The sequence below is a fragment of the Ranitomeya imitator genome, chromosome 1, assembly GCF_032444005.1.
Source record: "Ranitomeya imitator isolate aRanImi1 chromosome 1, aRanImi1.pri, whole genome shotgun sequence".
Classification (NCBI taxonomy): domain Eukaryota; kingdom Metazoa; phylum Chordata; class Amphibia; order Anura; family Dendrobatidae; genus Ranitomeya; species Ranitomeya imitator.
In genome coordinates this window covers 35,081,436-35,225,614 of record NC_091282.1, presented here as the reverse complement: position 1 = coordinate 35,225,614, position 144,179 = coordinate 35,081,436, and the positions used below count along the sequence as shown (strand labels likewise).

At 52.1% G+C, this 144,179-nt stretch overlaps 3 protein-coding genes across 6 annotated transcripts; 1 reads left to right on the top strand and 2 right to left on the bottom strand.

Annotated features, from left to right (window-relative positions):
• Nucleotides 1-24,353: 24,353 nt before the first annotated feature.
• On the bottom strand, nucleotides 24,354-31,862 carry RAD1 (RAD1 checkpoint DNA exonuclease). The gene is made up of 6 exons (XM_069745967.1): nucleotides 31,661-31,862; nucleotides 30,709-30,901; nucleotides 26,685-26,793; nucleotides 26,309-26,567; nucleotides 25,473-25,571; nucleotides 24,354-25,238 (listed from the first exon to the last, which is right to left on the bottom strand). The coding sequence occupies exons 2-6, from the start codon at nucleotides 30,889-30,891 to the stop codon at nucleotides 25,055-25,057; spliced, it is 834 nt and encodes a 277-aa protein (XP_069602068.1). The 5' UTR covers nucleotides 30,892-30,901; nucleotides 31,661-31,862; the 3' UTR covers nucleotides 24,354-25,054.
• Nucleotides 31,863-31,956: 94 nt separating this feature from the next.
• DNAJC21 (DnaJ heat shock protein family (Hsp40) member C21) lies at nucleotides 31,957-91,158 on the top strand. 3 transcript variants are annotated; one of them, XM_069745964.1, is made up of 12 exons: nucleotides 31,957-32,114; nucleotides 35,746-35,839; nucleotides 36,048-36,171; nucleotides 36,647-36,769; nucleotides 37,616-37,920; nucleotides 39,451-39,593; nucleotides 39,724-39,814; nucleotides 42,012-42,197; nucleotides 43,095-43,134; nucleotides 45,238-45,407; nucleotides 90,360-90,441; nucleotides 90,759-91,158. In XM_069745964.1, exons 1-12 carry the CDS (start codon nucleotides 32,018-32,020, stop codon nucleotides 90,921-90,923), a joined length of 1,620 nt encoding a protein of 539 aa, XP_069602065.1. In that variant the 5' UTR covers nucleotides 31,957-32,017; the 3' UTR covers nucleotides 90,924-91,158. The 3 variants fall into 3 exon arrangements, with proteins under 3 accessions (XP_069602065.1, XP_069602067.1, XP_069602066.1); XM_069745966.1 differs by having other exon boundaries at nucleotides 45,268-45,407; nucleotides 90,759-91,062; XM_069745965.1 differs by having other exon boundaries at nucleotides 45,241-45,407; nucleotides 90,759-91,062.
• Nucleotides 91,159-110,082: 18,924 nt separating this feature from the next.
• Nucleotides 110,083-143,462, bottom strand: AGXT2 (alanine--glyoxylate aminotransferase 2). 2 transcript variants are annotated; one of them, XM_069745341.1, is made up of 14 exons: nucleotides 143,363-143,462; nucleotides 129,572-129,642; nucleotides 126,688-126,872; nucleotides 126,115-126,238; nucleotides 125,737-125,831; nucleotides 125,489-125,582; nucleotides 123,816-123,909; nucleotides 122,537-122,637; nucleotides 117,652-117,744; nucleotides 116,906-117,038; nucleotides 115,530-115,618; nucleotides 114,240-114,389; nucleotides 113,388-113,486; nucleotides 110,083-110,505 (listed from the first exon to the last, which is right to left on the bottom strand). In XM_069745341.1, the coding sequence occupies exons 1-14, from the start codon at nucleotides 143,412-143,414 to the stop codon at nucleotides 110,398-110,400; spliced, it is 1,488 nt and encodes a 495-aa protein (XP_069601442.1). In that variant the 5' UTR covers nucleotides 143,415-143,462; the 3' UTR covers nucleotides 110,083-110,397. The 2 variants fall into 2 exon arrangements, with proteins under 2 accessions (XP_069601442.1, XP_069601443.1); XM_069745342.1 differs by lacking the exon at nucleotides 126,688-126,872 and having other exon boundaries at nucleotides 110,267-110,505.
• Between the last annotated feature and the right edge of the window lie 717 nt (nucleotides 143,463-144,179).

The window sequence follows — 144,179 nt, the reverse complement described above, 5'->3', positions numbered from 1 at the left end:
TGAGGCGGAGCGCCCTCTGCTGGAGACTGAGGGGAGATATGTGGCGGAGCGCCCTCTGCTGGAGACTGCAGGGAGATATGAGGTGGAGCGCCCTCTGCTGGTGACTGAGGGGAGATATGAGGCGGAGCGCCCTCTGCTGGAGACTGCGGGGAGATATGAGGCGGAGCGCCCTCTGCTGGTGACTGAGGGGAGATATGAGGCGGAGCGCCCTCTGCTGGTGACTGAGGGGAGATATGAGGCGGAGCGCCCTCTGCTGGTGACTGCGGGGAGATATGAGGCGGAGCGCCCTCTGCTGGAGACTGAGGGGAGATATGAGGTGGAGCGCCCTCTGCTGGTGACTGCGGGGAGATCTGAGGCGGAGCGCCCTCTGCTGGAGACTGAGGGGAGATATGAGGTGGAGCGCCCTCTGCTGGAGACTGAGGGGAGATATGAGGCGGAGCGCCCTCTGCTGGAGACTGAGGGGAGATATGAGGTGGAGCGCCCTCTGCTGGTGACTGCGGGGAGATCTGAGGCGGAGCGCCCTCTGCTGGAGACTGAGGGGAGATATGAGGTGGAGCGCCCTCTGCTGGAGACTGAGGGGAGATATGAGGCGGAGCGCCCTCTGCTGGAGACTGAGGGGAGATATGTGGCGGAGCGCCCTCTGCTGGAGACTGCAGGGAGATATGAGGTGGAGCGCCCTCTGCTGGTGACTGCGGGGAGATATGAGGCGGAGCGCCCTCTGCTGGAGACTGAGGGGAGATATGAGGCGGAGCGCCCTCTGCTGGAGACTGAGGGGAGATATGAGGCGGAGCGCCATCTGCTGGTGACTGCGGGGAGATATGAGGCGGAGCGCCATCTGCTGGAGACTGAGGGGAGATATGAGGCGGAGCGCCCTCTGCTGGAGACTGAGGGGAGATATGTGGCGGAGCGCCCTCTGCTGGAGACTGCAGGGAGATATGAGGTGGAGCGCCCTCTGCTGGTGACTGAGGGGAGATATGAGGCGGAGCGCCCTCTGCTGGAGACTGCGGGGAGATATGAGGCGGAGCGCCCTCTGCTGGTGACTGCGGGGAGATATGAGGCGGAGCGCCCTCTGCTGGAGACTGAGGGGAGATATGTGGCGGAGCGCCCTCTGCTGGAGACTGAGGGGAGATATGTGGCGGAGCGCCCTCTGCTGGAGACTGAGGGGAGAACTGAGGCGGAGCGCCCTCTGCTGGTGACTGCAGGGAGATATGAGGCGGAGCGCCATCTGCTGGTGACTGCGGGGAGATATGAGGCGGAGCGCCCTCTGCTGGAGACTGCGGGGAGATATGTGGCGGAGCACCCTCTGCTGGTGACTGAGGGGAGATATGAGGCGGAGCGACCTCTGCTGGTGACTGAGGGGAGATATGAGGCGGAGCGCCCTCTGCTGGAGACTGCGGGGAGAACTGAGGGGAGCGCCCTCTGCTGGTGACTGCGGGGAGATCTGAGGCGGAGCGCCCTCTGCTGGAGACTGCGGGGAGATATGAGGCGGAGCGCCCTCTGCTGGAGACTGAGGGGAGATATGTGGCGGAGCGCCCTCTGCTGGAGACTGAGGGGAGATATGAGGCGGAGAGCCCTCTGCTGGAGACTGCGGGGAGATATGAGGCGGAGCGCCCTCTGCTGGAGACTTAGGGGAGATATGAGGCGGAGCGCCCTCTGCTGGAGACTGCGGGGAGATATGTGGCAGAGCGCCCTCTGCTGGAGACTGAGGGGAGATATGAGGCGGAGAGCCCTCTGCTGGAGACTGCGGGGAGATATGAGGCGGAGCGCCCTCTGCTGGAGACTGAGGGGAGATATGAGGTGGAGCGCCCTCTGCTGGTGACTGCAGGGAGATATGAGGTGGAGCGCCCTCTGCTGGAGACTGAGGGGAGATATGAGGCGGAGCGCCCTCTGCTGGAGACTGAGGGGAGATATGAGGCGGAGCGCCCTCTGCTGGTGACTGCGGGGAGATATGAGGCGGAGCGCCCTCTGCTGGTGACTGCGGGGAGATATGAGGCGGAGCGCCCTCTGCTGGAGACTGAGGGGAGATATGAGGTGGAGCGCCCTCTGCTGGTGACTGCGGGGAGATCTGAGGCGGAGCGCCCTCTGCTGGAGACTGAGGGGAGATATGAGGTGGAGCGCCCTCTGCTGGAGACTGAGGGGAGATATGAGGCGGAGCGCCCTCTGCTGGAGACTGAGGGGAGATATGAGGTGGAGCGCCCTCTGCTGGTGACTGCGGGGAGATCTGAGGCGGAGCGCCCTCTGCTGGAGACTGAGGGGAGATATGAGGTGGAGCGCCCTCTGCTGGAGACTGAGGGGAGATATGAGGCGGAGCGCCCTCTGCTGGAGACTGAGGGGAGATATGAGGCGGAGCGCCCTCTGCTGGTGACTGCGGGGAGATATGAGGCGGAGCGCCCTCTGCTGGAGACTGAGGGGAGATATGAGGCGGAGCGCCCTCTGCTGGAGACTGAGGGGAGATATGAGGCGGAGCGCCATCTGCTGGTGACTGCGGGGAGATATGAGGCGGAGCGCCATCTGCTGGAGACTGAGGGGAGATATGAGGCGGAGCGCCCTCTGCTGGAGACTGAGGGGAGATATGTGGCGGAGCGCCCTCTGCTGGAGACTGCGGGGAGATATGAGGCGGAGCGCCCTCTGCTGGAGACTGAGGGGAGATATGAGGTGGAGCGCCCTCTGCTGGTGACTGCGGGGAGATCTGAGGCGGAGCGCCCTCTGCTGGAGACTGAGGGGAGATATGAGGTGGAGCGCCCTCTGCTGGAGACTGAGGGGAGATATGAGGCGGAGCGCCCTCTGCTGGAGCCTGAGGGGAGATATGAGGTGGAGCGCCCTCTGCTGGTGACTGCGGGGAGATCTGAGGCGGAGCGCCCTCTGCTGGAGACTGAGGGGAGATATGAGGTGGAGCGCCCTCTGCTGGAGACTGAGGGGAGATATGAGGCGGAGCGCCCTCTGCTGGAGACTGAGGGGAGATATGAGGCGGAGCGCCCTCTGCTGGTGACTGCGGGGAGATATGAGGCGGAGCGCCCTCTGCTGGAGACTGAGGGGAGATATGAGGCGGAGCGCCCTCTGCTGGAGACTGAGGGGAGATATGAGGCGGAGCGCCATCTGCTGGTGACTGCGGGGAGATATGAGGCGGAGCGCCATCTGCTGGAGACTGAGGGGAGATATGAGGCGGAGCGCCCTCTGCTGGAGACTGAGGGGAGATATGTGGCGGAGCGCCCTCTGCTGGAGACTGCAGGGAGATATGAGGTGGAGCGCCCTCTGCTGGTGACTGAGGGGAGATATGAGGCGGAGCGCCCTCTGCTGGAGACTGCGGGGAGATATGAGGCGGAGCGCCCTCTGCTGGTGACTGCGGGGAGATATGAGGCGGAGCGCCCTCTGCTGGAGACTGAGGGGAGATATGTGGCGGAGCGCCCTCTGCTGGAGACTGAGGGGAGATATGTGGCGGAGCGCCCTCTGCTGGAGACTGAGGGGAGAACTGAGGCGGAGCGCCCTCTGCTGGTGACTGCAGGGAGATATGAGGCGGAGCGCCATCTGCTGGTGACTGCGGGGAGATATGAGGCGGAGCGCCCTCTGCTGGAGACTGCGGGGAGATATGTGGCGGAGCACCCTCTGCTGGTGACTGAGGGGAGATATGAGGCGGAGCGACCTCTGCTGGTGACTGAGGGGAGATATGAGGCGGAGCGCCCTCTGCTGGAGACTGCGGGGAGAACTGAGGGGAGCGCCCTCTGCTGGTGACTGCGGGGAGATCTGAGGCGGAGCGCCCTCTGCTGGAGACTGCGGGGAGATATGAGGCGGAGCGCCCTCTGCTGGAGACTGAGGGGAGATATGTGGCGGAGCGCCCTCTGCTGGAGACTGAGGGGAGATATGAGGCGGAGAGCCCTCTGCTGGAGACTGCGGGGAGATATGAGGCGGAGCGCCCTCTGCTGGAGACTTAGGGGAGATCTGAGGCGGAGCGCCCTCTGCTGGAGACTGCGGGGAGATATGTGGCAGAGCGCCCTCTGCTGGAGACTGAGGGGAGATATGAGGCGGAGAGCCCTCTGCTGGAGACTGCGGGGAGATATGAGGCGGAGCGCCCTCTGCTGGAGACTGAGGGGAGATCAGCAGCGGAGCGCCCTCTGCTGGAGACTGAGGGGAGATATGAGGTGGAGCGCCCTCTGCTGGTGACTGCGGGGAGATATGAGGCGGAGCGCCCTCTGCTGGAGACTGAGGGGAGATATGAGGTGGAGCGCCCTCTGCTGGTGACTGCGGGGAGATATGAGGTGGAGCGCCCTCTGCTGGAGACTGAGGGGAGATATGAGGCGGAGCGCCCTCTGCTGGAGACTGAGGGGAGATATGAGGCGGAGCGCCCTCTGCTGGTGACTGCGGGGAGATATGAGGCGGAGCGCCCTCTGCTGGTGACTGCGGGGAGATATGAGGCGGAGCGCCCTCTGCTGGAGACTGAGGGGAGATATGAGGTGGAGCGCCCTCTGCTGGTGACTGCGGGGAGATATGAGGTGGAGCGCCCTCTGCTGGAGACTGCGGGGAGATATGTGGTGGAGCGCCCTCTGCTGGAGACTGCGGGGAGATATGAGGGGAGCGCCCTCTGCTGGAGACTGAGGGGAGATATGAGGCGGAGCGCCCTCTGCTGGAGACTTAGGGGAGATATGAGGCGGAGCGCCCTCTGCTGGACACTGAGGGGAGATATGAGGCGGAGCGCCATCTGCTGGAGACTGCGGGGAGATATGAGGCGGAGCGCCCTCTGCTGGAGACTGAGGGGAGATATGTGGCGGAGCGCCCTCTGCTGGAGACTGCAGGGAGATATGAGGTGGAGCGCCCTCTGCTGGTGACTGAGGGGAGATATGAGGCGGAGCGCCCTCTGCTGGAGACTGAGGGGAGATATGTGGCGGAGCGCCCTCTGCTGGAGACTGAGGGGAGAACTGAGGCGGAGCGCCCTCTGCTGGAGACTGAGGGGAGATATGAGGCGGAGCGCCCTCTGCTGGAGACTGAGGGGAGATATGAGGCGGAGCGCCCTCTGCTGGAGATTGCAGGGAGATATGTGGCGGAGCACCCTCTGCTGGTGACTGAGGGGAGATATGAGGCGGAGCGACCTCTGCTGGTGACTGAGGGGAGATATGAGGCGGAGCGCCCTCTGCTGGAGACTGCGGGGAGAACTGAGGGGAGCGCCCTCTGCTGGTGACTGCGGGGAGATCTGAGGCGGAGCGCCCTCTGCTGGAGACTGCGGGGAGATATGAGGCGGAGCGCCCTCTGCTGGAGACTGCGGGGAGATATGTGGTGGAGCGCCCTCTGCTGGAGACTGCGGGGAGATATGTGGTGGAGCGCCCTCTGCTGGAGACTGCGGGGAGATGTGAGGCGGAGCGCCATCTGCTGGTGACTGCGGGGAGATATGAGGCGGAGCGCCCTCTGCTGGTGACTGAGGGGAAATATGAGGCGGAGCGCCCTCTGCTGGAGACTGTGGGGAGATCTGCGGCGGAGCGCCCTCTGCTGGAGACTGAGGGGAGAACTGATGAGGAGCGCCCTCTGCTGGAGACTGTGGGGAGATCTGCGGCGGAGCGCCCTCTGCTGGAGACTGAGGGGAGAACTGATGAGGAGCGCCCTCTGCTGGAGACTGAGGGGAGAACTGAGGCGGAGCGCCCTCTGCTGGAGACAGTGGGAGACGTGAGGCGGAGCGCCCTCTGCTGGAGACTGCGGGGAGCTCTGAGGCGGAGCGCCCTCTGCTGGAGACTGCGGGGAGCTCTGAGGCGGAGCGCCCTCTGCTGGAGACTGAGGGGAGATATGAGGCGGAGCGCCATCTGCTGGTGACTGCGGGGAGATATGAGGCGGAGCGCCCTCTGCTGGAGACTGAGGGGAGAACTGAGGCGGAGCGCCCTCTGCTGGAGACGGCGGGAAGATATGAGGCGGAGCGCCCTGTGCTGGAGACTGCGGGAAGATATGAGGCGGAGCGCCCTCTGCTGGTGACTGAGGGGAGATCTGAGGCGGAGCGCGCCTCTGCTGGTGACTGAGGGGAGATATGAGGTGGAGCGACCTCTGCTGGAGATTGCGGGGAGATATGAGGCGGAGCGCCCTCTGCTGGAGACTGCAGGGAGAAATGAGGCGGAGCGCCCTCTGCTGGTGACTGTGGGGAGAGCTGTGGTGGAGCGCCCTCTGCTGGAGACTGCAGGGAGATCTGCGGCGGAGCTCCCTCTGCTGGAGACTGAGGGGAGAACTGAGGCGGAGCGCCCTCTGCTGGAAATTGCGGGGAGATATGAGGCGGAGCGCCCTCTGCTGGAGATTGCGGGGAGATCTGAGGCGGAGCGCCCTCTGCTGGAGACTGCGGGGAGATATGTGGCAGAGCGCCCTCTGCTGGAGACTGCGGGGAGATATGAGGCGGAGCGCCCTCTGCTGGAGACTTAGGGGAGATATGAGGTGGAGCGCCCTCTGCTGGAGACTGAGGGGAGATATGAGGCGGAGCGCCCTCTGCTGGAGACTGAGGGGAGATATGAGGCGGAGCGCCATCTGCTGGAGACTGAGGGGAGATATGAGGTGGAGCGCCCTCTGCTGGTGACTGCGGGGAGATATGAGGCGGAGCGCCCTCTGCTGGAGACTGAGGGGAGATATGAGGTGGAGCGCCCTCTGCTGGTGACTGCGGGGAGATATGAGGTGGAGCGCCCTCTGCTGGAGACTGAGGGGAGATATGAGGCGGAGCGCCCTCTGCTGGAGACTGCGGGGAGATATGAGGCGGAGCGCCCTCTGCTGGAGACTGAGGGGAGATATGAGGCGGAGCGCCCTCTGCTGGAGACTGAGGGGAGATATGAGGCGGAGCGCCCTCTGCTGGTGACTGCGGGGAGATATGAGGCGGAGCGCCCTCTGCTGGTGACTGCGGGGAGATATGAGGCGGAGCGCCCTCTGCTGGAGACTGAGGGGAGATATGAGGTGGAGCGCCCTCTGCTGGTGACTGCGGGGAGATCTGAGGCGGAGCGCCCTCTGCTGGTGACTGAGGGGAGATATGAGGTGGAGCGCCCTCTGCTGGAGACTGAGGGGAGATATGAGGCGGAGCGCCCTCTGCTGGAGACTGAGGGGAGATATGAGGTGGAGCGCCCTCTGCTGGAGACTGAGGGGAGATATGAGGCGGAGCGCCCTCTGCTGGAGACTGAGGGGAGATATGAGGTGGAGCGCCCTCTGCTGGTGACTGCGGGGAGATCTGAGGCGGAGCGCCCTCTGCTGGAGACTGAGGGGAGATATGAGGTGGAGCGCCCTCTGCTGGAGACTGAGGGGAGATATGAGGCGGAGCGCCCTCTGCTGGAGACTGAGGGGAGATATGAGGCGGAGCGCCCTCTGCTGGTGACTGCGGGGAGATATGAGGCGGAGCGCCCTCTGCTGGAGACTGAGGGGAGATATGAGGCGGAGCGCCCTCTGCTGGAGACTGAGGGGAGATATGAGGCGGAGCGCCATCTGCTGGTGACTGCGGGGAGATATGAGGCGGAGCGCCATCTGCTGGAGACTGAGGGGAGATATGAGGCGGAGCGCCCTCTGCTGGAGACTGAGGGGAGATATGTGGCGGAGCGCCCTCTGCTGGAGACTGCAGGGAGATATGAGGTGGAGCGCCCTCTGCTGGTGACTGAGGGGAGATATGAGGCGGAGCGCCCTCTGCTGGAGACTGCGGGGAGATATGAGGCGGAGCGCCCTCTGCTGGTGACTGAGGGGAGATATGAGGCGGAGCGCCCTCTGCTGGTGACTGAGGGGAGATATGAGGCGGAGCGCCCTCTGCTGGTGACTGCGGGGAGATATGAGGCGGAGCGCCCTCTGCTGGAGACTGAGGGGAGATATGAGGTGGAGCGCCCTCTGCTGGTGACTGCGGGGAGATCTGAGGCGGAGCGCCCTCTGCTGGAGACTGAGGGGAGATATGAGGTGGAGCGCCCTCTGCTGGAGACTGAGGGGAGATATGAGGCGGAGCGCCCTCTGCTGGAGACTGAGGGGAGATATGAGGTGGAGCGCCCTCTGCTGGTGACTGCGGGGAGATCTGAGGCGGAGCGCCCTCTGCTGGAGACTGAGGGGAGATATGAGGTGGAGCGCCCTCTGCTGGAGACTGAGGGGAGATATTAGGCGGAGCGCCCTCTGCTGGAGACTGAGGGGAGATATGTGGCGGAGCGCCCTCTGCTGGAGACTGCAGGGAGATATGAGGTGGAGCGCCCTCTGCTGGTGACTGCGGGGAGATATGAGGCGGAGCGCCCTCTGCTGGAGACTGAGGGGAGATATGAGGCGGAGCGCCCTCTGCTGGAGACTGAGGGGAGATATGAGGCGGAGCGCCATCTGCTGGTGACTGCGGGGAGATATGAGGCGGAGCGCCATCTGCTGGAGACTGAGGGGAGATATGAGGCGGAGCGCCCTCTGCTGGAGACTGAGGGGAGATATGTGGCGGAGCGCCCTCTGCTGGAGACTGCAGGGAGATATGAGGTGGAGCGCCCTCTGCTGGTGACTGAGGGGAGATATGAGGCGGAGCGCCCTCTGCTGGAGACTGCGGGGAGATATGAGGCGGAGCGCCCTCTGCTGGTGACTGCGGGGAGATATGAGGCGGAGCGCCCTCTGCTGGAGACTGAGGGGAGATATGTGGCGGAGCGCCCTCTGCTGGAGACTGAGGGGAGATATGTGGCGGAGCGCCCTCTGCTGGAGACTGAGGGGAGAACTGAGGCGGAGCGCCCTCTGCTGGTGACTGCAGGGAGATATGAGGCGGAGCGCCATCTGCTGGTGACTGCGGGGAGATATGAGGCGGAGCGCCCTCTGCTGGAGACTGCGGGGAGATATGTGGCGGAGCACCCTCTGCTGGTGACTGAGGGGAGATATGAGGCGGAGCGACCTCTGCTGGTGACTGAGGGGAGATATGAGGCGGAGCGCCCTCTGCTGGAGACTGCGGGGAGAACTGAGGGGAGCGCCCTCTGCTGGTGACTGCGGGGAGATCTGAGGCGGAGCGCCCTCTGCTGGAGACTGCGGGGAGATATGAGGCGGAGCGCCCTCTGCTGGAGACTGAGGGGAGATATGTGGCGGAGCGCCCTCTGCTGGAGACTGAGGGGAGATATGAGGCGGAGAGCCCTCTGCTGGAGACTGCGGGGAGATATGAGGCGGAGCGCCCTCTGCTGGAGACTTAGGGGAGATATGAGGCGGAGCGCCCTCTGCTGGAGACTGCGGGGAGATATGTGGCAGAGCGCCCTCTGCTGGAGACTGAGGGGAGATATGAGGCGGAGAGCCCTCTGCTGGAGACTGCGGGGAGATATGAGGCGGAGCGCCCTCTGCTGGAGACTGAGGGGAGATATGAGGTGGAGCGCCCTCTGCTGGTGACTGCGGGGAGATATGAGGTGGAGCGCCCTCTGCTGGAGACTGAGGGGAGATATGAGGCGGAGCGCCCTCTGCTGGAGACTGAGGGGAGATATGAGGCGGAGCGCCCTCTGCTGGTGACTGCGGGGAGATATGAGGCGGAGCGCCCTCTGCTGGTGACTGCGGGGAGATATGAGGCGGAGCGCCCTCTGCTGGAGACTGAGGGGAGATATGAGGTGGAGCGCCCTCTGCTGGTGACTGCGGGGAGATCTGAGGCGGAGCGCCCTCTGCTGGAGACTGAGGGGAGATATGAGGTGGAGCGCCCTCTGCTGGAGACTGAGGGGAGATATGAGGCGGAGCGCCCTCTGCTGGAGACTGAGGGGAGATATGAGGTGGAGCGCCCTCTGCTGGTGACTGCGGGGAGATCTGAGGCGGAGCGCCCTCTGCTGGAGACTGAGGGGAGATATGAGGTGGAGCGCCCTCTGCTGGAGACTGAGGGGAGATATGAGGCGGAGCGCCCTCTGCTGGAGACTGAGGGGAGATATGAGGCGGAGCGCCCTCTGCTGGTGACTGCGGGGAGATATGAGGCGGAGCGCCCTCTGCTGGAGACTGAGGGGAGATATGAGGCGGAGCGCCCTCTGCTGGAGACTGAGGGGAGATATGAGGCGGAGCGCCATCTGCTGGTGACTGCGGGGAGATATGAGGTGGAGCGCCATCTGCTGGAGACTGAGGGGAGATATGAGGCGGAGCGCCCTCTGCTGGAGACTGAGGGGAGATATGTGGCGGAGCGCCCTCTGCTGGAGACTGCGGGGAGATATGAGGCGGAGCGCCCTCTGCTGGAGACTGAGGGGAGATATGAGGTGGAGCGCCCTCTGCTGGTGACTGCGGGGAGATCTGAGGCGGAGCGCCCTCTGCTGGAGACTGAGGGGAGATATGAGGTGGAGCGCCCTCTGCTGGAGACTGAGGGGAGATATGAGGCGGAGCGCCCTCTGCTGGAGACTGAGGGGAGATATGAGGTGGAGCGCCCTCTGCTGGTGACTGCGGGGAGATCTGAGGCGGAGCGCCCTCTGCTGGAGACTGAGGGGAGATATGAGGTGGAGCGCCCTCTGCTGGAGACTGAGGGGAGATATGAGGCGGAGCGCCCTCTGCTGGAGACTGAGGGGAGATATGAGGCGGAGCGCCCTCTGCTGGTGACTGCGGGGAGATATGAGGCGGAGCGCCCTCTGCTGGAGACTGAGGGGAGATATGAGGCGGAGCGCCCTCTGCTGGAGACTGAGGGGAGATATGAGGCGGAGCGCCATCTGCTGGTGACTGCGGGGAGATATGAGGCGGAGCGCCATCTGCTGGAGACTGAGGGGAGATATGAGGCGGAGCGCCCTCTGCTGGAGACTGAGGGGAGATATGTGGCGGAGCGCCCTCTGCTGGAGACTGCAGGGAGATATGAGGTGGAGCGCCCTCTGCTGGTGACTGAGGGGAGATATGAGGCGGAGCGCCCTCTGCTGGAGACTGCGGGGAGATATGAGGCGGAGCGCCCTCTGCTGGTGACTGCGGGGAGATATGAGGCGGAGCGCCCTCTGCTGGAGACTGAGGGGAGATATGTGGCGGAGCGCCCTCTGCTGGAGACTGAGGGGAGATATGTGGCGGAGCGCCCTCTGCTGGAGACTGAGGGGAGAACTGAGGCGGAGCGCCCTCTGCTGGTGACTGCAGGGAGATATGAGGCGGAGCGCCATCTGCTGGTGACTGCGGGGAGATATGAGGCGGAGCGCCCTCTGCTGGAGACTGCGGGGAGATATGTGGCGGAGCACCCTCTGCTGGTGACTGAGGGGAGATATGAGGCGGAGCGACCTCTGCTGGTGACTGAGGGGAGATATGAGGCGGAGCGCCCTCTGCTGGAGACTGCGGGGAGAACTGAGGGGAGCGCCCTCTGCTGGTGACTGCGGGGAGATCTGAGGCGGAGCGCCCTCTGCTGGAGACTGCGGGGAGATATGAGGCGGAGCGCCCTCTGCTGGAGACTGAGGGGAGATATGTGGCGGAGCGCCCTCTGCTGGAGACTGAGGGGAGATATGAGGCGGAGAGCCCTCTGCTGGAGACTGCGGGGAGATATGAGGCGGAGCGCCCTCTGCTGGAGACTTAGGGGAGATCTGAGGCGGAGCGCCCTCTGCTGGAGACTGCGGGGAGATATGTGGCAGAGCGCCCTCTGCTGGAGACTGAGGGGAGATATGAGGCGGAGAGCCCTCTGCTGGAGACTGCGGGGAGATATGAGGCGGAGCGCCCTCTGCTGGAGACTGAGGGGAGATCAGCAGCGGAGCGCCCTCTGCTGGAGACTGAGGGGAGATATGAGGTGGAGCGCCCTCTGCTGGTGACTGCGGGGAGATATGAGGCGGAGCGCCCTCTGCTGGAGACTGAGGGGAGATATGAGGTGGAGCGCCCTCTGCTGGTGACTGCGGGGAGATATGAGGTGGAGCGCCCTCTGCTGGAGACTGAGGGGAGATATGAGGCGGAGCGCCCTCTGCTGGAGACTGAGGGGAGATATGAGGCGGAGCGCCCTCTGCTGGTGACTGCGGGGAGATATGAGGCGGAGCGCCCTCTGCTGGTGACTGCGGGGAGATATGAGGCGGAGCGCCCTCTGCTGGAGACTGAGGGGAGATATGAGGTGGAGCGCCCTCTGCTGGTGACTGCGGGGAGATATGAGGTGGAGCGCCCTCTGCTGGAGACTGCGGGGAGATATGTGGTGGAGCGCCCTCTGCTGGAGACTGCGGGGAGATATGAGGGGAGCGCCCTCTGCTGGAGACTGAGGGGAGATATGAGGCGGAGCGCCCTCTGCTGGAGACTTAGGGGAGATATGAGGCGGAGCGCCCTCTGCTGGACACTGAGGGGAGATATGAGGCGGAGCGCCATCTGCTGGAGACTGCGGGGAGATATGAGGCGGAGCGCCCTCTGCTGGAGACTGAGGGGAGATATGTGGCGGAGCGCCCTCTGCTGGAGACTGCAGGGAGATATGAGGTGGAGCGCCCTCTGCTGGTGACTGAGGGGAGATATGAGGCGGAGCGCCCTCTGCTGGAGACTGAGGGGAGATATGTGGCGGAGCGCCCTCTGCTGGAGACTGAGGGGAGAACTGAGGCGGAGCGCCCTCTGCTGGAGACTGAGGGGAGATATGAGGCGGAGCGCCCTCTGCTGGAGACTGAGGGGAGATATGAGGCGGAGCGCCCTCTGCTGGAGATTGCAGGGAGATATGTGGCGGAGCACCCTCTGCTGGTGACTGAGGGGAGATATGAGGCGGAGCGACCTCTGCTGGTGACTGAGGGGAGATATGAGGCGGAGCGCCCTCTGCTGGAGACTGCGGGGAGAACTGAGGGGAGCGCCCTCTGCTGGTGACTGCGGGGAGATCTGAGGCGGAGCGCCCTCTGCTGGAGACTGCGGGGAGATATGAGGCGGAGCGCCCTCTGCTGGAGACTGCGGGGAGATATGTGGTGGAGCGCCCTCTGCTGGAGACTGCGGGGAGATATGTGGTGGAGCGCCCTCTGCTGGAGACTGCGGGGAGATGTGAGGCGGAGCGCCATCTGCTGGTGACTGCGGGGAGATATGAGGCGGAGCGCCCTCTGCTGGTGACTGAGGGGAAATATGAGGCGGAGCGCCCTCTGCTGGAGACTGTGGGGAGATCTGCGGCGGAGCGCCCTCTGCTGGAGACTGAGGGGAGAACTGATGAGGAGCGCCCTCTGCTGGAGACTGTGGGGAGATCTGCGGCGGAGCGCCCTCTGCTGGAGACTGAGGGGAGAACTGATGAGGAGCGCCCTCTGCTGGAGACTGAGGGGAGAACTGAGGCGGAGCGCCCTCTGCTGGAGACAGTGGGAGACGTGAGGCGGAGCGCCCTCTGCTGGAGACTGCGGGGAGCTCTGAGGCGGAGCGCCCTCTGCTGGAGACTGCGGGGAGCTCTGAGGCGGAGCGCCCTCTGCTGGAGACTGAGGGGAGATATGAGGCGGAGCGCCATCTGCTGGTGACTGCGGGGAGATATGAGGCGGAGCGCCCTCTGCTGGAGACTGAGGGGAGAACTGAGGCGGAGCGCCCTCTGCTGGAGACGGCGGGAAGATATGAGGCGGAGCGCCCTGTGCTGGAGACTGCGGGAAGATATGAGGCGGAGCGCCCTCTGCTGGTGACTGAGGGGAGATCTGAGGCGGAGCGCGCCTCTGCTGGTGACTGAGGGGAGATATGAGGTGGAGCGACCTCTGCTGGAGATTGCGGGGAGATATGAGGCGGAGCGCCCTCTGCTGGAGACTGCGGGGAGATATGAGGCGGAGCGCCCTCTGCTGGTGACTGTGGGGAGAGCTGTGGTGGAGCGCCCTCTGCTGGAGACTGCAGGGAGATCTGCGGCGGAGCTCCCTCTGCTGGAGACTGAGGGGAGAACTGAGGCGGAGCGCCCTCTGCTGGAAATTGCGGGGAGATATGAGGCGGAGCGCCCTCTGCTGGAGATTGCGGGGAGATCTGAGGCGGAGCGCCCTCTGCTGGAGACTGCGGGGAGATATGTGGCAGAGCGCCCTCTGCTGGAGACTGAGGGGAGATATGAGGCGGAGCGCCCTCTGCTGGAGACTGAGGGGAGATATGAGGCGGAGCGCCCTCTGCTGGAGACTGCGGGGAGATATGAGGCGGAGCGCCCTCTGCTGGAGACTTAGGGGAGATATGAGGCAGAGCGCCCTCTGCTGGAGACTGAGGGGAGATATGAGGTGGAGCGCCCTCTGCTGGTGACTGCGGGGAGATATGAGGCGGAGCGCCCTCTGCTGGAGACTGAGGGGAGATATGAGGTGGAGCGCCCTCTGCTGGTGACTGCGGGGAGATATGAGGTGGAGCGCCCTCTGCTGGAGACTGAGGGGAGATATGAGGCGGAGCGCCCTCTGCTGGAGACTGCGGGGAGATATGAGGCGGAGCGCCCTCTGCTGGAGACTGAGGGGAGATATGAGGCGGAGCGCCCTCTGCTGGAGACTGAGGGGAGATATGAGGCGGAGCGCCCTCTGCTGGTGACTGCGGGGAGATATGAGGCGGAGCGCCCTCTGCTGGTGACTGCGGGGAGATATGAGGCGGAGCGCCCTCTGCTGGAGACTGAGGGGAGATATGAGGTGGAGCGCCCTCTGCTGGTGACTGCGGGGAGATCTGAGGCGGAGCGCCCTCTGCTGGTGACTGAGGGGAGATATGAGGTGGAGCGCCCTCTGCTGGAGACTGAGGGGAGATATGAGGCGGAGCGCCCTCTGCTGGAGACTGAGGGGAGATATGAGGTGGAGCGCCCTCTGCTGGAGACTGAGGGGAGATATGAGGCGGAGCGCCCTCTGCTGGAGACTGAGGGGAGATATGAGGTGGAGCGCCCTCTGCTGGTGACTGCGGGGAGATCTGAGGCGGAGCGCCCTCTGCTGGAGACTGAGGGGAGATATGAGGTGGAGCGCCCTCTGCTGGAGACTGAGGGGAGATATGAGGCGGAGCGCCCTCTGCTGGAGACTGAGGGGAGATATGAGGCGGAGCGCCCTCTGCTGGTGACTGCGGGGAGATATGAGGCGGAGCGCCCTCTGCTGGAGACTGAGGGGAGATATGAGGCGGAGCGCCCTCTGCTGGAGACTGAGGGGAGATATGAGGCGGAGCGCCATCTGCTGGTGACTGCGGGGAGATATGAGGCGGAGCGCCATCTGCTGGAGACTGAGGGGAGATATGAGGCGGAGCGCCCTCTGCTGGAGACTGAGGGGAGATATGTGGCGGAGCGCCCTCTGCTGGAGACTGCAGGGAGATATGAGGTGGAGCGCCCTCTGCTGGTGACTGAGGGGAGATATGAGGCGGAGCGCCCTCTGCTGGAGACTGCGGGGAGATATGAGGCGGAGCGCCCTCTGCTGGTGACTGAGGGGAGATATGAGGCGGAGCGCCCTCTGCTGGTGACTGAGGGGAGATATGAGGCGGAGCGCCCTCTGCTGGTGACTGCGGGGAGATATGAGGCGGAGCGCCCTCTGCTGGAGACTGAGGGGAGATATGAGGTGGAGCGCCCTCTGCTGGTGACTGCGGGGAGATCTGAGGCGGAGCGCCCTCTGCTGGAGACTGAGGGGAGATATGAGGTGGAGCGCCCTCTGCTGGAGACTGAGGGGAGATATGAGGCGGAGCGCCCTCTGCTGGAGACTGAGGGGAGATATGAGGTGGAGCGCCCTCTGCTGGTGACTGCGGGGAGATCTGAGGCGGAGCGCCCTCTGCTGGAGACTGAGGGGAGATATGAGGTGGAGCGCCCTCTGCTGGAGACTGAGGGGAGATATGAGGCGGAGCGCCCTCTGCTGGAGACTGAGGGGAGATATGTGGCGGAGCGCCCTCTGCTGGAGACTGCAGGGAGATATGAGGTGGAGCGCCCTCTGCTGGTGACTGCGGGGAGATATGAGGCGGAGCGCCCTCTGCTGGAGACTGAGGGGAGATATGAGGCGGAGCGCCCTCTGCTGGAGACTGAGGGGAGATATGAGGCGGAGCGCCATCTGCTGGTGACTGCGGGGAGATATGAGGCGGAGCGCCATCTGCTGGAGACTGAGGGGAGATATGAGGCGGAGCGCCCTCTGCTGGAGACTGAGGGGAGATATGTGGCGGAGCGCCCTCTGCTGGAGACTGCAGGGAGATATGAGGTGGAGCGCCCTCTGCTGGTGACTGAGGGGAGATATGAGGCGGAGCGCCCTCTGCTGGAGACTGCGGGGAGATATGAGGCGGAGCGCCCTCTGCTGGTGACTGCGGGGAGATATGAGGCGGAGCGCCCTCTGCTGGAGACTGAGGGGAGATATGTGGCGGAGCGCCCTCTGCTGGAGACTGAGGGGAGATATGTGGCGGAGCGCCCTCTGCTGGAGACTGAGGGGAGAACTGAGGCGGAGCGCCCTCTGCTGGTGACTGCAGGGAGATATGAGGCGGAGCGCCATCTGCTGGTGACTGCGGGGAGATATGAGGCGGAGCGCCCTCTGCTGGAGACTGCGGGGAGATATGTGGCGGAGCACCCTCTGCTGGTGACTGAGGGGAGATATGAGGCGGAGCGACCTCTGCTGGTGACTGAGGGGAGATATGAGGCGGAGCGCCCTCTGCTGGAGACTGCGGGGAGAACTGAGGGGAGCGCCCTCTGCTGGTGACTGCGGGGAGATCTGAGGCGGAGCGCCCTCTGCTGGAGAGTGCGGGGAGATATGAGGCGGAGCGCCCTCTGCTGGAGACTGAGGGGAGATATGTGGCGGAGCGCCCTCTGCTGGAGACTGAGGGGAGATATGAGGCGGAGAGCCCTCTGCTGGAGACTGCGGGGAGATATGAGGCGGAGCGCCCTCTGCTGGAGACTTAGGGGAGATATGAGGCGGAGCGCCCTCTGCTGGAGACTGCGGGGAGATATGTGGCAGAGCGCCCTCTGCTGGAGACTGAGGGGAGATATGAGGCGGAGAGCCCTCTGCTGGAGACTGCGGGGAGATATGAGGCGGAGCGCCCTCTGCTGGAGACTGAGGGGAGATATGAGGTGGAGCGCCCTCTGCTGGTGACTGCGGGGAGATATGAGGTGGAGCGCCCTCTGCTGGAGACTGAGGGGAGATATGAGGCGGAGCGCCCTCTGCTGGAGACTGAGGGGAGATATGAGGCGGAGCGCCCTCTGCTGGTGACTGCGGGGAGATATGAGGCGGAGCGCCCTCTGCTGGTGACTGCGGGGAGATATGAGGCGGAGCGCCCTCTGCTGGAGACTGAGGGGAGATATGAGGTGGAGCGCCCTCTGCTGGTGACTGCGGGGAGATCTGAGGCGGAGCGCCCTCTGCTGGAGACTGAGGGGAGATATGAGGTGGAGCGCCCTCTGCTGGAGACTGAGGGGAGATATGAGGCGGAGCGCCCTCTGCTGGAGACTGAGGGGAGATATGAGGTGGAGCGCCCTCTGCTGGTGACTGCGGGGAGATCTGAGGCGGAGCGCCCTCTGCTGGAGACTGAGGGGAGATATGAGGTGGAGCGCCCTCTGCTGGAGACTGAGGGGAGATATGAGGCGGAGCGCCCTCTGCTGGAGACTGAGGGGAGATATGAGGCGGAGCGCCCTCTGCTGGTGACTGCGGGGAGATATGAGGCGGAGCGCCCTCTGCTGGAGACTGAGGGGAGATATGAGGCGGAGCGCCCTCTGCTGGAGACTGAGGGGAGATATGAGGCGGAGCGCCATCTGCTGGTGACTGCGGGGAGATATGAGGCGGAGCGCCATCTGCTGGAGACTGAGGGGAGATATGAGGCGGAGCGCCCTCTGCTGGAGACTGAGGGGAGATATGTGGCGGAGCGCCCTCTGCTGGAGACTGCAGGGAGATATGAGGTGGAGCGCCCTCTGCTGGTGACTGAGGGGAGATATGAGGCGGAGCGCCCTCTGCTGGAGACTGCGGGGAGATATGAGGCGGAGCGCCCTCTGCTGGTGACTGAGGGGAGATATGAGGCGGAGCGCCCTCTGCTGGTGACTGCGGGGAGATATGAGGCGGAGCGCCCTCTGCTGGTGACTGCGGGGAGATATGAGGCGGAGCGCCCTCTGCTGGAGACTGAGGGGAGATATGAGGTGGAGCGCCCTCTGCTGGTGACTGCGGGGAGATCTGAGGCGGAGCGCCCTCTGCTGGAGACTGAGGGGAGATATGAGGTGGAGCGCCCTCTGCTGGAGACTGAGGGGAGATATGAGGCGGAGCGCCCTCTGCTGGAGACTGAGGGGAGATATGAGGTGGAGCGCCCTCTGCTGGTGACTGCGGGGAGATCTGAGGCGGAGCGCCCTCTGCTGGAGACTGAGGGGAGATATGAGGTGGAGCGCCCTCTGCTGGAGACTGAGGGGAGATATGAGGCGGAGCGCCCTCTGCTGGAGACTGAGGGGAGATATGAGGCGGAGCGCCCTCTGCTGGTGACTGCGGGGAGATATGAGGCGGAGCGCCCTCTGCTGGAGACTGAGGGGAGATATGAGGCGGAGCGCCCTCTGCTGGAGACTGAGGGGAGATATGAGGCGGAGCGCCATCTGCTGGTGACTGCGGGGAGATATGAGGCGGAGCGCCATCTGCTGGAGACTGAGGGGAGATATGAGGCGGAGTGCCCTCTGCTGGAGACTGAGGGGAGATATGTGGCGGAGTGCCCTCTGCTGGAGACTGCAGGGAGATATGAGGTGGAGCGCCCTCTGCTGGTGACTGAGGGGAGATATGAGGCGGAGCGCCCTCTGCTGGAGACTGCGGGGAGATATGAGGCGGAGCGCCCTCTGCTGGTGACTGCGGGGAGATATGAGGCGGAGCGCCCTCTGCTGGAGACTGAGGGGAGATATGTGGCGGAGCGCCCTCTGCTGGAGACTGAGGGGAGATATGTGGCGGAGCGCCCTCTGCTGGAGACTGAGGGGAGAACTGAGGCGGAGCGCCCTCTGCTGGTGACTGCAGGGAGATATGAGGCGGAGCGCCATCTGCTGGTGACTGCGGGGAGATATGAGGCGGAGCGCCCTCTGCTGGAGACTGCGGGGAGATATGTGGCGGAGCACCCTCTGCTGGTGACTGAGGGGAGATATGAGGCGGAGCGACCTCTGCTGGTGACTGAGGGGAGATATGAGGCGGAGCGCCCTCTGCTGGAGACTGCGGGGAGAACTGAGGGGAGCGCCCTCTGCTGGTGACTGCGGGGAGATCTGAGGCGGAGCGCCCTCTGCTGGAGACTGCGGGGAGATATGAGGCGGAGCGCCCTCTGCTGGAGACTGAGGGGAGATATGTGGCGGAGCGCCCTCTGCTGGAGACTGAGGGGAGATATGAGGCGGAGAGCCCTCTGCTGGAGACTGCGGGGAGATATGAGGCGGAGCGCCCTCTGCTGGAGACTTAGGGGAGATCTGAGGCGGAGCGCCCTCTGCTGGAGACTGCGGGGAGATATGTGGCAGAGCGCCCTCTGCTGGAGACTGAGGGGAGATATGAGGCGGAGAGCCCTCTGCTGGAGACTGCGGGGAGATATGAGGCGGAGCGCCCTCTGCTGGAGACTGAGGGGAGATCAGCAGCGGAGCGCCCTCTGCTGGAGACTGAGGGGAGATATGAGGTGGAGCGCCCTCTGCTGGTGACTGCGGGGAGATATGAGGCGGAGCGCCCTCTGCTGGAGACTGAGGGGAGATATGAGGTGGAGCGCCCTCTGCTGGTGACTGCGGGGAGATATGAGGTGGAGCGCCCTCTGCTGGAGACTGAGGGGAGATATGAGGCGGAGCGCCCTCTGCTGGAGACTGAGGGGAGATATGAGGCGGAGCGCCCTCTGCTGGTGACTGCGGGGAGATATGAGGCGGAGCGCCCTCTGCTGGTGACTGCGGGGAGATATGAGGCGGAGCGCCCTCTGCTGGAGACTGAGGGGAGATATGAGGTGGAGCGCCCTCTGCTGGTGACTGCGGGGAGATCTGAGGCGGAGCGCCCTCTGCTGGAGACTGAGGGGAGATATGAGGTGGAGCGCCCTCTGCTGGAGACTGAGGGGAGATATGAGGCGGAGCGCCCTCTGCTGGAGACTGAGGGGAGATATGAGGTGGAGCGCCCTCTGCTGGTGACTGCGGGGAGATCTGAGGCGGAGCGCCCTCTGCTGGAGACTGAGGGGAGATATGAGGTGGAGCGCCCTCTGCTGGAGACTGAGGGGAGATATGAGGCGGAGCGCCCTCTGCTGGAGACTGAGGGGAGATATGAGGCGGAGCGCCCTCTGCTGGAGACTGAGGGGAGATATGAGGCGGAGCGCCCTCTGCTGGAGACTGAGGGGAGATATGAGGCGGAGCGCCATCTGCTGGAGACTGAGGGGAGATATGAGGCGGAGCGCCATCTGCTGGTGACTGCGGGGAGATATGAGGCGGAGCGCCATCTGCTGGAGACTGAGGGGAGATATGAGGCGGAGCGCCCTCTGCTGGAGACTGAGGGGAGATATGTGGCGGAGCGCCCTCTGCTGGAGACTGCAGGGAGATATGAGGTGGAGCGCCCTCTGCTGGTGACTGAGGGGAGATATGAGGCGGAGCGCCCTCTGCTGGAGACTGCGGGGAGATATGAGGCGGAGCGCCCTCTGCTGGTGACTGAGGGGAGATATGAGGCGGAGCGCCCTCTGCTGGTGACTGCGGGGAGATATGAGGCGGAGCGCCCTCTGCTGGTGACTGCGGGGAGATATGAGGCGGAGCGCCCTCTGCTGGAGACTGAGGGGAGATATGAGGTGGAGCGCCCTCTGCTGGTGACTGCGGGGAGATCTGAGGCGGAGCGCCCTCTGCTGGAGACTGAGGGGAGATATGAGGTGGAGCGCCCTCTGCTGGAGACTGAGGGGAGATATGAGGCGGAGCGCCCTCTGCTGGAGACTGAGGGGAGATATGAGGTGGAGCGCCCTCTGCTGGTGACTGCGGGGAGATCTGAGGCGGAGCGCCCTCTGCTGGAGACTGAGGGGAGATATGAGGTGGAGCGCCCTCTGCTGGAGACTGAGGGGAGATATGAGGCGGAGCGCCCTCTGCTGGAGACTGAGGGGAGATATGAGGCGGAGCGCCCTCTGCTGGTGACTGCGGGGAGATATGAGGCGGAGCGCCCTCTGCTGGAGACTGAGGGGAGATATGAGGCGGAGCGCCCTCTGCTGGAGACTGAGGGGAGATATGAGGCGGAGCGCCATCTGCTGGTGACTGCGGGGAGATATGAGGCGGAGCGCCATCTGCTGGAGACTGAGGGGAGATATGAGGCGGAGCGCCCTCTGCTGGAGACTGAGGGGAGATATGTGGCGGAGCGCCCTCTGCTGGAGACTGCAGGGAGATATGAGGCGGAGCGCCCTCTGCTGGTGACTGAGGGGAGATATGAGGCGGAGCGCCCTCTGCTGGAGACTGCGGGGAGATATGAGGCGGAGCGCCCTCTGCTGGTGACTGCGGGGAGATATGAGGCGGAGCGCCCTCTGCTGGAGACTGAGGGGAGATATGTGGCGGAGCGCCCTCTGCTGGAGACTGAGGGGAGATATGTGGCGGAGCGCCCTCTGCTGGAGACTGAGGGGAGAACTGAGGCGGAGCGCCCTCTGCTGGTGACTGCAGGGAGATATGAGGCGGAGCGCCATCTGCTGGTGACTGCGGGGAGATATGAGGCGGAGCGCCCTCTGCTGGAGACTGCGGGGAGATATGTGGCGGAGCACCCTCTGCTGGTGACTGAGGGGAGATATGAGGCGGAGCGACCTCTGCTGGTGACTGAGGGGAGATATGAGGCGGAGCGCCCTCTGCTGGAGACTGCGGGGAGAACTGAGGGGAGCGCCCTCTGCTGGTGACTGCGGGGAGATCTGAGGCGGAGCGCCCTCTGCTGGAGACTGCGGGGAGATATGAGGCGGAGCGCCCTCTGCTGGAGACTGCGGGGAGATATGTGGTGGAGCGCCCTCTGCTGGAGACTGCGGGGAGATGTGAGGCGGAGCGCCCCTCTGCTGGAGACTGAGGGGAAATATGAGGCGGAGCGCCCTCTGCTGGAGACTGTGGGGAGATCTGCGGCGGAGCGCCCTCTGCTGGAGACTGAGGGGAGAACTGATGAGGAGCGCCCTCTGCTGGAGACTGTGGGGAGATCTGCGGCGGAGCGCCCTCTGCTGGAGACTGAGGGGAGAACTGAGGCGGAGCGCCCTCTGCTGGAGACAGTGGGAGACGTGAGGCGGAGCGCCCTCTGCTGGAGACTGCGGGGAGCTCTGAGGCGGAGCGCCCTCTGCTGGAGACTGCGGGGAGCTCTGAGGCGGAGCGCCCTCTGCTGGAGACTGAGGGGAGATATGAGGCGGAGCGCCATCTACTGGTGACTGCGGGGAGATATGAGGCGGAGCGCCCTCTGCTGGAGACTGAGGGGAGAACTGAGGCGGAGCGCCCTCTGCTGGTGACTGAGGGGAGATATGAGGCGGAGCGCCCTCTGCTGGAGATTGCGGGGAGATCTGAGGCGGAGCGCCCTCTGCTGGAGACTGCGGGGAGATATGAGGCGGAGCGCCCTCTGCTGGTGACTGTGGGGAGAGCTGTGGTGGAGCGCCCTCTGCTGGAGACTGCAGGGAGATCTGCGGCGGAGCTCCCTCTGCTGGAGACTGAGGGGAGAACTGAGGCGGAGCGCCCTCTGCTGGAAATTGCGGGGAGATATGAGGCGGAGCGCCCTCTGCTGGAGATTGCGGGGAGATCTGAGGCGGAGCGCCCTCTGCTGGAGACTGCGGGGAGATATGTGGCAGAGCGCCCTCTGCTGGAGACTGAGGGGAGATATGAGGCGGAGAGCCCTCTGCTGGAGACTGCGGGGAGATATGAGGCGGAGCGCCCTCTGCTGGAGACTGAGGGGAGATATGAGGTGGAGCGCCCTCTGCTGGTGACTGCGGGGAGATATGAGGTGGAGCGCCCTCTGCTGGAGACTGAGGGGAGATATGAGGCGGAGCGCCCTCTGCTGGAGACTGAGGGGAGATATGAGGCGGAGCGCCCTCTGCTGGTGACTGCGGGGAGATATGAGGCGGAGCGCCCTCTGCTGGTGACTGCGGGGAGATATGAGGCGGAGCGCCCTCTGCTGGAGACTGAGGGGAGATATGAGGTGGAGCGCCCTCTGCTGGTGACTGCGGGGAGATCTGAGGCGGAGCGCCCTCTGCTGGAGACTGAGGGGAGATATGAGGTGGAGCGCCCTCTGCTGGAGACTGAGGGGAGATATGAGGCGGAGCGCCCTCTGCTGGAGACTGAGGGGAGATATGAGGTGGAGCGCCCTCTGCTGGTGACTGCGGGGAGATCTGAGGCGGAGCGCCCTCTGCTGGAGACTGAGGGGAGATATGAGGTGGAGCGCCCTCTGCTGGAGACTGAGGGGAGATATGAGGCGGAGCGCCCTCTGCTGGTGACTGCGGGGAGATATGAGGCGGAGCGCCCTCTGCTGGAGACTGAGGGGAGATATGAGGCGGAGCGCCATCTGCTGGTGACTGCGGGGAGATATGAGGCGGAGCGCCATCTGCTGGTGACTGAGGGGAGATATGAGGCGGAGCGCCATCTGCTGGTGACTGCGGGGAGATCTGAAGCGGAGCGCCCTCTGCTGGTGACTGCCGGGAGATCAGTGGCGGAGCGCCCTCAGTGATTAGTCCTGCTTGTCCTGTTATCGGCGCCTGCTCTGTAATATCGCGATATATCAGGACACGAGGCTGCCATCTATATACTCTTTGTGCAGTGATACATCTCTGCTGTCTGTGAATGGACGCAGCTCTCAGAGGTGGAATGTGTCCTGATCATCGCAGACAGGTCGTTTATCACTTTCATCTCTAAAATTATCAATAAAAGGCATTCAGTTTAATTACAATAATTAGCTATAATTGCACTGATGTTGGCATGCTGGGAGTTGTAGTGTCACGGTATCCCGTTGTTGTCAGATGCAGCCGCCGTCCGTCCTGTATTATTCGCTCACTGATGGGATCTAATATTTCAAGAAAAAAATTCCTTTCTGCCTCCAGATCTGACGATGAGAACAGATCCCAGGATCTCCAGTAATCAAGTCCTTCCACAGAATAAATATCTATGGGGTTGTTCGGTGCGTCCTCAGAATAAGCCATTAATGGGGTCCGACGCCCTGCGCCCCACCGACCAGCTGAGCTGCAGTACCGAGAACAGCCACTACACGGTGTGTGGCGCTGTGCTATTCGTGTCCGTGCACCGTGCACATCCAGCCACAGAGGGAGCGGTAAACAGCTGCTCGGTCCATGCTGCCATTGATCAGTCCTGTGATCGCTGCAGCGGTCTGTCGGCTGGTTGATGGGTGACGTCCCACGGTTTTCCATCCCCTGACCGGTAGCGTTGGGCTGTCACACAGACTCCTCTTTTTACAAGGGTACTTCCATCTAGGAGGCGATCCGTGATCATATAATTTTGGGGACCTCCCTAGCCCCTTATTCTCAGGATTGGGGGGGGGGTTTGGTCAGAGCAGTCAGACCCCACCGATCACAAAGTGATGGCATATCCTAAAGTAATAAACGCTATCGCCTTAGAAAAAGGCCACGTCCCTTTAAAACTCAGGAGTTTATAAACAGCAGCTAATGTGACCAAGCGGTGCTGCAGGGTAAAGTATGGGGGACAGAGACAGCAATACGTACAAAGTAATTGTGGATCGGGCGCAATACATAAAAATACGTTACTACAGATATTTACAGGATTTATTTATAAATATTTATTGGAGGAAAAAAACTTACATTGAAAAATATTACTTTTTATAAAATACAAAAATATATATGTACGAGCGCAGAAAGGGAGGTCGTCATATATGGCGGCGTCCTGAGCTGAGACAGCAAAGCGCCATACTCCATCTAGTGGCCGTTATCAGTACTGCAGCTCAGATCACATTCAGGTCAATAGTAGCTAAGCTGAAATACCGGCAACGGCCACAACAAAGTGGAAGGCGCTGTGCTGCTTTGGCTTCATACACTGTGATGACGGGGGGCTCCCGGACATCGGACCTCCTTTTCTAACATTAGGTCATCAGTATCTTAGTCATTTACATCCCCTATAAAACAGCTCAGTCATCCTTTATATCAGGCAGTAAATTGGTCTTGAAACCAGCAGAATTGAAAGCACAGAAGGACCTCCCCATACTGGATGCAATTGGAACAAAACTTCAGCTCTAAAAACAGAGAAAGAATGATCCATACAATCAGTCGCCGGACCGCCGACCCAAGCAGCACATTATTGGATGTTTTAAGATGACCAGACTGTGATTGGCTGCAGCGGTCTGTCAGCTGGTTGATGGGTGACGCCTGTCCTGAGCTCGGTAAGGCAGGTAAGTAGCACATAATTTGCTATTTCTTACAGATCCAAGTCTCCGGACGACCCCTTTAAAGAGTCGGCGTGCCGTTAGGAGTCTCCTTCCTGCAGATCCTCATCCGGGGAGCAGTAATACTCCACGAAGCAGATCTGGCCGTCCTCGTTCCTGACCATGTACTGCAGCGACAGGAAGCCTCGGCTGTCGGTGCGGATGGACACCTTGCAGGAGAGGGCCAGCGCCTTGGTGGATGGCTTCAGCAGGGAGATCTTATACCTGCAGCAGAAAAGAGACAAAACAACATGTGTCTTATCTGGCGGCAGTGGATGTCCTGCGCTGCTGGCTCTGTCACTGTGTGGTGGCCATTCCCGGTACTGCAGCTCGGCTCTTATTAATGTGAATGGGACCTGAGCTGCAGTACTGAGAACGGCCACTAGATGGCCAGTGAAGGACAAACATTGGCTGCAGGAGGAGCGGTGACCGCCGGTGACCCTCGCTCCGCCATCTCACCTGTTGGTCTGTGTCTGGCTGCAGTGAAACGCTTCGATCAGGTCGGAGTCCTTGGGATAATCCAGGTGGGCGCTGCCGGCATTCCCGAATGTGGAGAGTCTACGAGGATGAGAATAGATCAGGATCTAATACAGAAATTTCGTTTATTTTTTCGGCTGCTGTAATTGGAGCGGGCTCCTAGCGAGGCATCATAACCCCTTAAATGCTGTGATGAACTGCAACCTTAGCATCTAATAGGTTATATGAAGAGCCCCGTCTGTGACCCCATGGGATCCATGAAATCAGGGGCCCATGGAGGGAGTAACAGCGGTGCAGACAAATTCTGACTTTTGCTAGGTGGTCCCAGGATTTCTACGTACACCGATGAGCTGAGGGGTCGTTACAATGGTATCCAGTGCAAAAAAAAAAATCCTCTGGGATCACCAGAAGCGTCTCTGCTGATAATTTGCTACAATGTCTCGGTGCACCTAAAATATGTCGTCCGTGTGTCTAAGCCATTTCCTAATCTCTAGAGGAGAGGTAACTGTGGCGAAACCTCAGCTGTGAGGAGCGTTGGAGGTACAATGTCTAAGCTCGGAGAATTATGTTGTCCCCTCACAAAATCAAAAACAAACCAAGAAAAAATGGCGGAATTGTAATTTTTGGGGGCAATTTGACTGCACATTATATGGAGAATTCAATGAGGTAATCGAAAGCTGCAAAAAACGACAACGAATCTCATGAGGACGGAAATATAAAAAAAAAAAAGTTATGGCTCCGGGAAGAAGAGGAGGAAAAAAAAAAGAGCAAAACAGAAAATGGCGGCGTGATAAAGGGGCAGGCGGCATGGTCCGCACCTCAGGTAGGGCTTGTCCGGAGACATGGTGATCTGCAGGAAGTCGCTGCTCATGTCCAGCTCGGAGAACGCCTCTCTCAGCCCCTCCGACTGCAGGATGATCTTATTCAGGACGTCGGTGCTGCAGAAATCGAAGTCCAGCGTCTCCTCGGGCTCCTGGGTAAGAATCTTACACACCGTCACCACCCCGCCTTCCTCCAGGAATAAGGTGAGGGGGTGGCCGTAGCCCCGGTAGCCCATCTTCAGGGCCGTGCAGGTGGCTGGAAGAAAGACAGAGAACACATAGGGAATGCAGCAGATCAGAAGAACCAGGAGGATCAGGATGAATATAGGGGCGTCTTCTCCATATCCCCGCTCTATACCCGGAGTATAATCACCTGGTACAGCACCGGCCCCGAAAATAGTCAAGCAGTCGAGGAGGACAGTCAGATTGATGCGAAACACGACAGAGTCCTCCCGGACGTTGAATTCCTGGAATATCCCGGCCTGGTGGATAAAGGAGGACAAGATGGTGACGCTACAGACAAGACCACGGGCGTCGTGTGACTGCCATCTAATGTCGTAAGTCTGCGGCCAGGCATCGTGTGACTGCCATCTAATGTCGTGTGTCTGCGGCCGGGCGTCGTGTGACTGCCATCTAATGTCGTGTGTCTGCGGCCGGGCGGCGTGTGACTGCCATCTAATGTCGTGTGTCTGCGGCCGGGCGGCGTGTGACTGCCATCTAATGTCGTGTGTCTGCGGCCGGGTGTCGTGTGACTGCCATCTAATGTCGTGTGTCTGCGGCCGGGCGGCGTGTCACCGCCATCTAATGTCGTAAGTCTGCGGCCGGGCGGCGTGTGACCGCCATCTAATGTCGGGTGGCTGCGGCCGGGTGTCGTGTGACTGCCATCTAATGTCGTGTGTCTGCGGCCGGGCATCGTGTGACTGCCATCTAATGTCGGGTGGCTGCGGCCGGGTGTCGTGTGACTGCCATCTAATGTCGTGTGTCTGCGGCCGGGCGTCGTGTGACTGCCATCTAATGTCCTGTGTCTGCGGCCGGGCGTCGTGTGACTGCCATCTAATGTCGCGTGTCTGTGGCCGGGTGTCGTGTGACTGCCATCTAATGTGGTAAGTCTGCGACCGGGCGTCGTGTGACTGCCATCTAATGTCCTGTGTCTGCGACCGGGCGTCGTGTGACTGCCATCTAATGTCCTGTGTCTGCGGCCGGGCGTCGTGTGACTGCCATCTAATGTCGGGTGGCTGCGGCCGGGTGTCGTGTGACTGCCATCTAATGTCCTGTGTCTGTGGCCGGGTGTCGTGTGACTGCCATCTAATGTCGGGTGGCTGCGGCCGGGTGTCGTGTGACTGCCATCTAATGTCCTGTGTCTGTGGCCGGGTGTCGTGTGACTGCCATCTAATGTCCTGTGTCTGTGGCCGGGTGTCGTGTGACCGCCATCTAATGTCCTGTGTCTGCGGCCGGGTGTCGTGTGACTGCCATCTAATGTCCTGTGTCTGTGGCCGGGTGTCGTGTGACTGCCATCTAATGTCGGGTGGCTGCGGCCGGGTGTCGTGTGACTGCCATCTAATGTCCTGTGTCTGTGGCCGGGTGTCGTGTGACTGCCATCTAATGTCCTGTGTCTGTGGCCGGGTGTCGTGTGACCGCCATCTAATGTCCTGTGTCTGCGGCCGGGTGTCGTGTGACTGCCATCTAATGTCCTGTGTCTGTGGCCGGGTGTCGTGTGACTGCCATCTAATGTCGTGTGTCTGCGGCCGGGCGGCGTGTCACCGCCATCTAATGTCGTAAGTCTGCGGCCGGGCGGCGTGTGACCGCCATCTAATGTCGGGTGGCTGCGGCCGGGTGTCGTGTGACTGCCATCTAATGTCGTGTGTCTGCGGCCGGGCATCGTGTGACTGCCATCTAATGTCGGGTGGCTGCGGCCGGGTGTCGTGTGACTGCCATCTAATGTCGTGTGTCTGCGGCCGGGCGTCGTGTGACTGCCATCTAATGTCCTGTGTCTGCGGCCGGGCGTCGTGTGACTGCCATCTAATGTCGCGTGTCTGTGGCCGGGTGTCGTGTGACTGCCATCTAATGTGGTAAGTCTGCGACCGGGCGTCGTGTGACTGCCATCTAATGTCCTGTGTCTGCGACCGGGCGTCGTGTGACTGCCATCTAATGTCCTGTGTCTGCGGCCGGGCGTCGTGTGACTGCCATCTAATGTCGGGTGGCTGCGGCCGGGTGTCGTGTGACTGCCATCTAATGTCCTGTGTCTGTGGCCGGGTGTCGTGTGACTGCCATCTAATGTCGGGTGGCTGCGGCCGGGTGTCGTGTGACTGCCATCTAATGTCCTGTGTCTGTGGCCGGGTGTCGTGTGACTGCCATCTAATGTCCTGTGTCTGTGGCCGGGTGTCGTGTGACCGCCATCTAATGTCCTGTGTCTGCGGCCGGGTGTCGTGTGACTGCCATCTAATGTCCTGTGTCTGTGGCCGGGTGTCGTGTGACTGCCATCTAATGTCCTGTGTCTGCGGCCGGGTGTCGTGTGACTGCCATCTAATGTCGGGTGGCTGCGGCCGGGCGGCGTGTGACTGCCATCTAATGTCCTGTGTCTGTGGCCGGGTGTCGTGTGACTGCCATCTAATGTCGGGTGGCTGCGGCCGGGTGTCGTGTGACTGCCATCTAATGTCCTGTGTCTGCGGCCGGGTGTCGTGTGACCGCCATCTAATGTCGTGTGGCTGCGGCCGGGCGGCGTGTGACTGCCATCTAATGTCCTGTGTCTGTGGCCGGGTGTCGTGTGACTGCCATCTAATGTCGGGTGGCTGCGGCCGGGTGTCGTGTGACTGCCATCTAATGTCCTGTGTCTGCGGCCGGGTGTCGTGTGACTGCCATCTAATGTCGGGTGGCTGCGGCCGGGTGTCGTGTGACTGCCATCTAATGTCCTGTGTCTGCGGCCGGGTGTCGTGTGACCGCCATCTAATGTCGGGTGGCTGCGGCCGGGTGTCGTGTGACCGCCATCTAATGTCGGGTGGCTGCGGCCGGGTGTCGTGTGACTGCCATCTAATGTCCTGTGTCTGCGGCCGGGTGTCGTGTGACTGCCATCTAATGTCGGGTGGCTGCGGCCGGGCGGCGTGTGACTGCCATCTAATGTCCTGTGTCTGTGGCCGGGTGTCGTGTGACTGCCATCTAATGTCGGGTGGCTGCGGCCGGGTGTCGTGTGACTGCCATCTAATGTCCTGTGTCTGCGGCCGGGTGTCGTGTGACCGCCATCTAATGTCGTGTGGCTGCGGCCGGGCGGCGTGTGACTGCCATCTAATGTCCTGTGTCTGTGGCCGGGTGTCGTGTGACTGCCATCTAATGTCGGGTGGCTGCGGCCGGGTGTCGTGTGACTGCCATCTAATGTCCTGTGTCTGCGGCCGGGTGTCGTGTGACTGCCATCTAATGTCGGGTGGCTGCGGCCGGGTGTCGTGTGACTGCCATCTAATGTCCTGTGTCTGCGGCCGGGTGTCGTGTGACTGCCATCTAATGTCCTGTGTCTGCGGCCGGGCGTCGTGTGACTGCCATCTAATGTCGGGTGGCTGCGGCCGGGTGTCGTGTGACCGCCATCTAATGTCGTGTGTCTGCGGACGGGCGTCGTGTGACCGCCATCTAATGTCGTGTGTCTGCGGCCGGGTGTCGTGTGACTGCCATCTAATGTCGGGTGGCTGCGGCCGGGCGTCGTGTGACCGCCATCTAATGTCGGGTGGCTGCGGCCGGGTGTCGTGTGACTGCCATCTAATGTCGGGTGGCTGCGGACGGGCGTCGTGTGACCGCCATCTAATGTCGTGTGTCTGCGGCCGGGTGTCGTGTGACTGCCATCTAATGTCGGGTGGCTGCGGCCGGGCGGCGTGTGACTGCCATCTAATGTCCTGTGTCTCTGGCCGGGTGTCGTGTGACTGCCATCTAATGTCGGGTGGCTGCGGCCGGGCGTCGTGTGAGTGCCATCTAATGTCCTGTGTCTGCGGCCGGGTGTCGTGTGACCGCCATCTAATGTCGGGTGGCTGCGGCCGGGTGTCGTGTGACCGCCATCTAATGTCGGGTGGCTGCGGCCGGGCGTCGTGTGACCGCCATCTAATGTCGGGTGGCTGCGGCCGGGCGTCGTGTGACCGCCATCTAATGTCGTAAGTCTGCGGCCGGGCGTCGTGTGACTGCCATCTAATGTGGTGTGTCTGCTGCCTGCGCTTCTCAAATTCCTCAATGTCTGTAAAATCTCCGCTTGCTGTCAGTGAATGAAACACAACTTTCCATTCAGGGACAGAACGCTCGGTTGTATCCAGTGTAGACCGTGCACTGATCTCGCTGCTGGTTTGTCACAATGTATCAGTGTGGGACGTTTTGCTCATTGTCTGCACACGGCAGATTATGACGAGCAGCGCGATGGCGCCTCCCACCTGTATGAAGGCGTTGGCCTGCAAGCACTTAGCATTTTCCACCGTGACTTTGAGGCCGTTGCTGGTGGCGAAGCAGGACGCGTGGTCCTTGAAGTGAATGGCCTTCAGGATGTTGGAGAGGTTGCGGACGTTGTCCAGGCTGCAGGAGAACACGTACTCGTCCGACTGCGAGAAGAACGACATCGCCGGAGACCTGGACAGAAGGAGAGCGGAGGAAGGGGTGAATAAAGGAGACGGAGCATCACGGGACCCCGCCGACCACAGACACGGGACCCCGCCGACCACAGACACGGGACCCCGCCGACCACAGACACGGGACCCCGCCGACCACAGACACGGGACCCCGCCGACCACAGACACGGGACCCCGCCGACCACAGACACGGGACCCCGCCGACCACAGACACGGGACCCCGCCGACCACAGACACGGGACCCCGCCGACCACAGACACGGGACCCCGCCGACCACAGACACGGGACCCCGCCGACCACAGACACGGGACCCCGCCGACCACAGACACGGGACCCAGCCGACCACAGACACGGGACCCCGCCGACCACAGACACGGGACCCCGCCGACCACAGACACGGGACCCCGCCGACCACAGACACGGGACCCCGCCGACCACAGACACGGGACCCCGCCGACCACAGACACGGGACCCCGCGGACCACAGACACGGGACCCCGCCAACCACAGACACGGGCACCCGCCGACCATAGACGTGAGGATCTGTCCCCCTGACCATCTTCTGGCTCCACTGACTGAGTGCTGACACCTTTTATCACCACACAGGTGACCACTTTCTCCTCTGGTGCAAACTTTTTGCAACACTTTGCCCAATACGTTACTCGCTTTACGACTCCACATTGGCGCCCGCTGGACCCCAGTAACAATGTGCAATAAGTATAAAACCAGCAGTACTACAAGTCCCAGCAGGCAGCACGCACCTGTCACCGTCTCCTTCCAATTGCGGTTTTCACCAGCCCCGGAGCTCCACAAGCCGATGTCAGCACGACCAGTCGGTGTCAGCCATGTTTGAGAAGACGCAGTCACCGCAGAGAACTTGTATCAGACGCAGCAAACATGGCGCCTGCAGCGAGGACCCACATGAGACACTCTATTCTCCTTAGCAAGGGTCCAGCTAGTGATGTAACCGCGCAGGCGCAGAGAGCACAGTTTAGGTGGATTCTGGGAGAATACTGCGACGGTTACCCAGGTGACAGGCAGAGGGCGGAGCTGTGGCTTTCCACTTCCGGGTTAGGGCACACGTGTGCTGCGGGGTCAGCCGGCGAGTTGTGCGAGCGATGCGGTGTCACTACGAGGTGCTCGGGGTCCGCAGGGACTGCACGGACGATGACCTGAAGAGGGCGTACAGGAAGCTGGCGCTGCGGTGGCATCCGGGTGAGGCGGTCTTAAAGGGACATTTCTTAAAGGGGCAGTCCACTGCTCATTCTGTGATGGTGTGATTACATGTAAGATTTATTTCCCCCAATAACTCAATGCTCCCAGAAGCTGAGATCCTGCTGCCGCCATGGTCGCGTCTGGTGACGCGTCCTGCGCTATTCTGAGGTTATTGGTGGCATTTGTGTCACTCAGCGCACCAAGGGAGGAGCTAAGCATAGAGGGAGCCTCTTGATTACGCCCACTGGACTCTTGAGACATCATTTGCATACAACAGGGGGAGGGGTTTATATGACTTCTGTCCGGGGTCAGTCCTGCTGACAGGTTCCCTTTAACCCTTTCCTTAAATCCTCTGTGCACGTCTGGTGCCGGCTCAGCATCGCCTCTGATTAACCCTTTGAGAGCAGCAGTTAATCAGTGACACAGGTGATTATGTGATCTCGGTGACCGGCAGTTGTGTGATCGCTCGCTGCCCTCAGGGTGGGGATGTGACCCCCTTTATGTTGTGCTGTGATGCAGCAGCGGCTCCAGAGACCCTCGGTCACACGGCGGATCGTGTCGCGGCTAAAGAAGCAAATGCAGGAAGCCCTTGGTGTAGTGATTCCCTGCGACACCGACTCGCAAATATTCCCAGAGGTGTCAGGTTTTGCGACTGGTCGCAAGTCGCCCCCGACGCTTCCCGTAGATCTCCCTGCAAGTCGCCCCCGACGCTTCCCGTAGATCTCCCTGCAAGTCGCCCCCGACGCTTCCCGTAGATCTCCCTGCAAGTCGCCCCCGACGCTTCCCGTAGATCTCCCTGCAAGTCGCCCCCGACGCTTCCCGTAGATCTCCCTGCAAGTCGCCCCCGACGCTTCCCGTAGATCTCCCTGCAAGTCGCCCCCGACGCTTCCCGTAGATCTCCCTGCAAGTCGCCCCCGACGCTTCCCGTAGATCTCCCTGCAAGTCGCCCCCGACGCTTCCCGTAGATCTCCCTGCAAGTCGCCCCCGACGCTTCCCGTAGATCTCCCTGCAAGTCGCCCCCGACGCTTCCCGTAGATCTCCCTGCAAGTCGCCCCCGACGCTTCCCGTAGATCTCCCTGCAAGTCGCCCCCGACGCTTCCCGTAGATCTCCCTGCAAGTCGCCCCCGACGCTTCCCGTAGATCTCCCTGCAAGTCGCCCCCGACGCTTCCCGTAGATCTCCCTGCAAGTCGCCCCCGACGCTTCCCGTAGATCTCCCTGCAAGTCGCCCCCGACGCTTCCCGTAGATCTCCCTGCAAGTCGCCCCCGACGCTTCCCGTAGATCTCCCTGCAAGTCGCCCCCGACGCTTCCCGTAGATCTCCCTGCAAGTCGCCCCCGACGCTTCCCGTAGATCTCCCTGCAAGTCGCCCCCGGCGCTTCCCGTAGATCTCCCTGCAAGTCGCCCCCGACGCTTCCCGTAGATCTCCCAGCAAGTCGCCCCCGACGCTTCCCGTAGATCTCCCTGCAAGTCGCCCCCGACGCCTCCCGTAGATCTCCATGCAAGTCGCCCCCGACGCCTCCCGTAGATCTCCCTGCAAGTCGCCCCCGACGCCTCCCGTAGATCTCCCTGCAAGTCGCCCCCGACGCCTCCCGTAGATCTCCCTGCAAGTCGCCCCCGACGCCTCCCGTAGATCTCCCTGCAAGTCGCCCCCGACGCCTCCCGTAGATCTCCCTGCAAGTCGCCCCCGACGCCTCCCGTAGATCTCCCTGCAAGTCGCCCCCGACGCTTCCCGTAGATCTCCCTGCAAGTCGCCCCCGACGCCTCCCGTAGATCTCCCTGCAAGTCGCCCCCGACGCCTCCCGTAGATCTCCCTGCAAGTCGCCCCCGACGCTTCCCGTAGATCTCCCTGCAAGTCGCCCCCGACGCTTCCCGTAGATCTCCCTGCAAGTCGCCCCCGACGCTTCCCGTAGATCTCCCTGCAAGTCGCCCCCGACGCTTCCCGTAGATCTCCCTGCAAGTCGCCCCCGACGCTTCCCGTAGATCTCCCTGCAAGTCGCCCCCGACGCTTCCCGTAGATCTCCCTGCAAGTCGCCCCCGACGCTTCCCGTAGATCTCCCTGCAAGTCGCCCCCGACGCTTCCCGTAGATCTCCCTGCAAGTCGCCCCCGACGCTTCCCGTAGATCTCCCTGCAAGTCGCCCCCGACGCTTCCCGTAGATCTCCCTGCAAGTCGCCCCCGACGCTTCCCGTAGATCTCCCTGCAAGTCGCCCCCGACGCTTCCCGTAGATCTCCCTGCAAGTCGCCCCCGACGCTTCCCGTAGATCTCCCTGCAAGTCGCCCCCGACGCTTCCCGTAGATCTCCCTGCAAGTCGCCCCCGACGCTTCCCGTAGATCTCCCTGCAAGTCGCCCCCGACGCTTCCCGTAGATCTCCCTGCAAGTCGCCCCCGACGCTTCCCGTAGATCTCCCTGCAAGTCGCCCCCGACGCTTCCCGTAGATCTCCCTGCAAGTCGCCCCCGACGCTTCCCGTAGATCTCCCTGCAAGTCGCCCCCGACGCTTCCCGTAGATCTCCCTGCAAGTCGCCCCCGACGCTTCCCGTAGATCTCCCTGCAAGTCGCCCCCGACGCTTCCCGTAGATCTCCCTGCAAGTCGCCCCCGACGCTTCCCGTAGATCTCCCTGCTAGTCGCCCCCGACGCTTCCCGTAGATCTCCCTGCAAGTCGCCCCCGACGCTTCCCGTAGATCTCCCTGCAAGTCGCCCCCGACGCTTCCCATAGATCTTGATGCAAGTTTGGCTGTTGTACTTACTGCAAAATTTATCAGTAAAATCAGAGCTGCAAAATAGTCAGTGGGGCTTTGGCGGGGCCCTTTTCTGGGGTCAGTGGGGCGTTTGCGGGGGACCCCCTCTGGGGTCAGTGGGGCGGCATGGGGACCCCCTCTGGGGTTAGTGGGGCGGCATTGGGGTTAGTGGGGCGGCATGGTGACACCCTCGGGTCAGTGGGGCGGCATTGGGGTTAGTGGGGTGGCATGGGGACCCCCCCCCCCCCCCCCCGGGGTCAGCGGGCCTTGTCGCCATGTAGCTCCAGATTAAAGGTGACAATTTGTATAGTTTTTGCGTTGTGATTTCAGACAGTTTGATGGATTTTTCTTTTATGTATTTGTGGAGTTATAGGAAGAGTTCAATGTGCAGCAATAAGGGAAAGAAAAGATTACATGGGACTGCTGGTGCAGGAGTGTTGTTTTTTGTTTTTTTTTGCTATTGCCTGCTACTCGTTTGCTGGCCAATCCCAAGCATCTACTTGTGAGCCGGTCAGCTGCTTCTTATAAGCACAAAAAAAATAAATAAATCTCATAGCAGCTTTTAATAAAAGTCAAATAAAATGTACGGTAATTTGTGCTCAATATTGGTGCCAATAAAATCTCCACCTGAGTAATGAGGATATAGGAGGAGGCCGCTGTAACACAACTGTATACACAGGCACTGTCGGACCTCGCTTCCTCCCTCAATCTTACGGTGGGACGTTGATTTGACCCCACTATTTTCTCTAATCATCTCCACGTTGACTTTTGTGTCCTTTAAAGAAAGGATTGTCATTGTTCTCTCCCATTTTGTGCTGATGACGCCGCGGTGATGTGTCGGGTCGTGTGTATATTGTATATCTTTGTTCTGAGCTCGGTCTCTGTCTCTCACAGATAAAAATTTGGATAACCCGGAGGAAGCAGCAGAACAGTTCAAGTTGATCCAGGCGGCCTACGATGTGATCAGTGACCCCCAGGAGCGCGCCTGGTACGTGTGGGATCCGGGTACAGGCGCCGCACACCCACTTCTATTAAAGGGGCTGTCCAGGGCTCGTATATTGATGAGGGGGTCCGACACCCGCACCTCCACCCATCACTGGTGTGCCCCTCTCGCGGGATCAGCGTGGTGCCCCAGCTCTCAGTCCCGTCATTCACAGACCTCACCGCTGTCCTTTATGTCCCATCTTCTCCCCCAGGTACGACAACCACAGAGACGCGCTGTTAAAAGGCGGCGTGGACGGCGACTACCAGGACGACAGCTTGGACCTGGTCCAGTACTTCACAGTCACCTGTTACTCCGGTTATGGAGATGACGAGAAGGTAACGGCCGGGGAAGATGGAAGCCACTCTCTAATGAATCCCAGGGTGCAGCTCACTGATGGAGGCGTAAAACACACTTTCATTTGCATACTTTTTTTTTATAGGAATTATGTTCATTAATAATTTTGCACTGTTTGTGTTTTTTTTTTTTTTTCAATCTCTTTTCCTTTCCTGCCCATAACTGGCCTCAGAGTTCACTAAGAATCCATCAGTGAGCTCGTAAAAGCCAAACGCTGCAACATTTTTAATAAAAACCAATAGAAAAGATTTTTTTAGCCCAAAATAGAAGCATTTAAGTTAATATAGCGATGTAGCCTTCACCCACAGTGACTCCTTCATAGTCCTGTGTATTATCAGCCTGTGGCCACATGTGGAGGTTTTGCGGTGTTTTTCCTGTGCAAACATAGCCTTATTGTGCGAGATGCTGGATGTGACACTCGATTCTCCCTTATTATCTCACGCTCTTCTGTTTTAGGGCTTCTACGCCGTGTACAGACACATCTTTGACCTGATAGTGAAGGAAGAAATGGAAACTAAGATAAACGATGAAGGAGAGGAATACCCGGGGTTTGGAGACTCTCAGAGCGACTATGACACGGTACGTCACACTGCGGTCTGTCTGTCTCCCATGATGTGGCGCCCCCTCGGGGCCTCTTGGGGGGGGGGGGGGGGGGGGAGTGACGCCCCATCGGGACCTCTGGGGGGGGGGGGGGGGAGTGGCCCCGTCGGGACCTCTTGGACTCGAAGTGGGGCCCGTCGGGACCTCTTGGGGGACTATGACATGGTACGTTCTTCGCCGTACACTGTGGTCTGTCTGTCTCCCATAATGTGGCGCCCCGACGGGACTTCTTGGGGCGGGAGACTGGCCCTGTCGGGACCTCTTGGACTAGAAGTGGGGCCTGGCGGGACCTCTTGGGAGACTGACACGGTACGTTATACGCCATACACTGCGGTCTGTCTGCCTCCCATGATGTGGCGCCCCGTCGGTGCCTCTTGGGGGACAGTGGCGCCCCGTCGGTGCCTCTTGGGGGACTATGACACGTTACATTCTGCGCCGTACACTTAGTTATGTCTACCTCCCATGACTTGGAGCCAAAAGTCACCCGGTAATGTACACGTAACCTTGACAGTTATATAGACCTGAATGTGAGCCCATATGTTTACAGTCATGTAGTCTGGTAATAGACAGTCCTTAGGAAAGGTCTTCAGTGTCATATTGGTGGGGGTCTGACAGCCGGCAACCCCGCCGATCAGCTCATACCTGGTGCCATGGTCACCGGATATAAATGGCGCACACTTCTCTGTATGCAGACATGGTCTCAGCTGATCGGTGAGGGCGCCGGCTGATCTGATATATATATATATTTTTTCTCCATCTGTCCTCCTGTGTTGTTGCATTATTACACTCACTATGTGCGGTTTTGCTCCTTATCGCTGAGCGCAGGTGGTGCACCCGTTCTACGCCTACTGGCAGAGCTTCTGTACGGCGAAGAACTTTGCCTGGAAAGAAGAGTACGACACCAGGCAGGCCTCCAACCGCTGGGAGAAGAGAGCCATGGAGAAGGAGAACAAGAAGATGCGGGACAAGGCGCGACGAGAGCGCAACGAGCTGGTCCGGGAACTGGTGGCCTTCGTCAGGAAGAGGGACAAGAGAGTCCATGCCCACAGGAAACTGGTGGAAGAGCAGAACGCGGAGAAGGCCAAGAAGGTGGAAGAGATGCGAAGGCAGCAGAAGATACAGAACGCAAAGTAAGTCGGCTGAGAAGGGGGTAATGGAGGCGAGCGTCTCCCCGCATCATACCCGGTACTTGTAGTCCCCTCCACCTCCGTTGTGCAGCTTATTGCCATGGTGGCCATCACTATATAATTGCTGGGCTCTGAACTAAGGGAACCCTGTAAATGAAGCAACACATAAGTCATGTTATTCTGGCGCCACTTTTAGTCCTGGGTTTATCACACAGGTCCAGTGCTGATTCCGTACTGGGACATGAGTTTACTGTAGCGGTAAAGGAAAGGTCTGATGTGATGGCAGGATATGTATTTATCATTTTATAATGTACTGTTCCTGTACCCCCTTCACGAACTTTAACGTATATATACTTCATATGTCCTGTCCCTGCCTTTGATGTTGGCTCCGGCGCTGAGCTTGCATCTTTCCCCGCACTTTTGTCTGATATAATTATCCATCAAGTGCCTCTAACAGCCACGGGTGGATCTGATGGCGGCATTTAAAGTATCGACTGGAAGCGCATCACAAGTCCCACCCATCGGCGCCCCTGTTATATGATCACATGACGCCAGTGTGTTAAACTCATGACATCCGGAGATCTGTAGAAGACCCCCGTGCCTGTCATTGTGAATCTTCTGTAAACGCCGACTTGTGGCCAGAGTTCATAGGAGATGATGATGATTTCTGCTACACGATAAAAGGACCGAATCATCACTATACACAGCACAAGTGGGTAGATGATCGCAGCTTCAAGACTACTAAGGAGATTATTGAAGTCAATAAAAAGAAAAAGTTTAAAAAACAAGTTCAGATCACCCCCCTTTTGCCTCATTAAAAATAAAACAATAAAATATATATACAGTATATACACACACACACACACACACACACACACACTTTATATCGCTGTGTTCAGAATCACCCGATCTATCAAAATATAACGTTATTGTATCCAATTGGTAAATGGCGTAAAATGAAAAGAAAAACTCCAGAATTACAGTTTTTGGTCACGGCAACATTAAAATAAAATGGTATAACGGTTGATCAAAACATTGTATCTACCCCAAAATTATATCAATGAAAACCTCATCTCAGGGCGGACAAGTAAGCCCTCACTCAGCCACAGAACCCAAAAATTGGAAACGCTAAAAATGGCAACAAAAGCAATTTTGATTTAAAAAAAAAAATAAATTAAAAAAACAAAACCTTTTTTTTTTTCACCACTTAGATAAAAAAAAAATAACCTAGACATGTTTGGTGTTTGTGAACTCGTAATGACCTGGAGAATCATAATGTCAGGTCAGTTTTAGCATTTAGTGAGCAAACATGTTAAATGAACAAAAACAAAACAGTTGTGGGATTGCACTTTTACAACTCGTCCCGCAAAAAAAACAAGGTCCCATACGGTTATGAGGACGGAAAATAAAAGTCTCATGGCTCTGGGAAGAAAGGGAGCGTAAAAACTAAAGCGCAAAAATTGGAAAATGGCGCGGTGGTGAAGGGGTTAAGTGTTGGCCTTCAGGCGTTAATGTAAGCGCTCGGTGTTACAGGCTGGCCGGACAGTACAAGGAGCAGAGCTGGGTGGCCACGTCCGAGCTGGAGAAGGCGCTGCAGCAGATGGAGGCGCAGTACGACAAGGAGTTTGGTGACGGCTCGGAGGACGACGAGGAGGAGATGGAAGAACAGCAGAATGGTAAGCGGGGAGATTATCGGCACCAGCGGCCCTCCGGAGAAGGCAGGGGTATTTGGAGAGTGGGCCCACATTGGGACCTTTACCGACCAGGAGCCCCCATTTTATTCCATTCTGTTTTTCCTTTCTGCAGATCGTGGCAGCGATGAGGACGACGAAGAAGAGTTACTGTACGACGATCTGTACTGTCCGGCATGTGACAAAGTGTGCCAGTCCGAAAAAGCGTGAGTATGTCCCCGACGAGCGCCCGCACTGTCAGTCACAAAACAGTGATCCTTTCTCCCTGCCGCCCTCGTCCATGAAATGCAATATGACAATTAGTTTACCACTTTAATAAATTCTCCAGAACTTTCTATCGGGCTGTGAATGGCGACCGCAGTGATACCTGTGTCCTGTGGCACAGCCCAATAGACGGGCACCGCAGACCTGGCGCCATATCTAGGCCTCTCACTCCTATGGCTTCTTGTTGGGCCCCCCTGATCGTGTGCGATGCTGATGGAGTCACCAGGGCAGACCGCTTGTAATTTACAGCTGACGGATGCAATATGGCTCAGACACAACAGACTTTATTACAAATCCTGCTAATCTCTTCCCCATTTTAGGAGAAAACGATTTATAAAATATTGGGGGTGAGAAATGTTATATATAGCAGCTGTAGTTTATCAGAAGGTTAATAGTGCCCCCGTGTGTAGTCATGCTTTGCCCCTGTGTGTGGCGCCCCTGTGTGGTCGTCCTTTGCCCCCGTGTGGTGCCGCCGTGTGGTCGTGCTTTGCCCTGTGTGTGTGGCACCCCCATGTGGTCGTGCTTTGCTCCCATGTGCGGCTGCCCCGGTGGTCATGCTTTGCCCCGTGTTTGGCGCTCCCGTGTGGTTGTGCTTTGCCCCCCCGTGTGGTCGTGCTTTGCCCCTGTGTGTGGCACCTCCATGTGGTCATGCTTTGCCCCCATGTGGTCGTGCTTTGCCCCCCATGTGGCCGTGCTTTGCCCTGTGTGTGGCACCCCCGTGTGGTCGTGCTTTGCCCCTGTGTGGTCGTGCTTTGCCCCCGTGTGGTCGTGCTTTGCCCCCGTGTGGTCGTGCTTTGCCCCCGTGTGGTCGTGCTTTGCCCCCGTGTGGTCGTGCTTTGCCCCCGTGTGGTCGTGCTTTGCCCCCGTGTGGTCGTGCTTTGCCCCCGTGTGGTCGTGCTTTGCCCCCGTGTGGTCGTGCTTTGCCCCCGTGTGGTCGTGCTTTGCCCCCGTGTGGTCTTGCTTTGCTCCCGTGTGGTCGTGCTTTGCCCTGTGTGTGGCACCCCCACGTGGTCGTGCTTTTCGCTCATGTGCGGCTGCCCCGGTGGTCATGCTTTGCCCCATGTTTGGTGCCCCTGTGTGGTCGTGCTTTGCCCCCGTGTGGTCTTGCTTTGCTCCCTTGTGATTGTGCTTTGCCTTCGTGTGGTCGTGCTTTGCCCTGTGTGTGGCACCCCCATGTGGTCGTGCTTTGCCCCGGTGTGGTCGTGCTTTGCCCTGTGTGTGGCAAACCCATGTGGTCGTGCTTTGCCCCCGTGTGGTCGTGCTTTGCCTCCGTGTGGTCGTGCTTTGCCCTCGTGTGGTCGTGCTTTGCCATGTGTGTGGCACCCCCATGTGGTCGTGCTTTGCCCCTGTGTGGTCGTGCTTTGCCCCTGTGTGGTCGTGCTTTGCCCCTGTGTGGTCGTGCTTTGCCCCTGTGTGGTCGTGCTTTGCCCCTGTGTGGTCGTGCTTTGCACCCCGTGTGGTCGTGCTTTGCTCCCGTGTGGTCGTGCTTTGCCCCCGTGTGGTCGTGCTTTGCCCCCGTGTGGTCGTGCTTTGCCCTCGTGTGGTCGTGCTTTGCCCTCGTGTGGTCGTGCTTTGCCCTCGTGTGGTCGTGCTTTGCCCTCGTGTGGTCGTGCTTTGCCCTCGTGTGGTCGTGCTTTGCCCTCGTGTGGTCGTGCTTTGCCCTCGTGTGGTCGTGCTTTGCCCACGTGTGGTCGTGCTTTGCCCTGTGTGTGGCACCCCCATGTGGTCATGCTTTGCTCCCATGTGCGGCTGCCCCGGTGGTCATGCTTTTCCCCATGTTTGGCGCTCCCGTGTGGTCTTGCTTTGCCCCCGTGTGGTCTTGCTTTGCCCCCGTGTGGTCGTGCTTTGCCCACGTGTGGTCGTGCTTTGCCCACGTGTGGTCGTGCTTTGCACCCCGTGTGGTCGTGCTTTGCACCCCGTGTGGTCTTGCTTTGCACCCCGTGTGGTCTTGCTTTGCCCCGTGTGGTCGTGCTTTGCCCTCGTGTGGTCGTGCTTTGCCCCCATGTGGTCGTGCTTTGCACCCCGTGTGGTTGTGCTTTGCCCCCGTGTGGTCATGCTTTGCCCCCGTGTGGTCGCGCATTGCCCCTCTTTGGTTTTCCTGTTTATCAATCCATTATGTTTTTTCTTTCAATGAACCAGGATGAGAAATCATGAGAAGTCTAAGAAGCACCGGGAGATGGTCGCCCTCCTGCGGCAGCAGCTGGAGGCAGAGGAGGAAGAGTTCAGCACGTCCGTAGGAGAGGAGGAGAGCTGTGTGGTGGATGGGGAAGATGCAATTCTCTCTGAGGAAGAGGAGGAGAAGGCAGAGGAGACCCCCAAACCCAAGTAACTACACACACTGCACATGGCGGCAGCGGAGGCCTACTGATTTTTATGTTGGAAATGGGTCCAGAAGTCTGTGCCTGGTAATATCAGGGCATCACTTATGCATCACATGGGTGACAATCGTTTGATGGACAGTGGTCTCATAGTAGGACCCCCACAGTCATCGTAGTTATCGCCTATCCAGATTGGGGTCCCTCATTTATTGTAATAGAGCGGATTTCACACGTTGTGACAATCTGTGGGGCTGATGTACGTCGCTCTACCACTGCTCCATGTACCTGGGACCCCCATTCTCAGTCATCCATGGGGGCTTCCTGGTCGCACCCTGACTGCCCTCGTAGTTTTCACCTAGTCAGTAACTTATTTCACCAGAATGTTCCTTTTTTGGGTTAAACAAACCCCACATTTTTGCAATTGGTTTTCATTAGAAATGTTGCACCATTTCAGTACAGTCTACAGGAGGCAATGGGTGCAACATGTGTAATGAATCCCAACTGCAAAAATGTTTTCTTGTTTTTAAGCCCGAAACAGATGAATTTATGAAAAGAAAAATCCCCTGAAGGGTGAAATGTATCAGAATAATACATGTGTAATCGGCTCCTCTGGTGATTGTCAGCAGCGGCTGCTGGCGATGTCTCCCCTGTGCTCGCCTGGTGGTCTGTAATTGGCTCCTCTGGTGATTGTCAGCAGCGGCTGCTGGCGATGTCTCCCCTGTGCTCGCCTGGTGGTCTGTAATTGGCTCCTCTGGTGATTGTCAGCAGCAGCTGCTGGCGATGTCTCCCCTGCGCTGTCAGCAGTCGCTGCGATATGTCCAGCTCTGGAGGCCGCGATGCTGCATCGATCGGATGCTTTTATTTCTGGGTATCACTATATTAATATTTGCATTTCTCTTTATAGACTTAGTAAAAAGCAAAAGAAGAAGCAAAAATCATCCAAGGTATTTATCGTCCTTCCGGAATAGCGCAATGTTTTATGTAATCCCCCGATCATATGTGGAAGTCATGAGTAGTTTTTCTTACAAGGAACTTGTCAGTGGGCATCATGAATCAGATCCTGGTGGCACAATTCTCTGTAATGCGCCATAGTTACAGAGAAAGCAAAAGTTGAAGATGCGGCCAAGGACCTCAGCCGGAGACGAGACAAGTCCAGTGCTGCCCCGACCGGTGTCGCCTGAAGCAGCGCTGGGAGTAGTTGCCCGGACCAGTCTCGTCTCCGGCTGTGGTCCCGTTACCAGGATTTTCAACTTTTCTTTTCGCTGACACATGAAAGTTTTTCAAAGAAAACCATAGATGTCTGCAGTCGTGCAGCCGGGACCCCTGACTCGTACTGCCCACGGTGTGAATTGCCTGACTGGTTCCTTCTAACTTTTCTCCAGTTTTCGGCCTGACTGACGGAGAATATGACCCCGGACCTCTCCTCTTGTGTAATTACTGCTGATTTACATTTTCTCTCACGTCTCGCTCTCCTACATGAGTGACAAGTTGTGATTGCATCATTGCAGCCATTATGTTATATAGAGATGATCAACACCCACATGACATAACCCTGAATCGCTCTCCTCCATATCACCCTGAATCGCTCTCCTCCATATAACCCTGCATCGCTTTCCTCCGTATAACCCTGCGTCGCTCTCCTTCATATAACCCTGCGTCGCTCTCCTCCATATAACCCTGCGTCACTCTCCTCAATATATCCCTGCGTCGCTCTCCTCCATATAACCCTGCATCGCTCTCCTTCATATAACCCTGCATCGCTCTCCTTCATATATCCCTGCGTCGCTCTCCTCCATATAACCCTGCATCGCTCTCCTTCATATAACCCTGCATCACTCTCCTCAATATCACCCTGCATCGCTCTCCTCCATATAACTCTGCGTCGCTCTTCTCCATATAACCCTGCGTCGCTCTCCATATAACCCTGCGTCGCTCTCCTCCATATAACCCTGCATCGCTCTCCTCCGTATAACCCTGCGTCGCTCTCCTCCATATAACCCTGCATCGCTCTCCTCCGTATAACCCTGCGTCGCTCTCCTCCATATCACCCTGCATCGCTCTCCTCCATATAACTCTGCGTCGCTCTTCTCCATATAACCCTGCGTCGCTCTCCATATAACCCTGCGTCGCTCTCCTCCATATAACCCTGCGTCGCTCTCCTTCATATAACCCTGCATCGCTCTCCTCCATATAACCCTGCGTCGCTCTCCTTCATATAACCCTGCATCGCTCTCCTCCATATAACCCTGCATCGCTCTCCTCCATATAACCCTGCATCGCTCTCCTCCATATAACCCTGCATCGCTCTCCTCCATATCACCCTGCGTCGCTCGCCTCCATATCACCCTGCATTGCTCTCCTTCATATAACCCTGCGTCGCTCGCCTCCATATCACCCTGCATTGCTCTCCTTCATATAACCCTGCGTCGCTCGCCTCCATATCACCCTGCATTGCTCTCCTTCATACTTTTAATGGCTGCGATGATGTTGTAATCTGAGCGCAGCCACACTCCCACCTGTCACACCCTTATGGACATCACAGAAGCCTACACAGACCTAATGCTCAGGTTCATCTTACAGTTGGATCCAGTCTTTTTTTCAGGGCGCATTTACACTGGCCGATGGGAACGAGCATTTCTAGGAACACTCGTTATTGGGCTGTCTGAACAGGGTGCCAATCACCAGACAAATGGGAAAAAACGCTCATCCACACAGTAAAAGTATCTTTAAGCTTTCGTAAAAATCGTCATTCTCAGCAGCACATCATCATGTGTAAATGGGACGTGCTGTCAAGAACAATGACAGTCAACATGCACAGAACGATCATATATCAAATCTGCACAGAGAAAAAATGCAACAAATCTACAATGTACAGGCCCTAGAAGTAAGCTGCCTGGACTCCTTACTAACACATTGTAACAGACTTTCGGGACTGAGGAGGGAGCTGTGCTGCTGGTGTATCAGAGGATTGTCTGAACTACAAAAATCACTTAAGATAAAGCCGGACATCCCCTTTAATTAGTTAGTAATGTTTATTTTTTTGCTAGCAGCCATCTGATGACAGCCTTACAATGGAGGGTGTTAAAGAAGCGACTCCAGCAGCTGAACCCAAAATTAATGAAGCAGAGCTGAATGGCGCAACGGAGCAGCAAGAAAACTCCGTACCAGACACCGACGACACAGGAGCAGCCGAAACGCCGGCTGATGACGGGAAACCGTAAGTCTCCCCTTCTTATTTGTGTCGCTGAATGATGAAAGGGGTTATCTGCTAAGACCCAGCATAAACCTGTGATTTGTAAGTGATGAACTACTTGTGTACCACCCATAGACTGCAAACGTCCGGCCGCTCCACTTGTTGCTCTGCACCTACATTGTAAGGCCGGTCCACACGTTACCCTGCACTGACATTGTACGGCCGGTCCACACGTTACTCTGCACTGACATTGTAAGGCCGGTCCACACTTTACTCTGCACTGACATTGTACGGCCGATCCACACGTTACTCTGCACTGATATTGTAAGGCCGGTCCACATGTTACTCTGCATTGACATTGTAAGGCCGGTCCACACGTTACTCTGCATTGACATTGTAAGGCCGGTCCACATGTTACTCTGCACTGACATTGTAAGGCCGGTCCACACGTTACTCTGCACTGACATTGTAAGGCCGGTCCACACGTTACTCTGCACTGACATTGTAAGGCCGGTCCTCACGTTACTCTGCACTGACATTGTACGGCTGTTCCACACGTTACTCTGCACTGACATTGTAAGGCCGGTCCACACGTTACTCTGCACTGACATTGTAAGGCCGGTCCTCACGTTACTCTGCACTGACATTGTACGGCCGGTCCACATGTTACTCTGCACTGACATTGTAAGGCCGGTCCACACGTTACTCTGCACTGACATTGTAAGGCCGGTCCTCACGTTACTCTGCACTGACATTGTACGGCTGTTCCACACGTTACTCTGCACTGACATTGTAAGGCCGGTCCACATGTTACTCTGCACTGACATTGTACGGCCGGTCCACATGTTACTCTGCACTGACATTGTACGGCCGGTCCTCACGTTACTCTGCACTGACAGTGTAAGGCCGGTCCTCACGTTACTCTGCACTGACATTGTAAGGCCGGTCCTCACGTTACTCTGCACTGACATTGTACGGCTGTTCCACACGTTACTCTGCACTGACATTGTAAGGCCGGTCCACACGTTACTCTGCACTGACATTGTAAGGCCGGTCCTCACGTTACTCTGCACTGACATTGTACCGCTGTTCCACACGTTACTCTGCACTGACATTGTAAGGCCGGTCCACACGTTACTCTGCTCTGACATTGTAAGGCCGGTCCTCACGTTACTCTGCACTGACATTGTACGGCTGTTCCACACGTTACTCTGCACTGACATTGTAAGGCCGGTCCACATGTTACTCTGCACTGACATTGTACGGCCGGTCCACATGTTACTCTGCACTGACATTGTACGGCCGGTCCTCACGTTACTCTGCACTGACAGTGTAAGGCCGGTCCTCACTTTACTCTGCACTGACATTGTACGGCCGGTCCTCACTTTACTCTGCACTGACATTGTAAGGCCGGTCCACACGTTACTCTGCACTGACATTGTAAGGCCGGTCCACACGTTACTCTGCACTGACATTGTACGGCCGGTCCTCATGTTACTCTGCACTGACATTGTAAGGCCGGTCCACATGTTACTCTGCACCTACATTGTACGGCCGGTCCTCACTTTACTCTGCACTGACATTGTAAGGCCGGTCCACATGTTACTCTGCACCTACATTGTACGGCCGGTCCACACGTTACTCTGCACTGACATTGTAAGGCCGGTCCACATGTTACTCTGCACTGACATTGTAAGGCCGGTCCACACGTTACTCTGCACTGACATTGTAAGGCCGGTCCTCACTTTACTCTGCACTGACATTGTACGGCCGGTCCACACGTTACTCTGCACTGACATTGTACGGCCGGTCCTCACTTTACTCTGCACTGACATTGTAAGGCCGGTCCACACGTTACTCTGCACTGACATTGTAAGGCCGGTCCACACGTTACTCTGCACTGACATTGTACGGCCGGTCCTCATGTTACTCTGCACTGACATTGTAAGGCCGGTCCACATGTTACTCTGCACCTACATTGTACGGCCGGTCCTCACTTTACTCTGCACTGACATTGTAAGGCCGGTCCACATGTTACTCTGCACCTACATTGTACGGCCGGTCCACACGTTACTCTGCACTGACATTGTAAGGCCGGTCCACATGTTACTCTGCACTGACATTGTAAGGCCGGTCCACACGTTACTCTGCACTGACATTGTAAGGCCGGTCCTCACTTTACTCTGCACTGACATTGTAAGGCCGGTCCACATGTTACTCTGCACCTACATTGTACGGCCGGTCCACACGTTACTCTGCACTGACATTGTAAGGCCGGTCCACATGTTACTCTGCACTGACATTGTAAGGCCGGTCCTCACGTTACTCTGCACTGACATTGTAAGGCCTGTCCTCACGTTACTCTGCACTGACATTGTACGGCTGGTCCACACGTTACTCTGCACTGACATTGTAAGGCCGGTCCACACGTTACTCTGCACTGACATTGTAAGGCCGGTCCACACGTTACTCTGCACTGACATTGTAAGGCCTGTCCTCACGTTACTCTGCACTGACATTGTACGGCCGGTCCTCACTTTACTCTGCACTGACATTGTACGGCCGGTCCACATGTTACTCTGCACTGACATTGTAAGGCCGGTCCTCACTTTACTCTGCACTGACATTGTAAGGCCGGTCCACATGTTACTCTGCACTGACATTGTAAGGCCGGTCCACACGTTACCCTGCACTGACATTGTAAGGCCGGTCCACACGTTACTCTGCACTGACATTGTAAGGCCGGTCCTCACGTTACTCTGCACTGACATTGTACGGCCGGTCCTCACTTTACTGTGCACTGACATTGTACGGCCGGTCCACATGTTACTCTGCACTGACATTGTAAGGTCGGTCCTCACGTTACTCTGCACTGACATTGTACGGCCGGTCCTCACTTTACTGTGCACTGACATTGTACGGCCGGTCCACATGTTACTCTGCACTGACATTGTAAGGCCGGTCCACACGTTACTCTGCACTGACATTGTACGGCCGGTCCACACGTTACTCTGCACTGACATTGTAAGGCCGGTCCTCACTTTACTCTGCACTGACATTGTACGGCCGGTCCACATGTTACTCTGCACTGACATTGTAAGGTCGGTCCTCACGTTACTCTGCACTGACATTGTACGGCCGGTCCACACGTTACCCTGCACTGACATTGTACGGCTGGTCCACGCGTTATTCTGCACTGACATTGTAAGGCCGGTCCACACGTTACTCTGCACTGACATTGTAAGGCCGGTCCACGCGTTATTCTGCACTGACATTGTTAGGCCGGTCCACACGTTACTCTGCACTGACATTGTAAGGCCGGTCCACGCGTTATTCTGCACTGACATTGTAAGGCCGGTCCACACGTTACTCTGCACTGACATTGTAAGGCCGGTCCACACGTTACTCTGCACTGACATTGTACGGCCGGTCCTCACGTTACTCTGCACTGACATTGTAAGGCCGGTCCTCACGTTACTCTGCACTGACATTGTAAGGCCGGTCCTCACGTTACTCTGCACTGACATTGTAAGGCCGGTCCTCACGTTACTCTGCACTGACATTGTAAGGTCGGTCCACACGTTACTCTGCACTGACATTGTAAGGCCGGTCCACATGTTACTCTGCACTGACATTGTAAGGCCGGTTCACACGTTACTCTGCACTGACATTGTAAGGCCGGTCCACACGTTACTCTGCACTGACATTGTACGGCCGGTCCTCACGTTACTCTGCACTGACATTGTAAGGCCGGTCCTCACGTTACTCTGCACTGACATTGTACGGCCGGTCCACATGTTACTCTGCACTGACATTGTAAGGTCGGTCCACATGTTACTCTGCACTGACATTGTAAGGCCGGTCCACATGTTACTCTGCACTGACATTGTAAGGTCGGTCCACACGTTACTCTGCACTGACATTGTAAGGCCGGTCCACATGTTACTCTGCACTGACATTGTAAGGCCGGTCCACACGTTACTCTGCACTGACATTGTACGGCCGGTCCACATGTTACTCTGCACTGACATTGTAAGGCCGGTCCTCACGTTACTCTGCACTGACATTGTAAGGCCGGTCCACACGTTACTCTGCACTGACATTGTACGGCCGGTCCACACGTTACTCTGCACTGACATTGTACGGCCGGTCCTCACGTTACTCTGCACTGACATTGTACGGCCGGTCCACATGTTACTCTGCACTGACATTGTAAGGCCGGTTCACACGTTACTCTGCACTGACATTGTAAGGCCGGTCCTCACTTTACTATGCACTGACATTGTACGGCCGGTCCTCACGTTACTCTGCACTGACATTGTAAGGCCGGTCCACACGTTACTCTGCACTGACATTGTACGGCCGGTCCACACGTTACTCTGCACTGACATTGTACGGCCGGTCCTCACGTTACTCTGCACTGACATTGTACGGCCGGTCCACATGTTACTCTGCACTGACATTGTAAGGCCGGTTCACACGTTACTCTGCACTGACATTGTAAGGCCGGTCCTCACTTTACTATGCACTGACATTGTACGGCCGGTCCTCACGTTACTCTGCACTGACATTGTAAGGCCGGTCCACACGTTACTCTGCACTGACATTGTACGGCCGGTCCTCACGTTACTCTGCACTGACATTGTACGGCCGGTCCACATGTTACTCTGCACTGACATTGTAAGGCCGGTTCACACGTTACTCTGCACTGACATTGTAAGGCCGGTCCTCACTTTACTCTGCACTGACATTGTACGGCTGGTCCACATGTTACTCTGCACTGACATTGTAAGGCCGGTCCTCACGTTACTCTGCACTGACATTGTAAGGCCGGTCCACACGTTACTCTGCACTGACATTGTAAGGCCGGTCCTCACGTTACTCTGCACTGACATTGTAAGGCCGGTCCACATGTTACTCTGCACTGACATTGTAAGGCCGGTCCACACGTTACTCTGCACTGACATTGTAAGGCCGGTCCACACGTTACTCTGCACTGACAGTGTAAGGCCGGTCCACATGTTACTCTGCACTGACATTGTAAGGCCGGTCCTCACGTTACTCTGCACTGACATTGTACGGCCGGTCCACACGTTACTCTGCACTGACATTGTAAGGCCGGTCCACATGTTACTCTGCACTGACATTGTAAGGCCGGTCCACACGTTACTCTGCACTGACATTGTACGGCCGGTCCACACGTTACTCTGCACTGACATTGTACGGCCGGTCCACACGTTACTCTGCACTGACATTGTAAGGCCGGTCCTCACTTTACTCTGCACTGACATTGTAAGGCCGGTCCTCACTTTACTCTGCACTGACATTGTACGGCCGGTCCACACGTTACTCTGCACTGACATTGTACGGCCGGTCCACATGTTACTCTGCACTGACATTGTAAGGCCGGTCCACACGTTACTCTGCACTGACATTGTACGGCCGGTCCACACGTTACTCTGCACTGACATTGTACGGCCGGTCCACACGTTACTCTGCACTGACATTGTAAGGCCGGTCCTCACTTTACTCTGCACTGACATTGTAAGGCCGGTCCTCACTTTACTCTGCACTGACATTGTACGGCCGGTCCACACGTTACTCTGCACTGACATTGTACGGCCGGTCCACATGTTACTCTGCACTGACATTGTAAGGCCGGTCCACACGTTACTCTGCACTGACATTGTAAGGCCGGTCCTCACTTTACTCTGCACTGACATTGTAAGGCCGGTCCTCACTTTACTCTGCACTGACATTGTAAGGCCGGTCCACACGTTACTCTGCACTGACATTGTAAGGCCTTTCCACACGTTACTCTGCACTGACATTGTACGGCCGGTCCACACGTTACTCTGCACTGACATTGTAAGGCCGGTCCTCACTTTACTCTGCACTGACATTGTAAGGCCGGTCCTCACTTTACTCTGCACTGACATTGTACGGCCGGTCCACACGTTACTCTGCACTGACATTGTACGGCCGGTCCACATGTTACTCTGCACTGACATTGTACGGCCGGTCCACACGTTACTCTGCACTGACATTGTAAGGCCGGTCCACACGTTACTCTGCACTGACATTGTAAGGCCGGTCCACACGTTACTCTGCAGTGACATTGTAAGGCCGGTCCACACGTTACTCTGCACTGACATTGTAAGGCCGGTCCACATGTTACTCTGCACTGACATTGTAAGGCCGGTCCACACGTTACTCTGCACTGACATTGTAAGGCCGGTCCACACGTTACTCTGCACTGACATTGTACGGCCGGTCCACACGTTACTCTGCACTGACATTGTACGGCCGGTCCTCACTTTACTCTGCACTGACATTGTACGGCCGGTCCACATGTTACTCTGCACTGACATTGTACGGCCGGTCCACACGTTACTCTGCACTGACATTGTAAGGCCGGTCCACACTTTACTCTGCACTGACATTGTACGGCCGGTCCACACGTTACTCTGCACTGACATTGTACGGCCGGTCCTCACTTTACTCTGCACTGACATTGTACGGCCGGTCCACATGTTACTCTGCACTGACATTGTACGGCCGGTCCACACGTTACTCTGCACTGACATTGTAAGGCCGGTCCACACTTTACTCTGCACTGACATTGTACGGCCGGTCCACACGTTACTCTGCACTGACATTGTAAGGCCGGTCCTCACTTTACTCTGCACTGACATTGTAAGGCCGGTCCTCACTTTACTCTGCACTGACATTGTAAGGCCGGTCCACACGTTACTCTGCACTGACATTGTAAGGCCGGTCCACACGTTACTCTGCACTGACATTGTAAGGCCGGTCCACACGTTACTCTGCACTGACATTGTAAGGCCGGTCCTCACTTTACTCTGCACTGACATTGTAAGGCCGGTCCACACGTTACTCTGCACTGACATTGTAAGGCCGGTCCACACGTTACTCTGCACTGACATTGTACGGCCGGTCCTCACTTTACTCTGCACTGACATTGTAAGGCCGGTCCACACGTTACTCTGCACTGACATTGTAAGGCCGGTCCTCACTTTACTCTGCACTGACATTGTAAGGCCGGTCCACACGTTACTCTGCAGTGACATTGTACGGCCGGTCCTCACTTTACTCTGCACTGACATTGTAAGGCCGGTCCACATGTTACTCTGCACCTACATTGTACGGCCGGTCCTCACTTTACTCTGCACTGACATTGTACGGCTGGTCCACATGTTACTCTGCACTGACATTGTAAGGCCGGTCCTCACGTTACTCTGCACTGACATTGTAAGGCCGGTCCACACGTTACTCTGCACTGACATTGTAAGGCCGGTCCTCACGTTACTCTGCACTGACATTGTAAGGCCGGTCCACATGTTACTCTGCACTGACATTGTAAGGCCGGTCCACACGTTACTCTGCACTGACATTGTAAGGCCGGTCCACACGTTACTCTGCACTGACAGTGTAAGGCCGGTCCACATGTTACTCTGCACTGACATTGTAAGGTCGGTCCTCACGTTACTCTGCACTGACATTGTAAGGCCGGTCCTCACTTTACTGTGCACTGACATTGTACGGCCGGTCCACATGTTACTCTGCACTGACATTGTAAGGCCGGTCCACACGTTACTCTGCACTGACATTGTACGGCCGGTCCACACGTTACTCTGCACTGACATTGTAAGGCCGGTCCTCACTTTACTCTGCACTGACATTGTACGGCCGGTCCACACGTTACCCTGCACTGACATTGTAAGGCCGGTCCACACGTTACTCTGCACTGACATTGTAAGGCCGGTCCACATGTTACTCTGCACTGACATTGTAAGGCCGGTCCTCACTTTACTCTGCACTGACATTGTACGGCCGGTCCACACGTTACTCTGCACTGACATTGTACGGCCGGTCCTCACTTTACTCTGCACTGACATTGTAAGGCCGGTCCACACGTTACTCTGCACTGACATTGTAAGGCCGGTCCACACGTTACTCTGCACTGACATTGTACGGCCGGTCCTCATGTTACTCTGCACTGACATTGTAAGGCCGGTCCACATGTTACTCTGCACCTACATTGTACGGCCGGTCCTCACTTTACTCTGCACTGACATTGTAAGGCCGGTCCACATGTTACTCTGCACCTACATTGTACGGCCGGTCCACACGTTACTCTGCACTGACATTGTAAGGCCGGTCCACATGTTACTCTGCACTGACATTGTAAGGCCGGTCCACACGTTACTCTGCACTGACATTGTAAGGCCGGTCCTCACTTTACTCTGCACTGACATTGTAAGGCCGGTCCACATGTTACTCTGCACCTACATTGTACGGCCGGTCCACACGTTACTCTGCACTGACATTGTAAGGCCGGTCCACATGTTACTCTGCACTGACATTGTAAGGCCGGTCCACACGTTACTCTGCACTGACATTGTAAGGCCGGTCCACACGTTACTCTGCACTGACATTGTAAGGCCTGTCCTCACGTTACTCTGCACTGACATTGTACGGCCGGTCCTCACTTTACTCTGCACTGACATTGTAAGGCCGGTCCTCACTTTACTCTGCACTGACATTGTAAGGCCGGTCCACATGTTACTCTGCACTGACATTGTAAGGCCGGTCCACACGTTACCCTGCACTGACATTGTAAGGCCGGTCCACACGTTACTCTGCACTGACATTGTAAGGCCGGTCCTCACGTTACTCTGCACTGACATTGTACGGCCGGTCCTCACTTTACTGTGCACTGACATTGTACGGCCGGTCCACATGTTACTCTGCACTGACATTGTAAGGTCGGTCCTCACGTTACTCTGCACTGACATTGTACGGCCGGTCCTCACTTTACTGTGCACTGACATTGTACGGCCGGTCCACATGTTACTCTGCACTGACATTGTAAGGCCGGTCCACACGTTACTCTGCACTGACATTGTACGGCCGGTCCACACGTTACTCTGCACTGACATTGTAAGGCCGGTCCTCACTTTACTCTGCACTGACATTGTAAGGCCGGTCCTCACGTTACTCTGCACTGACATTGTAAGGCCGGTCCACACGTTACTCTGCACTGACATTGTAAGGCCGGTCCACACGTTACTCTGCACTGACATTGTAAGGCCGGTCCACACGTTACTCTGCACTGACAGTGTAAGGCCGGTCCACATGTTACTCTGCACTGACATTGTAAGGCCGGTCCTCACGTTACTCTGCACTGACATTGTACGGCCGGTCCACACGTTACTCTGCACTGACATTGTAAGGCCGGTCCACATGTTACTCTGCACTGACATTGTAAGGCCGGTCCACACGTTACTCTGCACTGACATTGTACGGCCGGTCCACACGTTACTCTGCACTGACATTGTACGGCCGGTCCACACGTTACTCTGCACTGACATTGTAAGGCCGGTCCTCACTTTACTCTGCACTGACATTGTAAGGCCGGTCCTCACTTTACTCTGCACTGACATTGTACGGCCGGTCCACACGTTACTCTGCACTGACATTGTACGGCCGGTCCACATGTTACTCTGCACTGACATTGTAAGGCCGGTCCACACGTTACTCTGCACTGACATTGTACGGCCGGTCCACATGTTACTCTGCACTGACATTGTAAGGCCGGTCCACACGTTACTCTGCACTGACATTGTAAGGCCGGTCCACACGTTACTCTGCACTGACATTGTAAGGCCGGTCCACACGTTACTCTGCACTGACATTGTAAGGCCTTTCCACACGTTACTCTGCACTGACATTGTACGGCCGGTCCACACGTTACTCTGCACTGACATTGTAAGGCCGGTCCTCACTTTACTCTGCACTGACATTGTAAGGCCGGTCCTCACTTTACTCTGCACTGACATTGTACGGCCGGTCCACACGTTACTCTGCACTGACATTGTACGGCCGGTCCACATGTTACTCTGCACTGACATTGTACGGCCGGTCCACACGTTACTCTGCACTGACATTGTAAGGCCGGTCCACACGTTACTCTGCACTGACATTGTAAGGCCGGTCCACACGTTACTCTGCACTGACATTGTACGGCCGGTCCACATGTTACTCTGCACTGACATTGTACGGCCGGTCCACACGTTACTCTGCACTGACATTGTAAGGCCGGTCCACACGTTACTCTGCACTGACATTGTAAGGCCGGTCCACATGTTACTCTGCACTGACATTGTAAGGCCGGTCCACACGTTACTCTGCACTGACATTGTAAGGCCGGTCCACACGTTACTCTGCACTGACATTGTACGGCCGGTCCACACGTTACTCTGCACTGACATTGTACGGCCGGTCCTCACTTTACTCTGCACTGACATTGTACGGCCGGTCCACATGTTACTCTGCACTGACATTGTACGGCCGGTCCACACGTTACTCTGCACTGACATTGTAAGGCCGGTCCACACTTTACTCTGCACTGACATTGTACGGCCGGTCCACACGTTACTCTGCACTGACATTGTAAGGCCGGTCCTCACTTTACTCTGCACTGACATTGTAAGGCCGGTCCTCACTTTACTCTGCACTGACATTGTAAGGCCGGTCCACACGTTACTCTGCACTGACATTGTAAGGCCGGTCCACACGTTACTCTGCACTGACATTGTAAGGCCGGTCCACACGTTACTCTGCACTGACATTGCAAGGCCGGTCCTCACTTTACTCTGCACTGACATTGTAAGGCCGGTCCACACGTTACTCTGCACTGACATTGTAAGGCCGGTCCACACGTTACTCTGCACTGACATTGTACGGCCGGTCCTCACTTTACTCTGCACTGACATTGTAAGGCCGGTCCACACGTTACTCTGCACTGACATTGTAAGGCCGGTCCTCACTTTACTCTGCACTGACATTGTAAGGCCGGTCCACACGTTACTCTGCAGTGACATTGTACGGCCGGTCCTCACTTTACTCTGCACTGACATTGTACGGCCGGTCCACACGTTACTCTGCACTGACATTGTACGGCCGGTCCACACGTTACCCTGCACTGACATTGTACGGCCGGTTCACACGTTACTCTGCACTGACATTGTACGGCCGGTCCACACGTTACTCTGCACTGACATTGTAAGGCCGGTCCACATGTTACTCTGCACTGACATTGTAAGGCCGGTCCACACGTTACTCTGCACTGACATTGTAAGGCCGGTCCTCACTTTACTCTGCACTGACATTGTACGGCCGGTCCACACGTTACTCTGCACTGACATTGTACGGCCGGTCCTCACTTTACTCTGCACTGACATTGTAAGGCCGGTCCACACGTTACTCTGCACTGACATTATAAGGCCGGTCCACACGTTACTCTGCACTGACATTGTACGGCCGGTCCTCATGTTACTCTGCACTGACATTGTAAGGCCGGTCCACATGTTACTCTGCACCTACATTGTACGGCCGGTCCTCACTTTACTCTGCACTGACATTGTAAGGCCGGTCCACATGTTACTCTGCACCTACATTGTACGGCCGGTCCACACGTTACTCTGCACTGACATTGTAAGGCCGGTCCACATGTTACTCTGCACTGACATTGTAAGGCCGGTCCACACGTTACTCTGCACTGACATTGTAAGGCCGGTCCTCACTTTACTCTGCACTGACATTGTAAGGCCGGTCCACATGTTACTCTGCACCTACATTGTACGGCCGGTCCACACGTTACTCTGCACTGACATTGTAAGGCCGGTCCACATGTTACTCTGCACTGACATTGTAAGGCCGGTCCTCACTTTACTCTGCACTGACATTGTAAGGCCGGTCCACATGTTACTCTGCACTGACATTGTAAGGCCGGTCCACACGTTACCCTGCACTGACATTGTAAGGCCGGTCCACACGTTACTCTGCACTGACATTGTAAGGCCGGTCCTCACGTTACTCTGCACTGACATTGTACGGCCGGTCCTCACTTTACTGTGCACTGACATTGTACGGCCGGTCCACATGTTACTCTGCACTGACATTGTAAGGCCGGTCCACACGTTACCCTGCACTGACATTGTAAGGCCGGTCCACACGTTACTCTGCACTGACATTGTAAGGCCGGTCCTCACGTTACTCTGCACTGACATTGTACGGCCGGTCCTCACTTTACTGTGCACTGACATTGTACGGCCGGTCCACATGTTACTCTGCACTGACATTGTAAGGCCGGTCCACACGTTACTCTGCACTGACATTGTACGGCCGGTCCACACGTTACTCTGCACTGACATTGTAAGGCCGGTCCTCACTTTACTCTGCACTGACATTGTACGGCCGGTCCACACGTTACCCTGCACTGACATTGTAAGGCCGGTCCACACGTTACTCTGCACTGACATTGTAAGGCCGGTCCTCACGTTACTCTGCACTGACATTGTACGGCCGGTCCACATGTTACTCTGCACTGACATTGTAAGGTCGGTCCTCACGTTACTCTGCACTGACATTGTACGGCCGGTCCACACGTTACCCTGCACTGACATTGTACGGCTGGTCCACGCGTTATTCTGCACTGACATTGTAAGGCCGGTCCACACGTTACTCTGCACTGACATTGTAAGGCCGGTCCACGCGTTATTCTGCACTGACATTGTAAGGCCGGTCCACACGTTACTCTGCACTGACATTGTAAGGCCGGTCCACACGTTACTCTGCACTGACATTGTAAGGCCTGTCCTCACGTTACTCTGCACTGACATTGTAAGGCCGGTCCACACGTTACTCTGCACTGACATTGTACGGCCGGTCCACACGTTACTCTGCACTGACATTGTACGGCCGGTCCACACGTTACTCTGCACTGACATTGTAAGGCCGGTCCTCACTTTACTCTGCACTGACATTGTAAGGCCGGTCCTCACTTTACTCTGCACTGACATTGTACGGCCGGTCCACACGTTACCCTGCACTGACAGTGTAAGGCCGGTCCACACGTTACTCTGCACTGACATTGTAAGGCCGGTCCACACGTTACTCTGCACTGACATTGTAAGGCCGGTCCACGCGTTATTCTGCACTGACATTGTAAGGTCGGTCCACACGTTACTCTGCACTGACATTGTAAGGCCGGTCCACATGTTACTCTGCACTGACATTGTAAGGCCGGTCCACACGTTACTCTGCACTGACATTGTAAGGCCGGTCCACATGTTACTCTGCACTGACATTGTAAGGCCGGTCCTCACGTTACTCTGCACTGACATTGTAAGGCCGGTCCTCACGTTACTCTGCACTGACATTGTACGGCCGGTCCACACGTTACTCTGCACTGACATTGTACGGCCGGTCCTCACGTTACTCTGCACTGACATTGTACGGCCGGTCCACATGTTACTCTGCACTGACATTGTAAGGCCGGTTCACACGTTACTCTGCACTGACATTGTAAGGCCGGTCCTCACTTTACTATGCACTGACATTGTACGGCCGGTCCTCACGTTACTCTGCACTGACATTGTAAGGCCGGTCCACACGTTACTCTGCACTGACATTGTACGGCCGGTCCTCACGTTACTCTGCACTGACATTGTACGGCCGGTCCACACGTTACTCTGCACTGACATTGTAAGGCCGGTTCACACGTTACTCTGCACTGACATTGTAAGGCCGGTCCTCACTTTACTCTGCACTGACATTGTACGGCTGGTCCACATGTTACTCTGCACTGACATTGTAAGGCCGGTCCACACGTTACCCTGCACTGACATTGTAAGGCCGGTCCACACGTTACTCTGCACTGACATTGTACGGCCGGTCCTCACTTTACTGTGCACTGACATTGTACGGCCGGTCCACATGTTACTCTGCACTGACATTGTAAGGTCGGTCCTCACGTTACTCTGCACTGACATTGTACGGCCGGTCCTCACGTTACTCTGCACTGACATTGTACGGCCGGTCCACATGTTACTCTGCACTGACATTGTAAGGCCGGTCCACATGTTACTCTGCACTGACATTGTAAGGCCGGTCCTCACTTTACTCTGCACTGACATTGTAAGGCCGGTCCACATGTTACTCTGCACTGACATTGTAAGGCCGGTCCACACGTTACCCTGCACTGACATTGTAAGGCCGGTCCACACGTTACTCTGCACTGACATTGTAAGGCCGGTCCTCACGTTACTCTGCACTGACATTGTACGGCCGGTCCTCACTTTACTGTGCACTGACATTGTACGGCCGGTCCACATGTTACTCTGCACTGACATTGTAAGGTCGGTCCTCACGTTACTCTGCACTGACATTGTACGGCCGGTCCTCACTTTACTGTGCACTGACATTGTACGGCCGGTCCACATGTTACTCTGCACTGACATTGTAAGGCCGGTCCACACGTTACTCTGCACTGACATTGTACGGCCGGTCCACACGTTACTCTGCACTGACATTGTAAGGCCGGTCCACACTTTACTCTGCACTGACATTGTACGGCCGGTCCACACGTTACTCTGCACTGACATTGTAAGGCCGGTCCTCACTTTACTCTGCACTGACATTGTAAGGCCGGTCCTCACTTTACTCTGCACTGACATTGTAAGGCCGGTCCACACGTTACTCTGCACTGACATTGTAAGGCCGGTCCACACGTTACTCTGCACTGACATTGTAAGGCCGGTCCACACGTTACTCTGCACTGACATTGTAAGGCCGGTCCTCACTTTACTCTGCACTGACATTGTAAGGCCGGTCCACACGTTACTCTGCACTGACATTGTAAGGCCGGTCCACACGTTACTCTGCACTGACATTGTACGGCCGGTCCTCACTTTACTCTGCACTGACATTGTAAGGCCGGTCCACACGTTACTCTGCACTGACATTGTAAGGCCGGTCCTCACTTTACTCTGCACTGACATTGTAAGGCCGGTCCACACGTTACTCTGCAGTGACATTGTACGGCCGGTCCTCACTTTACTCTGCACTGACATTGTACGGCCGGTCCACACGTTACTCTGCACTGACATTGTACGGCCGGTCCACACGTTACCCTGCACTGACATTGTACGGCCGGTTCACACGTTACTCTGCACTGACATTGTACGGCCGGTCCACACGTTACTCTGCACTGACATTGTACGGCCGGTCCACACGTTACTCTGCACTGACATTGTACGGCCGGTCCACACGTTACTCTGCACTGACATTGTACGGCCGGTTCACACGTTACTCTGCACTGACATTGTAAGGCCGGTCCACACGTTACTCTGCACTGACATTGTAAGGCCGGTCCTCACGTTACTCTGCACTGACATTGTACGGCCGGTCCACATGTTACTCTGCACTGACATTGTACGGCCGGTCCTCACGTTACTCTGCACTGACAGTGTAAGGCCGGTCCTCACGTTACTCTGCACTGACATTGTACGGCTGTTCCACACGTTACTCTGCACTGACATTGTAAGGCCGGTCCACACGTTACTCTGCACTGACATTGTAAGGCCGGTCCTCACGTTACTCTGCACTGACATTGTACGGCTGTTCCACACGTTACTCTGCACTGACATTGTAAGGCCGGTCCACACGTTACTCTGCTCTGACATTGTAAGGCCGGTCCTCACGTTACTCTGCACTGACATTGTACGGCTGTTCCACACGTTACTCTGCACTGACATTGTAAGGCCGGTCCACATGTTACTCTGCACTGACATTGTACGGCCGGTCCACATGTTACTCTGCACTGACATTGTACGGCCGGTCCTCACGTTACTCTGCACTGACAGTGTAAGGCCGGTCCTCACTTTACTCTGCACTGACATTGTACGGCCGGTCCACACGTTACTCTGCACTGACATTGTACGGCCGGTCCTCACTTTACTCTGCACTGACATTGTAAGGCCGGTCCACACGTTACTCTGCACTGACATTGTAAGGCCGGTCCACACGTTACTCTGCACTGACATTGTACGGCCGGTCCTCATGTTACTCTGCACTGACATTGTAAGGCCGGTCCACATGTTACTCTGCACCTACATTGTACGGCCGGTCCTCACTTTACTCTGCACTGACATTGTAAGGCCGGTCCACATGTTACTCTGCACCTACATTGTACGGCCGGTCCACACGTTACTCTGCACTGACATTGTAAGGCCGGTCCACATGTTACTCTGCACTGACATTGTAAGGCCGGTCCACACGTTACTCTGCACTGACATTGTAAGGCCGGTCCTCACTTTACTCTGCACTGACATTGTACGGCCGGTCCACACGTTACTCTGCACTGACATTGTACGGCCGGTCCTCACTTTACTCTGCACTGACATTGTAAGGCCGGTCCACACGTTACTCTGCACTGACATTGTAAGGCCGGTCCACACGTTACTCTGCACTGACATTGTACGGCCGGTCCTCATGTTACTCTGCACTGACATTGTAAGGCCGGTCCACATGTTACTCTGCACCTACATTGTACGGCCGGTCCTCACTTTACTCTGCACTGACATTGTAAGGCCGGTCCACATGTTACTCTGCACCTACATTGTACGGCCGGTCCACACGTTACTCTGCACTGACATTGTAAGGCCGGTCCACATGTTACTCTGCACTGACATTGTAAGGCCGGTCCACACGTTACTCTGCACTGACATTGTAAGGCCGGTCCTCACTTTACTCTGCACTGACATTGTAAGGCCGGTCCACATGTTACTCTGCACCTACATTGTACGGCCGGTCCACACGTTACTCTGCACTGACATTGTAAGGCCGGTCCACATGTTACTCTGCACTGACATTGTAAGGCCGGTCCACACGTTACTCTGCACTGACATTGTAAGGCCGGTCCACACGTTACTCTGCACTGACATTGTAAGGCCTGTCCTCACGTTACTCTGCACTGACATTGTACGGCCGGTCCTCACTTTACTCTGCACTGACATTGTACGGCCGGTCCACATGTTACTCTGCACTGACATTGTAAGGCCGGTCCTCACTTTACTCTGCACTGACATTGTAAGGCCGGTCCACATGTTACTCTGCACTGACATTGTAAGGCCGGTCCACACGTTACCCTGCACTGACATTGTAAGGCCGGTCCACACGTTACTCTGCACTGACATTGTAAGGCCGGTCCTCACGTTACTCTGCACTGACATTGTACGGCCGGTCCTCACTTTACTGTGCACTGACATTGTACGGCCGGTCCACATGTTACTCTGCACTGACATTGTAAGGTCGGTCCTCACGTTACTCTGCACTGACATTGTACGGCCGGTCCTCACTTTACTGTGCACTGACATTGTACGGCCGGTCCACATGTTACTCTGCACTGACATTGTAAGGCCGGTCCACACGTTACTCTGCACTGACATTGTACGGCCGGTCCACACGTTACTCTGCACTGACATTGTAAGGCCGGTCCTCACTTTACTCTGCACTGACATTGTACGGCCGGTCCACACGTTACCCTGCACTGACATTGTAAGGCCGGTCCACACGTTACTCTGCACTGACATTGTAAGGCCGGTCCTCACGTTACTCTGCACTGACATTGTACGGCCGGTCCACATGTTACTCTGCACTGACATTGTAAGGTCGGTCCTCACGTTACTCTGCACTGACATTGTACGGCCGGTCCACACGTTACCCTGCACTGACATTGTACGGCTGGTCCACGCGTTATTCTGCACTGACATTGTAAGGCCGGTCCACACGTTACTCTGCACTGACATTGTAAGGCCGGTCCACGCGTTATTCTGCACTGACATTGTAAGGCCGGTCCACACGTTACTCTGCACTGACATTGTAAGGCCGGTCCACGCGTTATTCTGCACTGACATTGTAAGGCCGGTCCACACGTTACTCTGCACTGACATTGTAAGGCCGGTCCACACGTTACTCTGCACTGACATTGTACGGCCGGTCCTCACGTTATTCTGCACTGACATTGTAAGGCCGGTCCTCACGTTACTCTGCACTGACATTGTACGGCCGGTCCACATGTTACTCTGCACTGACATTGTAAGGCCGGTTCACACGTTACTCTGCACTGACATTGTAAGGCCGGTCCACACGTTACTCTGCACTGACATTGTACGGCCGGTCCACACGTTACTCTGCACTGACATTGTAAGGCCGGTCCACACGTTACTCTGCACTGACATTGTAAGGCCGGTCCACATGTTACTCTGCACTGACATTGTAAGGCCGGTCCTCACGTTACTCTGCACTGACATTGTAAGGCCGGTCCACACGTTACTCTGCACTGACATTGTATGGCCGGTCCACACGTTACTCTGCACTGACATTGTACGGCCGGTCCTCACGTTACTCTGCACTGACATTGTACGGCCGGTCCACATGTTACTCTGCACTGACATTGTAAGGCCGGTTCACACGTTACTCTGCACTGACATTGTAAGGCCGGTCCTCACGTTACTCTGCACTGACATTGTAAGGCCGGTCCACACGTTACTCTGCACTGACATTGTACGGCCGGTCCTCACGTTACTCTGCACTGACATTGTACGGCCGGTCCACATGTTACTCTGCACTGACATTGTAAGGCCGGTTCACACGTTACTCTGCACTGACATTGTAAGGCCGGTCCTCACTTTACTCTGCACTGACATTGTACGGCTGGTCCACATGTTACTCTGCACTGACATTGTAAGGCCGGTCCTCACGTTACTCTGCACTGACATTGTAAGGCCGGTCCACACGTTACTCTGCACTGACATTGTAAGGCCGGTCCACACGTTACTCTGCACTGACATTGTAAGGCCGGTCCACACGTTACTCTGCACTGACAGTGTAAGGCCGGTCCACATGTTACTCTGCACTGACATTGTAAGGCCGGTCCTCACGTTACTCTGCACTGACATTGTACGGCCGGTCCACACGTTACTCTGCACTGACATTGTAAGGCCGGTCCACATGTTACTCTGCACTGACATTGTAAGGCCGGTCCACACGTTACTCTGCACTGACATTGTACGGCCGGTCCACACGTTACTCTGCACTGACATTGTACGGCCGGTCCACACGTTACTCTGCACTGACATTGTAAGGCCGGTCCTCACTTTACTCTGCACTGACATTGTAAGGCCGGTCCTCACTTTACTCTGCACTGACATTGTACGGCCGGTCCACACGTTACTCTGCACTGACATTGTACGGCCGGTCCACATGTTACTCTGCACTGACATTGTAAGGCCGGTCCACACGTTACTCTGCACTGACATTGTACGGCCGGTCCACATGTTACTCTGCACTGACATTGTAAGGCCGGTCCACACGTTACTCTGCACTGACATTGTAAGGCCGGTCCACACGTTACTCTGCACTGACATTGTAAGGCCGGTCCACACGTTACTCTGCACTGACATTGTAAGGCCTTTCCACACGTTACTCTGCACTGACATTGTACGGCCGGTCCACACGTTACTCTGCACTGACATTGTAAGGCCGGTCCTCACTTTACTCTGCACTGACATTGTAAGGCCGGTCCTCACTTTACTCTGCACTGACATTGTACGGCCGGTCCACACGTTACTCTGCACTGACATTGTACGGCCGGTCCACATGTTACTCTGCACTGACATTGTACGGCCGGTCCACACGTTACTCTGCACTGACATTGTAAGGCCGGTCCACACGTTACTCTGCACTGACATTGTAAGGCCGGTCCACACGTTACTCTGCACTGACATTGTACGGCCGGTCCACATGTTACTCTGCACTGACATTGTACGGCCGGTCCACACGTTACTCTGCACTGACATTGTAAGGCCGGTCCACACGTTACTCTGCACTGACATTGTAAGGCCGGTCCACATGTTACTCTGCACTGACATTGTAAGGCCGGTCCACACGTTACTCTGCACTGACATTGTAAGGCCGGTCCACACGTTACTCTGCACTGACATTGTACGGCCGGTCCACACGTTACTCTGCACTGACATTGTACGGCCGGTCCTCACTTTACTCTGCACTGACATTGTACGGCCGGTCCACATGTTACTCTGCACTGACATTGTACGGCCGGTCCACACGTTACTCTGCACTGACATTGTAAGGCCGGTCCACACTTTACTCTGCACTGACATTGTACGGCCGGTCCACACGTTACTCTGCACTGACATTGTAAGGCCGGTCCTCACTTTACTCTGCACTGACATTGTAAGGCCGGTCCTCACTTTACTCTGCACTGACATTGTAAGGCCGGTCCACACGTTACTCTGCACTGACATTGTAAGGCCGGTCCACACGTTACTCTGCACTGACATTGTAAGGCCGGTCCACACGTTACTCTGCACTGACATTGTAAGGCCGGTCCTCACTTTACTCTGCACTGACATTGTAAGGCCGGTCCACACGTTACTCTGCACTGACATTGTAAGGCCGGTCCACACGTTACTCTGCACTGACATTGTACGGCCGGTCCTCACTTTACTCTGCACTGACATTGTAAGGCCGGTCCACACGTTACTCTGCACTGACATTGTAAGGCCGGTCCTCACTTTACTCTGCACTGACATTGTAAGGCCGGTCCACACGTTACTCTGCAGTGACATTGTACGGCCGGTCCTCACTTTACTCTGCACTGACATTGTACGGCCGGTCCACACGTTACTCTGCACTGACATTGTACGGCCGGTCCACACGTTACCCTGCACTGACATTGTACGGCCGGTTCACACGTTACTCTGCACTGACATTGTACGGCCGGTCCACACGTTACTCTGCACTGACATTGTAAGGCCGGTCCACATGTTACTCTGCACTGACATTGTAAGGCCGGTCCACACGTTACTCTGCACTGACATTGTAAGGCCGGTCCTCACTTTACTCTGCACTGACATTGTACGGCCGGTCCACACGTTACTCTGCACTGACATTGTACGGCCGGTCCTCACTTTACTCTGCACTGACATTGTAAGGCCGGTCCACACGTTACTCTGCACTGACATTATAAGGCCGGTCCACACGTTACTCTGCACTGACATTGTACGGCCGGTCCTCATGTTACTCTGCACTGACATTGTAAGGCCGGTCCACATGTTACTCTGCACCTACATTGTACGGCCGGTCCTCACTTTACTCTGCACTGACATTGTAAGGCCGGTCCACATGTTACTCTGCACCTACATTGTACGGCCGGTCCACACGTTACTCTGCACTGACATTGTAAGGCCGGTCCACATGTTACTCTGCACTGACATTGTAAGGCCGGTCCACACGTTACTCTGCACTGACATTGTAAGGCCGGTCCTCACTTTACTCTGCACTGACATTGTAAGGCCGGTCCACATGTTACTCTGCACCTACATTGTACGGCCGGTCCACACGTTACTCTGCACTGACATTGTAAGGCCGGTCCACATGTTACTCTGCACTGACATTGTAAGGCCGGTCCTCACTTTACTCTGCACTGACATTGTAAGGCCGGTCCACATGTTACTCTGCACTGACATTGTAAGGCCGGTCCACACGTTACCCTGCACTGACATTGTAAGGCCGGTCCACACGTTACTCTGCACTGACATTGTAAGGCCGGTCCTCACGTTACTCTGCACTGACATTGTACGGCCGGTCCTCACTTTACTGTGCACTGACATTGTACGGCCGGTCCACATGTTACTCTGCACTGACATTGTAAGGTCGGTCCTCACGTTACTCTGCACTGACATTGTACGGCCGGTCCTCACTTTACTGTGCACTGACATTGTACGGCCGGTCCACATGTTACTCTGCACTGACATTGTAAGGCCGGTCCACACGTTACTCTGCACTGACATTGTACGGCCGGTCCACACGTTACTCTGCACTGACATTGTAAGGCCGGTCCTCACTTTACTCTGCACTGACATTGTACGGCCAGTCCACACGTTACCCTGCACTGACATTGTAAGGCCGGTCCACACGTTACTCTGCACTGACATTGTAAGGCCGGTCCACACGTTACCCTGCACTGACATTGTAAGGCCGGTCCACACGTTACTCTGCACTGACATTGTAAGGCCGGTCCTCACGTTACTCTGCACTGACATTGTACGGCCGGTCCACATGTTACTCTGCACTGACATTGTAAGGTCGGTCCTCACGTTACTCTGCACTGACATTGTACGGCCGGTCCACACGTTACCCTGCACTGACATTGTACGGCTGGTCCACGCGTTATTCTGCACTGACATTGTAAGGCCGGTCCACACGTTACTCTGCACTGACATTGTAAGGCCGGTCCACGCGTTATTCTGCACTGACATTGTAAGGCCGGTCCACACGTTACTCTGCACTGACATTGTAAGGCCGGTCCACACGTTACTCTGCACTGACATTGTAAGGCCTGTCCTCACGTTACTCTGCACTGACATTGTAAGGCCGGTCCACACGTTACTCTGCACTGACATTGTACGGCCGGTCCACACGTTACTCTGCACTGACATTGTACGGCCGGTCCACACGTTACTCTGCACTGACATTGTAAGGCCGGTCCTCACTTTACTCTGCACTGACATTGTAAGGCCGGTCCTCACTTTACTCTGCACTGACATTGTACGGCCGGTCCACACGTTACCCTGCACTGACAGTGTAAGGCCGGTCCACACGTTACTCTGCACTGACATTGTAAGGCCGGTCCACACGTTACTCTGCACTGACATTGTAAGGCCGGTCCACGCGTTATTCTGCACTGACATTGTAAGGCCGGTCCACACGTTACTCTGCACTGACATTGTAAGGCCAGTCCACACGTTACTCTGCACTGACATTGTAAGGCCAGTCCACACGTTACTCTGCACTGACATTGTAAGGCCGGTCCACACGTTACTCTGCACTGACATTGTACGGCCGGTCCTCACGTTACTCTGCACTGACATTGTAAGGCCGGTCCTCACGTTACTCTGCACTGACATTGTACGGCCGGTCCACATGTTACTCTGCACTGACATTGTAAGGCCGGTTCACACGTTACTCTGCACTGACATTGTAAGGCCGGTCCACACGTTACTCTGCACTGACATTGTACGGCCGGTCCTCACGTTACTCTGCACTGACATTGTAAGGCCGGTCCTCACGTTACTCTGCACTGACATTGTACGGCCGGTCCACATGTTACTCTGCACTGACATTGTAAGGCCGGTCCACATGTTACTCTGCACTGACATTGTAAGGTCGGTCCACACGTTACTCTGCACTGACATTGTAAGGCCGGTCCACATGTTACTCTGCACTGACATTGTAAGGCCGGTCCACACGTTACTCTGCACTGACATTGTAAGGCCGGTCCACATGTTACTCTGCACTGACATTGTAAGGCCGGTCCTCACGTTACTCTGCACTGACATTGTAAGGCCGGTCCTCACGTTACTCTGCACTGACATTGTACGGCCGGTCCACACGTTACTCTGCACTGACATTGTACGGCCGGTCCTCACGTTACTCTGCACTGACATTGTACGGCCGGTCCACACGTTACTCTGCACTGACATTGTAAGGCCGGTCCACATGTTACTCTGCACCTACATTGTACGGCCGGTCCACACGTTACTCTGCACTGACATTGTAAGGCCGGTCCACATGTTACTCTGCACTGACATTGTAAGGCCGGTCCACACGTTACTCTGCACTGACATTGTAAGGCCGGTCCTCACTTTACTCTGCACTGACATTGTAAGGCCGGTCCACATGTTACTCTGCACCTACATTGTACGGCCGGTCCACACGTTACTCTGCACTGACATTGTAAGGCCGGTCCACATGTTACTCTGCACTGACATTGTAAGGCCGGTCCTCACTTTACTCTGCACTGACATTGTAAGGCCGGTCCACATGTTACTCTGCACTGACATTGTAAGGCCGGTCCACACGTTACCCTGCACTGACATTGTAAGGCCGGTCCACACGTTACTCTGCACTGACATTGTAAGGCCGGTCCTCACGTTACTCTGCACTGACATTGTACGGCCGGTCCTCACTTTACTGTGCACTGACATTGTACGGCCGGTCCACATGTTACTCTGCACTGACATTGTAAGGTCGGTCCTCACGTTACTCTGCACTGACATTGTACGGCCGGTCCTCACTTTACTGTGCACTGACATTGTACGGCCGGTCCACATGTTACTCTGCACTGACATTGTAAGGCCGGTCCACACGTTACTCTGCACTGACATTGTACGGCCGGTCCACACGTTACTCTGCACTGACATTGTAAGGCCGGTCCTCACTTTACTCTGCACTGACATTGTACGGCCGGTCCACACGTTACCCTGCACTGACATTGTAAGGCCGGTCCACACGTTACTCTGCACTGACATTGTAAGGCCGGTCCACACGTTACCCTGCACTGACATTGTAAGGCCGGTCCACACGTTACTCTGCACTGACATTGTAAGGCCGGTCCTCACGTTACTCTGCACTGACATTGTACGGCCGGTCCACATGTTACTCTGCACTGACATTGTAAGGTCGGTCCTCACGTTACTCTGCACTGACATTGTACGGCCGGTCCACACGTTACCCTGCACTGACATTGTACGGCTGGTCCACGCGTTATTCTGCACTGACATTGTAAGGCCGGTCCACACGTTACTCTGCACTGACATTGTAAGGCCGGTCCACGCGTTATTCTGCACTGACATTGTAAGGCCGGTCCACACGTTACTCTGCACTGACATTGTAAGGCCGGTCCACACGTTACTCTGCACTGACATTGTAAGGCCTGTCCTCACGTTACTCTGCACTGACATTGTAAGGCCGGTCCACACGTTACTCTGCACTGACATTGTACGGCCGGTCCACACGTTACTCTGCACTGACATTGTACGGCCGGTCCACACGTTACTCTGCACTGACATTGTAAGGCCGGTCCTCACTTTACTCTGCACTGACATTGTAAGGCCGGTCCTCACTTTACTCTGCACTGACATTGTACGGCCGGTCCACACGTTACCCTGCACTGACAGTGTAAGGCCGGTCCACACGTTACTCTGCACTGACATTGTAAGGCCGGTCCACACGTTACTCTGCACTGACATTGTAAGGCCGGTCCACGCGTTATTCTGCACTGACATTGTAAGGCCGGTCCACACGTTACTCTGCACTGACATTGTAAGGCCAGTCCACACGTTACTCTGCACTGACATTGTAAGGCCAGTCCACACGTTACTCTGCACTGACATTGTAAGGCCGGTCCACACGTTACTCTGCACTGACATTGTACGGCCGGTCCTCACGTTACTCTGCACTGACATTGTAAGGCCGGTCCTCACGTTACTCTGCACTGACATTGTACGGCCGGTCCACATGTTACTCTGCACTGACATTGTAAGGCCGGTTCACACGTTACTCTGCACTGACATTGTAAGGCCGGTCCACACGTTACTCTGCACTGACATTGTACGGCCGGTCCTCACGTTACTCTGCACTGACATTGTAAGGCCGGTCCTCACGTTACTCTGCACTGACATTGTACGGCCGGTCCACATGTTACTCTGCACTGACATTGTAAGGCCGGTCCACATGTTACTCTGCACTGACATTGTAAGGTCGGTCCACACGTTACTCTGCACTGACATTGTAAGGCCGGTCCACATGTTACTCTGCACTGACATTGTAAGGCCGGTCCACACGTTACTCTGCACTGACATTGTAAGGCCGGTCCACATGTTACTCTGCACTGACATTGTAAGGCCGGTCCTCACGTTACTCTGCACTGACATTGTAAGGCCGGTCCTCACGTTACTCTGCACTGACATTGTACGGCCGGTCCACACGTTACTCTGCACTGACATTGTACGGCCGGTCCTCACGTTACTCTGCACTGACATTGTACGGCCGGTCCACATGTTACTCTGCACTGACATTGTAAGGCCGGTTCACACGTTACTCTGCACTGACATTGTAAGGCCGGTCCTCACTTTACTATGCACTGACATTGTACGGCCGGTCCTCACGTTACTCTGCACTGACATTGTAAGGCCGGTCCACACGTTACTCTGCACTGACATTGTACGGCCGGTCCTCACGTTACTCTGCACTGACATTGTACGGCCGGTCCACACGTTACTCTGCACTGACATTGTAAGGCCGGTTCACACGTTACTCTGCACTGACATTGTAAGGCCGGTCCTCACTTTACTCTGCACTGACATTGTACGGCTGGTCCACATGTTACTCTGCACTGACATTGTAAGGCCGGTCCACACGTTACCCTGCACTGACATTGTAAGGCCGGTCCACACGTTACTCTGCACTGACATTGTACGGCCGGTCCTCACTTTACTGTGCACTGACATTGTACGGCCGGTCCACATGTTACTCTGCACTGACATTGTAAGGTCGGTCCTCACGTTACTCTGCACTGACATTGTACGGCCGGTCCTCACGTTACTCTGCACTGACATTGTACGGCCGGTCCACATGTTACTCTGCACTGACATTGTAAGGCCGGTCCACATGTTACTCTGCACTGACATTGTAAGGCCGGTCCTCACTTTACTCTGCACTGACATTGTAAGGCCGGTCCACATGTTACTCTGCACTGACATTGTAAGGCCGGTCCACACGTTACCCTGCACTGACATTGTAAGGCCGGTCCACACGTTACTCTGCACTGACATTGTAAGGCCGGTCCTCACGTTACTCTGCACTGACATTGTACGGCCGGTCCTCACTTTACTGTGCACTGACATTGTACGGCCGGTCCACATGTTACTCTGCACTGACATTGTAAGGTCGGTCCTCACGTTACTCTGCACTGACATTGTACGGCCGGTCCTCACTTTACTGTGCACTGACATTGTACGGCCGGTCCACATGTTACTCTGCACTGACATTGTAAGGCCGGTCCACACGTTACTCTGCACTGACATTGTACGGCCGGTCCACACGTTACTCTGCACTGACATTGTAAGGCCGGTCCTCACTTTACTCTGCACTGACATTGTACGGCCGGTCCACACGTTACCCTGCACTGACATTGTAAGGCCGGTCCACACGTTACTCTGCACTGACATTGTAAGGCCGGTCCTCACGTTACTCTGCACTGACATTGTACGGCCGGTCCACATGTTACTCTGCACTGACATTGTAAGGTCGGTCCTCACGTTACTCTGCACTGACATTGTACGGCCGGTCCACACGTTACCCTGCACTGACATTGTACGGCTGGTCCACGCGTTATTCTGCACTGACATTGTAAGGCCGGTCCACACGTTACTCTGCACTGACATTGTAAGGCCGGTCCACGCGTTATTCTGCACTGACATTGTAAGGCCGGTCCACACGTTACTCTGCACTGACATTGTAAGGCCGGTCCACGCGTTATTCTGCACTGACATTGTAAGGCCGGTCCACACGTTACTCTGCACTGACATTGTAAGGCCGGTCCACACGTTACTCTGCACTGACATTGTACGGCCGGTCCTCACGTTATTCTGCACTGACATTGTAAGGCCGGTCCTCACGTTACTCTGCACTGACATTGTACGGCCGGTCCACATGTTACTCTGCACTGACATTGTAAGGCCGGTTCACACGTTACTCTGCACTGACATTGTAAGGCCGGTCCACACGTTACTCTGCACTGACATTGTACGGCCGGTCCACACGTTACTCTGCACTGACATTGTAAGGCCGGTCCACACGTTACTCTGCACTGACATTGTAAGGCCGGTCCACATGTTACTCTGCACTGACATTGTAAGGCCGGTCCTCACGTTACTCTGCACTGACATTGTAAGGCCGGTCCACACGTTACTCTGCACTGACATTGTATGGCCGGTCCACACGTTACTCTGCACTGACATTGTACGGCCGGTCCTCACGTTACTCTGCACTGACATTGTACGGCCGGTCCACATGTTACTCTGCACTGACATTGTAAGGCCGGTTCACACGTTACTCTGCACTGACATTGTAAGGCCGGTCCTCACGTTACTCTGCACTGACATTGTAAGGCCGGTCCACACGTTACTCTGCACTGACATTGTACGGCCGGTCCTCACGTTACTCTGCACTGACATTGTACGGCCGGTCCACATGTTACTCTGCACTGACATTGTAAGGCCGGTTCACACGTTACTCTGCACTGACATTGTAAGGCCGGTCCTCACTTTACTCTGCACTGACATTGTACGGCTGGTCCACATGTTACTCTGCACTGACATTGTAAGGCCGGTCCTCACGTTACTCTGCACTGACATTGTAAGGCCGGTCCACACGTTACTCTGCACTGACATTGTAAGGCCGGTCCACACGTTACTCTGCACTGACATTGTAAGGCCGGTCCACACGTTACTCTGCACTGACAGTGTAAGGCCGGTCCACATGTTACTCTGCACTGACATTGTAAGGCCGGTCCTCACGTTACTCTGCACTGACATTGTACGGCCGGTCCACACGTTACTCTGCACTGACATTGTAAGGCCGGTCCACATGTTACTCTGCACTGACATTGTAAGGCCGGTCCACACGTTACTCTGCACTGACATTGTACGGCCGGTCCACACGTTACTCTGCACTGACATTGTACGGCCGGTCCACACGTTACTCTGCACTGACATTGTAAGGCCGGTCCTCACTTTACTCTGCACTGACATTGTAAGGCCGGTCCTCACTTTACTCTGCACTGACATTGTACGGCCGGTCCACACGTTACTCTGCACTGACATTGTACGGCCGGTCCACATGTTACTCTGCACTGACATTGTAAGGCCGGTCCACACGTTACTCTGCACTGACATTGTACGGCCGGTCCACATGTTACTCTGCACTGACATTGTAAGGCCGGTCCACACGTTACTCTGCACTGACATTGTAAGGCCGGTCCACACGTTACTCTGCACTGACATTGTAAGGCCGGTCCACACGTTACTCTGCACTGACATTGTAAGGCCTTTCCACACGTTACTCTGCACTGACATTGTACGGCCGGTCCACACGTTACTCTGCACTGACATTGTAAGGCCGGTCCTCACTTTACTCTGCACTGACATTGTAAGGCCGGTCCTCACTTTACTCTGCACTGACATTGTACGGCCGGTCCACACGTTACTCTGCACTGACATTGTACGGCCGGTCCTCACGTTACTCTGCACTGACATTGTAAGGCCGGTCCACACGTTACTCTGCACTGACATTGTACGGCCGGTCCACATGTTACTCTGCACTGACATTGTACGGCCGGTCCACACGTTACTCTGCACTGACATTGTAAGGCCGGTCCACACGTTACTCTGCACTGACATTGTAAGGCCGGTCCACACGTTACTCTGCACTGACATTGTACGGCCGGTCCACATGTTACTCTGCACTGACATTGTACGGCCGGTCCACACGTTACTCTGCACTGACATTGTAAGGCCGGTCCACACGTTACTCTGCACTGACATTGTAAGGCCGGTCCACATGTTACTCTGCACTGACATTGTAAGGCCGGTCCACACGTTACTCTGCACTGACATTGTAAGGCCGGTCCACACGTTACTCTGCACTGACATTGTACGGCCGGTCCACACGTTACTCTGCACTGACATTGTACGGCCGGTCCTCACTTTACTCTGCACTGACATTGTACGGCCGGTCCACATGTTACTCTGCACTGACATTGTACGGCCGGTCCACACGTTACTCTGCACTGACATTGTAAGGCCGGTCCACACTTTACTCTGCACTGACATTGTACGGCCGGTCCACACGTTACTCTGCACTGACATTGTAAGGCCGGTCCTCACTTTACTCTGCACTGACATTGTAAGGCCGGTCCTCACTTTACTCTGCACTGACATTGTAAGGCCGGTCCACACGTTACTCTGCACTGACATTGTAAGGCCGGTCCACACGTTACTCTGCACTGACATTGTAAGGCCGGTCCTCACTTTACTCTGCACTGACATTGTAAGGCCGGTCCACACGTTACTCTGCACTGACATTGTAAGGCCGGTCCACACGTTACTCTGCACTGACATTGTACGGCCGGTCCTCACTTTACTCTGCACTGACATTGTAAGGCCGGTCCACACGTTACTCTGCACTGACATTGTAAGGCCGGTCCTCACTTTACTCTGCACTGACATTGTAAGGCCGGTCCACACGTTACTCTGCAGTGACATTGTACGGCCGGTCCTCACTTTACTCTGCACTGACATTGTACGGCCGGTCCACACGTTACTCTGCACTGACATTGTACGGCCGGTCCACACGTTACCCTGCACTGACATTGTACGGCCGGTTCACACGTTACTCTGCACTGACATTGTACGGCCGGTCCACACGTTACTCTGCACTGACATTGTAAGGCCGGTCCACATGTTACTCTGCACTGACATTGTAAGGCCGGTCCACACGTTACTCTGCACTGACATTGTAAGGCCGGTCCTCACTTTACTCTGCACTGACATTGTACGGCCGGTCCACACGTTACTCTGCACTGACATTGTACGGCCGGTCCTCACTTTACTCTGCACTGACATTGTAAGGCCGGTCCACACGTTACTCTGCACTGACATTATAAGGCCGGTCCACACGTTACTCTGCACTGACATTGTACGGCCGGTCCTCATGTTACTCTGCACTGACATTGTAAGGCCGGTCCACATGTTACTCTGCACCTACATTGTACGGCCGGTCCTCACTTTACTCTGCACTGACATTGTAAGGCCGGTCCACATGTTACTCTGCACCTACATTGTACGGCCGGTCCACACGTTACTCTGCACTGACATTGTAAGGCCGGTCCACATGTTACTCTGCACTGACATTGTAAGGCCGGTCCACACGTTACTCTGCACTGACATTGTAAGGCCGGTCCTCACTTTACTCTGCACTGACATTGTAAGGCCGGTCCACATGTTACTCTGCACCTACATTGTACGGCCGGTCCACACGTTACTCTGCACTGACATTGTAAGGCCGGTCCACATGTTACTCTGCACTGACATTGTAAGGCCGGTCCTCACTTTACTCTGCACTGACATTGTAAGGCCGGTCCACATGTTACTCTGCACTGACATTGTAAGGCCGGTCCACACGTTACCCTGCACTGACATTGTAAGGCCGGTCCACACGTTACTCTGCACTGACATTGTAAGGCCGGTCCTCACGTTACTCTGCACTGACATTGTACGGCCGGTCCTCACTTTACTGTGCACTGACATTGTACGGCCGGTCCACATGTTACTCTGCACTGACATTGTAAGGTCGGTCCTCACGTTACTCTGCACTGACATTGTACGGCCGGTCCTCACTTTACTGTGCACTGACATTGTACGGCCGGTCCACATGTTACTCTGCACTGACATTGTAAGGCCGGTCCACACGTTACTCTGCACTGACATTGTACGGCCGGTCCACACGTTACTCTGCACTGACATTGTAAGGCCGGTCCTCACTTTACTCTGCACTGACATTGTACGGCCGGTCCACACGTTACCCTGCACTGACATTGTAAGGCCGGTCCACACGTTACTCTGCACTGACATTGTAAGGCCGGTCCACACGTTACCCTGCACTGACATTGTAAGGCCGGTCCACACGTTACTCTGCACTGACATTGTAAGGCCGGTCCTCACGTTACTCTGCACTGACATTGTACGGCCGGTCCACATGTTACTCTGCACTGACATTGTAAGGTCGGTCCTCACGTTACTCTGCACTGACATTGTACGGCCGGTCCACACGTTACCCTGCACTGACATTGTACGGCTGGTCCACGCGTTATTCTGCACTGACATTGTAAGGCCGGTCCACACGTTACTCTGCACTGACATTGTAAGGCCGGTCCACGCGTTATTCTGCACTGACATTGTAAGGCCGGTCCACACGTTACTCTGCACTGACATTGTAAGGCCGGTCCACACGTTACTCTGCACTGACATTGTAAGGCCTGTCCTCACGTTACTCTGCACTGACATTGTAAGGCCGGTCCACACGTTACTCTGCACTGACATTGTACGGCCGGTCCACACGTTACTCTGCACTGACATTGTACGGCCGGTCCACACGTTACTCTGCACTGACATTGTAAGGCCGGTCCTCACTTTACTCTGCACTGACATTGTAAGGCCGGTCCTCACTTTACTCTGCACTGACATTGTACGGCCGGTCCACACGTTACCCTGCACTGACAGTGTAAGGCCGGTCCACACGTTACTCTGCACTGACATTGTAAGGCCGGTCCACACGTTACTCTGCACTGACATTGTAAGGCCGGTCCACGCGTTATTCTGCACTGACATTGTAAGGCCGGTCCACACGTTACTCTGCACTGACATTGTAAGGCCAGTCCACACGTTACTCTGCACTGACATTGTAAGGCCAGTCCACACGTTACTCTGCACTGACATTGTAAGGCCGGTCCACACGTTACTCTGCACTGACATTGTACGGCCGGTCCTCACGTTACTCTGCACTGACATTGTAAGGCCGGTCCTCACGTTACTCTGCACTGACATTGTACGGCCGGTCCACATGTTACTCTGCACTGACATTGTAAGGCCGGTTCACACGTTACTCTGCACTGACATTGTAAGGCCGGTCCACACGTTACTCTGCACTGACATTGTACGGCCGGTCCTCACGTTACTCTGCACTGACATTGTAAGGCCGGTCCTCACGTTACTCTGCACTGACATTGTACGGCCGGTCCACATGTTACTCTGCACTGACATTGTAAGGCCGGTCCACATGTTACTCTGCACTGACATTGTAAGGTCGGTCCACACGTTACTCTGCACTGACATTGTAAGGCCGGTCCACATGTTACTCTGCACTGACATTGTAAGGCCGGTCCACACGTTACTCTGCACTGACATTGTAAGGCCGGTCCACATGTTACTCTGCACTGACATTGTAAGGCCGGTCCTCACGTTACTCTGCACTGACATTGTAAGGCCGGTCCTCACGTTACTCTGCACTGACATTGTACGGCCGGTCCACACGTTACTCTGCACTGACATTGTACGGCCGGTCCTCACGTTACTCTGCACTGACATTGTACGGCCGGTCCACATGTTACTCTGCACTGACATTGTAAGGCCGGTTCACACGTTACTCTGCACTGACATTGTAAGGCCGGTCCTCACTTTACTATGCACTGACATTGTACGGCCGGTCCTCACGTTACTCTGCACTGACATTGTAAGGCCGGTCCACACGTTACTCTGCACTGACATTGTACGGCCGGTCCTCACGTTACTCTGCACTGACATTGTACGGCCGGTCCACACGTTACTCTGCACTGACATTGTAAGGCCGGTTCACACGTTACTCTGCACTGACATTGTAAGGCCGGTCCTCACTTTACTCTGCACTGACATTGTACGGCTGGTCCACATGTTACTCTGCACTGACATTGTAAGGCCGGTCCACACGTTACCCTGCACTGACATTGTAAGGCCGGTCCACACGTTACTCTGCACTGACATTGTACGGCCGGTCCTCACTTTACTGTGCACTGACATTGTACGGCCGGTCCACATGTTACTCTGCACTGACATTGTAAGGTCGGTCCTCACGTTACTCTGCACTGACATTGTACGGCCGGTCCTCACGTTACTCTGCACTGACATTGTACGGCCGGTCCACATGTTACTCTGCACTGACATTGTAAGGCCGGTCCACATGTTACTCTGCACTGACATTGTAAGGCCGGTCCTCACTTTACTCTGCACTGACATTGTAAGGCCGGTCCACATGTTACTCTGCACTGACATTGTAAGGCCGGTCCACACGTTACCCTGCACTGACATTGTAAGGCCGGTCCACACGTTACTCTGCACTGACATTGTAAGGCCGGTCCTCACGTTACTCTGCACTGACATTGTACGGCCGGTCCTCACTTTACTGTGCACTGACATTGTACGGCCGGTCCACATGTTACTCTGCACTGACATTGTAAGGTCGGTCCTCACGTTACTCTGCACTGACATTGTACGGCCGGTCCTCACTTTACTGTGCACTGACATTGTACGGCCGGTCCACATGTTACTCTGCACTGACATTGTAAGGCCGGTCCACACGTTACTCTGCACTGACATTGTACGGCCGGTCCACACGTTACTCTGCACTGACATTGTAAGGCCGGTCCTCACTTTACTCTGCACTGACATTGTACGGCCGGTCCACACGTTACCCTGCACTGACATTGTAAGGCCGGTCCACACGTTACTCTGCACTGACATTGTAAGGCCGGTCCTCACGTTACTCTGCACTGACATTGTACGGCCGGTCCACATGTTACTCTGCACTGACATTGTAAGGTCGGTCCTCACGTTACTCTGCACTGACATTGTACGGCCGGTCCACACGTTACCCTGCACTGACATTGTACGGCTGGTCCACGCGTTATTCTGCACTGACATTGTAAGGCCGGTCCACACGTTACTCTGCACTGACATTGTAAGGCCGGTCCACGCGTTATTCTGCACTGACATTGTAAGGCCGGTCCACACGTTACTCTGCACTGACATTGTAAGGCCGGTCCACACGTTACTCTGCACTGACATTGTAAGGCCTGTCCTCACGTTACTCTGCACTGACATTGTAAGGCCGGTCCACACGTTACTCTGCACTGACATTGTACGGCCGGTCCACACGTTACTCTGCACTGACATTGTACGGCCGGTCCACACGTTACTCTGCACTGACATTGTAAGGCCGGTCCTCACTTTACTCTGCACTGACATTGTAAGGCCGGTCCTCACTTTACTCTGCACTGACATTGTACGGCCGGTCCACATGTTACTCTGCACTGACATTGTAAGGCCGGTCCTCACTTTACTCTGCACTGACATTGTAAGGCCGGTCCACATGTTACTCTGCACTGACATTGTAAGGCCGGTCCACACGTTACCCTGCACTGACATTGTAAGGCCGGTCCACACGTTACTCTGCACTGACATTGTAAGGCCGGTCCTCACGTTACTCTGCACTGACATTGTACGGCCGGTCCTCACTTTACTGTGCACTGACATTGTACGGCCGGTCCACATGTTACTCTGCACTGACATTGTAAGGTCGGTCCTCACGTTACTCTGCACTGACATTGTACGGCCGGTCCTCACTTTACTGTGCACTGACATTGTACGGCCGGTCCACATGTTACTCTGCACTGACATTGTAAGGCCGGTCCACACGTTACTCTGCACTGACATTGTACGGCCGGTCCACACGTTACTCTGCACTGACATTGTAAGGCCGGTCCTCACTTTACTCTGCACTGACATTGTACGGCCGGTCCACACGTTACCCTGCACTGACATTGTACGGCCGGTCCACACGTTACTCTGCACTGACATTGTAAGGCCGGTCCACACGTTACTCTGCACTGACATTGTAAGGCCGGTCCTCACGTTACTCTGCACTGACATTGTACGGCCGGTCCACATGTTACTCTGCACTGACATTGTAAGGTCGGTCCTCACGTTACTCTGCACTGACATTGTACGGCCGGTCCACACGTTACCCTGCACTGACAGTGTAAGGCCGGTCCACACGTTACTCTGCACTGACATTGTACGGCCGGTCCACACGTTACTCTGCACTGACATTGTAAGGCCGGTCCACACGTTACTCTGCACTGACATTGTAAGGCCGGTCCACACGTTACTCTGCACTGACATTGTACGGCCGGTCCTCACGTTACTCTGCACTGACATTGTAAGGCCGGTCCTCACGTTACTCTGCACTGACATTGTACGGCCGGTCCACATGTTACTCTGCACTGACATTGTAAGGCCGGTTCACACGTTACTCTGCACTGACATTGTAAGGCCGGTCCACACGTTACTCTGCACTGACATTGTACGGCCGGTCCTCACGTTACTCTGCACTGACATTGTAAGGCCGGTCCTCACGTTACTCTGCACTGACATTGTACGGCCGGTCCACATGTTACTCTGCACTGACATTGTAAGGCCGGTCCACATGTTACTCTGCACTGACATTGTAAGGTCGGTCCACACGTTACTCTGCACTGACATTGTAAGGCCGGTCCACATGTTACTCTGCACTGACATTGTAAGGCCGGTCCACACGTTACTCTGCACTGACATTGTAAGGCCGGTCCACATGTTACTCTGCACTGACATTGTAAGGCCGGTCCTCACGTTACTCTGCACTGACATTGTAAGGCCGGTCCTCACGTTACTCTGCACTGACATTGTACGGCCGGTCCACACGTTACTCTGCACTGACATTGTACGGCCGGTCCTCACGTTACTCTGCACTGACATTGTACGGCCGGTCCACATGTTACTCTGCACTGACATTGTAAGGCCGGTTCACACGTTACTCTGCACTGACATTGTAAGGCCGGTCCTCACTTTACTATGCACTGACATTGTACGGCCGGTCCTCACGTTACTCTGCACTGACATTGTAAGGCCGGTCCACACGTTACTCTGCACTGACATTGTACGGCCGGTCCTCACGTTACTCTGCACTGACATTGTACGGCCGGTCCACATGTTACTCTGCACTGACATTGTAAGGCCGGTTCACACGTTACTCTGCACTGACATTGTAAGGCCGGTCCTCACTTTACTCTGCACTGACATTGTACGGCTGGTCCACATGTTACTCTGCACTGACATTGTAAGGCCGGTCCTCACGTTACTCTGCACTGACATTGTAAGGCCGGTCCACACGTTACTCTGCACTGACATTGTAAGGCCGGTCCACACGTTACTCTGCACTGACATTGTAAGGCCGGTCCACACGTTACTCTGCACTGACAGTGTAAGGCCGGTCCACATGTTACTCTGCACTGACATTGTAAGGCCGGTCCTCACGTTACTCTGCACTGACATTGTACGGCCGGTCCACACGTTACTCTGCACTGACATTGTAAGGCCGGTCCACATGTTACTCTGCACTGACATTGTAAGGCCGGTCCACACGTTACTCTGCACTGACATTGTACGGCCGGTCCACACGTTACTCTGCACTGACATTGTACGGCCGGTCCACACGTTACTCTGCACTGACATTGTAAGGCCGGTCCTCACTTTACTCTGCACTGACATTGTAAGGCCGGTCCTCACTTTACTCTGCACTGACATTGTACGGCCGGTCCACACGTTACTCTGCACTGACATTGTACGGCCGGTCCACATGTTACTCTGCACTGACATTGTAAGGCCGGTCCACACGTTACTCTGCACTGACATTGTACGGCCGGTCCACATGTTACTCTGCACTGACATTGTAAGGCCGGTCCACACGTTACTCTGCACTGACATTGTAAGGCCGGTCCACACGTTACTCTGCACTGACATTGTAAGGCCGGTCCACACGTTACTCTGCACTGACATTGTAAGGCCGGTCCACACGTTACTCTGCACTGACATTGTACGGCCGGTCCACACGTTACTCTGCACTGACATTGTAAGGCCGGTCCTCACTTTACTCTGCACTGACATTGTAAGGCCGGTCCTCACTTTACTCTGCACTGACATTGTACGGCCGGTCCACACGTTACTCTGCACTGACATTGTACGGCCGGTCCACATGTTACTCTGCACTGACATTGTACGGCCGGTCCACACGTTACTCTGCACTGACATTGTAAGGCCGGTCCACACGTTACTCTGCACTGACATTGTAAGGCCGGTCCACACGTTACTCTGCACTGACATTGTAAGGCCGGTCCACACGTTACTCTGCACTGACATTGTAAGGCCGGTCCACATGTTACTCTGCACTGACATTGTAAGGCCGGTCCACACGTTACTCTGCACTGACATTGTAAGGCCGGTCCACACGTTACTCTGCACTGACATTGTACGGCCGGTCCACACGTTACTCTGCACTGACATTGTACGGCCGGTCCTCACTTTACTCTGCACTGACATTGTACGGCCGGTCCACATGTTACTCTGCACTGACATTGTACGGCCGGTCCACACGTTACTCTGCACTGACATTGTAAGGCCGGTCCACACGTTACTCTGCACTGACATTGTAAGGCCGGTCCACACGTTACTCTGCACTGACATTGTACGGCCGGTCCACACGTTACTCTGCACTGACATTGTACGGCCGGTCCACATGTTACTCTGCACTGACATTGTACGGCCGGTCCACACGTTACTCTGCACTGACATTGTAAGGCCGGTCCTCACTTTACTCTGCACTGACATTGTAAGGCCGGTCCTCACTTTACTCTGCACTGACATTGTAAGGCCGGTCCACACGTTACTCTGCACTGACATTGTAAGGCCGGTCCTCACTTTACTCTGCACTGACATTGTAAGGCCGGTCCACACGTTACTCTGCACTGACATTGTAAGGCCGGTCCACACGTTACTCTGCACTGACATTGTACGGCCGGTCCTCACTTTACTCTGCACTGACATTGTAAGGCCGGTCCACACGTTACTCTGCACTGACATTGTAAGGCCGGTCCTCACTTTACTCTGCACTGACATTGTAAGGCCGGTCCACACGTTACTCTGCAGTGACATTGTACGGCCGGTCCTCACTTTACTCTGCACTGACATTGTACGGCCGGTCCACACGTTACTCTGCACTGACATTGTACGGCCGGTCCACACGTTACCCTGCACTGACATTGTACGGCCGGTTCACACGTTACTCTGCACTGACATTGTACGGCCGGTCCACACGTTACTCTGCACTGACATTGTACGGCCGGTCCACACGTTACTCTGCACTGACATTGTACGGCCGGTCCACACGTTACTCTGCACTGACATTGTACGGCCGGTCCACACGTTACTCTGCACTGACATTGTACGGCCGGTCCACACGTTACTCTGCACTGACATTGTACGGCCGGTCCACACGTTACCCTGCACTGACATTGTACGGCCGGTTCACACGTTACTCTGCACTGACATTGTACGGCCGGTCCACACGTTACTCTGCACTGACATTGTACGGCCGGTCCACACGTTACTCTGCACTGACATTGTACGGCCGGTTCACACGTTACTCTGCACTGACATTGTACGGCCGGTCCACACGTTACTCTGCACTGACATTGTACGGCCGGTCCACACGTTACTCTGCACTGACATTGTACGGCCGGTTCACACGTTACTCTGCACTGACATTGTAAGGCCGGTCCTCTGTAAGTAGAGCTAATCTACCAGGCTTAGTGACAGGGGAAGTCGGTAATAAAAATAATGTATTAATATGTTGAAATGACCTCAAAGGTCTTTTTAAGTGTTAAATATATATATATTTTAGAAGTCTAAATCAGTCACCACCTATCTGAATCACTGCTTCTAGCTCTGCGCTGTCAAACAAATTCTGTCCAATATATGAAAATAATTTCTGCTGAAAGGAGAAAACAATTTTACCCTTCGCCACGACAGCACCCCACATGAGAGAGAGGGATCCGCCCATAGGAACAGGAAACCTACAGAATAAAAGGAGGCGGTCCCCTCTCCTCCTCAGTTTAGGTTTCCTGTTCCTACAGGGACCCGGCTTACCTACAGATGAAGAGGATCCCTGGGCCATGCACCCGCCTGCGCCGGTTTCTGTGGGAACGGCAGGGGCTGCGGTACCAGAAGCAGCGGCGGGGGAGCCCCTGCTTGCAGCCTCCCCCCTCGTCTGGCCAAACATCCACGGTCCGGGTCCGGTCACCGTAGGTCCGGCCGGCACTGTGAGGACGCGCGCGCTGCAGCGGCCGGCTTAATAGCCTCTGGCGGCCGCATGGTGAGTGAGAGCGGCGCGTCTAACCCGGAAGTCGCGGGAGCACTTCCGGGTTGGTCCGGGGAGGCAGGAGAATGGGCGGCAAGTTTAAAAATGCAGCGCTAGCGTCGGGCCGGTGTGTGTGAAATGGCTTCACCGGCCGACGAAGCGCACCTGCCCGCAGTGCAACAGCGCTCTCCCAGCAGGGAGAGAAGCACGAGGAGCAGCACAAAGAGTGGTGGCCGACCTCCAGAGAAGAGTTCTACCACCAAACGAATTCCGCCTCCAGAACCGGTACCTGTCAGCTTCACTGGGTGAGTTTTGAAAGAGTCTCTTCCTATATGCTGATATGTTCCTCCTGTATCCTTCCTCTAGACTAAGAAAAGGACACACAAATCTAAGCATAAAGAGTGTGCTTTATGTACGCAGCCCCTCCCGGATGATTATGCCAAAAAACTGTGTGCAGAGTGTATCATGCAAACTCTACGGCAGGAAAATATCATGACTCCCTCAGATGTCAGAGCTATTATCCGAGAAGAGATGCAGGGTTTGGCGCAGACAAGTAGCGCCAGTACCCGTCAGCCTAGCAGGTCCCGGTCTCCGGTTAGTTCGGAGTCAGAGGGTGTATGTATTTCTTCAGACGAAGAGGGATCTCAGCCGAGCTCATCCGAGACTGAAGGGGGACTTTGTCTTCCCAACAGTAATGTGGACAATTTAATAAAATCTGTCAGGAGCACGATGGGGTGCCCAGATGGAAAAGAAAAGAAATCAGCACAGGACATAATGTTTGCGGGGTTAGGACAGAAGAAACGTAGGTCCTTCCCCGTCATACAAACCATCAAAGATATTGTCAAAAAGGAGTGGGACAAGCAGAATAGAGGGTTTTTACCATCATCCTCTAAAAGGCGCTATCCCTTCAGCGATGAAGACCTAAACACCTGGTCAAAGGTGCCAAAAGTTGATGCTGCGGTAGCCTCCACAACCAAACAGTCGGTCCTACCAGTGGAGGATTCAGGGGTCCTAACAGACCCGCTGGACCGTAAAGCAGAAGCTTTACTAAAGAGGTCATGGGAAGTCAATACGGGGGCGTTCAGGCCCGCCATATCTAGTACCTGTACTGCAAGATCTCTACTAGTATGGACGGAGCAATTGGAGGAACAGATTAGAGGCAAAACTTCGAGGGAATCTATCCTGCTGAAATTGCCTCAAATTAAAGAAGCAGTAGCATTCCTAGCTGATGCCTCAGTGGACTCGCTACGTCTTGCAGCCAGGTCAGCCGGCCTAGTCAACACAGCCCGGCGTGCACTCTGGCTAAAGAATTGGAAGGGGGACGCACAAGCTAAAGCAAAACTTTGTGCGATTCCCTGTCAGGGTGAGTTCCTTTTTGGGAAGACGCTGGATGAACTCCTGAATAAAGCAGGTGAAAGGAAGAAAGGCTTCCCTAACCAGTATCTTCCATCCTACAGGAGAGCCTTCAGGAGACGCCCCTTTACTAGGAACAAGCCGCTTGAACAAAGAGAGCGATGGGAGTCGAAGGACCCAAAGCAAAAAGGTGCCTTTTTTAGCGGGTCCCATAATCCGAGACGTAAATACCGCTAACCAGGAAGTAGGCGGCAGATTAAAATTTTTTCTTCCCCAATGGGAACCGATAACATCCAGCCAGTGGATTCTGGACATTGTGCAATACGGCCTTAAATTAGAATTTGATCGAATCCCTTGGGATTCCTTCATAATAACATCTCCAAAAGGTCAGGACCAACAGAGGGCTCTAGAAATAGAGATCCTATCTCTTCTATCTAAGAAAGTCCTGATTGAAGTTCCCCAGGATCAAAAAGGGAAAGGGTTCTACTCCCCTTTATTCCTGATTAATAAACCAGATGGTTCATTTAGAACCATCATAAATCTTAAAAAATTAAATTCTTTCCTGCGTAATCATACCTTCAAAATGGAATCCATTAGTTCTACCATAAAACTCTTATTCCCTAGGTGTGTCATGGCCGGAATAGACTTAAAGGACGCCTATTACCATCTTCCCATACATGCCGAACATCAGCAGTACCTAAGGGTAGCAGTCACCCTGGAGGGAAAGGTTCGTCACTTTCAATATGTTGCAATGCCATTTGGGCTTTCTATGGCTCCCCGCGTCTTCACTAAGGTGATACTGGAAGTGATGGCTCATCTACGCCAACGAGATACCTTGATAATACCCTACCTAGATGACTTTCTAGTGGTAGGAAGCTCTGCACTTCAATGTAAAACTCGTTTATCTAATACGATCTCGTCCCTACAGGAGTTAGGTTGGATCGTCAACTTCGAAAAATCTCGGCTGAATCCAGAAACCGTTCAGACATTTCTAGGAATCCAGCTAGACTCCGTAAGTCAGAAATGCTTTCTTCCTCAGTCAAAGAGGTTGACTATACAATCAAAGGTATCAGACGCAATACGCAAACCCTACATGACACTAAGAAAGGCCATGTCCTTACTGGGGTCATTATCATCATGTATCCCTGCTGTACCTTGGGCACAATTCCATACCCGTCAATTGCAGTACGAAGTATTGTCGGCTCAGGGGAAAGACGGTTATCTAGAAAGTAGAATAACTCTTTCCAGTAATGTCTTAGAATCGCTATCCTGGTGGCTAGACATGGACCACCTATCACGGGGTGTGCCATGGATAATAGACCCGTCTAAAATAATTACCACCGACGCCAGCCCTATTGGGTGGGGAGCACATATGGAAGACAATCTGGCCCAAAATACTTGGGATCAGACAGAATTAATATGTTCCTCCAACTGGAAGGAGTTAAAAGCAATAGAATGTGCCTTATATCATTTTCTTCCGCAGATTCATGGAACAAATGTAAGAATTTACTCAGACAATTCCACCGCAGTGGCATACTTGAACCGTCAGGGTGGTACAAAGTCAGGAAGTCTGATGACCATAGCTGCAAACATCTTTCAGCTGGCAGAGGCTCATCTAACATCCTTAACAGCCCTGCACATCAAAGGTGTAGAGAACATCAGGGCAGACTACCTCAGCAGAAACGAGTTGCGTCAAGGAGAATGGACCTTAAACAAATCCATATTCAGAAGGATAACAGAAGCATGGGGGATACCACAAATCGACCTATTTGCCACAAGAGACAATCGGCAAGTACAAAGGTTCGCTTCCCTGAACACCAGGGATCACCCAGATATGTTGGACTCTCTCCACCATCCTTGGCGGTTCAGACTGGCATATGCCTTTCCTCCAATGTCTCTGATTCCTCTAGTGATCAGAAAGATCAGGAGGGAACAGGCAAGAGTAATCCTCATTGCACCATTCTGGCCGAAAAGACCATGGTTCTCTTGTCTCCAGACCATGTGCCTATGCGATCCTTGGATCCTCCCATCAGACAAGGAGCTGCTGTACCAAGGCCCCTTTTTCCACCCGCAAGTGAAAGGTCTTCACTTGACGGCGTGGAATTTGAGAGGCAACTATTAAGTTCCAGAGGGTTCTCAACAGAACTAGTAAACACCCTCTTATTGAGCAGGAAAAGATCTACCACCCTAATATATAGTAGGGTATGGAATAAATTTTTAGACTTCTACACGGTACCGTTCACTAAGCAAGTTCCACTCACACCTATCCTAGAGTTCTTGCAAAAAGGCCGAGAGTTAGGACTATCTGTAAATACCTTAAGAGTTCAGGTCTCGGCATTAGGAGCCCTATATGGATGCAATATAGCAGCTAATAGGTGGATCTCCAGATTCATAAAATCTTGTGAACGTAGTAAACCGGTCCATATTCCCCGTCTACCTCCGTGGGATTTAAATCTAGTATTAGAGGCCTTAACAAGCTCTCCATTTGAACCATTAGATTCAATACCTTTAAAAATCCTAACATATAAAGTAGCCTTACTAGTAGCCCTAACCTCAGCTAGACGGGTTAGTGACATCCAGGCCCTATCAGTAGACCCACCTTTCTTACTGATATTTCATGATCGGATAGTCCTGAAACCAGACCCCTCATACCTCCCTAAGGTAGCGTCCACCTACCACAGGTCACAAGAAATATTTCTCCCTTCCTTTTTTGATTCACCTGTAACTCCAGAACATCATAAGTTCCACACCTTAGATGTCAGAAGAGCCATCCTGACTTATATAGAAAGGTGTCAGACATGGAGGGAGAGTAGGGCTCTGTTTATCTCCTTTCAGGGCCACAAGAAAGGACATGGGGTCACGAGAGCTACCATATCTCGGTGGATCAGAGAGGCTATCTGCTTGGCCTATACGTCAAAAGGCGAGATTCCTCCAGTGGGTATAAAAGCGCACTCAACACGAGCCATGGCTTCCTCCTGGGCGGAACAAGCAGATGTACCGATCCATTTAATATGTAAGGCTGCAACTTGGTCTACACCTTCTACCTTCTACAACCATTATAGACTTGATCTGTCCACGTCTTCTGATCTGACCTTTGGTAGAGCTGTTCTTAATACAGTAATCCCACCCAAATAATGACTCTCTGAAAATCTCTCATGTGGGGTGCTGTCGTGGCGAAGGGTAAAAAGCCGGATTACGTACCGGTAATGCTCTTTTAATGAGTCCACGACAGCACCCATGTATTACCCTCCCTAAATTATGCACAGCTCTTTCCTTTAAGGTCACAAATAATGGTTGTATAGAGTTAAGAAATTTATGTGACTGAATAAGAATGAATACTAACACTTTTGCGGTTCCCCTTTTTATACTCTGTAACTAAACTGAGGAGGAGAGGGGACCGCCTCCTTTTATTCTGTAGGTTTCCTGTTCCTATGGGCGGATCCCTCTCTCTCATGTGGGGTGCTGTCGTGGACTCATTAAAAGAGCATTACCGGTACGTAATCCGGCTTTTCCTTTGTGTTCACAATAAAAAATTTAAAAGTGTGAAAATATGCAAATATTTGCTATTTTTCATTTCATTCCTGTCGCCCACAAAAAGCAAAATAAAAATGACAAAAACGCAAGTTCATCTATTGCGAGAAAAGTCAAAAATTATTTGCAACTCTGAACGAGAAATTTTCTTTGAAACCGTTAATTGCTCATGTATGATGACATTTCGCCTGGTTATGAGTGGGGGGGGGGAAGGCTCTGTTGTGAAGCGCTCAATTTCCCTGCAGCGCCCCCATAGGATAAATGAAGTATTACACAATCTCATACATATCAGTGGGTTGTGTCTGTGTGTTACAGGACGGAGTGGGGGAGGCTTTATGCTCCGGATACTATACACACGTCAATAACTGGATGTGTAAACCTAGTTCTCAAAACCAGAGACCCCCATTAGTCCGGTCGGTGCTGCCAGCATCTTCTAGTTGCTCCTGTACAATGTATATCTTTTTTTATTCCTTACAGAACAACAAAACTGAAGGGAAAGAAGGCAAAAGATTTAAAGAAAGCCGCCAAGGTGGCCGCCGCACCGGAAACCCCAGAGCAGGTAACTGGAGCTGTGTAATAAGCTTGTATATGGCAGATATGCTATAGAATCCTCATGGGGGGTATTCACAGAGGTGGGAGTCCAGGGCCGTGTTCACACTGCATGGACATTTTACAGCGCACACTGCCTCTTAATGTAACCCTGAATGTGGCAGCAGAGATGTTATAAATGGTGAAGAATTAGAAATACAAAGTATTTTGGAAACTTGCAAAACTTTTAATTATTCTCCGATTTTAACTTTTTAAAAGGGGAAAACGCACCTAAAAGTAATTCCTCAGCCGTCCCTTTAATAAGTCTACGTTTTCTTCTCTTCCCAGCAGACAGAACTATCGCTAAAGTGCAACACCTGCGGGACCGACTTTTCCACTCGCAATAAACTCTTTACCCACCTGAAGAACACGGGACACGCGCTCGCCGTCACTAACGCCCCGACGCACGCCGCAGCCGCCAAATCTAAGAAGGAAAAGCGGAAAAATAAATGACCCGACATGGGGGGACAGACGGACTGACTACTGCGGAGCCGAGGGACCGGGCGCTAACGCATGGGATTTATCTGACGCTAGTGAGAACTACTCTCCCCATCATCCCATCAGGATTGTCAGACACCCTGTGTGCCCGGAGGAGCGCTTGCTTGCTAAATACCGCCATATCATTTCTGCTAGGACAGCCTCACATGGAAAATTTTGGGATAATCATTAAAGGGGTTGTTTACCTTTCGAGCCATTTTTTTTTTTTTTTTTACTTAACCCCTTCCCGACCTTTGACGCCACGTAGGCGTCATGAAAGTCGGTGCCAATCCGACCCATGACGCCTATGCGGCGTCATGGAAAGATCGCGTCCCTGCAGATCGGGTGAAAGGGTTAACTCCCATTTCACCCGATCTGCAGGGACAGGGGGAGTGGTAGTTTAGCCCAGGGGGGGTGGCTTCACCCCCTCGTGGCTACGATCGCTCTGATTGGCTGTTGAAAGTGAAACTGCCAATCAGAGCGATTTGTAATATTTCACCCATTATAACGGGTGAAATATTACAATCCAGCCATGGCCGATGCTGAAATATCATCGGCCATGGCTGGAAATACTAGTGTGCCCCCACCCCACCCCTCCGATCGCCCCCCCACCCCCCCGATCTGGCCGGTACACTGCTCCGGCTCCCCTCCGCCCTGTGCTCCGCTCCCCCCCGTGCTCGTGTCCGCTCCCCCCGTGCTCCAATCACCCCCCCGTGCTCCAATCACCCCCCCTGCACTCCGATCCACCCCCCCCCCGTGCTCCGTTCCACCCCCCCGTGCTCCATTCCAGCCCCCCCGTGCTCCGTTCCACGCCCCCCGCGCTCCGTTCCACCCCTCCCGCGCTCCGATTCCCCCCCCCGTGCTCCGATCCCCCCCCCCGTGCTCCGATCCCCCCCCCCGTGGTCCCCCCCCACCCTATCATACTTACCGATCCAGCCGTGGTCCCGTCCGTCTTCTCCCGGGCGCCGCCATCTTCCAAAATGGCGGGCGCATGTGCAGTGCGCCCGCCGAATCTGCCGGCCGGCAGATTCGTTCCAAAGTGCATTTTGATCACTGAGATATAATCTATCTCAGTGATCAAAATAAAAAAAATAATAAATGACCCCCCCCCTTTGTCACCCCCATAGGTAGGGACAATAAAAAAATAAAGAAATTTTTTTTTTTCCACTAATGTTAGAATAGGGTTAGGGTTAGGGGTAGGGGTAGGGTTAGGGTTAGGGGTAGGGGTAGGGTTAGGGGTAGGGGTAGGGTTAGGGGTAGGGTTAGGGTTAGGGGTAGGGTTAGGGGTAGGGTTAGGGTTAGGAATGTGCACACGTATTCTGGTCCTCTGCGGATTTTTCCGCTGCGGATTTGATAAATCCGCAGTGCTAAACCGCTGCGGATTTATGGCGGATTTACCGCGTTTTTTTCTGCGCATTTCACTGCGGTTTTACAATTGCGATTTTCTATTGGAGCAGTTGTAAAACCGCTGCGGAATCCGCACAAAGAAGTGACATGCTGCGGAATGTAAACCGCTGCGTTTCCGTGCAGTTTTTCCGCAGCATGTGTACAGCGATTTTTGTTTCCCATAGGTTTACATTGAACTGTACACTCATGGGAAACTGCTGCGGATCCGCAGCGTTTTCCGCAGCGTGTGCACATACCTTTAGAATTAGGCTATGTGCAGACGGTGCGGATTTGGCTGCGGATTCGCAGCAGTGTTCCATCAGGTTTACAGTACCATGTAAACATATGAAAAACCAAATCCGCTGTGCCCGTGATGCGGAAAATACCGCGCGGGAACGCTGCGTTGTATTTTCCGCAGCATGTGAATTCTTTGTGCGGATTCCGCAGCGTTTTACACCTGTTCCTCAATAGGAATCCGCAGGTGAAATCCGCACAAAAAACACTGGAAATCCGCGGAAAATCCGCAGGTAAAACACAGTGCCTTTTACCCGCGGATTTTTCAAAAATGGTGCGGAAATATCTCACACGAATCCGCAACGTGGGCACATAGCCTTAGGGTTAGGGTTGGAATTAGTGTTGTGGTTAGGGGTGTGTTGGGGTTAGGGTTGTGATTAGGATTATGGCTACAGTTGGGATTAGGGTTAGGGGTGTGTTGGGGTTAGTGTTGGAGTTAGAATTGAGGGGTTACCACTGTTTAGGCACATCAGGGGTCTCCAAACGCAACATGGCGCCACCATTGATTCCAGCCAATCTCGTATTCAAAAAGTCAAATGGTGCTCCCTCACTTCCGAGCCCTGACGTGTGCCCAAACAGTGGTTTACCCCCACATATGGGGTACCAGCATACTCAGGACAAACTGCGCAACAATTACTGGGGTCCAATTTCTCCTGTTACCCTTGTGAATCTAAAAAAATGCTTGCTAAAACATAATTTTTGAGGAAAGAAAAATGATTTTTTATTTTCACGGATCTGTGTTCTAAACGTCTGTGAAGCACTTGGGGGTTCAAAGTGCTCACCACATATCTAGATAAGTTCCTTGGGGGGTCTAGTTTCTAAAATGGGGTCACTTGTGGGGGGTTTCTACTGTTTAGGCACACCAGGGGCTCTGCAAACGCAACGTGACACCCGCAGACCATTCCATCAAAGTCTGCATTTCAAAAGTCACTACTTCCCTTCTGAGCCCCGACGTGTGCCCAAACAGTGGTTTACCCCCACATATGGGGTATCAGCGTACTCAGGAGAAACTGGACAACAACTTTTGGGGTCCAATTTCTCCTGTAACCCTTGGGAAAATAAAAAATTCTGGGCTAAATAATTATTTTTGAGGAAAGAAAACGTATTTATTATTTTCACGGCTCTGCATTATAAACTTCTATGAAGCACTTGGGGGTTCAAAGTGCTCACCACACATCTAGATAAGTTCCTTTCAGGGTCTAGTTTCCAAAATGGGGTCACTTGTGGGGGGTTTCTACTGTTTAGGCACATCAGGGGCTCTGCAAACGCAACGTGACGCCCGCAGAGCATTCCATCAAAGTCTGCATTTCAAAACGTCACTACTTCAATTCCAAGCCCCGGCATGTGCCCAAACAGTAGTTTACCCCCACATATGGGGTATCACCGTACTCAGGAGAAACTGGACAACAAATATTGGGGTCAAATTTCTCCTGTTACCCTTGGGAAAAATAAAAAACTCTGGGCTAAATAATTATTTTTGAGGAAAGAAAACGTATTTATTATTTTCACGGCTCTGCATTATAAACTTCTATGAAGCACTTGGGGGTTCAAAGTGCTCACCACACATCTAGATAAGTTCCTTTGGGGGTCTAGTTTCCAAAATGGGGTCACTTGTGGGGGGTTTCTACTGTTAAGCCACATCAGGGGCTCTGCAAACGCAACGTGACGCCCACAGAGCATTCCATCAAAGTCTGCATTTCAAAACGTCACTACTTCACTTCCGAGCCCCGGCATGTGCCCAAACAGTGATTTACCCCCACATATGGGGTATCAGCGTACTCAGGAGAAACTGGACAACAACTTTTGGGGTCAAATTTCTCCTGTTACCCTTGGGAAAATAAAAAATTGCAGGCTAAAAGATCATTTTTGAGAAAATAATTTTTTTTTTTTTTTTCATGGCTCTGCGTTATAAACTTCTGTGAAGCACTTGGGGGTTCAAAGTCCTCACCACACATCTAGATTAGTTCCTTTGGGGGTCTAGTTTCTAAAATGGTGTCATTTCTGGGGGATCTCCAATGTTTAGGCACACAGGGGCTCTCCAAACGTGACATGGTGTCCGCTAATGATTGGAGCTAATTTTCCATTTAAAAAGCCAAATGGCGTGCCATCCCTTCCGAGCCCTGCCGTGCGCCCAAACAGTGGTTTACCCCCACATATGGGGTATCAGCGTACTCAGGACAAACTGGACAACAATATTTGGGGTCCAATTTCTCCTATTATCCTTGGCAAAATAGGAAATTCCAGGCTAAAAAATCATTTTTGAGGAAAGAAAAATTATTTTTTATTTTCATGGCTCTGCGTTATAAACTTCTGTGAAGCACCTGGGGGTTTAAAGTGCTCAATATGCATCTAGATAAGTTCCTTGGGGGGTCTAGTTTCCAAAATGGGGTCACTTGTGCGGGAGCTCCAATGTTTAGGCACACAGGGGCTCTCCAAACGCGACATGGTGTCCGCTAACAATTGGAGCTAATTTTCCATTCAAAAAGTCAAATGGCGCGCCTTCTCTTCCGAGCCCTGCCGAGTGCCCAAACAGTGGTTTACCCCCACATATGAGGTATCGGCGTACTCGGGAGAAATTGCCCAACAAATTTTATGATCCATTTTATCCTACTGCCCATGTGAAAATGAAAAAATTGAGGCGAAAAGAATTTTTTTGTGAAAAAAAAGTACTTTTTCATTTTTACAGATCAATTTGTGAAGCACCTGAGGGTTTAAAGTGCTCACTAGGCATCTAAATTAGTTCCTTGGGGGGTCTAGTTTCCAAAATGGGGTCACTTGTGGGGGAGCGCCAATGTTTAGGCACACAGGAGCTATCCAAACGCGACATGGTGTCCGCTAACGATGGAAATAATTTTTCATTCAAAAAGTCAAATGGCGCTCCTTCCCTTCCGAGCCTTACCATGTGCCCAAACAGTGGTTTACCCCCACTTGTGAGGTATTGGTGTACTCAGGAGAAATTGCCCAACACATTTTAGGATCCATTTTATCCTGTTGCCCATGTGAAAATGAAAAAATTGAGGCTAAAAGAATTTTTTTGTGAAAAAAAAGTACTTTTTCATTTTTACGGATCAATTTGTGAAGCACCTGGGGGTTCAAAGTGCTCACTATGCATCTAGATAAGTTCCTTGGGGCGTCTAGTTTCCAAAATGGGGTCACTTGTGGGGGAGCGCCAATTTTTAGGCACACGGGGGCTCTCCAAACGTGACATGGTGTCCGCTAAAGAGTGGAGCCAATTTTTGATTCAAAAAGTCAAATGGCGCTCCTTCCCTTCCAAGCCCTGCCGTGCGCCAAAACAGTGGTTTACCCCCACATATGAGGTATCAGCGTACTCAGGACAAATTGGACAACAACTTTCGTGGTTCAGTTTCTCCTTTTACCATTGGGAAAATAAAAAAATTGTTGCTAAAAGATAATTTTTGTGACTAAAAAGTTAAATGTTCATTTTTTCCTTCCATGTTGCTTCTGCTGCTGTGAAGCACCTGAAGGGTTAATAAACTTCTTGAATGTGGTTTTGAGTACCTTGAGGGGTGCAGTTTTTAGAATGGTGTCACTTTTGGGTATTTTCAGCCATATAGACCCCTCAAACTGACTTCAAATGTGAGGTGGTCCCTAAAAAAAATGGTTTTGTAAATTTCGTTGTAAAAATGACAAATCGCTGGTCGAATTTTAACCCTTATAACTTCCTAACAAAAAAAAATTTTGTTTCCAAAATTGTGCTGATGTAAAGTAAACATGTGGGAAATGTTATTTATTAACTATTTTGTGTCACATATCTCTCTGGTTTAACAGAATAAAAATTCAAAATGTGAAAATTGCGAAATTTTCAAAATTTTCGCCAAATTTCCGTGTTTATCACAAATAAATGCAGAATTTATTGACCTAAATTTACCACTAACATGAAGCCCAATATGTCACGAAAAAACAATCTCAGAACCGCTAGGATCCGTTGAAGCGTTCCTGAGTTATTACCTCATAAAGGGACACTGGTCAGAATTGCAAAAAACGGCAAGGTCTTTAAGGTCAAAATAGGCTGGGTCTTGAAGGGGTTAAATTCATTTTTTTTTAGCAAGAAAAAAATTTTTGCATTTGGGTTCTAGTTAAAAATGTATCGCTGGCTGCAGAATGAGTTAACTGAGGATCCTTCAGCGAGCTCCTTCTTGCAGGGAGAGTTCATAACTCTTTGTTCTGTCTTTTTTCCTGAGCTCCTTTCAGCCGATTTCTGACCACAGATCACATTAAAGCTGCATATACATCGAAACAAAGAGGCTCTAATAGCAAAATGATGCACAATGTTTAATGAAACCCAATTGCAAAAATAATTTTTAGTCCCAAATACATGCATTTAAGTAAAAAGAAAAAAAGTATAATCCCTTTTTAATGCATTTTTTTTTTATTTGGAAAAGGGGGTGACGTAAGGAAAAGCAAAGTATGGAACTGGCTTATGGTAGGGAGGCAAATTTATTATGCGGTGAGCGCTGGTGAAGTTTCGACTTATCTGGTTGTATCCCGTATCCAAGATTTGGGACTGCAGTACAGCTGTTATAGAGCTATTCTCCCATGGAGCACCATATGGCGGCACATAAAACCTGAGGGGACAGATTCTCAGATCTTCTTTGTCGCTCCCATGTGTTACTTATGCATTTTGTGATCAGCCCATTGATTTTAATGGGAGCCCTGCAGACATAATTGTTACTTACTCGCCTCTTCGTTGTTCCTCTCTGCCAATTGAGACTTAGCCGTTCTATGATTCCCAGGAACGCTGCACCTTGTGATTGGCTGCAGCGGTAATGTGACTTAAACAGCTTCTCATTGGATGTTTTTCTAATGATTCGCTGTTCAGAGTTACCTAACCGCTGCAACCAATCACATGCTGCAGCGGTCCTGTGGAACATAGAACAGTGAAGTCTCAATTGTGCCGAATCAAGGTGAGTGGTAGTAGGAATGCATCAATTAATTTTTCCTTTTTTTTTTGTTACTGACAACTCTTACTGTCCTATAGAAAAATACGTCATCCATTTTATATGGCCTTGAACACCTTTTGTTGCCCTTTGTAAATAAATTTTTATTTTTATCGGCTCGACAAATCAAAACAAAATTAAACCAATTTTTCATTAAATCCTCGTTTAAAAAATATTTAATTATTTCGATCTACAGCTCCTGCGCAGACCTACGTGTCTCCATGGTAACAGACTACAAACAAACCCTCTGTAGTCTGATCCTGCAGTTATTCTACTGGTCTGCGTAGAAGATGAAAACCTAAAATCAGTAGGAGACTTTTAATCAGGCAGCTTAATCTCTCATTTTAGTTGCAACGGGCCATAAAAAAAATTGGGTGGAAAAAGTGGGAATGCCCTTTAAGTATCCGTGTCATGTGATCGGTTTGATCACGGAGATGAGAGTTAATTAGAATGAGCCACTTCCTTTACTCATTCATGGAAGTTTTTAAAGTAATTTCCACTAATATGAATCACCTTCTTGGGGATTATCTACTTTCCCTTTAAATCAATATTTGCAGGAACATGCTTTAGGGTTGCTGGCAAAGCGATGCACTCGGCTCTGCTGCATCTGCTCACCGGGCTCTGCTGCATCTGTCGGATTTACACCTCGGAGATGGAGTCTTGCTTGGCTGTTGTCTTTAATGTTTAGAAGTAGTAAAAGGCTTATTGATGACCTAGCAGGAGAAGGTTCATGGCTTATTCACTCCCAATCCCTGGATTAATGTGTCGCTCACTATCGCTAGGAGGTGCGGACAAGAATTTCACTGCTTAGCCTTAAAGGGAGAGTGTCAGCGCAAACCGACAGTGTGAGCTAAGCACATTGCCTTGTAGGCGCTTTCTCCCCCTATAAAAATCTCACCTTTTTAGTGATCTAATCTCTAAATAGACTAATTAGGCTGCTCGGCGCACCCCGAGTGTGGCCAAGAGGCTCAGCGCACCGTCCCGCTCACTGGTTTTGGCATGCCTCCGCCTCCCTTATTTGTGACTGACAGCACCTACCTGAGCTATCGCTGCAGGCAAAGCTTGTGAGTCAGCGCTGTCAATCACCAGCGAGAGAGGCGGGGCATGCAGAGCCAGTGGATGGAACGGAGCACTGACACACGGGTCGCACCGAGCAGGGAAAGCGATTAGATTATTAAAGGTGTGATGTTACCTACAAGCTGTGTGCTCAGTGAATACTGTCAGTTCGAGCTCACACACTTTAAGATCTCCACATTTCCTCTGCATCCATCTTTTCTGTCAAGTTATTGTATTTGTGGTTTTTCCACCTTGTACAGCTGAAAATAAATTATTTTATTACCACAAGTTGCCTGGGATCATTCTTATAAGTATTAATTGATAGCTTTTCCCAATATCCAGACCCTGATGATCCATCTACGGTGGTGGGGGCAGACACAGGTTCTGAAACAGTGACTTTCAGCCATAGATTTAAAATGTAACTATTGTTTCACCAGAACTTGCAGCAGAATGACTGTTGGCCTCTAGCTCCTCCCTAGAATGTCTGTCTGCCTCTAGCTCCTCCCTAGAATGTCTGTGTCTGCCTCTAGCTCCTCCCTAGAATGTCTGTGTCTGCCTCTAGCTCCTCCCTAGAATGTCTGTGTCTGTCTCTCACTCCTCCCTAGAATGTCTGTGTCTGCCTCTAGCTCCTCCCTAGAATGTCTGTGTCGGCCTGTAGCTCCTCCCTAGAATGTCTGTGTCTGCCTCTAGCTCCTCCCTAGAATGTCTGTGTCTGCCTCTTGCTCCTCAATAGAATGTCTGTGTCTGCCTCTAGCTCCTCCCTATAATGTCTGTGTTCCTCTAGCTCCTCCCTAGAATGTCTGTGTCTGCCTCTAGCTCCTCCCTAGAATGTCGGTCTCTGTCTCTAGCTCCACCTTAGAATGGCTGTGTCTGCCTCTAGCTCCTCCCTAGAATGTCTGTCTTCCTCTAGCTCCTCCCTAGAATGTCTGTGTCTGCCTCTAGCTCCTCCCTAGAATGTCTGTGTCTGCCTCTAGCTCCTCCCTAGAATGTCGGTCTCTGTCTCTAGCTCCACCTTAGAATGGCTGTGTCTGCCTCTAGCTCCTCCCTAGAATGTCTGTCTTCCTCTAGCTCCTCCCTAGAATGTCTGTGTCTGCCTCTAGCTCCTCCCTAGAATGTCTGTGTTCCTCTAGCTCCTCCCTAGAATGTCGGTCTCTGTCTCTAGCTCCACCTTAGAATGGCTGTGTCTGCCTCTAGCTCCTCCCTAGAATGTCTGTCTTCCTCTAGCTCCTCCCTAGAATGTCTGTCTGCCTCTAGCTCCTCCCTAGAATGTCTGTGTCTGCCTCTAGCTCCTCCCTAGAATGTCTGTGTCTGCCTCTAGCTCCTCCCTAGAATGTCTGTCTGCCTCTAGCTCCTCCCTAGAATGTCTGTGTCTGCCTCTAGCTCCTCCCTAGAATGTCTGTGTCTGCCTCTAGCTCCTCCCTAGAATGTCTGTGTCTGCCTCTAGCTCCTCCCTAGAATGTCTGTGTCGGCCTCTAGCTCCTCCCTAGAATGTCTGTGTCGGCCTCTAGCTCCTCCCTAGAATGTCTGTGTCTGCCTCTTGCTCCTCAATAGAATGTCTGTGTCTGCCTCTTGCTCCTCCCTAGAATGTCTGTGTGTTCCTCTAGCTCCTCCGTAGAATGTCTGTCTGCCTCTAGCTCCTCCCTAGAATGTCTGTGTCTGTCTCTCGCTCCTCCCTAGAATGTCTGTGTCTGCCTCTAGCTCCTCCCTAGAATGTCTGTGTCGGCCTCTAGCTCCTCCCTAGAATGCCTGTGTCTGCCTCTTGCTCCTCAATAGAATGTCTGTGTCTGCCTCTAGCTCCTCCCTATAATGTCTGTGTTCCTCTAGCTCCTCCCTAGAATGTCTGTCTGCCTCTAGCTCCTCCCTAGAATGTCTGTGTCTGCCTCTAGCTCCTCCCTAGAATGTCTGTCTGCCTCTAGCTCCTCCCTAGAATGGCTGTGTCTGCCTCTAGCTCCTCCCTAGAATGTCTGTGTCTGCCTCTAGCTCCTCCCTAGAATGTCTGTGTCTGCCTCTAGCTCCTCCCTAGAATGTCTGTCTGCCTCTAGCTCCTCCCTAGAATGTCTGTGTCTGCCTCTAGCTCCTCCCTAGAATGTCTGTCTGCCTCTAGCTCCTCCCTAGAATGTCTGTCTGCCTCTAGCTCCTCCCTAGAATGTCTGTCTGACTCTAGCTCCTCCCTAGAATGTCTGTCTCTGCCTCTAGCTCCTCCCTAGAATGTCTGTCTGCCTCTAGCTCCTCCCTAGAATGTCTGTGTCTGCCTCTAGCTCCTCCCTAGAATGTCTGTGTCTGCCTCTAGCTCCTCCCTAGAATGTCTGTGTCTGTCTCTCGCTCCTCCCTAGAGTGTCTGTCTCTCGCTCCTCCCTAGAATGTCTGTCTGCCTCTAGCTCCTCCCTAGAATGGCTGTGTCTGCCTCTAGCTCCTCCCTAGAATGGCTGTGTCTGCCTCTAGCTCCTCCCTAGAATGTCTGTGTCTGCCTCTAGCTCCTCCCTAGAATGTCTGTGTCTGCCTCTAGCTCCTCCCTAGAATGTCTGTGTCTGCCTCTAGCTCCTCCCTAGAATGTCTGTGTCTGCCTCTAGCTCCTCCCTAGAATGTCTGTGTCTGCCTCTAGCTCCTCCCTAGAATGTCTGTCTGCCTCTAGCTCCTCCCTAGAATGTCTGTGTCTGCCTCTAGCTCCTCCCTAGAATGTCTGTCTGCCTCTAGCTCCTCCCTAGAATGTCTGTGTCTGTCTCTCGCTCCTCCCTAGAATGTCTGTCTGCCTCTCGCTCCTCCCTAGAATGTCTGTGTCTGCCTCTAGCTCCTCCCTAGAATGGCTGTGTCTGCCTCTAGCTCCTCCCTAGAATGGCTGTGTCTGCCTCTAGCTCCTCCCTAGAATGGCTGTGTCTGCCTCTAGCTCCTCCCTAGAATGGCTGTGTCTGCCTCTAGCTCCTCCCTAGAATGTCTGTGTCTGCCTCTAGCTCCTCCCTAGAATGTCTGTGTCTGCCTCTAGCTCCTCCCTAGAATGTCTGTGTCTGCCTCTAGCTCCTCCCTAGAATGTCTGTCTGCCTCTAGCTCCTCCCTAGAATGTCTGTGTCTGCCTCTAGCTCCTCCCTAGAATGTCTGTCTGCCTCTAGCTCCTCCCTAGAATGTCTGTCGGCCTCTAGCTCCTCCCTAGAATGTCTGTCTGCCTCTAGCTCCTCCCTAGAATGTCTGTGTCTGCCTCTTGCTCCTCAATAGAATGTCTGTGTCTGCCTCTAGCTCCTCCCTAGAATGTCTGTCTGCCTCTAGCTCCTCCCTAGAATGTCTGTATTCCTCTAGCTCCTCCCTAGAATGTCTGTGTTCCTCTAGCTCCTCCCTAGAATGTCTGTCTGCCTCTAGCTCCTCCCTAGAATGTCTGTGTCGGCCTGTAGCTCCTCCCTAGAATGTCTGTCTCTGTCTCTAGCTCCTCCCTAGAATGGCTGTGTTCCTCTATTCCCTAGAATTTCTGCCTCTAGCTCCTCCCTAGAATGTCTGTGTCTGCCTGTAGCTCCTCCCTAGAATGTCTGTCGGCCTGTAGCTCCTCCCTAGAATGTCTGTCTGCCTCTAGCTCCTCCCTAGAATGTCTGTGTCTGCCTCTTGCTCCTCAATAGAATGTCTGTGTCTGCCTCTAGCTCCTCCCTAGAATGTCTGTGTCTGCCTCTTGCTCCTCCCTAGAATGTCTGTCTGCCTCTTGCTCCTCCCTAGAATGTCTGTGTCTGCCTCTAGCTCCTCCCTAGAATGTCTGTGTTCCTCTAGCTCCTCCCTAGAATGTCTGTGTCGGCCTGTAGCTCCTCCCTAGAATGTCTGTGTATTCCTCTAGCTCCTCCCTAGAATGTCTGTGTTCCTCTAGCTCCTCCCTAGAATGTCTGCCTCTAGCTCCTCCCTAGAATGTCTGTGTCTGTCTCTCGCTCCTCCCTAGAATGTCTGTGTCTGCCTCTAGCTCCTCCCTAGAATGGCTGTGTCTGCCTCTAGCTCCTCCCTAGAATGTCTGTGTCTGCCTCTAGCTCCTCCCTAGAATGTCTGTGTCTGCCTCTAGCTCCTCCCTAGAATGTCTGTGTCTGCCTCTAGCTCCTCCCTAGAATGTCTGTGTCTGCCTCTAGCTCCTCCCTAGAATGTCTGTGTCTGCCTCTAGCTCCTCCCTAGAATGTCTGTCTGCCTCTAGCTCCTCCCTAGAATGTCTGTGTCTGCCTCTAGCTCCTCCCTAGAATGTCTGTCTGCCTCTAGCTCCTCCCTAGAATGTCTGTGTCTGTCTCTCGCTCCTCCCTAGAATGTCTGTCTGCCTCTCGCTCCTCCCTAGAATGTCTGTGTCTGCCTCTAGCTCCTCCCTAGAATGGCTGTGTCTGCCTCTAGCTCCTCCCTAGAATGGCTGTGTCTGCCTCTAGCTCCTCCCTAGAATGGCTGTGTCTGCCTCTAGCTCCTCCCTAGAATGGCTGTGTCTGCCTCTAGCTCCTCCCTAGAATGTCTGTGTCTGCCTCTAGCTCCTCCCTAGAATGTCTGTGTCTGCCTCTAGCTCCTCCCTAGAATGTCTGTGTCTGCCTCTAGCTCCTCCCTAGAATGTCTGTCTGCCTCTAGCTCCTCCCTAGAATGTCTGTGTCTGCCTCTAGCTCCTCCCTAGAATGTCTGTCTGCCTCTAGCTCCTCCCTAGAATGTCTGTCGGCCTCTAGCTCCTCCCTAGAATGTCTGTCTGCCTCTAGCTCCTCCCTAGAATGTCTGTGTCTGCCTCTTGCTCCTCAATAGAATGTCTGTGTCTGCCTCTAGCTCCTCCCTAGAATGTCTGTCTGCCTCTAGCTCCTCCCTAGAATGTCTGTATTCCTCTAGCTCCTCCCTAGAATGTCTGTGTTCCTCTAGCTCCTCCCTAGAATGTCTGTCTGCCTCTAGCTCCTCCCTAGAATGTCTGTGTCGGCCTGTAGCTCCTCCCTAGAATGTCTGTCTCTGTCTCTAGCTCCTCCCTAGAATGGCTGTGTTCCTCTATTCCCTAGAATTTCTGCCTCTAGCTCCTCCCTAGAATGTCTGTGTCTGCCTGTAGCTCCTCCCTAGAATGTCTGTCGGCCTGTAGCTCCTCCCTAGAATGTCTGTCTGCCTCTAGCTCCTCCCTAGAATGTCTGTGTCTGCCTCTTGCTCCTCAATAGAATGTCTGTGTCTGCCTCTAGCTCCTCCCTAGAATGTCTGTGTCTGCCTCTTGCTCCTCCCTAGAATGTCTGTCTGCCTCTTGCTCCTCCCTAGAATGTCTGTGTCTGCCTCTAGCTCCTCCCTAGAATGTCTGTGTTCCTCTAGCTCCTCCCTAGAATGTCTGTGTCGGCCTGTAGCTCCTCCCTAGAATGTCTGTGTATTCCTCTAGCTCCTCCCTAGAATGTCTGTGTTCCTCTAGCTCCTCCCTAGAATGTCTGCCTCTAGCTCCTCCCTAGAATGTCTGTGTCTGTCTCTCGCTCCTCCCTAGAATGTCTGTGTCTGCCTCTAGCTCCTCCCTAGAATGTCTGTGTCTGCCTCTAGCTCCTCCCTAGAATGTCTGAGTCTGCCTCTAGCTCCTCCCTAGAATGTCTGTGTCTGCCTCTAGCTCCTCCCTAGAATGTCTGTCTGCCTCTTGCTCCTCAATAGAATGTCTGTGTCTGCCTCTTGCTCCTCCCTAGAATGTCTGTGTCTGCCTCTTGCTCCTCCCTAGAATGTCTGTGTGTTCCTCTAGCTCCTCCGTAGAATGTCTGTGTCTGCCTCTAGCTCCTCCCTAGAATGTCTGTGTGTTCCTCTAGCTCCTCCCTAGAATGTCTGTGTCTGCCTCTTGCTCCTCAATAGAATGTCTGTGTCTGCCTCTTGCTCCTCCCTAGAATGTCTGTGTCTGCCTCTAGCTCCTCCCTAGAATGTCTGTGTCTGCCTCTTGCTCCTCCCTAGAATGTCTGTGTTCCTCTAGCTCCTCCCTAGAATGTCTGTGTCTGCCTCTAGCTCCTCCCTAGAATGTCTGTGTCTGCCTCTAGCTCCTCCCTAGAATGTCTGTGTATTCCTCTAGTTCCTCCCTAGAATGTCTGTGTATTCCTCTAGCTCCTCCCTAGAATGTCTGTCGGCCTGTAGCTCCTCCCTAGAATGTCTGTCTGCCTCTAGCTCCTCCCTAGAATGTCTGTGTATTCCTCTAGCTCCTCCCTAGAATGTCTGTGTTCCTCTAGCTCCTCCCTAGAATGTCTGTGTCTGCCTCTAGCTCCTCCCTAGAATGTCTGTGTATGTATTCTTCTAGCTCCTCCCTAGAATGTCTGTGTTCCTCTAGCTCCTCCCTAGAATGTCTGTGTCTGCCTCTAGCTCCTCCCTAGAATGTCTGTGTCTGCCTCTAGCTCCTCCCTAGAATGTCTGTGTCTGCCTCTAGCTCCTCCCTAGAATGTCTGTGTCTGCCTCTAGCTCCTCCCTAGAATGTCTGTGTGTTCCTCTAGCTCCTCCCTAGAATGTCTGTCTGCCTCTAGCTCCTCCCTAGAATGTCTGTGTATTCCTCTAGCTCCTCCCTAGAATGTGTGTGTTCCTCTAGCTCCTCCCTAGAATGTCTGTGTTCCTCTAGCTCCTCCCTAGAATGTCCGTGTGTTCCTCTAGCTCCTCCCTAGAATGTCTGTGTGTTCCTCTAGCTCCTCCCTAGAATGTCTGTGTGTTCCTCTAGCTCCTCCCTAGAATGTCTGTGTCTGCCTCTAGCTCCTCCCTAGAATGTCTGTGTATTCCTCTAGCTCCTCCCTAGAATGTCTGTGTCTGCCTCTAGCTCCTCCCTAAAATGTCTGTGTTCCTCTAGCTCCTCCCTAGAATGTCTGTATTCCTCTAGCTCCTCCCTAGAATGTCTGTGTGTTCCTCTAGCTCCTCCCTAGAATGTCTGTGTGTTCCTCTAGCTCCTCCCTAGAATGTCTGTGTATTCCTCTAGCTCCTCCCTAGAATGTCTGTGTCTGCCTCTAGCTCCTCCCTAGAATGTCTGTCGGCCTGTAGCTTCTCCCTAGAATGTCTGTGTGTTCCTCTAGCTCCTCCCTAGAATGTCTGTGTGTTCCTCTAGCTCCTCCCTAGAATGTCTGTGTATTCCTCTAGCTCCTCCCTAGAATGTCTGTGTGTTCCTCTAGCTCCTCCCTAGAATGTCTGTCGGCCTGTAGCTCCTCCCTAGAATGTCTGTGTCTGCCTCTAGCTCCTCCCTAGAATGTCTGTCTGCCTCTAGCTCCTCCCTAGAATGTCTGTGTCTGCCTCTAGCTCCTCCCTAGAATGTCTGTCGGCCTCTAGCTCCTCCCTAGAATGTCTGTCTGCCTCTAGCTCCTCCCTAGAATGTCTGTGTCTGCCTCTTGCTCCTCAATAGAATGTCTGTGTCTGCCTCTAGCTCCTCCCTAGAATGTCTGTCTGCCTCTAGCTCCTCCCTAGAATGTCTGTATTCCTCTAGCTCCTCCCTAGAATGTCTGTGTTCCTCTAGCTCCTCCCTAGAATGTCTGTCTGCCTCTAGCTCCTCCCTAGAATGTCTGTGTCGGCCTGTAGCTCCTCCCTAGAATGTCTGTCTCTGTCTCTAGCTCCTCCCTAGAATGGCTGTGTTCCTCTATTCCCTAGAATTTCTGCCTCTAGCTCCTCCCTAGAATGTCTGTGTCTGTCTCTCGCTCCTCCCTAGAATGTCTGTGTCTGCCTGTAGCTCCTCCCTAGAATGTCTGTCGGCCTGTAGCTCCTCCCTAGAATGTCTGCCTCTAGCTCCTCCCTAGAATGTCTGTGTCTGCCTCTTGCTCCTCAATAGAATGTCTGTGTCTGCCTCTAGCTCCTCCCTAGAATGTCTGTGTCTGCCTCTTGCTCCTCCCTAGAATGTCTGTCTGCCTCTTGCTCCTCCCTAGAATGTCTGTGTCTGCCTCTAGCTCCTCCCTAGAATGTCTGTGTTCCTCTAGCTCCTCCCTAGAATGTCTGTGTCTGCCTCTAGCTCCTCCCTAGAATGTCTGTGTCGGCCTGTAGCTCCTCCCTAGAATGTCTGTGTATTCCTCTAGCTCCTCCCTAGAATGTCTGTGTTCCTCTAGCTCCTCCCTAGAATGTCTGTCTGCCTCTAGCTCCTCCCTAGAATGTCTGTGTCTGTCTCTCGCTCCTCCCTAGAATGTCTGTGTCTGCCTCTAGCTCCTCCCTAGAATGTCTGTGTCTGCCTCTAGCTCCTCCCTAGAATGTCTGAGTCTGCCTCTAGCTCCTCCCTAGAATGTCTGAGTCTGCCTCTAGCTCCTCCCTAGAATGTCTGTGTCTGCCTCTAGCTCCTCCCTAGAATGTCTGTCTACCTCTTGCTCCTCAATAGAATGTCTGTGTCTGCCTCTTGCTCCTCCCTAGAATGTCTGTGTCTGCCTCTTGCTCCTCCCTAGAATGTCTGTGTGTTCCTCTAGCTCCTCCGTAGAATGTCTGTGTCTGCCTCTAGCTCCTCCCTAGAATGTCTGTCTGCCTCTTGCTCCTCCCTAGAATGTCTGTGTCTGCCTCTAGCTCCTCCCTAGAATGTCTGTGTCTGCCTCTAGCTCCTCCCTAGAATGTCTGTGTATTCCTCTAGCTCCTCCCTAGAATGTCTGTGTATTCCTCTAGCTCCTCCCTAGAATGTCTGTGTATTCCTCTTGCTCCTACCTAGAATGTCTGTATTCATCTAGCTCCTCCCTAGAATGTCTGTGTCTGCCTCTTGCTCCTCCCTAGAATGTCTGTGTTCCTCTAGCTCCTCCCTAGAATGTCTGTGTCTGCCTCTAGCTCCTCCCTAGAATGTCTGTGTCTGCCTCTAGCTCCTCCCTAGAATGTCTGTGTATTCCTCTAGTTCCTCCCTAGAATGTCTGTGTATTCCTCTAGCTCCTCCCTAGAATGTCTGTGTCGGCCTGTAGCTCCTCCCTAGAATGTCTGTGTCTGCCTCTAGCTCCTCCCTAGAATGTCTGTGTATGTATTCTTCTAGCTCCTCCCTAGAATGTCTGTGTTCCTCTAGCTCCTCCCTAGAATGTCTGTGTCTGCCTCTAGCTCCTCCCTAGAATGTCTGTGTCTGCCTCTAGCTCCTCCCTAGAATGTCTGTGTCTGCCTCTAGCTCCTCCCTAGAATGTCTGTGTCTGCCTCTAGCTCCTCCCTAGAATGTCTGTGTTCCTCTAGCTCCTCCCTAGAATGTCTGTCTGCCTCTAGCTCCTCCCTAGAATGTCTGTGTATTCCTCTAGCTCCTCCCTAGAATGTCTGTGTGTTCCTCTAGCTCCTCCCTAGAATGTCTGTGTGTTCCTCTAGCTCCTCCCTAGAATGTCCGTGTGTTCCTCTAGCTCCTCCCTAGAATGTCCGTGTGTTCCTCTAGCTCCTCCCTAGAATGTCTGTGTGTTCCTCTAGCTCCTCCCTAGAATGTCTGTGTGTTCCTCTAGCTCCTCCCTAGAATGTCTGTGTCTGCCTCTAGCTCCTCCCTAGAATGTCTGTGTCTGCCTCTAGCTCCTCCCTAGAATGTCTGTGTATTCCTCTAGCTCCTCCCTAGAATGTCTGTGTATTCCTCTAGCTCCTCCCTAGAATGTCTGTGTGTTCCTCTAGCTCCTCCCTAGAATGTCTGTCGGCCTGTAGCTCCTCCCTAGAATGTCTGTCTCTGTCTCTAGCTCCTCCCTAGAATGGCTGTGTCGGCCTCTAGCTCCTCCCTAGAATGTCTGTGTGTTCCTCTAGCTCCTCCCTAGAATGTCTGTGTATTCCTCTAGCTCCTCCCTAGAATGTCTGTCGGCCTGTAGCTTCTCCCTAGAATGTCTGTGTGTTCCTCTAGCTCCCCCCTAGAATGTCTGTGTGTTCCTCTAGCTCCTCCCTAGAATGTCTGTGTCTGCCTCTAGCTCCTCCCTAGAATGTCTGTCTGCCTCTAGCTCCTCCCTAGAATGTCTGTGTCTGCCTCTAGCTCCTCCCTAGAATGTCTGTGTATTCCTCTAGCTCCTCCCTAGAATGTCTGTGTATTCCTCTAGCTCCTCCCTAGAATGTCTGTGTGTTCCTCTAGCTCCTCCCTAGAATGTCTGTCGGCCTGTAGCTCCTCCCTAGAATGTCTGTCTCTGTCTCTAGCTCCTCCCTAGAATGGCTGTGTCGGCCTCTAGCTCCTCCCTAGAATGTCTGTGTGTTCCTCTAGCTCCTCCCTAGAATGTCTGTGTATTCCTCTAGCTCCTCCCTAGAATGTCTGTCGGCCTGTAGCTTCTCCCTAGAATGTCTGTGTGTTCCTCTAGCTCCCCCCTAGAATGTCTGTGTGTTCCTCTAGCTCCTCCCTAGAATGTCTGTGTATTCCTCTAGCTCCTCCCTAGAATGTCTGTGTATTCCTCTAGCTCCTCCCTAGAATGTCTGTGTGTTCCTCTAGCTCCTCCCTAGAATGTCTGTCGGCCTGTAGCTCCTCCCTAGAATGTCTGTCTCTGTCTCTAGCTCCTCCCTAGAATGGCTGTGTCGGCCTCTAGCTCCTCCCTAGAATGTCTGTGTATTCATCTATCTCCTCCCTAGAATGTCTGTGTTCCTCTAGCTCCTCCCTAGAATGTCTGTCTCTAGCTCCACCCTAGAATGTCTGTGTATTCCTCTAGCTCCTCCCTAGAATGTCTGTGTTCCTCTAGCTCCTCCCTAGAATGTCTGTCTCTAGCTCCTCCCTAGAATGGCTGTGTCGGCCTCTAGCTCCTCCCTCTTCCATAAAATCTTATAAGCACCAACTGTCATCTATTATCTCAGTACTGGGGAAGATCTGATGTTACCCTTGAATTCTGAGATAAAAATAGTCCAGGAGGAGAAAGATGCAGATTTTTCTGATCAGATATATTACAAAGTTTCCCAGTGTCCTGTGTATTATTGATTTATGACCCAAAAAGTAAAGTGACCGTTACTCTGGAAGGGCATTACATGGTAAAGTGAATGGTGTCGTTCAAAACTACGACTTGTCTCCTTGTATTGTGAGTTTAACAAAAAAAGTAAAAAAGAAACGTTCTAGGTATAGCTCTTAGAAGAAAAGGAAGGAAAATGGAAAACTGGCTCTGATGGGAAGGCGTTTAGGTATTCTAGTGTCTTGTATTTGCTGGTTCTATACAGACGTTTCCATAGTAACAGACAACAAACAAACCTCGTGTAGTCTGATCATGAAGCCAGCTTTTTTTTTTGCGCTTCATAATTTTGCGTATATATATATATAAAATTATTAGGGAATTTTTCTTCATTCCTGTAAAAAAAAAAAAAAAGTATCTTCCAAACTGTGGATTTTCAAAAGGCTTGATATCAGGACGTACTCGCTTGGAGTCCAGATGATGGCAGTGACAGGGTCGCCCCTGTGTCTCCTTCACTTTGGGGAGGAGCTGCAAAAAGGAGATTGATTTAATAAGGGGAGGAGGAGGAGACGGGCGCTGACCCATCACTGCCATCATCTGTCCTCCAAATATGTACAATCTGCAAACCGTTTAAAAAAAAAAAAAAAAAAAAAGTGATTACATGTAACTGATTTCCAAATTCCTGCTTTTCCTCATAGTAATGACTACATCCCCAATACAAGTAATTTGCAAAGTTTCATAACTTTCCATACTGGCTGCATTTATTAAAAAAAAAAGTTCAGTGACTCTTTAGTGTCTAGTCCTAGAGCAGCCGCCTCACCGCCTGTAATAAATAAGGTGTAATTCCATCTTCATCTTACATTGAAGGAAGTTTTCTGTGTCTCTATGGAAAGGCGCAGAAGAGTTTGAACAAGATTTATTAGCAGAGTAATTAACGCTGCAGACAATCCGCTTGTGCTGGGGTTGGCCGCATATATTAGTGTCTAATAATAAAAAAAAAAGTCCTAATTTTTTTTCCCCTGCAGTGAATATTGTACAGATTCATTGTGCACAGTCTCATCTGGCCGCTGTGTCCAGGTATTTGTTTATTGCAGCCTCTAACACCGACACCGCAAAATCCGCGTCTTCCTTTGTGAGGCACATTGGAGGTTTGATACGGAATGTCTGTTGTAAAAAAAAATAAAAAAAAAATTTTTTAAATAATTGTAAAATATACTGTTATATATGTACAGTAGAGAGCACAGCATTCACAATAGGTGATATCACAGCTCACCTCCTCCTGTACAATGACTGATAACACGTCTATATACAGTAGATAACACAGGATCCACCATTCACAATAGGTGATATCACAGCTCACCTCCTCCTGTACAATGACTGATAACACCTCTATATACAGTAGATAACACAGGATCCACCATTCACAATAGGTGATATCACAGCTCACCTCCTCCTGTACAATGACTGATAACACGTCTATATACAGTAGATAACACAGGATCCACCATTCACAATAGGTGATGTCACAGCTCACCTCCTCCTGTACAATGACTGATAACACGTCTATATACAGTAGATAACACAGGATCCACCATTCACAATAGGTGATATCACAGCTCACCTCCTCCTGTACAATGACTGATAACATGTCTATATACAGTAGATAGCACAGGATCCACCATTCACAATAGGTGATGTCACAGCTCACCTCCTCCTCTTATACAATGACTGATAACACCTCTATATACAGTAGATAACACAAGATCCACCATTCACAATAGGTGATGTCACAGCTCACCTCCTCCTCCTGTACAATTACTGATAACACCTCTATATACAGTAGATAACACAAGATCCACCATTCACAATAGGTGATATCACAGCTCACCTCCTCCTCCTCCTGTACAATGACTGATAACACGTCTATATACAGTAGATAACACAGGATCCACCATTCACAATAGGTGATATCACAGCTCACCTCCTCCTGTACAATGACTGATAACACGTCTTTATACAGTGGATAACACAGGATCCACCATTCACAATAAATGATGTCACAGCTCACCTCCTCCTGTACAATGACTGATAACACCTCTATATACAGTAGATAACACAGGAACCACCATTCACAATAGGTGATGTCGCAGCTCACCTCCTCCTCCTGTACAATGACTGATAACACCTCTATATACAGTAGATAACTTAGAACAAAAATCAAAACAAATATAACAAGATACCCAGGCTGAGAGGGGCTATGGCCCTGCTCCCTACGTAAATGCATATGTGCAGCCAAATATGGTAAAGGGTGTACTACTCCCAGAACGTGTTAATAACTAGAGAACATGGAGTACAATAAACACCAACAGATTGAAAAGATAAAACAATCATTTTATTAATGCACTTAAAATGTACAATACCAGCCCGATTAAAGGGCAAAATACAAAAAAGAGGATAAATACAAGGAACCTGCTAGCACAGCAGGCTATCCCCTTCTTGAAGAAGCACTTACGCGAAACGCGCGTCAAGGGGTCACAGCAGGAGGACCTAGGACACTATCGATTATGGGTGAGTGATGGCATCCTATTGGGGCTTACAGGGAGTTTGGGGATTCCATTTTTTATGGTAGCATCTATAGGAGTCTACGTGTAGAACCTGGATGTTAGATCCATTTGGATTATACTTTTTCTCCCCCTCCCCTGTTTCAGGATTTGCTGTACCTATCCATGTATATGCTGCACTATTGGTCCAGATAGCCTGCTGTGCTAGCAGGTTCCTTGTATTTTTCCTCTTTTTTGTATTTTGCCCTTTAATCGGGCTGGTATTGTACATTTTAAGTGCATTAATAAAATGATTGTTTTATCTTTTCAATCTGTTGGTGTTTATTGTACTCCATGTCCTCTAGTTCTTTATACAGTAGATAACACAGGAGCCACCATTCACAATAGGTGATGTCACAGCTCACCTCCTCCTCCTGTACAATGACTGATAACTCCTATATACAGTAGATAACACAGGATCCACCATTCACAATAGGTGATATCACAGCTCACCTCCTCCTGTACAATGACTGATAACACCTCTATATACAGTAGATAACACAGGATCCACCATTCACAATAGGTGATGTCACAGCTCACCTCCTCCCCCTCCTGTATGATGACTGATAACCCCTCTATATACAGTAGATAACACAGGATCCACCATTCACAATAGGTGATATCACAGCTCACCTCCTCCCCCTCCTGTATGATGACTGATAACCCCTCTATATACAGTAGATAACACAGGATCCACCATTCACAATAGGTGATGTCACAGCTCACCTCCTCCTCCTGTACAATGACTAATAACACCACTATATACAGTAGATAACACAGGATCCACCATACACAATAGGTGATATCACAGCTCACCTCCCTCTCCTGTACAATGACTGATAACACCTCTATATACAGTAGATAACACAGGATCCACCATTCACAATAGGTGATGTCACAGCTCACCTCCTCCTCCTGTACAATGACTGATAACACCACAATATTCAGTAGATAACACAGGATCCACCATTCACAATAGGTGATGTCACAGCTCACCTCCTCCTCCTGTACAATGACTGATAACACCACAATATACAGTAGATAACACAGGATCCACCACTCACAATAGGTGATGTCACAGCTCACCTCCTCCTCCTGTACAATGAGTAACACCTATATATACAGTAGATAACACAGGATCCACCATTCACAATTGGTGATATCACAGCTCACCTCCTCCTCCTGTATAATGACTGATAACACCCCTATATAGAGTGGATAACACAGGATCCACCTTTCACAATAGGTGATATCACAGCTCACCTTCTCCTTTTTACCATCCCCCCCAGGGGAAGGGGTGCATCCAGGGGTCCAGGGGAAGGAAGATATTTGTGTCCCTTTCCACTCCGATGGTAGTGATGGAAGCAGCCGGGGTCTGGGGTGAGACCCCCTTATCGGACGGCGATTGCAGATTTTCCTCATGAGAGGCGATTAGAGGTAACTTACGTTATTGTACAGTCCTCCTTTCCCGCACAGCACCCCGAGGTGGCGGCAGTGCTCCCAGATCACGTTCAGCTCCTGTGCAGGGAGCGGACGCCGGGTTTTCTGGAGAAGTAAAAGTTTAAAAACTAATAATATTAAACAATTAACAGGAACTGTCTGGTTTAATAGAAGGGGGTCCACATTCCTAGGCTGCCATCTATCGGCCTGAAGAGCTATAGAAATACTCTCTCTGGAGGACCCATCATTAAAGGGATTTTTTTTTACTTTAATGCACATGTATTTGGGGGTAAAAATCATTTTTGCAGTTGAGTTCCATTAAAAACGTTGCACCATTTCCCGTCTGTCGCCTCTTTTTTTGCACTTTCTATTGCTGGCTGCAGAATGAGTCAATTGAGGATCTGTCAGTGAGCTCATTCTCACAGAGTTGTTAACTCTTTTGTGTCTTTCTCTGCTCCTCTTGGCCGATTTATGATTAAAAACTACTAGTTGAATGTGCCAGGAAATAAAGTCAAATTTTGCTAAACTTGTAATGAAACATTATTTAGCAAAAATTATTTTTAGCCCCAAATACATGCACTTAAAAAAAAAAAAGGCTCCAAAAATGGCTCTCCTTTTTAAAAATTTGATCTCAACTGTGTAATGCTTAATTTCACCTGTAGGGGCACTGCAGGCAAATGAAACACTTGTTCTCTCATTGATTATAGATTTTAGTGGCATATCATAGGAATATGCAAAAATAATCACCCAAAGTGGGGGACCCCTCTAGTTTTGAATAGTACCCTACAACGTGAAAAGAATGGAAATAAAAATCCCCATCTAGAGCAGTGACCTACAGCGTGACCTCACGGTTCGTACCTTATCCGTCACCATCTCCATCCCGATCATTAACCCTTTTCCGCGAACATCTCCAACTATTTCAAACTTATCCCGAAGTTTGGAAAGTTTCAGCAACAGATAGGTCCCCACCGTCTTACAGTTGTCCTGTAGACCATCCTCTTCAATCACCTACGGAGAGGGGGAAGGGAACATATTAAATGCCCTAAGACTACTCTAGTCAGTGACACAAACATGCCCCATGTCAGCCCCTCATAGAAAGCAGTCCATTGATATCAATAAAGCCCCTAGTGGTCGTTGTAAGGACATGCATGACGAAAAAAATCGAGAACACCAGGGATGATTTTCCTAATACAGTTATTCACAAAAGTTATGGATTTTCCGATAAATGGTTGATTTAGGGACAATCTTACAAGTGGCAATGTCATTGCCTGTAAAGCCCTTTTGATGCAAAGCAATGGTGACTGCACGTTTCCTTGGAGGTAACAAGAAAACAATGATTTGAAGCACCTGCCCAAGGTTTGCTCTTATAATCCAATCATCCTGACACAGTGATATCAGCTGCCTTGTCCTTGTTAATACTTTCTCCGGGGCTAAGGAGAAGATCACTGAAATGATGTAAGTGGATAATTTTTGGGCACGGCTGAAATTCAGTGGAAATGCGGTTTTCATGATGAAGGTAAGTTCCTTGGTAAGGAATGACTTCCGTGTAAGTGCCCAAACTTTCCCAAAGACACTGCTTCCTGCCTGGTGCTGTAATCGTTCGTCATTTCTGCTGATGTGATCTGACTACATGGGGTTTGTAGTCTGTTACCGGGCAGATTACTGAGTGCTGCGCCCAGCTGGTCTTTGGCACTGCCATGAGAATGAATGGAGTGGATCTGTGCATGATCAACCAACCATCTGTTGAAGAGCCCTGGTTCTCGGGATGGGTGGGGGGTTCCAGCTGTCAGACCCCCATGGATAATTGAGGGATAACTCCCAAACTTGAGAATACCCCTTTAAAAATGGTCTTTCATCGCTACATGCCTAGGAGACCCACTTAATATATACATTGTAATAAAAAAGTAACCCTAATAAAACTAAAAAAAAAATTAAAGATGTAATGGGATATAAAAAGTGAAAAAAAAAACTAAAATATAAAGATATCTAAAGTGAAAAATAAAATCATTTTTCGTATAAATAAAACAAAAAAAAAATTTTGTATTTAGGAAAATTGTTATTAAAAATATGGTTTAATAGCATCTAAAATCCCTAAAAAAAGCAGAGGGATTGTGAGAAGTAATGGGGGGGGGGACACTTTATTCTTACATCGAGGACTGCCGAGCCGATCGCGCACGCCACCGGATTCCCCCCGAAAGTGTTGAAATGCAGAGAACGAGTCAAGGAGGCGGCGATCTCTGAAATAAATACCATATGTTGTGCTCAAAAATTACGAAAAAAATCCAAGTGCAATGAAATGGTGCAAAAAACAAACAAAAAACCCCAAACCTTTGTATGTTTGATTTGTTTTGTTTCATTGCTCTCATTGTATGATGAAAATGACCCGGTAACACAATTCTCCGGGTCACTACAATTACTACGATGCCAAACTTGTGCATTTATTTTTTTAATTTTAATGGTTCAAAAAAATTCTGAACTTTGTTAAAAAATGAATAAATATAAATTTGATTTCTGACATTTCCTAAGGCCCGGAACTTTTTGGGATACAGAACACTTTTTATTTCATTTATTTTTAGAAGGGGCAGCGACGAAAAAAAACATCAATTTTTGTTGTTTCTATTTCTATTTTTGCTTTTTACCACATTTACTTTCTGGATTAAACAATTTTATACTTTCATGGATGGAACAATAACAAATATGTTTATTTCTTTATTTTATACATTTCTTTATTCTTTTTATTTAGGAAAAGGGAGTGGTTGAAATTTTTTATTATTATTCTTTTACTTATAATTATTAGTTATCTATTACATTTTTTTTTCTTAATTTTTGATTCCTTATTTACTCATTTTTTGTTAATTTTTGCTTTATTTTTTATTGGATTGTTTGTGTTAATCTTTGCTACATTTTTACAGATTTTTTGTGTCAATTTTTACAAAATTTTATTGTTAATTTTTGCTTCATTTTTTATTGAATTATTTTTGCTTTATTTTTTATTGAATTATTTTTGCTTCTTTTTTTATTGAATTATTTTTGTTTCATTTTTTACTTAATTATTTTTGGTAATTATTGCTTCAGTTTTTAGAGTTTTTTTTGTTAACTTTTGCTTTTTGTTTTAAGCCTTCATCTTTTGAGCGTGAGCCTGCGCTTGTTTGATCACTTTTACTATGTACTACAATACCGCAGCATTTAGTAATATTACTGAACTCCTATGAAGCTCAGCTCCTGTTAGCGGTAGGTGCAGGCTGTACAGCACTGCAGGCACTCGCCCTTAACTTCTGCGACCGCTCCTTACACCCGCATTTGATGTGTCACTGTACTTGTACTTCACATGTCAGGAAGGAGTTCAGGAAGCATTTTGAGAATTCTGCATATTATTTTGGCACTATGTGGCAGTATTATGTGGCCCCGAATTGTGAGAAAAACTCTAAAAAGTTATCTTTTGGCCCCTCTGTGGCTAGGTCCCTAGTGCAACTGCTACCTGCACCCACCAATAGGGGGCAACAATGATGTAATCTGTCACTTACCTTCTGTTGTCACAACGGCGCCCATCGGAAATCCATTACCAATTCCCTTTGCCATGGTCACAATATCTGGCATGACTTCATGACCCTGAAATCCCCAATAATGGCTTCCTGTTCTTCCAAAACCAGTCTGGACCTATGGGTAAAACAGAAGGAACCAAAACGTATGCTCTGAATTATTTAGCAGTGTATGGTGGTATTATTTGTGCATTATGTGCATTGTGTGGGAGAAATATTGAGATTCTGCATATTATATCTATGCCCTGTATGGTTTGTATTATATGGCTTTTATTATCTTATGGCGGCCTTATACAGATTTTATTATATTGGCACTATAGGGATGTCTTAAACAGCTTTTATAATATTGGCCCCTCTAGTACAGTCTTATACAGTTTTTTTATTATCTTGGCACTTTAGGACGGTCTTATATGGCTTTTATTATATTGGCGCTATAGGATGGTCTTATACAGCTTTTATTATATTGGTGCTATAGGAGTGCGCCACAATTTTTTTTCCCTGGTGGATTTCACCACCCTTCTTCCAATAGAATAGAGCTATGATCTGTGACTACAGCTGAGGTTACAGCGCCAACCAAGAGTCTAAAGTAATCTAAGACACGCCTACTGCCTCCTCATTGGTTCAGGCAGCTGCTCTTTCTCTCCTGTCTGCAGCTCGTTCTCTTCTGATTGGCTGCTGTTTATAAGCAGGAGCTCCACACAGAGAGCTGATCTCTACAAATAGACACTTACCTCATCCGCTATACATAGCCCTCCTCGCTCTCGGACAAGCTCGTAGGCCTCTTTTAAAAATCCTTTGGGATACTGAACGGCTCCTCCGACCCCCTGGAAGAAAAGGAAATAATAATACTGCAAGAAACAGAAACACCATGACATCTTCACCCCATATCTTTATTAGAGGAATCCTCTTTTTTTTTCTCCTTCTGGACAGATTTATTCTCCAAATTGTCAATTCACAAGTATTCTTCAGTGAATGAAGACTTTCCTACTACTCTGATAGGAGATGCAGTTGGTGCTTATCAGATTCTATGGAGAGGGGGAGGAGCTAGAATCAGACACGGACATTCTACTGCAAGTTCTGAAGCGACAGTTACATTTTAAATCTATGGTGTAAAAAAAAAATGTAACTGTCATTTCAGGAGAACTTGCAACAGAATCTGTGTGTTCCTCTAGCTCCTCCCTAGAATGTCTGTGTGTTCCTCTAGCTCCTCCCTAGAATGTCTGTGTCTTCCTCTCGCTCCTCCCTAGAATGTCTATGTTTCTCTAGCTCCTCCCTAGGATGTCTGTGTTCCTCTAGCTCCTCCCTAGAATTTCTATGTTTCTCTAGCTCCACCCTAGAATGTCTGTGTTCCTCTAGCTCCTCCCTAGGATGTCTGTGTTCCTCTAGCTCCTCCCTAGAATGTCTGTGTGTTCCTCTAGCCCCTCCCTAGAATGTATGTGTTCCTCTAGCTTCTCCCTAGAATTTCTATGTTTCTCTAGCTCCTCCTAGAATGTCTGTGTTCCTCTAGCTCCTCCCTAGAATGTCTGTGTTCCTCTAGCTTCTCCCTAGAATGTCTGTGTTCCTCTAGCTCCTCCCTAGAATGTCTGTGTTCCTCTAGCTCCTCCCTAGAATGTCTGTGTGTTTCTCTAGCTCCTCCCTAGAATGTCTGTGTTCCTCTAGCTCCTCCCTAGGATGTCTGTGTTCCTCTAGCCCCTCCCTAGAATGTATGTGTTCCTCTAGCTCCTCCCTAGAATATCTGTGTGTTCCTCTAGCTCCTCCCTAGAATGTCTGTGTGTTTCTCTAGCTCCTCCCTAGAATGTCTGTGTTCCTCTAGCTCCTCCCTAGAATGTCTGTGTTCCTCTAGCTCCTCCCTAGAATGTCTGTGTGTTTCTCTAGCTCCTCCCTAGAATGTCTGTGTTCCTCTAGCTCCTCCCTAGGATGTCTGTGTTCCTCTAGCCCCTCCCTAGAATGTATGTGTTCCTCTAGCTCCTCCCTAGAATATCTGTGTGTTCCTCTAGCTCCTCCCTAGAATGTCTGTGTGTTTCTCTAGCTCCTCCCTAGAATGTCTGTGTTCCTCTAGCTCCTCCCTAGAATGTCTGTGTTCCTCTAGCTCCTCCCTAGAATGTCTGTGTGTTTCTCTAGCTCCTCCCTAGAATGTCTGTGTTCCTCTAGCTCCTCCCTAGGATGTCTGTGTTCCTCTAGCCCCTCCCTAGAATGTATGTGTTCCTCTAGCTCCTCCCTAGAATATCTGTGTGTTCCTCTAGCTCCTCCCTAGAATGTCTGTGTGTTTCTCTAGCTCCTCCCTAGAATGTCTGTGTTCCTCTAGCTCCTCCCTAGGATGTCTGTGTTCCTCTAGCCCCTCCCTAGAATGTATGTGTTCCTCTAGCTCCTCCCTAGAATGTCTGTGTTCCTCTAGCTCCTCCCTAGAATGTCTGTGTTCCTCTAGCTCCTCCCCCTCCATAGATTTTTATAAGCACCAACTGTCACCTCCTATCTCAGTAATGGGAAAGTCTATATTCGCTGAAAACAGATTTCTACCCATGAATCGAGAATCTTGAGAATGACAGACCAGTCCAGGAGGAGACAGAAGCAGATTTATCTCATAAGATATATTGCAAAGTTTCTTTTTTTTCCTTGTGCATTTTTAATTTATGAAATAAAAATTAAAACAACGTTTAGTTTTAAAAAACTACGGGAATGTCTTTTGTTTCTGCTTCATCTCCAAGTTTAGATTTAATGAAAAATATTACTGTATACTAATGAACCACCTGCGCTCATGAACCAAGTGGAATGCAGAGGCTTAGACAGAACCACTGGCGTACAGTTAAGTACAGTAAGTATAAGAGGCCAAAGAGTGAATAGTATACTGGAAGTCTCCTATTACGGTGACATGAGGATATGTCCACTATGGACCGACAGCAATGGAGTGCCTGCAATGAGTGTAACATCCACTTACTGGTATAGAAGGTCCGAGTGGCTGTGGAGAGCAGTGGGGGTCCCAGACTAACGTCGGCTGATGTGCTGGGCTGCAATATGAGATGGACGTAGAGTCCTGGGACCGGCTGTTTTCAGAACAGGCGCTGAACGCTGGGGCGTCTGGATAGGTAAGAACCGCCGACTCCTGGCGTGCCCCGGCCGGAAGCAACGCCGGAGCGATAGCGGTGTGTGGAGGGGGCGTGGCTAGGATCGTGACGTCACGGATAGGGCGGGCTTGGCAACAGGGGGAACCAATCCAACGCGTTTCGAAGGAGGTACTCCTTCTTCGTCAGGGCTGGAGTTCCCTGAAAGATCCGTCCTAATATAGCCTCCGCCCCCCCTTTAGTTCAGACCTGCCCCTATGGGTGCCGGACAGTACCATCTACATGCTGAGATAAGGCCTCATAATAATGGAACGTTCTAAAGTGAATGTGTGAATGGGGACATATGTAAATCTAAAATACAGGAACACTAAAAGGTGATGAGTATCCTGGTGATAATACCTAAGTGGTGTGTGTATGTAACCATAAAGAAAAGAGGGGGGGGGAAAAGGGGGGGAGGAAAAAAATAATAAAATAAAAATAAAAAATAAATTTTTTTATAATAAATGAAAAATAATGAATACAAATAAAAATAATAATAATAAAAATAAATAAAAGAGGAAAAAAAGGGGGATTAGAGGAAGGGAGGAAAGGTTATAAATGTGCAAAAGTTAAAACCACTGTTTAATAGTCCTTTATTAAAATTACGCTATATGATTAAAAGGCCAGATAGGTATATATTAATTCTAAACCAGGTAAAGACCTATAGTTAAATGGGTCTATATTAATATATAAAATATAGTTCCTAGTTCCTATATTTTATATATTAATATAGACCCATTTAACTATAGGTCTTTACCTGGTTTAGAATTAATATATACCTATCTGGCCTTTTAATCATATAGCGTAATTTTAATAAAGGACTATTAAACAGTGGTTTTAACTTTTGCACATTTATAACCTTTCCTCCCTTCCTCTAATCCCCCTTTTTTTCCTCTTTTATTTATTTTTATTATTATTATTTTTATTTTTATTCATTATTTTTCATTTATTATAAAAAAATTTATTTTTTATTTTTATTTTATTATTTTTTTCCTCCACCCCTTTTCCCCCCCCCTCTTTTCTTTATGGTTACATACACACACCACTTAGGTATTATCACCAGGATACTCATCACCTTTTAGTGTTCCTGTATTTTAGATTTACATATGTCCCCATTCACACATTCACTTTAGAACGTTCCATTATTATGAGGCCTTATCTCAGCATGTAGATGGTACTGTCCGGCACCCATAGGGGCAGGTCTGAACTAAAGGGGGGGCGGAGGCTATATTAGGACGGATCTTTCAGGGAACTCCAGCCCTGACGAAGAAGGAGTACCTCCTTCGAAACGCGTTGGATTGGTTCCCCCTGTTGCCAAGCCCGCCCTATCCGTGACGTCACGATCCTAGCCACGCCCCCTCCACACACCGCTATCGCTCCGGCGTTGCTTCCGGCCGGGGCACGCCAGGAGTCGGCGGTTCTTACCTATCCAGACGCCCCAGCGTTCAGCGCCTGTTCTGAAAACAGCCGGTCCCAGGACTCTACGTCCATCTCATATTGCAGCCCAGCACATCAGCCGACGTTAGTCTGGGACCCCCACTGCTCTCCACAGCCACTCGGACCTTCTATACCAGTAAGTGGATGTTACACTCATTGCAGGCACTCCATTGCTGTCGGTCCATAGTGGACATATCCTCATGTCACCGTAATAGGAGACTTCCAGTATACTATTCACTCTTTGGCCTCTTATACTTACTGTACTTAACTGTACGCCAGTGGTTCTGTCTAAGCCTCTGCATTCCACTTGGTTCATGAGCGCAGGTGGTTCATTAGTATATAGTTTTTTCTTTCAGACAGGGTATAGCACAGACCCTGCCACCCCACCAGCAGCTCTGTCCTCTTCTCTCTCCCCCCCTCCCTCGTTTTTTTCCCCTCATCCTCCTTTATTAGCCTATTCCCCTATTTCCTCCATCGTCCGTAGTGTACAGCGCCACTGTTTATTACTTTGAAAAATATTACTGGCTCTTTGCTTCCCTGCGCATTGTAGGCTGCAGAATGAGTGAACTGGGAATCTGTCAGTGAGCTTGTTCTGACTGGAGTTTTTAACTCTTGTATCTGTCTTCTTTTTTTTTAGCTCCTCTCAGTTGATTTATGATGTTATTAAAGTTCAAGTCAACTTTGATGTGGTCTGTGGTGATAAATCAGCTGAGAGGAGGTAGAAAAAAGGACAGATTCTGTATCCACCGCAGACCTCATGAAAGTTGAGCTGAACTTTGATGTCTTTGTGAAGTTTAACTGCAAAAATGATTCTTAGTCTGAAATTCAAGCATTTACGTAAAAAAAAACCGCCAGGAACGTGTCCACATAAAGAGGTCATACGGGATTCGAAAAAAAATGGCTGATTACTTCCTGTCTGAAAGTCACTTCAATGGAGCTTTGTGAGGTGCAATACCAGACACAACCTCCGGACAGGGGTGGCGCTGTTTCTGGAAAAAAGCAGCCATGTTTTTCTAATACTGGGGAAAAACTTTGTAACGTTTTCTATTTCTGCCACCTTTATATTTGTGGCATTTCTTACCATGATGGGCTCGGCCATAAATGCGGCTATCCTGCTGGCGCTGCTGGTTTCCAGGGTGTCCTTTAGCTGTTCGATATATCTGTCTTTAGCTTCACAGGAGCCTGTAGGAGAAAGGGTCACATCGATCAGTGGAACAGCGCCACCTAGTGTCCACGTTGTCGTGTAATTTTCCACAAGTTTTATGCACTTTTCCACAAGTTTAGATAACTTTAGTAAACTTTTTTTATATATATTTTATGCCCTTATTCCATTGTGATATGTCAGAAGATGCGGTCGCAGGGGTTTTCGTGGCCTGCAGAGCTTTATTTTGAGCGTTGTGGCTTTTTAGCCCTCTTAGGCTTCACTTAACCCTTCACATTAACCACTTCATGACATCTGTCAAACACGTCGGGTCCACACCACATGTTCATTGCTTCCTTAAGAGTTCCAAACTCTTGGGATCCTCTAGGGCGTGTCTTTAGGCTGCTCTGCATAATTACTCTGTAAGCACCACCCCCTTGGAAAATACCATAAAAATTAGCAGAAAATAAAATGTACCATATCTCTGGAATTATATGGTGGATTTAAAAAAAAAAAATGGAATACTCAGGAGAGGGAAAAAAGGCAAAAAAGGGACAACTTTTGACCGGTTGACAGGTGCTTTATAAATGGCGGGATTTTAATGGCCCACCTATTTGGGCACCCATTCCCTGATGCTTCATAGAAGAATGTAATTTTCACTATATTTTGTGGTATTTCAGTACGTACTACAGACGGTCATGGGTTCAAGTCTACTGTGAGAACTAAAATAAAGTAAATAATAAAAAAATGTTGCAATTACGGTATTTGAAATACCAAAAAAATCCATAAAAATTAAAAATACAAAAAAAAATAATCCATAAAAATGTAATAACCTCTTGGAAGGAAAAGAAAAAATAAAAGAGCAAAATTGATATTGGCCGTGGTGGGAAGGGTTAGTGAAAGTGACAAGACATTGATAACTTATCAGAAGTTCCTTAAAGGGTCTGTCTTTGTTGGATATTCCCTTTTTGCTAGAGGAGCCCATTAGAAATCAGTCGATCAGAAAGTACCGGTAGCAATCATCTATGACCTGGCCACAAGTGTTCAAGGTCCACACAGCGCCACCACTGAAAAAATGAGGTATTACATGATGGTCATTAAAATCAATGAGCTGCCTATACAAAGTATTGGCAGCCCGGTCCTCCACCTCTCTGGTCTGGGTAATGGTGAGGGCTGTGGTTTTCTATTTCTTATCTTCTTGACAGGACATGGTTCCTACCTGGAGAACAGGAGCAGGTCCGTGTGGTCTGTACTGGAGAATCTCGGCAGTGACTTCCACCCCAAATGCCTCGAAAAACGTCAGGACACATCGTCTACAAAGGAGACATTACAGAAATGATGCAGCAGGAAAAGACATTCCCCTCCCTAAAGTGATCCAGACACCAGGTGAAGATGGACTTAAGAAGTTATCCGCTACTTGGACAACTCCTTGTCATAACCCACACTTGGCCCTGATAAAATAAACAAGCCTCTACTCACCTCCTGTGCCGCCGCCGTTCCCGCGGTGTGGGTATTTGCTCTCCCGGGGGTCCCGTGCACTTGTTGGGACACGTGACCCCGGCGTCCAATCATCAGAGACGTCACTGTCTCCGCCTTCGGACAAATAGAACAGGAAGAGGAAGTTTGAGCTGTAGCTGATCCCTGACTTCCTCTTCCTGTTCAATTTGTCCGAAGGCGGAGACAGTGACGCCAGTGCTGATTGGGCGCTGGGCATCACATGTCACACAACCACACGAGAGTCCCGGGACAGTGAGTGCTGACACGGCGGGAATGGCGCCGGCAGGGCAGGTGAGAACATGCTTTTTTTTATCGGGGCCAATCGTGGAGTATGAGAACGGGTTGTCCTAATAGTGGAAACCCCCTTTAAGTTCACCAAGCATTTTGCTTACTTTCTGTGTCTTCTGTACTATTGCTGTACTTCACTCATGTTCTTAAAGAGGTCCTGCCACCTGGTCAAAAGTGACCAGTTTTGTTCCCATGTTATCCCCACCGTTCCCCTGAGTATTCTGATCTTTGTGTTTACTAAATCCACCATACGGTTCCAGAGATATGGCCTTTCTTGTTTCAATCTTTTTTTTTTTTTTTACAAGAGGACATTGCTCATGGGATCCTCTGGGGCGTGTCTTTAGGCCATTCTGCATAATTAACCGATGAGCCACGCCCCCTTAGTAAAGACAATAAATATTAGTTCTAAATAAAAAGACACATATCTCTGGAACCATATGACGGTTTTAAAAAATTCTGAAAGCGGAAAACTCGGGGGGGGGGGGGGGGGGGGGCGAGCGGGGGATACGGAAATAAAATAAGAGTGAAAACTGGTCAATTTTTAACCTAGTGATTTATTGTCTTTAAAGGGGTTGTCCCAAAATTAGACATTTATTATCTATCCATGGCATGGGACATGCAGGAGATTTCCTAGGTACAATTTTTGGTGACTTTTTGATAGCTTTATTAATTAATGATATATTAGTGGGGATCCGTCTTGAGCCGGGGATCCGTCTTGAGCCTGAGATCAGGTGATTGACAGAGCTCAAGTGCTGTGATCTCCTGACACAGCGCCATACAGTTAATAGTGGCTGTGTCTGGTATTGCAGCTCAGTACCATTCACTTATTTCCAGAATTTAAAGTGATCCCCTATCCGTAGCCTAGTCTCATGAACTTCATGGACCCAATGATGGAGGGATTATTTACTTTGCTAATTTTTATTTTCTAGGGGACTATTTTGGGGCATTTTGGCTCCTGATTGGAACGGATTGGTCCAAAATCTTGGCATATATGTGTATATATATTTAAGGTTTCCTTCCGGCAGAGTGCAATAGAAAGATCGGCTTTACTGGCTATCTGTGTCGTAAAACTGTGAAATCTGAGCTGAGAAGGAAAATTAACTTTACCGTATGACACCCAAAACCAAGCGGCACGTCAGGTTTATAGGCAGAAAGAGATGTCACGCCCAGGGTATAAGGACTGGCGCCGTGGTATCCGCTCCTGTGGAATGATAACACATGAGGCTTAACCAGATACACGGTCACTGCATGGAAATCACACCATCCCTACTGTACGTGTTAATGTCTGATCACTGGGGGTCCCACTAATCCGTAACTCCAGGGAGCGCTGCTCTGGGGGGAGGTCTATAACTTACCTTAAACTGATGATATCATAGTGGCCGGTGTGCAATCTTGCCATATGCAATGCGAGGTCATTCGCCTCTGACCCACTGTTGGTGAGATAGAGAGCCTGGAATAAGGAAAATGTATCTTATGATAATATCCATCAATCATACATCTATGATCCATCATCCATCTCTCCATCCATCCATCCCTCCATCCATCAATCAACTCCATCATCTATCCATCTATCCTCCCTCCATCCATTATCCATCAATCCTTCCATTCATCATCCACCATCCATCCATCATTCAACTATCCGTCCATCATCCATCATTTATCCATCATCCATCCGTGTTGTCTATGACCTTGTAGAGCATGTTGCCTGCTGTGATCAGGCAGAGCCGTGGTACCTTCAGCTTCCCGGGCAGCCGGCTCGTCAGCTTCTCCGCATATTCATAGAGTGGAGAATGGTAATAGATGTTGGTCGTGTGCCAGAGACGATCGAGCTGCTTCTTCGCGGCGTCTGTCACCTTCCTGCATGGAGACAAATATAAAGTGTGGCACCAGTGACCTACAGGAGGGGCCACGTTATGGTGCTGGATTTTGCATGGTTAGAAAGTTGCTCTGCAATAACTCCATTCACTTCTATGTATCCGAGCGCATGCGTGATCACAGCCAGCGTAGACCGTGAACAGAGCGGTCATCCTGTATGTGCATTACCGCTCCATTCACATGGGACCTCTGTTCCTAAATATCAAGATGGTAAATGCTGCTCATGGGACATCCCCTTTAATTGGAGGGTGTGCACCTTTTATTCCGGAGGACCCAACATGGCAGCTTATTTATTACACTGAGCGCCATGTAATGCCTCATTTCCCCTGTGGGAGTGCTGTGGAGAAACTGAGCACTTGATAAAACTCTGTGATAGGTGGCGCTATAAACCCCACCGGAGTATGTATAAGGGCAAGTTACAGGATACGTACGGGTGACAGTGTCCGACGCTGACAGTGACAATTCCTCCAAAGAGATCGAGGTAGCGCCGCCCCTCGTGATCGAACAACCACTGCATGTGTCCTTGGTGCAGCAGGAGGGGCTTCTTGTAGTACGCCAAGTACAATGCAGACAGATTTTTCTTGCGGACCTCCGCCACGCGTTCATAGGGAAGAGACTGGGGAGCAAAGGCCACAATGCGGTGATTATTGATACACGTGTATTATTCTCGCTACATCTTCATATCCACGAGCGACATCGGAGGCTGTGTCCATGTATCAGGCCGGGCGCCACATTATGTGTCATAGGACTGATCCCTAACTTACAGTGTCTGAATCACGAGTATAGCATATTGCCCCTCGGCTAAACAAGCACAGACCTCAGAATGGACCACTAAAGTCATACAGACCCAGAGCACAAGCCCCTGAAAACAGAACATAAACCAAACCCCTAAATATAGATCACAAATTAGACATCCTAATAAATACAGACCCAGAACCATATCCACTAATAAATCCAGTCCCCAGACCATACCTCCTAAATAACAACCCCAAACCAGACCTCATAAATTCATATAGATCTCAAATACAGATACAGACCCTAAACCTAGACCCTAAATCAGAACCCCTAATAATAACAGACCCAGAACCATATCCACTAATAAATCCAGACCCCAGACCATACCTCCTAAATAACAACCCCAAACCAGACCTCATAAATTCATATAGATCTCAAATACAGATACAGACCCTAAACCTAGACCCTAAATCAGAACCCCTAATAATAACAGACTCAGAACCATATCCACTAATAAATCCAGACCCCAGACCATACCTCCTAAATAACAACCCCAAACCAGACCTCATAAATTCATATGGATCCCAAATACAGATACAGACCCTAAACCTATACAGAACCCAAATCAGAACCTGCAACAATAACAGACCCAGAATTATATCCACTAATAAATCCAGACCCCAGACCATACTTTCTAAATAACAACCCCAAACCAGACCTCATAAATGCATACACACTGGGAACCAGGCCGTAAACCAGTCTTCATTAATACAGACCGTTAAATCAGACCCTAAGCTAACACAGACTCCAAACCAGATATTGTACATAACAACCCCACAATAGACCCCCTAAACTAATACAGACCTGATATCAGACCCCCAAAATAAATATAGATCCCACACCATACCTCCTAAATAACAACCCCAAACTAGACCTCCTAAACTAATACAGTACATACACCCAAACCAGACCTCCTAAAGAAATACAGACCCAGAGCAGAACCCCTAAAAAAATGCAGACCCTAAATTAGACCCTAAATAAATACCCGAAAATCAGATGCTAAGCTATAACTGACCCCACACCCAACATATTAAATACAGAATCAAACAGGACCTCCAAAATAAACACAGAACCCTGAACTAGCCCACCTAAACTAATACAGACCCTAAACTAAGCCACAAACCAATAAAGACCGCAAGCCAAACCTCCTAAATACAGGTGCATCTCACTAAATTAGAATATCATCAAAAAGTTAATTTATTTCAGTTCTTCAATACAAAAAGTGAAACTCATATATAGAGTCATTACACACAGAGATCTATTTCACATGTTTATTTCTGTTAATGTTGATGATTATGGCTTACAGCCAATGAAAACCAAAAAGTCATTATCTCAGTAAATTAGAATACTTTATAACACCAGCTTGAAAAATTATTTTAAAATCCGAAATGTTGGCCTACCGAAATGTGTGTTCAGTAAATGCACTCAATACTTGGTCGGGGCTCGTTTTGCATCAATTACTGCATCAATGCATTGTGGCATGGAGGCGATCAGTCTGTGACACTGCTGAGGGGTTATGGAAGCCCAAGTTGCTTTGATAGCAGCCTTCAGCTCGTCTGCATTGTTGGGTCTGGTGTCTCATCTTCCTCTTGACAATACTCCATAGATTCTCTATGAGGTTAAGGTCAGGCGAGTTTGCTGCCAATCAAGCACAGTGATACTGTTGTTTGTAAACCAGGTATTGGTACTTTTGGCAGTGTGGACAGGGGCCAAGTCCTGCTGGAGAATGAAATTTACATCTCCAAAAAGCTTGTCGGCAGAGGGAAGCATGAAGTGCTCTAAAATTTCCTGGTAGACGGCTGCGCTGACTTATAGTCTTGATAAAACACAGTGGACCTACACCAGCAGATGACATGGCTCCCCAAACCATCACTGATTGTGGAGACTTCACACTAGACCTCCAGCAGCTTGGATTGTGGCCTCTCTACTCTTCCTCCAGACTCTGGGGCCTTGATTTCCAAACTCGCCTGACCTTAACCCCATAGAGAATCTATGGAGTATTGTCAAGAGGAAGATGAGACACCAGACCCAACAATGCAGACGAGCTGAAGGCTGCTATCAAAGCAACCTGGGCATCCATAACCCCTCAGCAGTGCCACAGGCTGATCACCTCCATGCCACGCCGCATTGATGCAGTAATTGATGCAAAAGGAGCCCCGACCAAGTATTGAGGGCATTTACTGAGCATACATTTCAGTAGACCAAAATTTCGGATTTTAAAATCATTTTTCACGCTGGTGTTATAAAGTACTCGAATTTACTGAGATAATGACTTTTGGATTTCGATTGGCTGTAAGCCATAATCATCAACATTAACAGAAATTAACACGTGAAATAGATCACTCTGTCTGTAATGACTCTATATAATATGTGAGTTTCACTTTTTTTTTTTAATTAACTTTTTGCTGATATTCGAATTTTGTGAGATACACCTGTAAATACAGACCCCAAACCAGACATCTTAAATAACAACCCCAATCCAGAGCTGCTAATATAATATATTTTAGATAAGACCCTCACCTCATATTTCTCTGGTACGAAGTCACAGGGCGGCATCCTGGGCTCATTGCCTGATAAACATCTGCAATACACTGATAGATAGAATCATCAATATCTGTCATCTGTCTATAAACATGCTTCATTATAAAGCTAATAGTAATAATAAAAGTTGCACGATTCCTTTCATGGATTACACGACAACACATCAATACTTGTGGTTCTTCGTGGTAGAAATAGTGCAGAAAGCAGCTACAAAGAGCATCTATTACTCCAGAAGACCCAGCATTCGACATCTTATTGACTGCAGTGAAAGCCCAAGAGATCTCTAGGAATTTTCCAGTTTACTACTTTCTTGGCAACAGAGGAGGCTGGAGAGTGTCAAAATGTCAGCAAGAGACAAAGAAGTTTGAAGACAACAGAAAATTATGGAGGAGGGCAGAGAACTCTTTCGGGGAAAGAGGCGTCTAGACAGGACAGAGGTGTCTAGGTTTTTAGAAGGGCAGAGGAGTCTGAAGAGGACAAAAGTGTTTGGGTTTGGAAGAGAAAGAAGGTGTTAAGAGGACAGAGAAGTCTGGAGAATGACAGAGGAGTCACAAGAAAGAGAGGGACAGAGGAGTCTAAAAAGGACAGAGGATTCTGGTGGGGACAGAGGCGTGTCAACAGGACAGAGTTGTCTAACGGGTGGGTGGCAGAAGTGTCTGGAAGAGACAGGAATCTGAAGCGGACATAGGCCTCTGTAGTGGAAGAGTAGTCTAGAGCAGGACAGAGAAGATTGGAGGACATAGGGTAGTCTAGAAGTATCTGAGGGAGGTCAGAGGAGTCTGGAGGGAACTGAGGTGACTGGAGGAGACAGAGGAGTTTAGAAAAGACACAGGATTCTGGAGAAGGACAGATTAGTGTAGAAAGGACAGAGGAGTCTGTAGAATGACAGAGGAGTTATGAGAGAGAGGACAGGATTCTGGAAGACGACACAGGAGTCTGGAGGGGACAGAGGAGTCTAGAAAGGACAGAGGATTGTAGAGAAGGGTAGAAGAGTCTGGAGAATGACAGAGGAGTCAAGAGAGAAACGTGACAGAGGATTCTGGAGGACAGAGGAGTAAAGGGAGGACAGAGACGTGTCAACAGGACAGAGGTGACGGACGGGTGACAGAAGAGTCAGAAAGAGACAGGAAACTGAAGGGAACAGAGGTGTCTGTAGTGGAGGAGTAGTCAGGGGTGGGACAGAGAACACTGGAGGAGCAGAGGAGTCTGGGGGCTATCAGAAGTGTAGGTGGGAGGTCAGCGGAGTCTGGAAGGAACTGAGGTGACTGGAGGAGACAGAGGCCTTTAGAGCAGGACAGATGTGTATGATTAACAGAAGTCTTGAGAGGACAATGGATTCTGGGATGGTGAAGCGGACTCTGCCCACCGTCTCGCAGTGAGGCAAATACTATTATGTTGGGCTTGTTGCCCCAATGATTTTGCACTATTATATTGTACTGTACGGTTCTATTTGCCGGGGAAAGATGAGAAGATTTATGTTTCCAGTCATCACATGGACTTATGTTCAGTGCACTTGTCTATGGTTTACTTATTCCTTTCCAGCCCTTCATTCTGTGTGTGGTGCCTGAGTTATTCTAATGAGCAGATTAGGCGCCACAGAGATGGGCAGAGGCTGTGAGTGACAGAAATTATTTAGGGGCCGGTTTCCCTTCCTTCTGTGTCAGGACCATGTCACTAATAGCAGCTTGCAGATGTGTAGTGACAACTTCCTCTGCGACTGTCACCCACCGTGGAAGCAAATGGCAATGTGAGCTGTGGCACACCTGCAAAGGTGGAAACATCAGAGAATTTTTCATATATTTGATAAAATATTGTTGTTGTGCCTCCATATTAGATGTAAGTAAAACCATGATAACCGTCCTTATGGTTTGATTTCTTGTCCTGGAAATTATGTATGCTTGGGGCACACTACAGAGGGTGCAGTGACTTTTGGTCTGTCCCTGATACATGGGGACAAAGGAGACTGGTGGTGAAATGGTGCCTGGAGGAGGTCAGAAATGTCTGGAGATGGATAGAGGAGGCTGGAGTGAGGCAAAAAAGCTTTGGTTGGGACTGAGGAGGCCTGAGGAGGAGGACAGAGGAGTCTAGAAGAGGAGCAGGAGGACAGAAGAATCTGCAGGAGGAAGGAGGACTGTGGAGTCTGGAGTAGGAGGACAGAAGATTCTGGACAACAGAGGAATCTGGAGCAGGACATAGAATTCTGGAGAAGTGGGACAGGGGAGTCTGAAGGAGAGCAAAGAGCAGAGGCGTAGCTAGGGTTTTGGCTCAGGGGGGCGAAGCTTCTGAGTGGGCCCCTAACCAGGTAACCGTGATTACAACTCGGTGACGCGCCCTAATAGAGGAGGAGAATCTCAGCAGATGACTGCGCTGTTACTGAAGATAATCTATATAAAGACCAAGATGGATATTACCGCCATATGGTCAGTAGTAGATACCAGCCCTACAGAACATATAAGAGATCATAGCACAGTTACAGATAATGTCTTACCGCTGACGTTCTTTATAATGGAATCGTCACTTTTCCTGTGTTTTCCATCTGGCCCAGACCGACATGACAACTTCTTCCAGCAACGACTCGGCTGCAGAGAATACAACAAAGACACGTTTCACTTCTCATATTCCAGCCCCATCACCATCTATTCCCAACCTGCACAAACTCCTCATCCTGCTGATACCCCAATACTGAGCATCTGCTGCCGTATGTGACCCTATTACTGCACCTGATACCCCAATACTGAGCCCCTGCTGCCGTATGTGTCCCTATTACTGCACCTGATACCCCAATACTGAGCCGCTGCTGCCGTATGTGTCCCTATTACTGCACCTGATACCCCAATACTGAGCCACTGCTGCCGTATGTGTCCTTATTACTGCCCCTGATACCCCAATACTGAGCCGCTGCTGCCGTATGTGTCCCTATTACTGCACCTGATACCCCAATACTGAGCCGCTGCTGCCGTATGTGTCCCTATTACTGCCCCTGATACCCCAATACTGAGCCTCTGCCGTATGTGTCCATATTACTGCCCCTGATACCCCAATACTGAGCCACTGCTGCCGTATGTGTCCTTATTACTGCACCTGATACCCCAATACTGAGCCGCTGCTGCCGTATGTGTCCCTATTACTGCCCCTGATACCCCAATACTGAGCCGCTGCTGCCATATGTGTCCCTATTACTGCCCCTAATACCCCAATACTGAGCCGCTGCTGCCGTATGTGTCCCTATTACTCCACCTGATACCCCAATACTGAGCCGCTGCTGACGTATGTGTCCCTATTACTGCCCCTGATACCCCAATACTGAGCTGCTGCTGACGTATGTGTCCCTATTACTGCCCCTGATACCCCAATACTGAGCTGCTGCTGCCATATGTGACCCTATTACTGCACCTGATACCCCAATACTGAGCCGCTGCTGCCGTATGTGTCCCTATTACTGCACCTGATACCCCAATACTGAGCCGCTGCTGCCGTATGTGTCCCTATTACTGCACCTGATACCCCAATACTGAGCCTCTGCTGCCATATGTGTCCCTATTACTGCCCGATACCCCAATACTGAGCCGCTGCTGCCATGTGTCCCTATTACTGCACCTGATACCCCAATACTGAGCCGCTGCTGCCATATGTGTCCCTATTACTGCACCTGATACCCCAATACTGAGCCGCTGCTGCCATGTGTCCCTATTACTGCACCTGATACCCCAATACTGAGCCGCTGCTGCCATATGTGACCCTATTACTGCACCTGATACCCCAATACTGAGCCGCTGCTGCCATATGTGTCCCTATTACTGCCCCTGATACCCCAATACTGAGCCGCTGCTGCTGTATGTGTCCCTATTACTGCCCCTGATACCCCAATACTGAGCCGCTGCTGCCATATGTGTCCCTATTACTGCCCCTGATACCCCAATACTGAGCCGCTGCTGCTGTATGTGTCCCTATTACTGCCCCTGATACCCCAATACTGAGCCGCTGCTGCTGTATGTGTCCCTATTACTGCCCCTGATACCCCAATACTGAGCTGCTGCTGCCGTATGTGTCAATATTACTGCACCTGATACCCCAATACTGAGCCTCTGCTGTCGTATGTGTCCCTATTACTGCACCTGATACCCCAATACTGAGCCTCTGCTGCCGTATGTGTCCCTATTACTGCCCCTGATACCCCAATACTGAGCCGCTGCTGCCGTATGTGTCAATATTACTGCACCTGATACCCCAATACTGAGCCGCTGCTGTCGTATGTGTCAATATTACTGCACCTGATACCCCAATACTGAGCCGCTGCTGCCATATGTGACCCTATTACTGCACCTGATACCCCAATACTGAGCCGCTGCTGCCATATGTGTCCCTATTACTGCCCCTGATACCCCAATACTGAGCCGCTGCTGCTGTATGTGTCCCTATTACTGCCCCTGATACCCCAATACTGAGCCGCTGCTGCCATATGTGTCCCTATTACTGCCCCTGATACCCCAATACTGAGCCGCTGCTGCTGTATGTGTCCCTATTACTGCCCCTGATACCCCAATACTGAGCCGCTGCTGCTGTATGTGTCCCTATTACTGCCCCTGATACCCCAATACTGAGCTGCTGCTGCCGTATGTGTCAATATTACTGCACCTGATACCCCAATACTGAGCCTCTGCTGTCGTATGTGTCCCTATTACTGCACCTGATACCCCAATACTGAGCCTCTGCTGCCGTATGTGTCCCTATTACTGCCCCTGATACCCCAATACTGAGCCGCTGCTGCCGTATGTGTCAATATTACTGCACCTGATACCCCAATACTGAGCCGCTGCTGCCGTATGTGACTATATTACTCCACCTGATACCCCAATACTGAGCTGCTGCTGCCGCCGTATGTGTCCCTATTATGGGCAGCACGGTGGCTCAGTGGATAGCACTGCAGCCTTGCAGCGCTGGGGTCCTGGGTTCTAATCCCACCCAGGACAACATCTGCAAAGAGTTTGCATGTTCTCTCCGTGTTTGCGTGGGTTTCCTCCGGGCACTCCGGTTTCCTCCCACATTCCAAAGACATACTGATAGGGATTCTAGATTGTGAGCCCCAACGGGGACAGTGATGATAATGTGTGCAAAACTGTAAAGCGCTGCGGAATATGTTAGCGCTATATAAAAAAAAATAAAGAAGAAATAAAGATTACTACACCTGATACCCCAATACTGAGCCGCTGCTGCCGTATGTGTCCCTATTACTGCACCTGATACCCCAATACTGAGCCGCTGCTGCCGTATGTGACCCTATTACTGCACCTGATACCCCAATACTGAGCCGCTGCTGCCGTATGTGTCCCTATTACTGCCCCTGATACCCCAATACTGAGCCGCTGCTGCCGTATATGTCCCTATTACTGCACCTGATACCCCAATACTGAGCCGCTGCTGCCGTATGTGTCCCTATTACTGCACTTGATACCTCAATACTGAGCTGCTGCTGCCGTATGTGTCAATATTACTGCACCTGATACCCCAATACTGAGCCGCTGCTGCCGTATGTGTCCCTATTACTGCACCTGATACCCCAATACTGAGCTGCTGCTGCCGTATGTGTCCCTATTACTGCACCTGATACCCCAATACTGAGCTGCTGCTGCCGTATGTGTCCCTATTACTGCACCTGATACCCCAATACTGAGCCGCTGCTGCTGAATGTGTCCCTATTACTGCACCTGATACCCCAATACTGAGCCGCTGCTGCCATATGTGTCCCTATTACTGCACCTGATACCCCAATACTGAGCCGCTGCTGCCATATGTGTCCCTATTACTGCACCTGATACCCAAATACTGAGCCGCTGCTGCCATATGTGACCCTATTACTGCACCTGATACCCCAATACTGAGCCGCTGCTGCCGTATATGTCCCTATTACTGCACCTGATACCCCAATACTGAGCCTCTGCTGCCGTATGTGTCCCTATTACTGCCCCTGATACCCCAATACTGAGCTGCTGCTGCCGTATGTGTCCCTATTACTGCACCTGATACCCCAATACTGAGCCGCTGCTGCCATATGTGTCCCTATTACTGCCCCTGATACCCCAATACTGAGCCGCTGCTGCCGTATGTGTCCCTATTACTGCCCCTGATACCCCAATACTGAGCCGCTGCTGCTGTATGTGTCCCTATTACTGCCCTTGATACCCCAAGACTGAGCCGCTGCTGCCGTATGTGTCAATATTACTGCACCAGATACCCCAATACTGAGCCTCTGCTGTCGTATGTGTCCCTATTACTGCACCTGATACCCCAAAACTGAGCCTCTGCTGCCGTATGTGTCCCTATTACTGCCCCTGATACCCCAATACTGAGCTGCTGCTGCCGTATGTGTCAATATTACTGCACCTGATACCCCAATACTGAGCCGCTACTGTCGTATGTGTCCCTATTACTGCCCCTGATACCCCAATACTGAGCCACTGCTGCCGTATGTGACTATATTACTCCACCTGATACCCCAATACTGAGCTGCTGCTGCCGTATGTGTCCCTATTACTACACCTGATACCCCAATACTGAGCCGCTGCTGCCATATGTGACCCTATTACTGCACCTGATACCCCAATACTGAGCCGCTGCTGCCATATGTGTCCCTATTACTGCCCCTGATACCCCAATACTGAGCCGCTGCTGCCATATGTGTCCCTATTACTGCCCCTGATACCCCAATACTGAGCCGCTGCTGCCGTATGTGTCCCTATTACTGCCCCTGATACCCCAATACTGAGCCGCTGCTGCTGTATGTGTCCCTATTACTGCCCCTGATACCCCAATACTGAGCCGCTGCTGCCGTATGTGTCAATATTACTGCACCTGATACCCCAATACTGAGCCTCTGCTGTCGTATGTGTCCCTATTACTGCCCCTGATACCCCAATACTGAGCCGCTGCTGCCGTATGTGACTATATTACTCCACCTGATACCCCAATACTGAGCTGCTGCTGCCGTATGTGTCCCTATTACTACACCTGATACCCCAATACTGAGCCGCTGCTGCCGTATGTGTCCCTATTACTGCACCTGATACCCCAATACTGAGCCGCTACTGTCGTATGTGTGCCTATTACTGCCCCTGCTGTGTGGTTCTGTGTGCTCTCTAAATTCTAAGGCACCCCTCTATAATATAGCAATGCCAGTGCCCTAGAAAACAGTGCCCATATTTTGCCCCCTAGAAAGTAATATTGTCCTGTGTGCCCCTTTGATAGTACAAGTAACCTGAGTTCCCCTATAACAATAAGTGCCCACTTTACATTTAATAAAGTCCTGAGTCTCCCCCCTGTACAGCTCCCCTGTACACAGCATGATGCTCTCTTATACACAGTATAATGCCCCCTTAGTAGCCTCCAAACTGATGGCTCCATCACTGTATGATGCCCCTCTAGATAGTCTCCATATAGTATAATGCACCAGATAGTCCTCCTCAATATAGTATAATTCACCAGATAGTCCTCAATATAGTATAATGCACTTCCCATAGGCCTACTCTATATTGTATAATGCACCCCACATAGGCAGACTCTATAGCACAAGGCAGCACCCATAGGCAGACTCTGTAGTATAAGGCAGCACCCCATAGGCAGACCCTGTATTATAAAGCAGCACCCTTAGAGGCAGACCCTCTATTATAAGATAGCACCCCTATAAGCAGACCCTGTACTATAAGGCAGCCCCCATAGGCAGACCTTGTAGTATAAGGCAGCACCCCTATAGGCAGACCCTGAGGTATAAGGCAGCACCCCCATAGGCAGACCCTGCAGCATAAGGCAGACCCCCCATAGGCAGACCCTGTAGTATAAGGCAGACCCCCCCATAGGCAGACCCTGTAGCATTAGGCAGACCCTGTAGTATTATGCAGACCCCCCCCATAGGCAGACCCTGTAGTATAAGGCAGACCCCCCATAGGCAGACCCTGTAGCATTAGGCAGACCCCCCATAGGCAGACTCTGTAGTATAAGGCAGACCCTGTAGTATTAGGCAGACCCCCACAGGCAGACCCTGCAGTATTAGGCAGCCCCCCATAGGCAGACCCTGTAGTATTAGGCAGACCCCCATAGGCAGACCCTGTAGTCTTAGGCAGACCCCCATAGGCAGACCCTGTAGTATTAGACAGACCCCCCATAGGCAGACCCTGTAGTATTAGGCAGACCCCCCATAGGCAGACCCTGTAGTATTAGGCAGACCCCCTCATAGGCAGACCCTGTAGTATTAGGCAGACCTCCCATAGGCAGACCCTGTAGTATTAGGCAGACCCCCTCATAGGCAGACACTGTAGTATTAGACAGACCCCCCCATAGGCAGACCCTGTAGTATTAGGCAGACCCCCTCCATAGACAGATTCTGTAGTATAAGGCAGCACCCCTTAAAAAATAAATAAATACTCACCTCTCTTCTTCCTGGTTCCTGTGCTGCTCTGAGCTCCCGCTCATCTCGGCGCCGGCCAGTGACTCGTCGCGCCCCCTGTCAGCGTTGCCGACGTCAGACGCTGACAGGGGGATGATGGGGGAAGGGGCGCAGCGCAGCACTCCTTCCCACATCATTGCAGTCAGCTGTATCGGCTAAATGCCGGTACAGCTGACCCTGCGATGACGGGCAGGTGGCCCACAGCTAGCACCGGGCCCCCTGCCTGCTCAGGGGCCCCACAGCGGCCGGCGGCAGAGCAGGGAGATCGATTCTCTCTGCTCTGCCGCAGAAGGTAACTGTATCGGCGCGCTGCGTAGCTACGGGTGGGCCCCCTCTGAGCACTGGGCCCGGGGCCACCGCACCCTCTGCCCCCCCCACCCGGTAGCTACGCTACTGGCAAAGAGTCAGAGAAAGTTAGAGGGACCTCCAGGGTCATTGTTTCCAACCCCCTGCTCAATGCAGGATTCCCTAAATCATCCCAGACAGATGTCCGTTCATCCTCTGTTTGAAGACTTCCATTGAAGGAGAACTCTCCAACTCTCACTGTCAAAAAGTTTTTTGTAATATCTAATCTGTATCGTCTCCCTTTCAGTTTCATTCCATTTTTTCTCGTGTTTCCATGTGCAAATGAGAATAATGATGATCCCTCTACACTGTGACAGCCGTTCAGATATGTGTACGTAGACAGCTATTAAGTCTCCTCTCAGTCTTCTTTTCTGGAAGCTAAACATTCCCAGATCTGTTTCTCATTTCCAGTCCGCTCACCATCCTGGTCGCTCTTCTCTGAACTTGCTCCAGTTTTTCAATGTCTTTTTTAAAATGTGTTGCCCAGAACTGGACACAGTATTCCAGATGAGGTCTGACCAAAGAGGAGTAGAGGGGGATAATTACTTCACATGTTATACAGTAGACTCTATGCTTCTGTTAATGCAATCCAGAACTGTGTTTGCCTGTTTTGCTGCTGCATCACAATGTTGACTCATGTGCAGTCTGTGATCTATTAGTATAACAAAGTCTTTTTCACACTTGCTGTTGCTTAGTTGTATTTCTCCCATTCTGTAGATGTCATTTTCATTTTTCTTGCCCAGATGTAGAATGTTGCATTTCTCTCTGTTAAATACCATTGTATTAAATTCACTACCCGTTGTATCAACATAGGAGTCTGGATGAAAACAGAGCCCTCTGGAGCGGACAGAGGAGGCTGGAGTAGGTCACAGGAGTCTGGTGGAGGGCAGAGAAGTCTGAAGGAGGTTAGATGAGTCTGGAGGAGGTGGACAGAGAAGTCTAAAGGTGTATATAGGGTTTTTGTTGGGAAGAGGTATTTGGAGGGGTCAGAGGTGCATGTCTGAGGTTTGTTCCCCTCTCTCCATTGGAAACACCTGGATTCCTTGGCAAGTTAATGTGTTTGGATACTTAATGCCACTTGTATAGTTGACTTTAAAGAGAATCAGTGAGGTTCGAGCTTAGAGACCTGCACCAAAGTCATTAGTGTGATTTGCCACACATGGGCTGTGGACATGACTTAAATCTTCTGGGACTCAATAGATAATCAGTACCATAGACTCTACCTTCCAATACTGGGGTCTCGCTGTGTTTAGCAGCGGGCGTTTTTGTCGTCCTTCCAGGCCCTGTAATCTGGCTGCAGGTAAGTTATAACCTTGCTCCACTCTGCAGCCTCAAAGAGTTAAAATACAATTTCAGCTCTTCTCCCTCTGCACAGCATGTTTTTCTTGTTATTTAAGGGGTTAGATGTCAAGGGTCATAATCTGGGCTCACTGCTGTAAACCTTCCACAAACACTGTACACGTTAATAAGTAAACGGAATCCCTGGAGAATGCTGGAGCTGGATATCTGTGTATCCATAATGGCGGGGGCCACCATTACTGCATGGCAAAGTTTGGCCTTCCAAAAAAAATTATATATATATATATATATATATATATATATATATATATCTCCTATATGACTGACCCGTAGAAGCCCTATACTAGTGCGAAACGGCCGTCGTCAGTACCTGCACACACCTGTCTTCACACCCCCGAGCCATGAAGATTTTACACTGTGATTGAATAAAGGTTAAACTATTTTAAGGATCGGTGAGTGCTGCCCATTTCTTCTTTGCTTTATGGACAGTATTTCAATGTTTTCTCAGAGGAGCACCTGAGATCCGGAGGCTAAGCGTCAATGAGCACACTATGTTCAAGGCACTTTGATCCAGTGAAGTTGGCAGTGCTGTCTACTATTTACCTTTTGATTGACATTATATATATATATATATATATATATATATAGTCTGTTTTAACACTTCTCTCTTGGTGATGGTTCTCAGATAATTCATGACCATGGACATGGCACTGTGCAAGGTTTAGGTTGGTGGTACACTCGCATGATGCCTGCGGGACCTCACCCCATTACTCTGTCTTTGCCAGCTTGTCTTCTTCCCATAGTTCATCCAGATGTCACCTCTTCCCCAGGTAAATGACTGATGCACCTAGCCATCCCCATGATGTAAAACATGATTAATCACGGCAGGAACCTTCTTGTAATGCTTTGTGGACCAGTTCTGATGCTCACATGCCCATTGTAGGCACTTTCGGAGGTGGATATAGGCCATAATAGGCATCTGACTTTTCTTTATACGATGGGTGAACTTATATGGAAATCGATCAGCAAGGCTTCAAATTAATGGCTGCCGAATAAGCTGTTGCATTGGGCAGAGGAACCAGACAGGGTTGCCCCCTGTATCCTCTGCCCTTCCGACGCTCCATTGAACCACTGGTGGCCATCATCAAACACTCTGGAATAGTCAGATTTAAATGTGGGAACTTGGAAGAAAATGTTGCACTTTACGTGGATGACACCCTACTATTTCAGGCTAATGCAGAAACCTCTCAATGGTTGTCATTGACACATTTGGGCAACAATTCGGACTGGTCATTAATTGGACCAAATGTGAGAGATTGAACCTAGTTCCCCTGGTAGATAAATGTATACAGAAGATGGAGTCATGGTCCAAGCTAGTATCATACATAGTGGGCAAGTCCAATTTAATTAAAATAATATGGATGGAACAATTATTTTTTCATTTAGAGTGACATGCCAGTGTAAGGAGACTTATAGGTCATGCAAGGCTCCTTATTGGAGCATACGTCTCCTTACACTGGCATGTCAGGCATGACAGTTTCCAAAAGGAGAAATGTTACCTCTTAGACCCCAGTCAGGGGCCTCTCATATCTCATATAGTCAAATCAGATCTCTTGCTTTGCACTGATGAGGGGCAACACCCCAAAACGTGTCTGGTTTGGCTTTTATCCTAAGTCATGTGGCAAGGTTCTTTAAAGAGTCGATATTGAGTTTTAGAACTGCTACTTGGAAAACGTGGTGCTTGAGTTCAAGTTCTCACTGAAGAGACAGTGTTTGTGTCTACATCGTAATTTGATAATGTGGACCCTGCAGCGGTATGTCTATAAGGTTAATAGCTCATTCTGACAATTGACATGGAGAGGGGGACCAGTCCACATAAGGCTGAGGTTGGAAATTCTTCAGAGAGGAAAAGACGATGGGGGGGGTAAGCATCACCTAACCCATATTTAAAAAATGTTTCCCTCCAAAATTCAGCACTTTAGAAGGTGGCAGAATGTTGGTCCATACCGACAAAAGGAAATTTCTACAATTTTGAGGCTAATCAGTTCAAAGCTTTATTGTTTCAGGTACCGACCGTGTTCCTGTTAATTCATAAAGTTTGACAGAAATCATGGGATTGGAGAAGTTACTAAGAACATCCCACAAGTCCTGCCATATACCGGGAACACCCAACAAGACCGCAATGTATCGGGAACACCCCACTAGACGGCCATATACCGAGAACACCCCACAAGACCGCCATGTATCGGGAACACCTCACAAGACCGCCATATACGGTTAACACCCCACAAGAGCACCATATACCGGAAACACCACACAAGACCGCCGTATTCTGGGAACCCCACAAGACCTGCCGTATACCGGGAACACCTTACAAGACCTGCCGTATACTGGGAACACCTCACAAGACCTGCTGTATACCGGGAACACCTCACAAGACTTACCGTATACCGGGAACACCTCACAACTCTTGCCATATACCAGGAACACCCCACAAGACTTGCCATATACCTGGAACACCTCACAAGACCTGCCGTATAACTGGAACAACCTACAAGACCTGCCGTATACTGCGAACACCTTATAAGACCTGTCGTATACCGGGAACACTCCAAAAGACCTGTCGTATACCACAGACACCCCACAAGACCTGCCGTATACTCGAAGCACCCCACAAGACCTGACGTATACCGGGAACACCTCACAAGACTTGCCGTATACCGGGAACACCTCACAAGACTTGCTGTATACCTGGAACACCACACAAGACCTGCCATATACCAGGAGCACCCCACAAGACCCGCTGCATTGCAGGAACACTTCACAAGATCTGTCGTATACCGGGAACACACCACAATACCGCCGTATACCAGGAACACCCTACAAGACCTGCCATATACTGGGAACACCCTACAAGACCTGCCGTATACCGGGAACACCACACAAGACCTGCCATATACTGGGAACACACCACAATACTGCCATATACCGGGAACACCCCACAAGACCTGCCATATACTGGGAACACCCCACAAGACCTGCCGTATACTGGGAACACCCCACAAGACCTGCCGTATACTGGGAACACCCCACAAGACCTGCCGTATACCGGGAACACCCCACAAGACCTGCCGTATAGCGGGAACACCCCACAAGACCTGATGTATACCGGGAACACCCCACAATACTGCCATATACTGGGAACACCCCACAAGACCTGCCATATACTGGGAACACCCCACAAGACCTGCCGTATACCGGGAACACCCCACAAGACATTTGAAAATGTTAATTTTGCAGATGCACTGACTGGTCATCTAAACCTCAGCATTTAGTCCTTTTACCCATTTTTCCTGCTTCCAAATCATCAACTTCAAGAATTAATTATTTAGAATTGGTCCGAGAAGAAAATCCATCAACAGAAGATGAAGAAGAATCACAGATGGACAATGACAACAAAGTCCAATCTGTGACTTGATCACATAGTGAGGCGTTTACTGAATGATCGAGTACAAGGAATGAACTTTATTCTCCTCATTCATCTGTGATTGCTCCTGATCTGGGAGCGTAGCGCTGGTGATGATTTTTCTTCTTGGACCATTTCTGATCCTGATGTTCTCAGATACCTACGAGTGAAGACTAAGGGCAGTCCGCTGCACCAGAGGCGATCCTCCTACAACGTCACTTACCTGAGCGGAGGCGGCGTGGAGCAAAGAGCTTACGTGAAGTTAGAGATCTCATGGTGGCAGCGACCGTTGTGTCAGCAGGCAGAAAAGATCCTCACTCTTGAGATTGGGAAAGAGGTGGAGATGGGGGAGGAGAAGGCAGATCCCTCCCCACTGTATGAAGGGCTTACTGTCTGACACTTTTTTTTTAGGAGAACCTGTCACACATGGAAGAGGAAATATGTAATTCCTTAGTCCTAATGATCCATGCCAAGATTTTATACTGTACAGGATCTATATATCAAGAAACCAAAGTGTCCTCCTACCAGAATGAAGTGTGAACAGGCGCGAGCTGCTACAACTGCGTAGTATACAAACCAAAGAGTACAGCAGAATACAGCAGCCTCCGTAAGCGCTAAAAAGGGCAAACATTGACGATAGGACATTTGGATGCATCAATTAGTGATGAGCGAGCACTAAAATGCTGGAGTGCTTGGTACTCCAATCGAGCAGGTCAATGCTCCTTTCGAGTAACGAGTATAATGGAAGTCAATGGGAAACTTGAGCATTTTTCTGAAATACCCTCCCAGGAGGTCTGGGGGGCAGGAAAATCGCGGAAATGCATGGAAACAGGGCTCAAACAGAATAAGAACAGCATGGAGAAGACACCTGGACGCAGCAACCTGGGAACAACGTTGTCAGAGTATTACGCCACTTTTTTTTTTGACAATAAAGCATCCAAAACTGAAGATAAAATGGATTTTTCGGGAAAAATGGAAAAATTGTTAGGAAACATTCTTTTCTGTATAATGACTTGTATATAAGGCAAAATTAAAAAGAA

Excerpts from the sequence above, each read along its gene's own strand:
- RAD1 (XM_069745967.1), bottom strand. The coding sequence starts at position 30,891 with ATGTCGTTCTTCTCGCAGTCGGACGAGTACGTGTTCTCCTGCAGCCTG. Across the intron at positions 26,794-30,708 it reads AGGCCAACGCCTTCATACAG|GCCGGGATATTCCAGGAATT; the intron begins GTGGGAGGCGCC and ends TTTATCCACCAG. Across the intron at positions 25,239-25,472 it reads AGCCAGACACAGACCAACAG|GTATAAGATCTCCCTGCTGA; the intron begins GTGAGATGGCGG and ends TTTCTGCTGCAG.
- DNAJC21 (XM_069745964.1), top strand. The coding sequence starts at position 32,018 with ATGCGGTGTCACTACGAGGTGCTCGGGGTCCGCAGGGACTGCACGGAC. Across the intron at positions 35,840-36,047 it reads GACCCCCAGGAGCGCGCCTG|GTACGACAACCACAGAGACG; the intron begins GTACGTGTGGGA and ends CTTCTCCCCCAG. Across the intron at positions 36,770-37,615 it reads CTCAGAGCGACTATGACACG|GTGGTGCACCCGTTCTACGC; the intron begins GTACGTCACACT and ends CGCTGAGCGCAG.
- AGXT2 (XM_069745341.1), bottom strand. The coding sequence starts at position 143,414 with ATGAGATCTCTAACTTCACGTAAGCTCTTTGCTCCACGCCGCCTCCGC. Across the intron at positions 126,873-129,571 it reads TCGTACCAGAGAAATATGAG|TCTCTTCCCTATGAACGCGT; the intron begins GTGAGGGTCTTA and ends TTTGCTCCCCAG. Across the intron at positions 125,832-126,114 it reads GGCTGCCCGGGAAGCTGAAG|GCTCTCTATCTCACCAACAG; the intron begins GTACCACGGCTC and ends TCCTTATTCCAG.